Source organism: Monodelphis domestica, chromosome 5 (assembly GCF_027887165.1).
Source record: "Monodelphis domestica isolate mMonDom1 chromosome 5, mMonDom1.pri, whole genome shotgun sequence".
Classification (NCBI taxonomy): Eukaryota; Metazoa; Chordata; class Mammalia; order Didelphimorphia; family Didelphidae; genus Monodelphis; species Monodelphis domestica.
Window position 1 is genome coordinate 184091611 of NC_077231.1, and position 144179 is coordinate 184235789.

The 144179-nt window shown below is 36.7% G+C and overlaps 1 protein-coding gene, 1 long non-coding RNA gene and 1 pseudogene across 4 annotated transcripts; 1 reads left to right on the forward strand and 2 right to left on the reverse strand.

Moving 5' to 3' along the window:
• Positions 1–18221: 18221 nt before the first annotated feature.
• LOC100013739 (cyclin-A2-like) lies at positions 18222–24850 on the reverse strand (annotated as a pseudogene).
• Positions 24851–27519: 2669 nt separating this feature from the next.
• Positions 27520–72159, forward strand: CAV1 (caveolin 1). Of its 3 annotated transcripts, none has more exons than XM_001364424.4 (3): positions 27520–27653; positions 29331–29495; positions 69872–72159. In XM_001364424.4, the coding sequence occupies exons 1-3, from the start codon at positions 27624–27626 to the stop codon at positions 70211–70213; spliced, it is 537 nt and encodes a 178-aa protein (XP_001364461.1). In that variant the 5' UTR covers positions 27520–27623; the 3' UTR covers positions 70214–72159. The 3 variants fall into 3 exon arrangements, with proteins under 3 accessions (XP_001364461.1, XP_056655556.1, XP_007504243.1); XM_056799578.1 differs by lacking the exon at positions 27520–27653 and adding an exon at positions 28053–28176; XM_007504181.3 differs by lacking the exon at positions 27520–27653 and adding an exon at positions 29002–29082.
• On the reverse strand, positions 57390–59168 carry LOC103105055 (uncharacterized). The gene is made up of 2 exons (XR_472982.3): positions 58906–59168; positions 57390–57659 (listed from the first exon to the last, which is right to left on the reverse strand). It is a non-coding gene; the product is annotated as an uncharacterized LOC103105055 (long non-coding RNA).
• Positions 72160–144179: the final 72020 nt, after the last annotated feature.

The window sequence follows — 144179 nt, forward strand, 5'->3', positions numbered from 1 at the left end:
GCTTAGTGAAGCCATGGTGTTTTGTTGTGCATCATCACTAGATTAACTGATCTTTGGGGAGTCAGTGTGGTGGGCATAGAGAGAAAGTCCAACTTCCTTCCTTCCCCACTGAAATACCTAACTAGAATAAGTAATTCATTTGGGATAATTATAGGTTCAAGGGTGGTATTATAGGGCCAGTAATCTGGTTGGGGAAGGGTATACCAGCCCAGGGCAGGCAGAGCTAGACCCAGAGCTAATCAATACAGACACTGCATAATTACAGGATAGTTTGGTTTAATAACTAAGGAAAAGGTGAAAAGGGTTTGGGATATCTAAACTAAGGAACATAAATACCCCCCCCCAAAAAAAAACAAGCTGGTAACTTCAGAGAGATGGTGTCTGCACCATCAATTATTTCTCTACCTAAAGGTCCCAGTTCCTACAATACAATATACTTCTCTAACCCAATCCCCCCCTCCTTGGGTGGTGATAAAGGTGGTAGGGCTGGAAGGTAAGCAGGTACAGGGCTCAAAGGGATATTCTTACTGACAGATGGCTTTTTGGCGTCTTCAGCTGCTCTGTAGGAATATCTCATTCAGTCCACAGGATATAAAGGTATAGAAAGTTGTTGTGATGAATCAACAGGAAAGCCACAAGAGAGAGAATAACTAGCTCACTAGGTCCACCCTAGGAGACAAAAAACCTCAACCTCCTGCTTCCCTGACAATCAGGAAAAAGGAACAACCCTGTCACTTCTCCAGAGTTGTGGAACCTTTTAGCTTCTTCCCTTGCAGCTCCTGCTCATTTCCTTATATACTTATAACACCACCCACTCATCTATCATTCCCCTTTACTTCACCAGTGTTGAGTATTTGTGACTCTGGGAATTAATCTCTAATCATCACCATTTTGACCACCATCTCCCCTCAGAGCTTAATGGAGACAACACAGGACCCTGAACCTAAGTCTATTAGAAAAAAAGAAATACTTCTCACCCAGTACCCACAGTCATCATCTTGGGCAGCAACCTCTGTGGATATGCAGACCAACAACTATTCCTGCAGGTGATAACAGCTACAGTTACTAAAAACCCAAAAAGAACCAAAGGTTTGGGCTCTGTAAAAAGGTTTACTCTCAGAAACGGATAGAATTTTATCAGTGGTAATAGCATTAAAGAAGAGGCATTACCATCTGCTTTGTCATTATACCCATTATGCCATTGGATCTATCCATCTGACTTAGAGTTTAAACTGCCTCTACATAGTGTATCCCCAATTAGAATGTAAGCTTATGAGCAGGTATTGTTTACTTTTCTATTTGTATCACTAGAGCCTAGCACAATGCTTTGCTAAATACTTAATAAAGACTTATTTTTTTTTTAATTCATCTATTTCTCTTGGCACTTGTGGAGGGATCATCCAAGCAGATGATAGTGAAGGGCTAGACACCTCTGCTGAAGTGTGAAAGCATTTTAATCAGCTGATTCATGGCAGTGCAACTAACTTGGGATAATCAAATGCACTCCCCAGTTGAAATATGTCTATTCTCCTCACCCACCTCCTTAAAGTAGAAGGAATCATATTGCACATGAATGACTTTACCCTTACTAGGTGTTGGCAGAGAGGTAAAGATAAGGAGCTGGTAAAAGGAGAAGACAAATGCTCATCACAGGTTAGTTCCACCATTATAAATGTAATTGTAAAAAAGTTAACTATAAGGTAAAATCAGAAAGATGGAAAGGTAGAAGCTGGGACCCATGACAGAGTGCATAGGAAGACATTTTTTTCCAATCTAAGACAACTTTAGAAGACCTTTAGAACAAGTATATAATTCCAGGGTCTTGGCAGGAGCACTGATATTGGGTCTTGGAGGTGGTATAATAGTAGCAATAGCAGCTTCAGGATTTCTCAGTCCAGAGACAGTGAGGAAGTCAGACAACTGGTCAAAAATATTATAAAGGACCCAATGCTGATGGATATAGCTGGCACTGATTGGCAACTTTATTGCTCCTTTGCAGTTCTGGGTCCTATTTCTAAGACAGAGAAGAATACTTAGGATCAATCTTAAGGGAGCAAAGCCCCTGGTCATAGCTTCAAGTCCAAAAGGAACACTAGCACTTGTGGCTACAGAAAAGCAAGGACTAACAGTTCACAGTTAGAGATCTGAGAGGAACACTAGTATTTGTGACCACAAGGGACCAGGGGCACTTCCCAGAGAAAGATTAGAGTACAAATTAGAGTAGAATCCCACTTCAACATGAAGTTCAAAGTCAAGAAACAGGCTCAAAAATGAGCCAACAACAGTAAAAGGAACTTGACCATAAAAAACAAAACTTGACCTACCACCTCAGTGTTAGGAAAGACTAAGAAATAAATTTAGAAGAAGATAACAATGTTGGGGAACTATTAGCAAAGCCTCAAAGAAAAATGCTGATTGAACTCAAGGCCAGCAAGAATTCCTAGAAGAGTTAAAGAAAGAAATAAGAATGGTAGAGGGGAAAATGGAAAAAGAAATGAATGATGCAAGAAAATTATGAAAATATTAGTAGCTTGGTAAAAGAAGCACAGAAAATACTGAATAAAATAACCCCTTAAAAACAGAGTTGACATAATGGTAAAAAAAAAGCATAAAAATTCACTGAAAAAAGGAATTCCTTAAAAAAGTTGATTTGTTGAAAAGGAAATAGAAATACAAAAACTCACTGAATAAAATAATTCCTTAAGAATTAGAATTGGGCAAATAGAAGTTAATGACTCCAAGAAATATTAAGAAATAATAAAGCAAAGTCAAAAGAATGGGGGAAATGGAATAAGATATGAAGTATCTCATCAGAAAAAAGAGACCTAGAAAATAGATCTAAGAGAGATCATTTAAAATTAACTGTACTACCTGAATGCCATTATCAAAACAAGGACCTATACATCATATTTCAAGAAATTATAAAAGAAAAGTGCCCTGATATCTAAGAGCCAGCGGGTAAAATAGAAATTGGAAAAATCTACCAATTACCTCCTGAAAGAGATTCCCAAAATGAAAATTCATAGGAGTATCATAGACGAATTTTAGAACTTCCAGGTCAAGGAAAAAATATTGCAAGCAATCAGAAAGAAATAATGCCAAGCCAGTATCACATAAAATTCAGCAACTTCCATGTTAAAGGAGCAAAAGGCTTAGCATATGATATTTCAGAAGGCACAGAAGTCAGGATCACAACCAAGAAAAACCTATCTAGCAAAACTGTCTATTTTCCTTCAGGAGATAGAAGTGGATATTTAATGAAATAGAGGACTTCTAAACTTTCATGATGGAAATATCAGATATGAGTTAATTGAAAATTTAACATTCAAACATGAGACTAAAGAAAAGCACATGAAAGAGTAATCATAAGGGACTCAATAAATTTAAACTGTTTACATTAATATATAGGAAGATTATACATATAACTCCTAAGAAGTTTATCATTAATAGGACAGTTAGAAGGAATCTAAATAGACAGATGGCATGGGTGTGAGTTGATTATGCTGGGATGATCTCCCAAAAAATGCAGAGGTGAGAAAGAGAGATAGCTAGCTACCTAACTGCCCTCTTTGTTCATAATTAAAGGGGAATGCAAAGAAGAGCTTTTATAGTGGAGAGGAAAATTAGTGGGAAAGGCAACGATTAAACCTCACTTTCATCAGAATTGGTTTAAAGAAGGAAGAATATTTATACAAATTCTATTGTATATAGAAATCTGTTGATATAGCTAACTGCTCCAACTATTCTGGAGAACAATCTGGAAATATACCCAAAGGGCTATAAAATGTTGCTTACCCTTTGATAAAGTAATACCATTACCAGGACATCAAAGAGATCAAAAGAAAAGGATCTATATATGCAAAATATGTATAGCAGCTCTTTTTGTGATAAGAATCAGAAACTGAGGGGATATTCCTCAATTGGGGAATGGACGGACAAGTTATGGCATATGATTGTGATGGAGTGATATAAGAAATAATGGTGTTTGTGGGAGAGGGAAGGAGCAGGTTGGTGGTTCATGGATTGAAAGCCAGGCCTAGAGACAGGAGCTTCTGTATTCATTCAAAATTGGCCTTAAATACAGTTTCAGAGAGGGGAACAAAGCATGGCAATAGCTATGTGAAATGATGCAAAGTGAAGTGAAAAAAACTAGGAGATCCAATTGCAGACTGATAGCAATGTTGTAATGATCGTCAACTGGGACAGATTTGGTTACTCTGATCAATACAAAGATCCAAGACAATTCCAAAGGACTCATGATGAAAAAAATGCCATCCATCTCCAGAGAGAGAATTGATGAACTCTGAGTGCAAATTGCAGCATAATTTTTTCACTTTCCTTATTTTTTTTTTTGCTTTTTTGTGATATGGCTAACATAGAAATATATTATGCATGATTTCACATTTGTAATTACTCTCACATCTTTTGCCTTCTGATATGGGGGGCAGGGAGTGAGCAGAAGGGAGAGAATCAGGAACTCAAAATTTGAAAAGTGTTAGAAATAAATAAGTAATCGTTTGCTTTTTAATTTGATAGTCAATTCAGTGACTCCAGTATGGTTTATGCTGGTCCAGGCATAAAAATGCCTGGTTATAATACTGGAGAGTGTTTTATCACTTTTTATAGAAAGTAGTTGACTACTCTATCATTAAAGAGAAAAACTTGGCAAAGAAAAGGTGATAAGAAGCCAAAATTCTTTACAGAAAGCAGCTAATAAAATTAAAATAAATTTGAATTGTAAGTTGGGAAAAAGCAAGATATTCTATGACTGAGTAAAATAGGTGAGTTTTATTGCCTTAAAGGGAACTGTGTGGAAATCCATTTCCCTTCAGCTAAAGTCAGCTGGTAATCAGTTTATCATTTAGGGGGAAGAGCCAGAGGAAAGGGCATTCTCTTTGTTAAATATTTCAGCTCTGACTTAAAGGAAGATGGGTTGTTTATAATACAAGGTCACCTTTCCTGGAACACTCCTCCCAAACATCTGTATTAATATGAAGAAAATCTGGAAGCTGAATATGTTTCTAATGATTTTGCTTTGGCTATTATCTGCAAGTGAAATGTAGATTCTATATTATTCTTTATTAAGCTTCTAAATTTAAATTAAAATGTAATTGGCTAGCTTATTAGACTATTAAAATGTGTTTCAGTGGAAATATCCATGTATTTGGAGTTCATAGCCTAGTTTCTTTCACTTATTTTCTGTGACCTTCAGCAGTTCACCTAAATGGTTCAGAGCTTCAGTTTCTTCATCTCTAAAGTGAGGACAACCAGGTGGCACAGCAGATAGAATGTTGGGCCTGGAGTCAGAAAGTCCCTTCTTCCTGAATTCAAATCTGGTCTCAGACAATTTACTAGCTATATGACCCTGGGGAAGTCACTTAACCCTGTTTTGTCTCAGTTTCCTCATCCACAAAATGAAGTAGAAACAGGAAAAGCAAACACTCTAGTATCTTCACCAAGAGAACCCCAAGTGGGGGTATGAAAAGGTAGACATGACTGAATAACAACAACAAAAAACGTTTGACCAATAATTCCTATTCCACCTACCTCATGGGGTTGTTGAAAAGATAAAATAAGATGTATGTTATGCCAAAACGTTTGGCCAGTCAATAATAAGAACCCCTGAAGCAGAGCTCAGAGACAATAGCAATTTATTAAAGGTACTTGATCTCCTTTAATGAACAGGATCCCAGATCTTCCTTATGATCTGAGACATGGTTTCCCTCCAAAAAACAGATTTTTATCACTCAAATTGCCTGGACAATCCAGATGATCCAGAACTTTGACGCAGAGATACTTTTTCTGGGTCCATACCCCAAGGACAGCAAAGAAAAAGGGAAGGATTCATATGATACATACAAAAATGTCTTTGCCACTTCTTTTCATGGTACCAAAGAATTGGACAAATAAGTAATGGTGTATGAATGTGATGGAATAGTAACATGCTATAAAAATGATAGAGGGGATAGCTTTGTCTTATTGCGATGACTAGTGTTAAATTTTTTATGTTTGGGCTTAATAATTAATTGGTGGTCACCAGGGATTTAATTTCTAAATCCCAAAATGAATTACAAAAGTAAATAAAATTTATGGTAGTTTATTTACAATAGAGGGAAGATATTAAGGAAGAGTGAAAAGGGGAGAGAGAGAGAGAAAGCTCTGGCTTCCTCTGAACCAGTTAGAAATTCCAAGGCACCAGTCAGGGGAAAGGAGTCTCAAGATGATGGGCCTTTCTCAGAGGTTCACACCTCCAGAAAGGGCAAGGAACTAAGTCTGCCTTTACACTCACCACTGTGACCATCTAAAAGAAAGCAGTCTGAGGTCTCCTGTTTGAGCTCCTCCAAGGGTCCAGTTCCATAGCCAAGTGTCTTCACTCCAAGTCTGAGTGTCTGTCTTTCAGACTCTCCTCAAGTATCTCTCTTCCCTCCAATTCTAAGAATCTCTCTTTACTTACTCCATCCGAGAGTCTGTCTTCCAGTCCAACTTCGAGTTGGACTGTGAGATGACCCTGTGTGTTTCTGTTTCCACTATTTAAAGACCCTTTTCTCTTGTCACCTCCCCTAAATTTAACATCTACCAATCACAGCCAATGCTCCTATCCAGGACTGCCTACTCTTTCACATGTGGGTCACAGACCTCCCACTTAATGTATGAAATGGGTGTTCATACCTTTTGTGGTTAGTTCATACCTTTTGTGGTTGTAATGGGTAGATCTACTTTAAATACTGGGTATTATACTTTGGGGATTAGAATCTAAAAATAGACAGGGAATTATAATTTAATCTTCACAATATAGGAAGAGCTAAGTACCTTCATTGTTACAGTCAAGGGATTACAATTTAATCTTCACCCCTATTTATCAATTGGAGAATGGCTTGATTTTTGTACAATTGATTTAGCTATGCTAATCACCAATTTGACATTTTTTATTCAACATGGTGAAACTTGAACTACCTAGATTGTACTTTCTGGAATCTTAAGGCCTCAAGATATAAATAAGGCCAAAAGAGAATAATAAACACTCTTTGAAAATAAAGAACAAGCCCCAGTTGTTCTATAATTAGTTGATTCAACATGTGAAGGCAAGAAAAAAGAAAAGGTTCGCTTGACTGTGCTAACTTTGAGGGACGAGGTATTCCACATAGAATCAGTGAAGTAAAATATAAAGATTTTAAAAAGAAAAGAGGTAAGAAAAAGGAAGAGGGAAGGTACTGATGGAGGTCACAGGGGTGGCATCAGATGCTTTTAGAACTTGCTACCTGGTCAATAAGTAGGTAATTCAATAAAGGCTAGTCAAACTCTTTGTAGTATCTTTCATCTCAAGCTATGAAACATTACCATACAAAGCACTGTTGAAATTAGAACTTCTAGACTGTGTTCTGGGTGAGTAGTTCTCATCAGAGACAAGACCTGAAGGTGCTCTTATCCCTCTTATCTAATGCCCTTTCAATGGAAATACTTTTATGAGCAATACAGTTGACTGAATTGTATATTCTCAGAAGGATGGCTTTTGGAACTTCAGAGACAGAATTAGAGGACTAGACATAAATGTAGAAAAGAAGTCCACAAATGATGGCATTAGATAATTACTTTTGTCTCTTTCAGATTGGAAGAAAAACAGTTTTATAGTAATATATAGTAATATAGTAATAAATCGGGTGCATGTAGATACCTCTGTTTCTACAAATACCTGTGGATCAAATTTTGAGCAGAGTTAAGACAAGTTGCCATTTGGCATTTAATAAATGCTGGTTGAGTGCTTAGCTGAAAGCTTCTGTTAAAGGTTTCTAAAAATGAAATTTTATAGTTGGAAAACTAGAACTTTCAAAGTTGTCATATGTGTACTTAGAGCTTTTAAAGCTTTCACATGTATGTACAAATAAGTTGGATATTCCCACACTCATACCCATACTGATTCTGCATATCACTTCCAAACCCAAGAAAATGGAGACTCCAAAGAGCTAAATAGCTAACCAAGCTCACCTAGCTAGTAAATATAGAACCCAGATCTTTTGGCCCCAAATTCAGTGCTCATTCTACTATAATCCCTGGAAATAGTTCTCTCTCTTCCTATATTACAATGTTAACAATCTTACTGATTCAACCTATAAAAAAAGGGGTATTATTCAGAAAATAAAATTTTATAACCTTAAAATTTTCATTATCTGTATAGTTTCAAGTACTAAAATAAGCCTTTCATATTTAGGTTTTCATAAATTTAAAGTTATTGGGCTTCTTTTTTAAACAACCTACCTATTTATTAGAAGGATTCTTTTAGAATGAGTTGAGAAAAAAACCTACTAAAAGTAAATGATTATGATTTTAAAAAATTTTTTTCCTATGTTTAACATGATTCTTGTTGTTGCCCTCCTCTTTTCCCTCCCCCACTCCCAGAGCTGATAAGCAATTTCACTAGGTTATTCATATAACACAAATGACTATAAATGGAGTAGAGATGGAAGTAAACTGTAGTGTATTTTTTAAACTGGTTTAAGTTCTGGAAAACTGAAAGAGACAGAGAGAGAGACAGACAGACAGAAAGACAGACAGAGACACAGAGAGAGACAGAGACAGAGAGAGAGAGAGAGAGAGAGAGAGAGAGAGAGAGAGAGAGAGAGAGGGAGGGACAGACAGACAGACAGACAGACAGAGACACAGAGAGAGAGACAGAGACAGAGAGAGAGAGAGAGAGAGAGAGAGAGAGAGAGAGAGAGAGAGAGAGGGAGGGAGAGAGGGAGAGACAGACAGACAGACAGACAGACAGACAGAGACACAGAGAGAGAGAGAGACAGACAGAGAGAGAGAGAGAGAGAGAGAGAGAGAGAGAGAGAGAGAGAGAGAGAGAGAGAGGAGGGAGGGAGAGAGAGAGAGAGAGAGAAATCATGATGGCACTACATATGTAGACCTATAACAATAACATTTTCATCTTTTTTGTTTCTTGACCTTGTTCAAAGACAAATACTAAAGAGAACTGGGGGAAAGTGTGGCCTGATTTTATGTCTACAAAAGTACCATCTTTTTTCTTCTGCTTAATGATGCAGAGTTTACAAATTTAATAGTGAGCCATACCCTAAACACCCCAACAAAATTTTTGAAAAGGTAGAAGATACTACTGTTTTAGCAGCTCTTGTTATTTAGTATATTCATATAGTATACAGCATCACTATAGCTATATAAGCACATCCAAATAATTGATGTACAAAATAATGACTCTCAGTAATCATGAAAAAGTTAAATCATGTCAGATATAGTCCAGTTAAGGTCTGTGTATGTCATATTGTGTCACATTATATTCATGATTCAAGCTTTAAAGAGAATTCCATAAGAAGCCATTTAAAATTTAATGTTATGGGGTCAGCTGGGTAGCTCAGTAGATTGAGAGCCAGGCCCAGAGAAGGGAGGTCCTAGGTTCAAATCTGGCCTCAGACACTTCCCAGCTGTGTGACCCTGGGCAAGTCACTTGACCCCCATTCCCTAGCCCTTACCACTCTTCTGCCTTGGAATCAATACATAATATTGATCCTAAGGCAGAAGGTAAGGGTTTAAAAATTTTTTAAGTGATAATATTTTAAGGATAGACCCTTACCAGTCTGTGCAAAGTGACTTATATCCTGAGAGTTCCAGATGGCTAAGGGTGCACAAGGTTCCTGAGAAGACGGTGACTCTTCTGTCTTAAAGGCTTTCAGAAACATAGACTGTTATCTCTTAAATAATTTAGGCCAGACTTTTCTTAAGGCAAAGGAATGACCTTTCAAGATCATTAGAATCCTTGGATTCTAAGGCTCTATAGTCGCAAGATCTAATGAGAGAGTCTTTCCTATAACAGAAAAGTTTTCGCTACATGCTTAGCTTTGTTTTTCTTTTGTTTTTTGCCAAACCACCTATTTATTAGAATTTTTAATGAGTTGAGAAAAAGCCCACTGAGAGTAAATTCATCTGTTATTTATTTATTTTTATTGTTGTGCACAACATGCTTCCATATTGGTTGTTGAAGGTAAATTCTTCTAAGTGAAGTAGAGATAGAAGTCAACTGTGGTATATAGTATAAACTAGCTTACAAATATGGATAGTTTTAAAACTCTAATATCCTGGAGACACTAATATTTAATTGTGTTTTCTATTTTATCAATCAATCAACACACATCTATTAAGTACTTATTATGCTTCATGTACTGTGTTAAATGTTGTTATATATGGGCTGTGCGTTTTTCCATTTAGCATTAAACTGGCCATCAATTCTTTTTTTGGTTTAAATCATGTAAATTCAATAAGGAAAAAAAAATAAGTCAGTCAAGTAGGTTGCTAGACCTGTGTTGTTACTTAATTGGCTATTGTTTTATAAGCTATTTTTCTTATTGGAAAGTTTTAATGAGATGCTTCAAATATTGTTTTAAAAATGCATCTTTTCTGGAAACCAACAATCCAATTCTCTCTTCTACTAATTTAAAGAAAACAAAATAATAAGACATATACATTTGATAACATAATTGCCCATTAAATCATGTCATAGGATTTAGAGCTAAAAAGGATTATAAAAGTTGTCAATTTCAAAATTTTACAGATATGGACATTGAGGACCAGAAAAAATTACTATTTCCTTTTCCTCTCATCTCCTCTCCCCAGCCAATGAACATTGTTTTGATCACTGAGAACAGAAGTAAGGAGTTGCTGGAAATTTTAAAAGAAACTAGTACTTACAAATCTACAAGTCAATTATATCTGAAATCATTCTCCTGTTTGAATTTTGGAGTATGCTGATGGAAGTTCAGAATTTTAAAAGCAGAAAACATTTTTTTGTTTGTTTAAACACTAAGTTTTTGTCTTAGAATTAATATCAATTCTAAGACAAAGAAAGAGGTAAAGGCTAGTGTTAAATTTATTTGTGGTTGTACTCTGAAATATATTAATTGTGTGGTCACCAGAGATTTAATTTCTAAGTCCCAAAATAAATTACTAAAGTTAATGGAATTTATGGTCGTTTATTTACAATGTTTATAATAGAAGGAAGATATTAAGGAATGAGAGAGAGAGAAAGAGAGAGAGAGAGAGAGAGAGAGAGAGAGAGAGAGAGAGAGAGAGAGAGAGAGAGAGAGAGAGAGAGAGAGAGAGAAAACTCTGGCTTCTTCTTATACTAGTAAGGATTTCTAAGTCCCAGCCAGGGGAAGAGAATCTCAAGAAGATGGGCCTTACCTGGAGGCTTTACACCTCCAGAAAGTCGGGGTCACTATATCAGTTAGGATTTCTAAACCCCAGCCAGGGGAAGAGAAAAGCAAGTCCACTAAGTCAGCCTTTCACTCACCAACAGTGGCAATCTAAAAAGAAGTCTGGGTGTCTGTCTTCCAGTCATTCCTCCGAGTCAGTGCCCAAATGCCAAAATCTCTGAATCTCTGAATATTGGAATGTCCCCTTCTGGCCTTTACATCCTCTTTTTAAAGATCTTTTTCTCTTGTGTCACCTCTCCTAAATTTTCATGTCTACCAATCACAGCAGACACTTTTCTCCAGGACTGCCTATTCTTTAGTTCTCACCTTCTCTGGTTAGATTATATCTTTCTGGGTTACTTAACACCCCTCTTTTTGTGGTTAAAATGGGCAGATCTACTTAAATATTAAGTTATCACCTTTTTGTGGATTGCAATTCTAGCTTCACTATAAAGGAAGAGCTAAGTATCTTCATTGTTACAATCAGGAGATAGCTAAATCCAATCTTCACAATCCCCTCTTATGATCATTGGGAGACTAGTCTCTCCATTGATCATTTAACTTAGTCATCTTGCAGCCCGAAAACACTTCTAACTAAAGATGTATACAATATTTCAATTTCTAAGAGGAAGTTACAATAGTTATAGATAAATAGAAAAGAGAGAAAGCAAAACTAATATTTTGCTAGGCGCATTGACAAAAAGCTAAATTAGGGGGCAGTCCCCTTTGGCATAAAAGTGTACATTTACAATAAATGTTCAATCCCCTTTTGTTCAATAGATTTCACCCAAAAGTTCATTTTGGATCTTCTTGATGCAGTATAGGTTTTTGCAAGCATCTTTTTTCAAAGAGTTCATTCTTCTATGTTCAAGGAGTTAGCTAACTTCTTTTCCTGAAAGTCTTCTCAAATGAAATTTTAAATATTGGATTTTTTATAAAAATACAATACAATCCCCCCTGAAGAGGGTGTTTATCAACAGGATCAGTTCAAAGTGGTTGGTATTTGAGTTAAGTTATTGGTGTATGAGTCAATTTTAAAAAAAGAAATAAACCAAAAACATAAAAGAAAAATAGAGGAAAAATTAAGCTTTTGAGAGAAATAAAAAACTCAAAATTCCAAATCAAAATATCAAGAATTATGTATATAAAAATTCTGAATTAAAAAAGGATAAATTCATAAAGGGCCCTAGTTATTAGGGTCCAATTAAAGTAAATTTTTATCCCACAAGTCTGTAGGAAAGAATATAGCAATATTGTATTTACCCATTATAAGTCAGGACTACAGGAAGTTGCCATAATATAAGAGAGAAAAAAGACTAGAATTTTGGGTAAAAAGGGAAATATCATTTCCTGGTCTGATATTTCATCATTTCTCAGGGATAGGGGAGCCAGAATAGCCAATTGTTAGGTACTTTCATAGAAAGTAATTTATAAGGAGAGTGATTCAAGGAGTCCTGCATCTTAACATATGTCAAGTGCTGCAACCTTGAGTCTCACACTAGGTTCAAGCCCTTTCATATTGGCATAGAAGTTCATCAATCCCACATGGATTGGTTTTTTTTTTACCTGTGTGCTCTTTTGGCACTTTTCAGGTTAAAGCTGTGCTTTTTAGCACTACGTAGATAAAGTCTATGCTCGTTTTTTTTTTAATCCCATAGAATCAGATATAATCATTAATCACAGTCCCATAATATTTATCAATAAATGGCAGGTTTCTGTAGTATAAAGCTTTTGGGGTATGCGTTTTTCCAGATAACATCTTGATATGCTGGGAGCCATAGACTTTAAGATAGGATAGGATAGTTTTTCATCACTATAGTGACATGCACATAAATAAAACTTCTATGCAACAAAGTTAGTGTGAACCTTATACCTATTTGAGGTAAATATTTTAACAATTTCTAGGTTATATAAACATGCAAGCAACCAAATTATGATAATGATTGGAATTGGAGTATTTTTTTATTATGGGTAGAAATCTTGTTCTATAAAAAAATAACAAAATAACAAAATAACCACATCCATTTTACCTTGCTTTTATTGATTTTGCTGCTTAGTCTATGCATGTATAATTTTAAACAAAATCTTTTCCTTTGCATTACTGAGATTCTGATTGGCCTACAATTAAATGTTACAAATATAATTTAGTTATTTATAAGGGAAAGATAATGAAAATTCTTAAATAAAAGGTTAGGACCTCAGGAATTTTTATACCTCCTGAAGTGAAATAATTTATTTCACAATATGTTAGTTCTACCAAAATTTTTCTTAATAAAAGGACATATCCAAAGCAACATGGACCACATAGATCAGTGAGTCCAGACAAACAAGATCCATGAAGATGAAAAGAAAAGAAAATTCAGTTAAAGTTTCATCAATATTACTAATTGCTATTTGGAATAGATGTTAAATCCTGCCCATCTGTTTATCATTGGATACCTTTTCTAATCCAATTTTTACTTCTACCCATACTACTGAAGCAGTATGCTCTCTGTATCTCCCAAATCTTCAAAACAGATAATGGCCCAATACATCGAAAGCTCTTGCTAATTTCAAATTAATCTTTAAAAAAAGAGAGAGAGACAAAAAGGTCAATTGGAAAAGTATCATTATTAATCATTGGTAGTCCCAGCGCTCTTTTGGGGGCAAGGATCTGTTTGTGTTTTCCCCCCAGGAACTCCCATACACACTTGGATTCCAGAAGAATTCACCCGTTCCTGCCATGATTCCCATCCCAACAATAAGTCTGGGACAATGCAGATATAGAGACTGTGCTAAAACAACAAGATGCTCTACCAACTTGGGGACAAATTGGGACACTTGCAGCCCAAGCAAAACAAAGAATGGGCAAGCAACAATTTATACCTCCTGATTGCACTGCCACCTTAATTCTTGCCATGCTAGCTATTTTATCTGTACCCCCTGGTATTTCTGCCATTGAAAGCCCCTCATCTCCCATTACTCATTTTTCTTTGTGGAGATTCATTGCTTCTCTCTCCCCCTTCTGTATCACTGCACCCTAGTGACAAGAAAAGTTCCAAACCCATTCAAGCCTGTACATTGATTGTACAACGTGTTTCCCCCATGACTTATAGAAATTCTTGGCATATATTTTAACAAATTGTCTTAATCCCTCCATTCCTGCTATCATTGTATTTGTTGTTAAATAACCACCCTAGATTCATGCGTGGTAGCTGAGGAGACCACAGAGTAATCCTTGGCGAGATGTGATTGCCTACTCTATGTTTTATTATGCTTCCTGTTAATATGACTATTGACTGGTATGATGGTCCAGGCATTTATGCCCTACAATTAATTTCAAACAGTTTAAACCATCCTAAACCCTTCATTGCAATCCTTGTTTGGGATATCATTGCACTCATTGCATCCAATTCTTTTTATGATAGCATCTCTTCCCTTATCTCCAACAGTGATTTGACCCACACCTTTATTGCTTGTGGATTTGCTCTTATATTATTTTTTCTCATTCTTTTTTGCTTTCCAGTCCTCATCCGATACCTAGGGTCCACCATTAGGCAAGTCCAAATCGAACTGAAGTCTCTTCAGCTCAAAAATTTTAAAAAAGGGGGGGAGGGCTATATGCTGGGAGCCATCAGACCATGACACCTTGACAGAGTCATGCGTGGTAGCTGAGGAGACCACAGAGTGATCCTTGGCGAGATGTGATTGCCTACTCTATCCCCTTTACATGACCTCTTTCATCAATGCCCCTTACCTATGAATTGACAAGATTATTATTCCCTCTAATCTCAAAAAAAAATAATGTAAGAGCAAAACACCTGTACCCTAATTGTCTAAAACATCACCAAAAGATCAGACCCTTAAACCCAATCTCAAAAAGACTATCATAACTATAAGTAAATTAGGTGAACACAGAATAGTATACATGTCAGACCTTTGGGAAGGGAAAGATTTTAAAACCAAGCAAGACTTAGAAAGAGTCACAAAATGTAAAATAAATAATTGTGACTACATCAAATTAAAAAGTTTTTGTACAAACAAAACCAATGTAACTAAAATCAGAAGGGAAGCAACAAATTAGGAAACAATCTTCATTGCAAAAATCTCTGACAAAGGTCTAATTACTCAAATTTACAAAGAGCTAAACCAGTTGTACAAAAAATCAAGCCATTCTCCAATTGAAAAATGGACAAGGGACATGAATAGGCAGTTTTCAGATAAAGAAATCAAAACTATTAATAAGCACATGAAAAAGTGTTCTAAATCTCTTATAATCAGAGAGATGCAAATCAAAACAACTCTGAGGTATCACCTCATACCTAGCAGATTGGCTAACATAACAGCAAAGGAAAGTAATGAATGCTGGAGGGGCTGTGGCAAAGTCGGGACATTAATTCATTGCTGGTGGAGGTGTGAATTGATCCAAACATTCTGGACGGTAATTTGGAACTATGCCCAAAGGGCAATAAAAGACTGTTTGCCCTTTGATCCAGCCATAGCACTGCTGGGTTTGTACCCCAAAGAGATAATAAGGAAAAAGACTTGTACAAGAATATTCATAGCTGCACTCTTTGTGGTGGTAAAAAACTGGAAAATGAAGGGATGCCCTTCAATTGGGGGATGGCTGAGCAAACTGTGGTATATGTTGATGATGGAATACTATTGTGCTAAAAGGAATAATAAAGTGGAGGAATTCCATAGAGACTGGAACAACCTCCAGGAAGTGATGCAGAGTGAGAGGAGCAGAACCAGGAGAACATTGTACACATAGACTGATACACTGTGGTTCAATCAAACATAATGGACTTCTCCACTAGTGTCAATGCAATGTCTCTGAACAATCTGTAGGGATCTATGAAAAAAAAAAACACTATCCACAAGCAGAGGACAAACTGTGGGAGTAAAAACACCAAGGAAAGGCAACTGCTTGTCTACAGGGGTTGAGGGCATAAGATTGAAAAGAGACTATAAATGAACACCTTAATGCAGATACCAACAACATGGAAATGGGTTTGGATCAAGGACACATGTGACACCCAGTGTAATTGCACGTTGGCTTTGGGGGGGGGGGGGCTGAGGAAAAGAAATTGATCTTTGTTTTCAATGAATAATGTTTGAAAATGACCAAATAAAATAATGTTTAAATGGGGGTGGGGGGGAAGACTATCATGGTTTTACTTTTATTTAGGTACATAATTCCCAGCAAAACCGCAGCTACAGGTCAAGCCCAAAAACTTCCCCACTCATAGAAACCTATTCTCATGAAGCCAGCACATAAATCAATCATAGAGGCCCTTACAATAAGTACATCAAGCTTCAGTATGCCCCAGTGACTCGATTACACAAATCAGTAACTCAGGAAATCTCTAGAAGCCACCAGTCTAAATTTGAATTATGTTCCCAGTATCCCTCAACCTCAATGATATGATTGTTGAATTGTCTTTTAAGAACTGCTGATTAATTATTCCATTTTATTAAAAGCAATAAGTAATGTTCCTTGATTGTTACTAAACTCAAAACTTCTCATAGGGTAATAGTAGTAGTCTCTCGGTAACCAAGGATGACGATTGTCTTGTGCACTTTCATCTGTGATGTAGATGAGTATGCACAAAGACACTTGTGTTTGAAGGAGATTTAAGTGGAAAAGTCAATGCACAGAGACAGTCCCACTCTCTTGACGTTGGAAGCCTGGGTCCAGTGGCACGAAAAGTCGTTACACCTGGAGACTTCCTCAGCTGCATTGGATGGCCGTGTTGTCTTTTGTGCTCTAACACGCCCTAAGCACTCCACAGTGCTTTACTGCATCGCCCTCTCAGCCGTTAAACCTTCTTATTGGTTTCTTCCGCCTGTTCCGCCGAAGTAGTCTTCACATGCTGGGTGAGCAAAGCCCTGGTTCACCAGGGGTTGATGACCCAATGGCTACCCTCACAAGGTTTAGCCGGCCTGTTGAAGCCGTTGCCCGGAGTGTGGTCGCTGCCGCATGCTAGCAGCTACTAGGAGCCACAAGTGAGAGCTGGGTGTCAGGTGGGGGTCAGAGGCTGGAGAGCTGCCCTAGGAGGGCACGACAAGCCCTCCATACCAGAGATACTACTCCTCCCTGAGCACCCCATACACATAGGGTAATGAGAAAATTAAGCCAACCTGTGATGAAATCATTTATCTTGTGTGCAAACTTTATTCTGTCTTTAATCACAATACAAAAATATAGAATGTTAATCAAGTGATTTGTTAAAAGTTAATGTATCACTTTTCCAATTATATCTCTTTGAACATGTATGTTAGGTAATGTAATCTGCATGCCAAGAAAATGGGTATAAAAATAAAAGCCAGGCATGGGAATGATGGAGCAGCTGTCAGATGCAAAGCAGTCCCATAGCCATAATGATTAAGCTGTCTTCCATTTGTTATTTATTTTGACTGATCATTTGCCACCTGATGGGAAACCCTGGAGTCATGAGCAAGGATGGACTTTGCCTGTGGCATTGATACACTTTTTAATAATTTATTTCTGACATTTATCCATCCATGTTATTTTCCTCTCCCACTCCTTCTCCTTTCACAAGATGGCAGGTATAATATGATATAAGTTGTGTATGTGTTATTGTATAATATCCTATTTCCATATTTTTTACCCTTGGATAAACAAAAGGGAGGGTGAACTAGGGCGGGCAGTAGTCAGAAACAGAAATACTGCATTTTTGAACAGGAAAAGAATGAAAGGAGAACAGAAGGATAAATGGAAAAAATAAAATGGAGAGAAACAACATAATTAGTAATCATAACTGTAAATGTGAACAAGATAAAACCCCCATAAAATGGAAGAAAATAGCAGAATGGACTAAAAGCCAGAATCCCACTATATGTTGTCTAACAAAAAAAATACATTTAAAACAGGGTAATATACATACAGAAACGTAAAAGGATGAAAAAAAAATCTACTATGCTTCAGCTAAAGTGATTCTTTGTGAAGAAACTGGGGCCCATAATAAAAATTGAACAGCAAGGCTTCTATTGGAGTTTCAGCTCTGAGTCTTTTGCTCACTCTATGTTTAGTGTCTCTGGAGGTTTGATGAGTGATACACCATGGTACATTACCTTTCTGTATTTTTCTGGTATAGGCTGTAGAGCATGCTGTGATGCTCTGAGGTAGGTCTGATGAAGCACCATGAGACATGGCTTAAGATTTTCCAAGGTATATCCTGTTTTCTGGACCAATGACTCAGGCCAGCTCTTCCCAGTGACTGTGTAGAGTGCTAGATGAAATGCAGCTCCTGCCATAACTGATGGGAGATATTTCAGATAAGGGTCCGTATCAACTAAACACAACTCTCCCAGAAACATTGCTAAACTTTCCACTTCAGAACTGTGCTGCTGTTAATGAAGGAAATACTGAGAGAGAAACTGATTGATTGTTGGTATCAAAAGGTCAAAAGCAAGCACTTGCAGCATCCTGTGCTCCATTCCTGAGATCTGATTTTTAGTGTATTGGCCAAGTATGAGGTAAATAAGCTCTACTATTCTGAGTGGGTAGGTTTCTTCAAACTTTGTGGCAAGGTGCAAGGCAGCAATGCCAACCACCTGAAGTATCTCATGTGACACTGGCTCTAAGGAGAGGTATCTATCTAAACAGTTCACAGCCCACTGGAGAGTCTCATTTTGGAGCCTGAGTAATTGCCCTGCTACCACAAGCCAGTTCAATAAGAGAACCCTCAAGTTGTCAATGATGCCTGGCTGATTCTTCATGTAATCCACATTCAGTTTATATTTAACCTTCATTTCCCTCATATGTGTCTTCTGCATAGTCAGAGACTTCCATGATACTTGGTAGTTTGAGGGGAGCTTTAAGTTTCATGGACATTTACAAAGGAAGAGAGGCTTCCAAACTAACATCCATTGTTTGATCATAGGGCCTCAAACATTTGCTTGTCGCTGGTAGTGATACAGCTAAATTGAAATCCAATATATTGTCCTCATATTGTACCTTTTTAGAGCTAAGAAATTCCTTCTCATTCTCATTCTCGCCATACGGTTCATCCATTTGATTCCTATAATCATTATAGTTATTTCTATTAGTTCTAAAGTTGTGATTTCTTTTATCATCATCATAGTAATTTCTATAGTTATTATTTCTAAAGTTGTTATTATTTCTTTTTCCCATAGCCAGTTCCTACAGATCATCATTACATGTCCTATTTTTCCACAGTAAAGGCATGTTATTGATTTATCTATTTTTCCATGATTTTCCAGGTTTTTTTTTAAAAAACATTTCAATTTCTTTCTGTAAGTCTTCCACTGATTTACTGTTTTCCTCACATTGTTTTATATGGCCCTTATAAACATAGACTGCTACTCTCCTCAATTCTTCAAGGTCCATAGAGTCCCAGTTTGGGCAGCTAGTTTTAAAGTATTCTTTTACCACTGAACAACAATTCTTAACAAATTGTCTACATATTTGTCTAATGTCTCTTTCTTTGGATAGATCAAAGTCCATATATATGTTTCCCACATCAATAAGTCTGTCCATAAACTGAGATGGAGTCTCATCTATTTCTTGTTTGGTGCTTTCAAATTTAGACCACAAATCTGATCTATTGGAGCATGTTCTCATGGCTGTCAATAATGCTTCTCTGGCCTGGTTTAGTTTTATATAATCTGGTTCAACCTTGGGGTTCCAATGTGGATCTTTAGTTGGCCAATAATTTCCTCTCTTACCTCGCTTCTGATTAGCCAAAGAGATGACCTTATTTTTATCTCTGTCAGAAATTTTTCTAATAAATTTTCTACATTTATCCAAGTGGGGTCAAAAGTTTTGAATATGTTCTCCAATCTTTTTATAATTAATATTGGCTCTTCCTCAAATGAAGGAAGGTCTTCCTTGAATTTATTTAAATCATCAGGCCTGAAAGGTTGTCTTATAGTTACCAAGTTCCCATTTTTATTAAAAGTTGGAATTTCCCTTAAAGGGAATAAACTTCTATCTGAATTTTCTCCTGTTTCTGCCTCTAGGCTTCTTGCTCAATTCTCAATGGGGTAGGTATGAGAAAGGGATGGGTTGGGCATGCTGAGGGGGAGGGGTTGTTGTCCCATAGTTCCATAAGGATGAGAGGTAGGAGCAGTATGGGAAATGAATTGGGCAGGGTGGGAAGGAATGGCAGAGGAAGAAGGGGCAGTAGCTGGGGGAAAGGATGCAGAGAGGTTGGGGCAGGAGGAATGGGCAGGGTGTGAATTTAGGATGATGGGGGAGGGAGGAATGGGTTGGGTAGTCATAAGTTGTGTGTGGGAGGGGATGGTTTGTAAAGGAGGAGCCATTTCATTGTTTTTTATAAAAGCTATGATCTTCCCCAAATGTTCCTCTTTAAACTCAATTTGAGCTTTTTGTTCTGCATTTTGTTGAGTAGTAAAAGTAACAGTGGTGGATTTAACCAGGAAATGGGATTTTCAAGGGAAGACTGACATAATTCTCCTCTCTGATTCTCTAGCTTATGTATGGCATTTTCCAGTTTTCTCTTAGAGAAAAATAAATACAATATTACAGCTCCAAAAATTAAAATACCAACCAGAAGCAGTGTGAAGTATAGGCATTTCAATAATTTCTCTGGGATTATGAAATAGACGAAGAACAATGTTTGTCCATTTTTTGTCATTTTACTGAAATCCAGTTGTTAATTAAGTTGTGTGCTGGCTGAACCACATTTTTTTAGGTGTTTTTTGTGTGTGGTCCTTTTTAAAGTTTCAATCCAATTAAATCTTTTGTGTGAAAAGGTCAGAACAAGACAAGACTAAAATGTAATAAAATCACTCTCTCTAGCAGGGCTACTTTTCTAGGTTTTTCTCACAGCTAGTTAACACTTCAGTCGGTTAGTATTGCCAGTGAGGATTGGTTAATTGGGTTTTTTTGTTCCCTAAGGCAAGAGAGATTTAGAAACAGCTCTCCCAGCTAGGACTTTAGGGCCCTGTTGCTAAGATTAAAACAGCTGTATTCTATCTAATTTAAGGAGAAAGGAAAAAAAAATTGAACTTACCTTCTACAGCTGATCAAAATAAGCGATTAAAAGCTAACTTAGGGATAGTCACAGTAAAGAAAAACTTTAGTAAAGTTAAGCAGATTGAGGGTATTTCATCACAACCAATGTGGTCAGCCAAAAATTGTTAAATTTAATTGTGGTTGAGACTGAAATATATTATTAGGTGGTCAGCAGGGATTTAATTTCTAAATCCCAAAATGAATTACTAAAGTAAATAGAATTTGTGGTAGTTTATTTGCAATATTTACAATTGAAGGAAGATATTAAGGTATGAGAGAGAAAACTCTGGCTGCTTCTTATACCATTTAGAATTTCTAAGCCCCAGCCAGGGGAAGAGAAAAGCAAGTCCAGTAAGTCAGCCTTTCACTCACCAACAGTGACTGTCTAAAAAGAAGTCTGAATGTCTGTATTCCAGTCTCTCCTCTGAGTCAGTGCCCGAACGCCCAAATCTCCAAATCTCTGATTGTCCCCTTATGACCTTTACATCCTCTTTTTAAAGATCATTGCTCTTGTGTCACCTCTCCTAAATTTTCACATCTACCAATCACAGCAGACACTTTTCTCTAGGACTGCCAATTCTTTAGTTTTCACCTTCTCTGGGTAGATTATATCTTTCTGGGTTACTTAACACCCCTCTTTTTGTGGTTAAAATGGGCAGATCTACTTAAATACTAAGTTATCACCTTTTTGTGGATTACATTCTAGCTTCACTATAAAGGAAGAGCTAAGTATCTCCATTGTTACAATCAGGAGATAGCTAAATCCAATCTTCACACTAGGCAATAGGGTTTAAGTAACTTGCCCAAGGTCCCACATCTAGGATGTGTCTGAGGCCAGATTTGAATGCAGAACCTCTTGTCCTCAGGCCCAGCTCTTTATCGACTGAGCCACCTAGCTGCTCCAGGACAAAGTTTTGAGGTGAGAAAGAAAAAGAACATGTTTAATGATTTTTTGGAAGAAAACATAGAAGGATTTTACTTCAGTTTGAAAATGGGAAAAAGTAGTTGAGGGAATTTTGTTGGAAATTGCATGCTGAAGAGATTATGGTTACATATCGGAGGGATTAGAAATGTATAACAGAAAGATTCCAGGTACCAAGTAATCCATTTAATCTTTATTGCCTTGAGACTGACATGATGGTAAAAGAGCCAAGCAGATATTCTAGCAAAACAGCTTGGAAGGAATGGTTAGATGATATATAACTCATTTTCACACACGTGACAAGTAAAAGGAAGAAAAAAAGAAGAAACTGATGGAAAAGGACAAAGAGAAAGGCAGGTCCTGAATATGTAACAGGAACCTCTTGAAGAAAAGGCTCAAAGAGAATCCCTATGGAGATCAGTCAGAGTTTTTGTAAAGTGTCAAGAATGGAAACCAGAATGAGGAGGGTGGAAGTTAAGAAGTTAAGTGGAAGTTAAGAAGTTAATAGTTAAGAAAATTGGAGACAATAGAATTAGATAAAGAACTTCAGAAAGCTGAATTCTCAATGAAGTGAACACATTATCTAAGGCTGATTTTTTTTAAGATAGGAGAGACATGAGGAGCCAGTTGGACAACTCCAACTTGTTTATTGACTAAGAATTCTGAATCTTGATTACTGTGAAAGCCTTTTTGTTTTGATCTGTTCTTTTTCATCTATAGCAATTCTGAATGATCCTCATTTTAAGAAGTTCAGACTATAGCTTAATATTCTGAAATTTATCTCAGAAATAGATTTTACTTGTCTTCAAAGAATCAGCACAGCAGAAGAGGGTGCTAGACCTAGAATCTCAGTACCTAGGGTTTCAAGGCCTTTTCAGATATTTCTTGACTAGGTATTAGACTATGAATAACTCAGAGAATCATAGCTAGGATCATACATTTAGGGCCAGAAGATCCTTGAGAGAATATTTAGTCTTACCCTTTTATTTCATTGGTTACAAAAGTGAAATCTACAGAGGTTAAATGACTGATGATGCTCATAAAACTTACAAATATCAGAGACAGAATTTGAACACAGGTCTTCCTAACTCCAAAGCCAATATTCCTGACAAATCTTCTGCCACCAATTTGTTTTTCTCATTTAATTTTTCAGAAGAACAGTTTCCTCATCTGTGAAATGAGGTTAATGGGAGGGGGGGGGCAGCTGAGTGGTTCAGGGGATTGAGAGCCAGCCCAGAGATGGCAGGTCCTGGGTTCAAGTCTAGCTTCAGATACTACCTCACTGTGTGACCCTGGATAAGTCACTTAACCCCACTACCTAGCTCTTACCATTTTTTTGCCTTGTAACCAATACACAGTATTGATTCTAAAGTGGAATGTAAGGATTTTTTTAAAAAAAGAAATGTGGTTAACGATACTATCAGTATCTGCTATTGTTAAGAAAGTGCTTTAAAGACCTTAAATTATTATGTAAATGTGTTATTATTTTGTAATCCAACAAATTTAAAGAGGTGGGGTGCCAAGATTTTCATTTCCAACTTTGTATCCACTCCCTTAGAGAGTTGGCTGAGAGTATGTGAGAGGCAAGATTGAAAGAAGGATATATGACTGACTTTTTTCCTTTGTGGACAGAGATATGGAGGGTGGGAGGCAACTGGATCCCCAGAAGTCACTATGATATTAAGTAGCTCTCTCAGTAGCATAGGAGGGGATTCCTCAGGAAAATACTTTCTGACTTTTGATCAGTTAAATGTTAGGTCCAAAATAGGTTTGCCTACAACCCTTTCCCAATTTATTATCTCCTTTAAAATGCAAACGTTTCTGGGAGTGGTCATTCTTTAAGATTTCTGCTAACACTTTCATTTTCAGTGAACACTTTGGCAACTTTTAATTGATCCTAGATAAAAGACTAGAAACCTGTATTGAGTATGGAGGGGGAAAGGGAGATAGGAAAGAACTATTGATAAGAATGTTGCTTGGGGAACTGAGAGTGTTCCACAGTAAGGCAACTGCACGACTTGGCCTAAATCTGACAGGCTCCACTATGCAAAATAAATAAATAAATCTACATAACTACATTTAGCAAATGTACTCAAAATGCCTCACCCCTTTAATAGCCATTTATAAATGTTAATTTTTAAAAATAATAATAACAAAGGTGGCATGACATAGTGAATAGAAAGTTGGTCTCAAAGTCAGAAAGACTTGAGTCTAAATTCTACCTCTGACACTTAATGGTTGTGATTTTGTGTCCCTTAAAATGTGTTCAAAAGACAATTCTGTAAAACTAGAGTGCCCATTTGTATTCTTCAAAGATGGGATATTAACCTCAGTTTTCTCATCTGTATAACAAGAGAGTAGGATTAGATGATTTTTAAAGTATCTTCAAATTCTAAAATCTTATGACCTCTGATCCCTAATCTATATTGCTACTGCTTATTAAAAGCAAAGCTGGATCTCCTTTACAAATTAGTTGCCATCTATTCATTATTCAGTAACTGAAAAATGCCTAAAGTTATGCTTGTGGGTTTCCAAGAAAACTCTGGCTCTATAACTTTTATAATTCATCAAATATGGTCATGCTCTACAGTCATAAGCATTCTTTGTCATGATCTCCTTTCTCCTAAAAGGTCAGAATTATTTAGCAAAAGTTCTAATTATAAGGAAAATAAGGCTTGTCTTTTGTAGTTTATACTCACCTTCAACTTCTTGTTGGGACATGTTCATTGGTTCAGTGTTCAACTCATTTGTAATTCATCTGGCATTGACAACATTTCACTGATCATTATGATTTCTTGGCTTGGGTATTTATGAGGTTTTTTTTGTTTTGTTTTGTTTTTTTTTGCATGGGCTTCCCCAGCCAGGTTATTATTCTTCAGTTTTGTACTAGTTAAGCATTCACTAAGAGGCCCTCCCAGAAAGCCAAGTTCCTGCATTGGAATGCAGGAACAGACTCATTTCATGTTCCTGTTGATGTTTTATAACCAAGATTACTCATCACAGCTGAAGTTTGGGTAACAATAGATGGAAAATGGTTTCAACATTTTTCCATTAAAATAACAAACTAACAGAAAATGTGTGTGAGGGAATGGTGCTATTAGTACTGATAGTAATTTACAAAAATGCTATAATAATTAGAGAGCAATATATAAATTGAATTTAATATGAAACATTTATATGAACTAGACATGATTCTTTTAGAGCAACTTATAAATGTGAGAAACACCCAATTTGTCCACACAGGAGAAAATGAAGATACTAAGGCCCAAAATTTGGAAAAATTAGAATCATCTAAGAGATTATTCAGCCTAGATCAAGTAACACCTCTTTCTAATAACTTCTCCATGAAACCTTTCCTAGTATCCTGAGCCAAGATGACTTCTTGTTTTCCTGATGTAGGGGACTGATGATGGATGGCACTCCCTTTGGCCAACTCCCCTCCCCAGCTTACATTAATTACTATAGGACTTACTATTTGAATCACATATCATCTTGTATTATACTCATTATTTCATGCATTTTAATATCTTTATTTTTCCAAATAGATTATAAACTACCTGAGGGCAGCATATAAATCACATATTATCTATACTACGTGTGATATTTCTTTTAAAAATACCCACAGAACCTAGTTTAGGTGCAGAGCATATATCCTCAATGACTTATGAATTCATTAGTGAAACACCCCCAATCCATCTAAAACTTAGGAGTAAAGACCTAAACAATGTTCTTAGTCAATGAAAGGACAAGCAACTTGCCCAGGGTCACATAGTATTATGAACATAATTTGAATTCAGATCTTTTTATCTGAATCTAGCATTCTATGCTCTTAGGCCATTCTGGGTACATCCTAGGCATTTATTAATATTGAACTGAACTGAACTACATGTGCCTTTCTTTAGGTGGTATCCGGGAGAATTTTTTCTTTCATTTAAATTCATCATTTTTCCTTTCCCTAAGATGGCTTTAAATGTTTTAGCACACACACTTATTGCCAGTTTATGGAGTTTAGTTCTTGGTTGGTTATATAACTCTCAGATGTTTGCTGCTTATGGGTCTTAAAAGTCTTAATGCTGAAGCATGGCAAAGTATGGGAAAAATAGCTCAAATTTGAGGGACAGCATTATGTCATTTCTGATAAAATGACAACGTGATTTCCCTTTTCTTAATAAATTAGGTAGGGCAAACAGCCCTTCTTCCATTTGCTCATCTCCCTCAATAGAGTAAATGTATTTTATTCAATAAGTAATAAACAGCCTCTGACTCTGACTGAGCAAGTCACTTATACTCTCTGAGTCTAGGTCACTGTCTTAGACCACAAAATTGGAGAGGTATGGACCTGCTTTCTCAGCAGGGGATTCACTAGACCAGCAAAATCACGGATCCAGTCCGTGTCCTAAATCATAACCATCTCATTCCAAATCTTCACCAGCAATAAAGTCGCAAATTTTAATACTATTTTAGTGATTACTAAGAATGTAATACATTGTGAAAATAAGGCACAACCGGTGTGGAGAGAGAGACAGAGAGAGACAGAGAGACAGAGAGAGACAGAGAGACAGAGATAGGGAGAGACAGAGAGAGAGACAGAGACAGAGAGACAGAGACAGAGGCTCAGCAATGAAAGCAAAGAAAAGCTAAACATTTGCATTTCTTTGAAATGAGCGGGTGGGGATTGGTTCACTGTACGAAATACAGAATTACCAAGTTTCCAGCCTACGCTAAATATATGTAAACGCATGTCACCGAAAGCACACATTCTCTTTCTAACACTCCGATCGTTTGCTTCAGTTTAGGAGATGTAACTAAAATTTTCCACCCATTCTTCACCACCTTTCCCCTGCGAAACTGCTGAACAACGCCTTTTCCTGGGGGAGGAGAGTTACTGGGGGAGCAGGGAGAGGGGGGAGTAACTTGCATTTGGGCGCCGAATCGTGGTCAAGGACGCACTAAAGCCTCTTGACTGACCCGAGGTGCTCTACACGCTTGGGAATCCCTACACTAAACTATTCCACTTCACACCCTCCCACTGGAGTGATGCACCGGGAAAATATTCTGGTTTCTCAAGAAGGCTCTCTTGGACTGCCCGGGTGGCTGCACGGCTGGGAAAAATGTTGCCCCAGGTTTAAAATATCTGCCTTAGCAGAACGTGGGTAAAAAGCTCGCTCGCGCTCTTTCCTCCCATCCTCCACCCCACCCCTCGCCATCCCCGGGCCCTCCCCGCTGCTCCCACAGTCTTTGGGGATGTGCCTAGACCCAGCGCTGCTGTCATCCTGGCCAAAAGCGAGCAGAACAAACCCCTGGCCTGCAGCCAGCTCTCTCTCACTCACAGCTAGCTACCTCCCCTCCCTAGCCTACCCCACCCCCAGCCCCACCGGGATTTTTTTCTTTCCTTTTTTTTTCCTTCCCACAATACAGGATCTTCCTTCCTCAGCTCCTTTAAATTATAACCCAGGGAAACCTCCACCAGAACCTCCGTCAAGCCCAAAGCAGAATGTCTGGTGGCAAATACATAGACTCAGAGGTAGGATTTGCTTCACCTTCGGGGCGTTCCGTAAAACCCCAACCCCTGAGCACGAGGTGCTCTCCTGCCCTATCTCTCTCCCTCCCTCTCTCGGAGTGCCTGTTTGGGCAATCTCCACCAGCTCCCAGGAGCACTCCAACCTCTTTTCTTTTCCCCATTTCGCACTTGACCTCTAACCACTCTTCTCACTTAGCCATTGCTAAGGAGCGGGCACCCAGGGAGCGCTGGGGAGGAGGATCAGGGGCAGGGAGAGGGTAAAACCGAGCCTGGATGATTGGTGTGCTTGTTGTCGTTTTTGGGGAGAGGGATGCTTTCTTGGGTAAATGACCATTAAGGCCACTGAACGAAGTTGTGTGGGGCGGGGGCAGGACATGGGCCCGCCTTGGGGTTTCCCCAGTTTTGAGTCTTCGGGGAGAGAGACAGATCCCCCTTGGACGTTTTTGATTTGGTTTGGTTTTTCCTCTCACGCCCCACTCCTTTACTATGCAAACAGCGAAGCAGCTGTCCGGCTGACAGCTCCGAGGTAGGAGGCTTGAGAGACTAGAGATGCTGAGAACGTGGTGGGCAGGGAGGGGCAGCTGTGGCTGTAACTCCTTTATCCCACAGCCCTGGGCAAGCACATACTTAAGCCCGGGCGTCTGGAAAGACTTAACTAGGGCGTAGGCGCACGCTATGTTTGCTCTTCCCCAAGTCCTAGATCCCTCTCAATAACTTCTTAGGAATGGCTTTTCCAAAGAGGAGATTCCCTTCACACACCCTCAACCAGCCATGCCAAAGCCCCCACCTGTATTTATGGAGGACAAATTTTCCTCAAAGACACTGGCTGCAGCCCCTATAAAAGCAAGCAAAAGTGGAGGGGTGAGGGGGCGCTGTTGCTAAAAGACGGAGAGGCTATTGGAATTTGGGGAAGACAGGTGAGATAGGGGGAGGGGGAGCTTTAGTTGGGACTCGATTTTGAGTCTCCTCTGGGAGAGGAGGGAGAAAGTTTCTCACCATTGCCTAAGGGAGAGGGCAGAGGTGCATAGCCCTTAGTTTGAGGACTATATCAGAGGTGTGGAGAGAGCATTATGGTGGGTTTCTCAGGGGAGGGGGCTGCAGGTGCACTGCTTGATGGGGAGCTGAGGTTTGAATAGAAGAGGAATAACACACTACTTTCTCGGAGAAAACATCAAGTTTCGATTAGGGATCTACCAGTATGATAGACTGGGGAGAAGGAAGAGCCGATAGAAGGTAAGGAGCCTTAACGTGGGACTGGGACCAAGGCTCCTGGACCTAGGTGGCTAAACTCAGGAAAGGCGGGGGAGCTGGAGGGACGGCTAGAAAAGGGAGGGATAGGGGGGAGAAGTGGAGAGATTAGGGAGCTGGACGCCTGAGCTGTGTTTGCAGATGACCCCTGGCGGCGAGAGTGGGAGTCAGTCTTCTCTGCCTGGTACGGAGGGGTGTGGTGTCGTCTTTTCTATCCTTTTAAAAAGCCAGTCTTCCCGTGAAGTTTACTTTGCTCTGAGCAAGTCGCAGTTCTTGCTGCAACTGCTGCAGCCGCCTTTAAATAATAATAATAATTCTTACTTAAATCTGAGATCTTTCCCAAACTCAAGTTGACTTTTGTCCTCTCGTCTTGTTCTGCTTTTTATTTCTTTGCCACCCCCCTCCCCGTCCCTACCATCACCCCCTCCCTAGGGGCTTCTCTACTCGGCGCCCATCCGAGAACAGGGAAATATCTACAAGCCCAACAATAAGACCATGGCCGACGAAATGAACGAGAAGCAAATGTACGATGCACACACCAAGGAGATCGACCTGGTCAACAGAGACCCCAAGCATCTCAATGACGATATGGTCAAGGTAAGGAACGGGCTGGACCAGAGAGGGAAGACAAGGATAAACTCTGAGACAAGAGTGGAAGGAGGGGAAGGAGGGGACTCCTCTCTTTGAGGTGCTCTGGCAGGACCCTTTCAATATCGCATTTACAGATGAGGGCACTAGCCCAGGTATAATGTCCCCACTTCCTCACTCAGATAAGGGGCTGAAAGGAATAACCTGCTGAAAGCTCAAGAGAAAGACAAAAATTGACTTTTTCCCTCCGTTGGGAAAATGAAGTTTCTTTGCCAGGTAACTTCTGCTTACTCTGTTATTCCTATTTAAAAGTTTACTTGTTTCCAGGCAAATGATTGAGCTCCCTAACTATGGAAAGGCAGAGAGGCAAGCTGCTTCCAGCTAAGGCAATGCTGTTTGCACCCACTCAGATGCCTTTAAGAGCTCTGCTGAATAATACTACCTTGAGTAATCGTAGAGGACCTTTGTAAAGTATTCCTATGTGAATACAAACACAAAACTGACAGGATCCTGAATTAAAATAAATATATCTGAAAATATTAGAGCCCCTGAAAGTGCTTTGGACTTCAAGTCCAAATTCAAGTGAAATGTCAGACTGAATGAATTTTTAGTTACATAGAATGAGGTTCCTGTGTCCAAGAAACGTTAAGTGTGCAGAAATCTAAACACTCTAGTGGTGATAGTTCAGTAGTTTTCAGTACCAAGGCAAAAAAAAAAAAAGGTTAAGTGACTTGTCTAGGGTCACACAGCAACTAAGTGTCTGAGATCATATTTGAACTCAAGATGAGTCTTAGTCAATTCTACTGGGGAAACTAGTTTCTAATTTGCAGCATTCAGTACTTCATTTATGATTTCTTAGTTGTTCCAGGATCACATGGACCTAAATTAGTCCTTTTTATGCATTTAGAATATTGCTTTAAAATCAGTGAGCTGTCAGAACTTTTATCTGACTCAATCATTAGCATTTTTATTACTATTATTGTAAACTTTAATCATTGTCAGTAGATATGGCCACATGAATGGATTTCTGGAACCCATTCAGATTGAGAAATCATTTATATTAACCCAATCTTTGGCAAAGGCCTCCTGTTCTGGGACCAAGTAGGCCAAAGAGACCTCTTGTCTCAAGGTATTAGAATCTAAAGCTACTTTAAAATCCTGTGACTGCAAATTTGGTCAAAATAAAGCCATTTCATGCCATCCCAGACTTTTTACAGAAGAATTTTTGGCGTTAGGGTAAGATTTCAGTAACTCTTCATATTTATGAATAATATTTTTAAAGGGGGAACACTTTATTCTGTATATGTGAGGAAAATGTGCATATTGGACTTATTTGCCTTGATGTGCAGGCAAGGGGGAAATAGTAATTGAAAGCTTTTAAAGATTTTCCTGGTAGAGCAGAGTACAGAATAACCACCCAAAAAGCAAGTCACAAAATTCTAGAACTTAAAACTGCTAAATTCTGAATAAATAGAAGAGAAGACAAATTCATTTATCTCAAATTATTTAAGGAGGAAGACAAAGTGCTTTCCTCCCCTATTTGGCTTTTGATAGGAAAGTTAGTTGCTAGATAGAACACTGTAAAATTCAGGAAGGAGGGACTTCATTGGTTATTTTTTCTATTCATTTGCACTGTTAATAGGAATCCCTGGAGCAACCAAACTTTCTGAGGATGAGTCAGAGCTCCCAGGCTGTATGGAATTTGGGTCTCCACACACAGCATGACTAAATAGAGAAAGAAGGATCCCACTGGGAAAAGAGACTTAACATAGATGGAAAAAAAGCATAACAGTCTTAGAGGAAATTGAAGTTTACAAAACAGAACTCCAAAGGGCAAGTATTAGGGATCCTCAGACCAAATAAATTAAAAGGAAGTGTTAATGTGTGGTCTTGCCAGCCTCATGATTCTAAGTCTCACCCATTTGCTGGTTTAACTGAGCGCAGTAAACTAATAATCCACTATCCTACTCATTTGTCAAATCCCTTAATTTTCCTACCCATGCCTTCAGGAAAGTAAATAGAAACTTAAGTGTGTGCATCTAGGAATTTAAATACTTACTGAGCAACTAACTAACTACTGGATCACAGTTGGTCTAAGAAAGAAGAGGACCTATTTCCCATATCCCCATTTATTTTCAAGATTATCAGAGATGGAAGAGACCTTTAAGGCCACTTATTACCTATAGTATGAATTCCTTCTTCACCATCTTTGATTGTTATCATTATAGCCATGAAAATTTCCAGTGATAGGGTCTTAAAGTTAAAAAAATGACTCTTTAAAAATATTTTTGCATGAGGCCATCAATTTAAACTTGATTGGGAAGGCTAGAACAATCTCTTCCCTGTTACCTTAACACTAGAACATGAGGGGTCTCTTCATCAGAATAGACATCTCCCAGTCTTAGAAAACCTAAAGTTCATGTACTCATTATGCTATTAATCATCATATTAAATATAGGGGAAAATGGAATGGAAATAGAACAAATAATGGACACAAATGGAAACAGGTCAAATAAATCTGCTGTGAACGGTAGATTACTTAACCAGGAAGTGGGAAGCAACTCTACATCCAGAAGATAAAATGTGAAAAGTTACACAGTTACTGGATTTGTACTGAATGTTCTTTCAAAACCAAAACTAAGCTGTCTAGAAAGCACACTAAAACTCTGAAGCCCACTCGTCACTAATTTATTTTTAAAAAGAAATTCGTTTTCTAATCCATTTCTCAGTTTGGAGTCCAAGGACCCAATCACTTGGATGTTTGAGCATAAACACTCACATAAAAATTGGGTTCTTTGATTCCTTCAGTAATTGAACAAATGTATTTGCTCATTAGATAGTAATTTCAGATGGAGTTATCCAAAAAAGAAAGGAAAATCAAACTGTTATGTCGTTCTACTAATTAAAGGAATTTAAATCCGTATGAAATTTTGGTAGCTGATGCTTTTCTAGCTTTCACAACTGGCTAAAATATTTGAGATGTATTCAATTATGGAAAGGATCTGTGAAATTCTTGGTACCAGGTACCTTCTTCCACTTCATCACTAAAACTTACTTCAGATATTTGATACAGATGAGAAAATGGAATGGTTCTGTGATTTCATGACTGTCTAAGCATTGATTGTCTAAGCACCAACACTTATCTGAGATTGTGTAATAATCTCTAGGGAGTTACTCTAGGTAGATAGTGGTTATTCAACATACTCATACTTATTACCACAGCTAATAAGTGTCAGAGATAGGATTTGAATCTAGCACTCTATCTACCGTACTTGGTCTGTCTTATTTGAATATTCCTGTGTTGGCAAATCTATGGCACATGTGCTGGAGCATGGCAGCAGGGGCTAATCCCTTCCCCTGCCCCATGTGCATCTGAGGACATTTCTCCCATCACACGCCCTTCTGTCCAGCAGCCCAATGGGAACACTTCCTCTTTCCTCTGTCAAGGGTAAGGCAGGGGGATCACATGTGGTATGAGGGTTGCTGTTTGGCACTTGGTCTCTAAAAGGTTTGCCGTCACTTGGATATTCTTTTAAGACACCAATTTATACACGTTTGCCAAGAATTCAAGAACCAGTTGACCCTGTAATCAAATACAATGGACTTTCTCTAGAGATAGTCAATAAGTATCAAGTGCCTGCTATGTGCCAGGTGCTGAGCATTAAGTTGTTGAGCGTTATGTGGAGGATATAGACAAAAAATAGCTGTATCAAGAAGCTCAGTTTTATGTGAAAGACAACATGCAAAGAAAGAAGGATGCATATGTTCACTTTTATGTGAATATTGAACTTTAGAAGTAGGTAGAAAAATTGACCAAAGGTGAGTATGCTGATTGCACTCAAATGCCAAGGCACATATTTCTCAACTTTGTTGAACTTTCAATAACTTAGTAGCTGTTTTCTATTGATTCAAATACTGTAAACCAAAGAAAAGGCTTACCAGCATTAAGGGTTTTGCTTTAATGAAATTGGACTCATTTATAAAGTGTCTGAACAAGAAACATACTGACTCTAAAAGGTAGAAATTGCAGTTGTTGACCAAGAAACCACTTAATTTTTACCTACCTCCAACTTAGCAAAAGGAATGACCTTAGACTATATATCCTGGAATACCTGTGAACTGAACCACTTACTATAGCTAATTCATGGTAGCTCTGCATAGTACATTTAGCCTTCAGTAGGCAGAAAAGCAGCCCATACTCATGCCAGTAAATGAAAAGTGAGCTCATTCCACAGCTGTGCCACAGAGATGTTAGAGATCCAACCCATTATTGAAGATCAAGAAGAGATCCTCTGGGCTGTGAGTTTTTCCATCTTGGCTTGTGAGTGAGTTGCATATGTGGTAAAGTATGTTTCAAATTTGCTGTCTGGAATCGCTAGTGTGTAGGAAGCACTCATCCTCAAACTTGAAACCTAGATAAACATTATGCCAGGACTGATTCATCTATTAAATTTTGTTTCAGTGCATTCTTTTGAATATGTGTCTATTTCATGGTTTGGGCTAGTTTGCTAGGGTATGATAACGCTAATGGAAGAGAAATCTATCCAGATACATAATGTCTAAAAGAATTAACTGGTAAATGTGCAGTGTTCATCAAGGACGGCTTACTGCCCTTACCAGGTGATTTATTATAGTTAGGCTACAGAAGAATTAATAACTGAATTACTTAGGATGATTGTTCCTCAGATGTCAGTAGCCAATTTACCAAATGACTTAAGGTTCAACTTATTTAAAAAGCTATATCCTTTATAGATATATCCAGGATTTGCTATAGCCAAACATATGAAATCTGATTATTACATTTTCAATGTGAACATTTGCTCCTTGGGTATATTGTATTGATTTCTAGATTTCAAGTGATAGATAAATTACTAATCATGAAGATTACACTTTAAAGTGTGTCGTATACTCCCTCCCACTCCAGTCAGTTGCCAAACATTTACCAACACATCCCAGCTTTTCTTAACTTACATATGTTCTTCCTCAGTTAATAGTGATTCTTGAGTGGAAATAAGATGAACCTAAGCCGTGCCTAAATAATTTCCATTTTGGAATAGTATTCAGCGATAATAATGTGATTAAAATATTTTTATATGTTTCTATGCCATGTAATCCAAAAATGATTTAATTCTATCACTTGCCTAAAGAGATCCCTTAATGGTAACCTTTTTTTCCCTGAAAAACATTCCAAAATCATCTTACTGAAAAATGAATTTTCTTGGAAAACCTGAATTACCTCTTTGTATAGGAATTCATATCCAAGTCTGGAAAATTATTCTAAATTTTGTTTTTGAGATAATTAGCTAAGATCATTATTCATTTCTATTAAAATATATTTTTAGTCATTCATATGAGAGATTATTTCTAGTATTCTAGTCAAATTTTAGAGATCTTGAAATGCCAATTTGAGAAGTTTGTACTTTTCTTGTAGGTAGTGCTTACCCCTGGGATGTTTTTTAGTATATAAAGGACATAATGAAGGTGGTGTTTTCAGAAGATTAATTCCTTAACACTGCAAAAATGGATTGGAGGTGATCGAGATCTAAATCGGATAGATGAGCTAGATGACTAGTGGTAATTGTGAGGAAAGAAGTGGTAGTACTCTAAATTAGAATAATTGCCATGGGAATGGAATCTGAGAATCCTAAAATTTTATATTATTAAGGACAAAAATCATCTAGTACAGAGGCATTTAGATTTTTCTTTAGTAGGCCACATGATCAAACATCTACATGATCAGAATTGTGTGGGTGGAATGAATTTAATCATATGATTTATTATAATGGCTTGAATTACAATTATTAATTGATCCAAGTTTCTTTTGGCATGAAACCTGGTAGCAATTGATTATATAATAATAATAGTAGTAGCAGGTTGTTAATTAGGCCCCACTAATCATTCCACTAGCAGGGTGATTAGGTCAACTATTAATGTATGGTAGATAAATAAAAAATATATTTTCACTAAAAAATCTCAAATATTTGTTCCAAGAGTCTAAAGTTGGATACTTGGGATCGAATCCAAACCACTCATTTTTGCAAGTGATGAAATTTGAGACTCAGAGAGGTTTTGTGACTTCCCAAGGCCATGGAGCTAATGAATGGCAGGAAGGGACAGATTTGAGATATATTTAGAAGGAGCAATAAGATTTAGTGATGGATTGGGTGTGGGAATGAGGAAGAGAAGAAATAAAAGATTTTAAGATTACTCATCCATATGTGAATTTAAAAAATTAGTTACCTATATTTTCTTGTCTGGTAACACAAAGGTAATTTGTATACACACAAACATTATTTGCTTTCAATGGCCAAAAAACAAACAAACCCATAAATATACCTCATTATTTTGATTACAGCTTTGCTTGTGAAAACCCTTTTTAATTTTATGTAGTCAAAGATATCTATATTAGATCTCATAATGTTCTCTGTCTTGTTTGCTTATAAAATCTTCCCTTCTGTAAAGGTCTGACAGGTGAACTATTTTATGCTTCCCCAATTTGTTTATGAAATCACCCTTTATATCTAAGTCATTTATCTTTTGACTTTACCTTGGTATATAGCATGAGGTATTGGTCTATGACTAATTTCTGCCATACTGTTTTCCAGTTTTCCCAGCAGTTTTGTCAAATAGTGAATTCTTCCAAAATATCTTGATTACAGCTTAATGGGTTAATATTTATTTGACTTCTTTCATCTTAAAAGCATTGATGGTGCCAGGTAATTAATACTTATACAATTTTAAGCTCATTTTGTGTATGTGGAAATCAAAGCAAAAAGTTAAGTGACTTTCTTAAAACCAAAAAGTAGTCATCATCAAGGATTAGTACCAACTACTGTGTCCATGTTTTTTTCTGATCTTAGATTGGACTTGTGTTTTGATTTTAAGGATAATTATAAGTGATCATGAATGACTCAGTCAAACATGGAACTGTGCATGAAAAAAACAAAAGTGCCTAGGCTTCAAAATAAGCTTGAGTTTGGTATTGGCATAAAATTATCCTCTAGTCACTATCCAATGATAGTTCGCAGAGTTGTCATGGTGTAATGAAATAGTCCTAGACTTAAATGACTGAAAACTTGGGTTTGAGTCCCTGCTTAGCACCTAATTAATTTTGTGATCTTGGAAAAAATTTTTCATTTATAATACTTCTGTTTTCTCAACTATACAAAGAGGAGGTTGAACTAGATGATCTCTTAGGATTCCTTTTTGGGGGCAACTGGAGGTGGCTCAGTGGATTAAGAGTTAGGTCTAGAGATGGGAATTCTTGGGTTCAAATCTGACCTCAGACACTTCCTAGATGTGTTACCCTGACAAGTCACTTAACCCCATTGACTAGCCCTTACCACTCTTCTGTCTTGGAGCCAATACATAGTATTGATTCTAAGTCAGAAGGTAAGGATTTAAAAAAAATAAAAATAAAGATTCCTTCTAGCTGAGTCTTAGAAATATAGATTCTTTACTGATCATTAACAGCATCTAATATGCTTTCAGTCTAAGGCAATACATGATCTGGCTGATTATTAAAATGTGATAATACTAATAAAGCACTTTGCAAATCTTAAAATAATCTATAGCATGATTATTTTTAAAACCATTCTTTGCTTCCAATTCACTTATGTAGTCTGAAATGATTAAGTAATTAATATGGAATTATTCCTAAATTAACATGACTGATCAAACTAGTTCTGGCTGTAGAAAAGCTTCATCATCTTTTATACTTCATTAAAACTTAAAATCACCCAATCTGAAATCATCTTCCTGAATTTTGAAAACATCTAATTAATCTTCCCCTCCTTAATTATTACCATCCTATTTTTGCTTCAGGCAGTGGTTTTTCTTACCTTTGAAGTGGTTATTCTTTCATGGAATATTTGTTTTTGTAATTTTATCATCATTTCTTGACTCTTATTTTTTAAGTCAGTTACATCACCTGTATCTCTTTGCATCATATCAAGATTTTTTTTTCATTTTCCTGGATTCTGTGAATTTTCAGAATTATCCAATTGCAAGGTTTGCCAGGACTAGCAACTGCTCTCTATCATAGATGTCAATTCCTGGAATAAGGGACTTGTTTTGGAATAAGTACTCTATAATAGGTGCTTAATAAATTCTTAATGAATGAATAGGATAGCCATGGCTGCCAATTCCATGGCAGTGGACCCTTTGCTAAAGGATGACATTTTTAACATATGATATGTCAAGTGTTGTTCACAAGTTTGTTCCCTTAAATACATAGTCCTAGAAAGACTGGGGGGGGGGAGTTACCATTTTGAAAGAGGGAATTTGGAATATGAACAGCTGCAGCTTTTCCCAGCAGCTATGGAAATTCCAGCTGCTGAAGGGTAACAAATAGACTTGCATACTGCCTGCTTTTATACCCCTTTTACTCTAACCTATTCAATATAAAATGCACCTCTATTGATAAATATTCTTTTCAATTTGGTCCAACTATTTATTTTATTTTTATTTTTTTTTGCAAATATGGAGCCCTCCATGAGAAAATACCAAAGGATGGATGTGCTCTAAGAGTGTGATAAGAGTATCCTAATATAGAATGTCTGGTTCTCAGTCTCCAGTTATTTTTAAGGATGCTATTCCTATACAAAAAAAATTTTTTGATCATTTTTTGTTCCTTTGAGAGATGATGTTGGCTTTTGTTGTTGTCAAAGTAAGAGTGCAATCCATGTGCATTCTTCTGGGGTCTTCTGTTTGAATAGAGATCTAGGATGACAAGAAGCCTCATTGTATGCTGTCTTTTATTATTGCTTACCTTTTCATTTGTAGTTAAGTGCTAATAAAATAGACAAAACTGTTCTACAATGAATACATGTAAATGTTTTAAACTTTTATTTCTTGACTTCACAATTAAATCTTAAACTCCATGAGGAAAGTCATTGTCCTATCTTCCCCATACCCAATACAGTTTCTTGTGCATAGTTGGTGCTCACTCAGGTCATGTAGCCTAATCCAAGAGTTCTTAACTGTTTTGTGTTATGGTCTCCATTGGCAGTATGGGAAATCTCTCGGAATAATGGTTTTAAATACATGAAACAAAATACATAAGATCAAAAGAAAAACAAATTATATTGGAATATAGTTCTCAAATATATGTAATCTGCACATGGATTATAGATATATATCTACATATAAACTATGTGTATATATATTTTTTTTTTGAGAATGATATTCCATGTATAATCTATGTATATATGGGCAAATGGGTGGCATAGTAGAGAGAGCATTGAGCCTGAAGTCAGGAAGACTCCTCTTTCTGAGTTCACATTTTTGTCTCAGATATTTACTAACTTAGGGTAAATCAATTAACCTTCATTGTCTCAGTTTCCTTATCTTTAAAAATGATATGGAGAAGGAAATGGAAAACTACTCTAGGGTCTTTGGCAAGAAAACCCCAAATGAAAAGCACAAAGAATCAAACACAACTGAAACACAACAAAATGTATATATAGTTCTCCAAATACAAATTGTCTGTATATGTATATAGAGTATATATACTTGAAAAGTATTTAGGAACTATATATATATATATATGCATATATATATATACATAGTTGAATTTTACAGACCATTTATATATATACATATATGTATATACATATATATATAATTATATAAAGTTCAGGGGTTCCAGGCTAAGAACTTTTATCTAGTAGGAAGAACACACTGCCTTAAGAGGAGACAAAGACCCACACTTCAGTTCTTTTGCTATTACCTGCTGTGACATGTATTGCATAATCTTTCTAGATTTTATCCAAAAAAATGGAGATCAAAATATACAGAGTTCCTATCTCTTACCACTTTCACATTTAAGTGATGTTGCCTCCTACTTCAGTCTGCTACAGTCTTTCTCTGTAGAAACCATTATAGGCAATTTCAGATACATATTCTCAGAAGTTTTCTGTATAGGGAGTTCTTGAAAGGGGTTTTTAGATTCCTTGCTATAAAGTAGTGCTAATGACACATTAATATTCTTAGGGTTTTCCCCTTCAGTATGAAGGATTTGATTAGTTGTAAATAAAGTATCAAGTGGCTGTTGCCCTAAGCATTGTGCATAGTAGATGAAGTTTGAGAATTAGAGGGCCAGTGCTTTTTTTTTTTAATTAAATTCTATCTTTTTGTCTTAGTAACAACTCTTAACAGCAAGGGCTAGACATACAGAGTTAAGTGATTTGCCCAGGGTCACTTAGCGAAGAAGTGTTTGAGACCAGATTTGAACCCAGGCCTCCTAACTCCAGCCTGTATTTATTGAGTAATTTTTTGTTGTTTTGTTTTTAGAATCCTTCCTTTCTGTCTTAGAATCAATAGAACCAAGGCAGAAGAACGATACAGGTTAGGCAATTGTGGTTAAGTGACTTTACCAGCATCATATAGGTAGGAAAGTACTCTATCCCCTGAGCTACCTACCTGCGTCTAATATTTATTGTTTATGGTGCCTTTATCTGCTATTAGATTGAAGTAAATGCCCTCATAATAACTGAATAAACTGAAGCAGAAGGGGGAGGAGAGTTAAAAGGAGGAGAGAGAGAGACAGAGACAGAGAGACCGAATAATACTTCATCATCTAAAGTCACTATATATTAAGGTTCTTTCTAAAGCAAATTTGTCCCTGTCTTAACAGGACTTGGGGTATAAATGTATTATTTCAAATTATTATAGTGGTGATAGTTTGCATGTGTGTTCTCCTATGTGTGTATGTGTGTGTATAAAAATTAGCAACTTTGGTAATACAGGTAGCTAATTGGCACAGTAAATAGAACATTGAACTTGGTACCAGGAAGACCTGAGTTTTCAAATGTAGCCTCAGACACTTATCAACTACATTCAAATCATTTAACCTCTGACTGTCTCTGTTTCCTCATCTGTAAAGTAGAGATAATTGTAGCATTTGCTTCCAGGATTGTTGTGAGAATGAAATGAGATATTATTTGTAAAGTGCTTTATAGATCCTAGCTGTTAACTAACTCTGGTTTTATCTAAGATCTTTGATTCCACGGTTCTTGGTCAGGAATCACTCCCAATGACAACATCAGCCCTATAAGAAAAGACAGTCTGCTTCATAATCCACCTTATGATGGGGTTGCCAGAAATGGCTTGTGGCAAAAGTTGAGAACAGTTTATAATCTTAGACTGGTTTATAATGAAGGCTGGGAACTGGACCAGATGCTTTCATTAAGTCTCTACCAACTCTAAAATGCAACAAATATTTGCTGATGAATTGATAAAGAGAAACAACATGCACATTCATTCTTAAAAGGAAGAGTTGGAGGTGAAAAACATTAGTATGAAAGAGGAATCAGCAGCACTCAGTAATGTAATGTTAGATTTTAACAAATAAATATTCACAGGGCCCATCATTTTTCCATGAGCCACTTCTCCTAGTGCCACAGCAAGTGGAAGGAATCTCATGTACTTTCTTATTCATTAGCTTCTACACTTCTACTAGATCAGGTGCCCCTTTCAAGACAATCTTCTTTAAAAGTCATCTTTTCAAAATTATGTAGAAGTCTAGGGTGGTAGGACGAGCTAACTTTGGAAGTGGAATAAGAGGATAGGAGTTTGAATTCAATTTCTTTTGCTCCCAACCTTCATGAATTTAGACAAGGTCTTGTCCAACTCTTTTCCTTAATCCTTATATTTAAGAGGCTATTGTGGTTTTTTTCCCTTTTTCTACTACTTTTCAATTAGATGCTACAAAATTCTTGGATGGTCTACAATGCCCTCAGGAGGTGTCAGGTTATAACTAGGAATAGGCAATATGGGCAACCACTCAGGATGCTACTTTACAGAATAGGTAAAAAGAAGCCATTTTTAATATTGCTTTTTTAAAATGAAAAACTTTCATACCAAAAAAATTCATTCTCCATGGTACACAGCCCATTTCTTTTGTGATAGCTCAAGTTATAAATGTTATAGCAAAGACTCAAAGCACACAAAACACTGGGGTTGAAGGAAGAGAGGGAAGTTGACAGGGGATAAATTCTAACTATTGCCTGAAATATCTAGTTCCTGTTCTGCCTGGTTTATAGACTTTATCCGCTGCCTAAAGTTACCCTTTTACAGACCTCCTAAGTGGTTTTATTCCTGTAGAGAGTTTATCTAAGTTTCTTACATTTTTGGACACGGTCCCAAGGTGACTTATCACTTCATTGTGTTAAGCCTCCCTGAAGGGACAGTAATAGAAGTAGCAAGTTCTGTTGTTCCTAAATTAAGAATATTGTGACACGGGTCCAGCTGAGGGTGATGTCAGACAAGAAAAGTTTTCTTCAGAAGGACATCTACAATATTAGCTTTTCTTTGTAATACTCTTTACTGCCCTAAGGAGATATGTGTGAAAAACACATTTTGCACTAAAGCTTCTGATGTTTCTGTCACATAAATATAGCCTAAACTCTAGAAAGCAACTTTTATGCACATTCCCTTTCTGTTCCAAACAAATATATCATTCCTAATTCTTATAGTTCTGGATATTTTCTTTCTTGGTCCAAACATATCATTTCTTTGGAGTAGGTAGCGAGGTGGTTCAGGGAATAGATCTCTATGCCTGGAGTTTAAAATCTTACCTCAAACTTTTATTAGCTGCATGACCCTTAACCCTTAAGTCACTTATTCTGTTTGCATCAATTTACTCAATTATAAAATAGAGAAAATAGGGGCAACTGTCTCCCAAGTCACTTAACCTCTGTTTACTGTACAAAGCTGTTCTGAGGATCAAATGAGATCATATTTGTAAAAACACTAAGTTGGTGTTCACTCATTTTCAGTCCAGTCCAACTCTTTGTGATCCTATTGCATGTTTCCTTAGCAAAGATACTTGAGTATTTTGCCATTTCTTCTCCAGCTCATTTTACAGATGAGGAAACTGAGGCAGAATCCATTGATTTCCCCAGAGACATATAGCTAGTAGATGTCTGAGGTCAGATTTGGACTCAGGAAAATGGGTCTTCCTGATGCCAGCAAGGTCTGGCGCTTTGTCCACTTTGCCACCTAGATGCCCATTGCTTTCTTATATCTAGGTGCTCTGCACAACAATAAACCGAGCCCTAATTTGTAATGTTAGCTCATTTCTGTAGTGTTAATGCTAACTCTGAAAATTTAACAATATGTTTTCCAAGACCAGCTCAAAATGACTCTGGCCCTTCCTTGCTCTACTTCTCCACAATTGATGTCAGGCCAAATCTAATCAGGAAGTGGCCTCAGAGGTCCTATAGGCATTATACCCCTCTTGTTTGATAGATGAAGAACCTGGGGCCCAGGAAGACAAAAGGACTTTTCCCAAGGTTGCATAGGTAGTAAATTACAGAGAAGAGATTTGGCATCTGACCTCCTTCCTCAATTATAGCCCTCAGTCCATTGCCCCACACTAATTATTGCTAAACAGTTTTGTTCATTGGCATTAAACAAGATTTAGGATATGCGAAAAATTTTATTTTCACAAATTATATAAAATTCATGCTTTTAAATGTAAAGTATAGTCAATTAGAAAACATAAAACAAATTGAATGATAGATAAGGCATTTTGCACATTACACTACAAACCCAGAAGGGATCCTAGAATCATCCATTCCAACTCATTCATTCCATTTAATAGAATAGGAAAGTGACTGTAGACTTTGTGGCTTCTCTGATACTATATAAGACAAAAGAAAAAGTGAAATTAGATTTTAGATCTTCTGTCCTCCACATTTACCAGCACTGGATTATAATCTGGAGTTAAAAAGAAAAGAAATCCATGACCAAATTATTTCTCATTCCCATTTACTTTTACCCCTTTGGTAATGAGCTCACCAAATAAAACATTTCCCATTCAAATCTAGTCATCATCCCTTTCCCCTTCTCCTTCTGGTTTAATCTCTTTCATGTGACTGAGTGAGTTTATATCCACTACCTTGATTACTACCAAAGAGCCTTCTTTGCTTCTCTCTCACTAAAGAACAATTTTTGTGAAGTGTGAGCAGCCCAGATTTTTGGCTCAAATGCTGCTGTGGCCTGAAACTTGAAATTACAGAATCCTTCACAATCCAGCTGCTGTGGAGGCATCAGGAGTGAATATAAAGTATTGGTGCTGAAATAATTCAGTAGATCCATGATTTTATCAATATAGATTCTCTTTCATGGACAAAGATCACAACCTTCCTAGGTGTCACTCTGTGAAATTATTGTCCATATTCTCTAATGTTATCTATAGGTTTTTATAGAAATGGACCCCCATATTGTTTTATTCATTGTTTTTCAAGGGCTCTCTAGTCTCAGTCTCTCTCTTATCACAGTCATTCTGAAAGGATCTGTGATTTCATTAGTTTAGGGAATTCCTAAATATGGGCTTTCTAGCATTGCAAACAAATTACCACTCATCTGTGACTTCGTAGGGAAGTCCTAGAGAACTGCCTAAGGAGTTTATAGGTTAAGTGACTGGCTCAAACTCACACAACCAATAAATGTGAGAGGCAGGATTTGAATTCAGGTCTTCTTGGCTCTAAGATCAGTATTCTCTCCATGATACCACCACTGCCTCCCTTTATGTATGTGCATGTGTCTGATTATAAACTGACTTCATTTTAGAGAATGCTAGCTGGAAAAGCAGATAAAGTGCCAGGACTAGGGTCAGGAAGAACTGAATTTCAAATCCAACCTCAGATACCGACTAGTTGTGGGACCCTAGGCAAGTCATTTAACCTCTGTTTGCCTCAGTTTCCTCAACTATAAAATGAGGATAATAATAGAACCTATTTCTCAGGGTTGAGAAGATTAAATCCTTTCATATTTATAAACTTCTTATCATAACTCCTGGCAATTGTATGTGCTATACAGATGTTATCTATGCATATATGTATCATATGTGTGTGCATATATGTGCACACACACTATATATATATTATATATGTGCCTAGACATAAAATATAAACTTGCACTATGTTTGATTTGTTGGTACAGACAATCTAATCCCTGAAAACTCCCAAGAACAAGATGATATAATACACAAAAAATTAAGTCAAGGTAGAGGTCTAAAATGTAATGACAGACTAAAGGTAGTCTGGTAATATGGTGAGCATGAAGGCTAACTGACCATCTGTGTTCCCCAATGATGTCCATACAACATAGTGAGAACTTGAGGATGACATCTATTACTATGGATGGGTGGATGAACAAAAGAGACTCAGTAGATAGCACAAATGGATTGTGATATCCATTATTGAAGGGACTATCCACATTGGTGAGATCAGAAATTCATTTAAATTTATTTTCCATAAATTTCTTAAACATCAAACCTTTGATTTTTTTTTGGCTTAGGGGAAGTGGATTAAAAAGAAAAAATCACCTATATGGTACAGTGGATAGAGGGATGAATCTGACATCAGGAAGACTTGAGTTTACAAATAACCTTCAATATTTGCTAGCTGGGTGTCCCTGGGCAAGACACAAACTCTGTCTGCCTCTATTTTTTTTTTTGGTATAAAAATTGAGATAGTAATAAAACTACCTCCCAGGGTTGTTGAGAAGATAAAATGAGATCGTGTTAGTAAAGTGCTTTAAAATCCTTAAAGCACTTTATAATGCTCTTCTTATTATTATTTTAAAGAATGCAGATGGCCTTTTACCCTGAGCAAACTTATCAAAAATGCGAATGAATTTTTTAAATGTGTTGACTCTTGCTATGATTTAATGTATTGTTGTTTTTAATGCTATTAATCTATCAAATCTTTCTGAGTAGTCTAACTTTGCTGCTGATAACATTTTATTAATCATTTTCCTCTACAGCATGATTTCTGAAAGATAAGGAAATGGTTTTTTTTGTTGATTAGCATATTAAGGAAGCAGAAATTCCATATTCTATTCCCAGCTATTCTAGAAATTGTAAAGAGACCTTAATTTGTTTAATAGTTTCTCCTATAGAGATTTCCTCATATTCAGTTTTGAGGAAAATTCCACATAGAGCACAAGTTTCAGATAGAGATTTCTAACAATTTGACTTGATCAACAGATATTTCCACAGTGCCTGGCACCTATGAAGGGCTAAATAAATGCTTGTTGACTGACTGATTGATTGATTAATTACAAAGTTGTGGACCTCCTATGCCCCCATTTCATAGATTGTTTCCCCATTGAAAGTTTTTAGTTCATTTAATAAGTATTTTTTAAATACCATGAATAAGGCACAGTGCTAAGCACTGGAAATAGAAAGAAGAATAACAAAATAATTCTTGCCCTCAAAGAAATTGCATTCTATTTGAAGGAAATATATATATATATATATATATATATATATATATATATATATACATATATATATATAGTGGTCAGAAAAATGTGAACAAGAGGTACAAGTGAAGATTCAAATCCAAGCCTTAAACTTGTTGCTTTTGCATCATCTGTAAAATGAGGCCATTAAATTTTGAGACAGAAAGATGGCCTTTAAAGTCCCTTACAATTCTAAATCTAAGATCCTATGAATGCAAGTGAATATAAAGTATATAGAGAATTAACACAAAATAATTGAAGGGTAAAGGAAAGCTAGAGATTCCAGAAGGGTCAATATCCTGGGCAGAGGAGATAATTGCACAAAGGGTAGAGATGAACTGTCCTATCAAGGGAGAGCAGAATCTTCCCTTTCTAAAACTATTTCAAAATTGACAAAGTATATAACTTATGAGGAAATTAGAACTATTTTTAAATCATATTTCACAGTTGCAAAAACTGAGCCTAGGAAATGGGAAAATATTGGCTAATGGTCACACAGTTATTAAAGTAGCTGTGAATATTAATCTTTTTATTTCAAATCTAAATCTTTCCATTATAGAAAAAATTAAATGATGGATTTTATTTTAAGATAAAAATATCTTGTTATTTATTCTCTAGTGCTTCACAGATGAAAAGGATAAAAGGATTGGGATTATTAGGCTGTGATGTCTTTGATATAGGCAATTTCCTCTACCAAAGAAGATTTGCTTATTCTTGGCAATTTTCAGTCTGAGAGCTTCTAGAAAAATAATAAGATAGCAGGCATATGGGAGTATACAGAGAGGACTAGTACTTCTGATTTGGGGGTTTGCCACCCCCTTTTTCAAAGCTATTCATCCATCTTCTCACCTGAAACTCCAAGAAGCTGTAGCATGTACAGCAGCCATATCCCAGTAAAAAACATCTTGACAGATGTACTGAACCACTTAGAGGGTAACCAATGGGATATTTATATCACAACATGTGAAGACTTCCCCCAGCAGAATAGGCAGATGAGAACAATGGCCATGAAGGTGGTTGAAATATACACTGTGGAGGGCTTAGAGCTTGGTCACACACTGAAGATGCCAAGAACATTCACCACATCCCAGGACATCTCCAGTCATCCCGACTTTTGTCTTGCCACTGGACTTGGATGATTCTGGAAGAAAGAGTGAGGCTGATGACTGCCTCACCTAACTCCAATCCACCAGCAAGTCAAGGCATCACCCCATAATGCCATTAGACAAACAACAGATGATAGTGATTTATTTGACCAGAATCACATAGCTGAGACTTTCTGGCTCCCCATAGCCTTGATCCACCAACTATACTGCTTTGTGGATGAATCTGATATGAAAAAAAGGTAATACTTAGTACCACTTCTAATATTATATTAAGTGGGTTACAGTGAGCTATAGAGACAAGGATTACCTATTATTGGCCGTTGAAACCAACCTGGAAATTTAGTAAGATAGTCTCCTTTAAATTTGTTCAGAACCAAAAAGCAGGCATAATTCCGTAAAGAGATTCTAAAGAGTAGGGTTTGTGGTAGGGTAACATATACTCCAAGACATCCGTTGGCTGAGTTTAGAAATCTAGTCCCAATTAGATTCCCTCCAATTGGTTCTGATCATGATGAATGAGTTGCTTAGCTCTACCTCCCATCAGTTTCTCCTTATTACTTCCCAGATTTTTATACTCTATATTTAGGAGATGCAAATATATAGAACTTGATGTGGGAGTTCTTCTGTTTTAACTTTCACTGAGTCTTGGGGTCAACAATTCCCTTTTTTGTAAAATAGGGCTCAAAACACAGATATGTACCATACTGGTTGATATATAGGTCATATTTTCCCCTAAAACCTCAATCAGAGAACCACAACAAAAGCAATAAAGAGGGGAAAAGAGGGGTAGCTAGGTGGCTCAGTAGATGGAGAAACAGGCTTAGAGTTCAGAGGACCTGGATTCAAATCTGGCCTGAGACTTTTTAACTGCATGACTCTGGACAAGTCACTTAACGCTTTTTGCCTAGCCCTTGCTCTTCTGTCTTAAAGTTGTTACTAAGACAGAAAGTAAGGGTTAAAAAAAAGATAATGAAAGCAATAATGCAAAAAATAAATAAAAATTTGTAAATGTCCAAAAATTCTCTCCATAAATTAATTTTTATGATAATTTTTATATTTATTTTAGTGTGTTTTTTCCTGTGAAAAAAGATGTTATTTTAGTAGTACACCTATATCCAAATCCATATGGTATTTTTCTAAGATAGTTTGTCTTTTAGTTAGTAAAAGTCTAAAAGGTATGAAAATAATTTTAAATATTATTCAATTAATTCAGGAAACATAAAATTGTATGGTATTACACAAACCATTGTTTAGGGTGGGGAAAATATTTTTAATTTTGTCTTAAAGGAAATCTGCATGATTCGTGTTCTATGAAAATACCCAGGGAATTAACTGGTAGAACAAATTTACATCTGCACAGAATACATATTTCCTGTCTCCCACAGGAACTACATCAATGTTTAGGATATGAAATGTCCCTTGCTTTCATTATTGTGCCCAGAAAAAAATGTCCCTCATTGCTAATTATTTAACAAGAAAGGAAATATATGTCCCTAAAGGGGATGTCCCAGCTTCCCTCTTAGCTCTCTTAGCTATATGTTACCTAAAAGAAGGGCATATATATATCAATACTGGGAGCAATTAAAATGACTTTTATTGTGATTATTTGTATTTAATAATAAAAAAGGGTAAAATCTGACAAAAATGTGTCAGGGTCACAACAAGCAATTTTACTGATTTATTTCAGAAACTGAGTAAAAATGTTGAAATCAGAACTATCTCAGTGAAAATCCAGGTTAAAATAAAAAGGTCTAGAGACCTTTAGAAATTTAACAAAGCAGTTGTGGACTATTTATCATTAAGTCTGGAAAACTGAATATTCATAAGTATTTGGAATAATTGGGAAGTGGAAAATTAGCCCGTTTTTCTTATGGAAGATGTTTCATATTCTGAGGCTTTTCAAAAAGGTAAATATTACTAAACATGAATTTCATTTAGATCAACATATTGCCTTTATTCTTCCTCTCCTCTTCCTCTAAGATAGCAAAGATCTGCTATTTCTACAGAATACTGATAAAGATTGCAGTGTCTAAATCCAAGGCTCCCTTTATCCTATCAACAGCATTGGTACAGCACTTTTTCTTAGGGAGAGTTCTTGGTCTCCTTACATCCTACTTTGCCAACCTGCCATATTTGGTATGCATTGTGTATCACTAATGCCTTTCAGGATCCTGAATATGTACACTCATCCTGTGTAGAGATAAATGGTCAACCACACTCATTATATTCTTTCCATATTCTTCCCCAAAACAGGAAACTGACCAAAGAAAGCCTTGTTTTAATAGTAGAGAGAGAAATTCTATGTTAATTCTAAGAGTTGTTTCTCTAGCATTTGATCTCCAGTAATCGTGCATGTTCTCAAGCATGAATGCCAGAAGTAATGAACAAAACCAAAAGCACAATTTACAAGCTACCATTAATCTTTCCAAAGAACAACTACAATGTTCTGTAAATCAAAGGTCATTGTTTTCTTTTCCACAATATTAGTAATAGTGGGTAGCAGGAAATGTGCATACAAAAATGTCATGGAAATGAATTGTTTTGGGTGAATTTCACTCCTGGTTTGGGATATCAGATCTCTTGACATCACTGTCAGTGAGAAAGTGGCTTATGCGTTGGAAACAAATTTAAGTTTAAAAAGCTAGGATACCTGAGGACTGACTTCCCTAGATTTTGTTTCTCAGATTCTACTATAAAAAAGAAGGGTCATATGTGTTCTGATCCATACATTACAATGAATTAATTTTAATAATTAAAGTTTTGTGAAAAGGGCTTGCTTCTTAATGATCTAATTAAAGTAGTATTGTTGAATTCTTTCATATTAACATTTTTTAAATTACAAACAATAAGATAGAAAAAATCCAGCCTACTAACCAAAATAAAGATAAAACAAACCATCATATTTATATAGAAATTTTCCTAATGAACCCTTTTTTTTCTCTTTTCAAGTTCAGGATAACACAGGGAAGCCCCAAAGCCCAGTCTAAGGCACCTAGAGTTTAGTGGTAGAAGACTGGCTTTTCCAGAAAATGTGGCCAGCAGGGTTTGGCCACCAAGCGGACAAGGAAAATTCCTATGATGCTATTACTGTCAAACAGTTTCCAGAGTGTTAGAGCAGTGCTGCTCTCTGCTTATTGCTTTAAAAGTACAGAAGTTAGAGTAGTTTATTTCACAGGTCAGCAAGCAAAGGAGTAGCCAAGAGTAGGATGGACAGAGTCTATCATCCCTTCTCCCTACATTCAAGTTAGTAAGTATTGCCCCTCTTGCTGTTGCATTTTCTCCAATGTACTTTTGCATTTATTGCAAATTTTTACTTATGGCAAAGATACTTCTTTAGAGTAGAATTAAACCATTGTCTTGTGATAGATAAATGATCTCTCAATGACTGCTTAAGGGTACTGCAAAGTTCACCTGTTCTTAAGTTTATTTCTAAATCTATCCTGAAGAGAGAACGTGTTCCTTTCTATCCCCAGCCTGTGGTGTAGTGGATATAATGTAAGATTTTACATTGGAAAGATGTGGGTTTGAATCCTGTTTTTGCTAACTTAATATGTGACCCTTGGCAAGTCATTTAAATCTCTGAGTCTTTCCTTATCTAGAAAGTGGAGATAATAATAGTACCTACATGTTTTGTGAGGATTAAATGAGAATATATAGACAGGGCAGCTAAGTGGCTCAGTAGTAGGAGAGCCAGGCTTGGAGATAGGAGATGTTGGGTTCAATTCCTAGCTCTTACTGGACAATCACTTAACCCTCAATGTCTAACCCATATCACTCCTCTGCTTTGGGGTCAAAACTTAATATCAATTCTAAGTAAGGGTTTATAAAAAATGTTTTCAATTTTAAAAAGAATGTATAGACAGAATTGTGAAAACCCTAAAGTATTATGTAAATGCCAGTTATTATCCTGTTCTTACCTTTTCCATTTGATCTTAAAATGATATAATCCTCATCTCCTTGTATACTTAATGTTCTACAGTCTAGTGTACAAAAGAAATTTTTGTCATTGAAGAAAAGTATTAGGAGGCACATTTAACTTTTGTAGGCTCGGTGAAAACACGACACCAAGGGCAGAGAGGACAGGGGGGATGATATGCACCTCATCCTAGTCCATTGTGATTTTGATCCCCTCTGCTAGGTCTCTGGAGTCAAAGCTTTTTGTTCCCCGTAGTTTGGAAATTTTGAACAGTGGATTGCTAGTAAACTTTTTTGAATCAATATTATGTATCAGTGATTGTGGTCTACAATAGAATCTGTGAAAATAACCTAATTTCAGTATAGTTGAATTCTCTGTGATGTTCATTATTATTTGTTAATAATGCAAATGACCAATATCCATCTCCAATCCCTTATTCTTTATCCTCAAACCATGCTACTATGATTCAAGAGAGGTCCTCACATTCACTCTTTTCATTTTTCCTTGCTCACATTTCGCTTCCTAATTTCCAAACCAAAATAAGTTAAGAAATGATTTCTTTAAAATGAAAAAAAAAGGTAATTCATATGCATTTGGAGTTAAGATATTTAGATTCCAGACCCAAACTCATTGAGGCACCTGCTCTGAATGGCAGATGTCCTCAGGACCCTTCATACTCACTTTGCTTTTCAGCTCATCAGATTTAACATTGGGTAGTTTATAATCAGTAGCATACCTTCCATTCGACAATATGATTACTATATTGCTACTAAAATCAATGATAGCAAAGATTATCATGAGCCATCAGTCTCACCCTACAAGTTCATAAGAACATTGAATTTCATCACATTTTCTGCTTTTCTTCCCTTCATCAATTTTTACCACCTCTAAGTATTAAAAATAAACAGACCTAATATTTTATTCATTAGGAGTTGATAATAAATAATCCACAGTTCAGAAAAACATAGAGAACTGAAAATTGCAAGAGACCTCAGCATTTCTGTAATCTGACCCTTGGGGTCAGTCAAATGGAACTGATAATAATAACACTTACCTCCCAGAGTTGTTGTGAAGATCAAGTGAAATTAAAATGGTAAAGCACATAGCATGGTGCTTGGCACATAGAAAATGTTATATAAATATGAGTTGTTATTTATCATCTGTTCCAAAATTTTCCCAGGAACTCCAGTCCAGGTCACTGACCCATCACATCATATGCATATTCTCTTTTCTCTTTGGGGTCATTTACTCTTCACCAGTCCAACAGTTCCTCCACCATTCTCCATGACCTTTCAGATATCGCTGAGAGCAGCTTAGCCATTATTCCTTCAATACCCAGTGCCACTACTTTAAAAAGCAAAGTGTGATTCAGATGTTTTAACAGAGGTTCTGTCCAAGATTTACTTTATTTGGTAGGATTGGGTCTCGCTGGAGCATTGTTTGCTATATTCTGGTTTTCCATAGTTTCTGATGAATGCAAATGCATTATGGACATTCCAAGTAAGAGGTCCCAAAAAGAGCTGAAGGAAGGAAGCTCCCCATCAGCTTTGATCAGCATCTTCTCTGCAACAGTCAGAGGGCTTCCAAGAGCTCTGAAACTTAAATGTCTTGCTCAGGGGTATGTAGCCAGTATGTATCATTTGAACCCAGGCCAGTTTATGCCTTCCAGGTCAGTTATCTATCCACTGTCAAGCTGCCTCTCCAAGGATAGAAAAATAATGGTAAATGAATAGAGAAATTAGTATACAGAAATTATTTGGTCCTAGATTATATAAAATAGCAACTGTGATATATATGTACATAGATATGGGTCTTATTCCTATGTGTGTTGCATTTATCAACAATTATATTTATAAGCTGATATTCATTTTCAAAGTGTGCATTAATTATGTTTGACAGTTCATGTGCCAGGTCTATGGAAAATACCAAGGGATGTACAATGAAGATCGTAATCATGGTAGCTCTTTGTTGAGGCTAGACTACCACTTGTTACTTGGGGTGACTTTGGGACTCTCAGTATCCTCATCTATAAGATGAGCAGTTACCTGGGTAAGATGACTTCTAAGGTTCCACCCAGTTCTATAATCTGTGACCCTACGACTTCAGTTATTACTAACAGATCATTATGAGAATTCTGAAGATAGACCTGCCTACATGCAACTATCTCCACACGAAACAAACTGAGGGATAATTAGAGTGTAAATTTAGAGAAGAAGCCATCTAGTCTAGCTCCCTGATTTTGTTGATGAGGAAACTGAGGCAATGCATGTTAAGTGTCTTGCTCAAAGTCACACAGTTAGTATGTGTCTGTGAAAATATTTCAACCCAAGTCTTTGGGAGTAGAGAATTAATGCTTTATCTGTAAGGGTTAGGCACTAATTAGGACTTTCTAGCAGTACATGTGATTAAATTCAGAAACAATTTACTAAGGGAAGTTCTGAATATCTGTCAGTTGAAATCTTATTGGTAAACCTCCATTGCTATACAATTTTTGCAGTATCTCACAATGAGACACTGAATGAATTCTATTTAAACAAACATCCTCTTAAAGTTAAAAGCTACTTTATTGTGGATAGCTAATCAGATTGGTTCTTCAGGTTAGTTCTTCTTTCCTGAAGTAGAAGATTGATGAAAAAAAAAAAATCTCTGCTGAGCAGGGGTGGAGTATAAGTAGTAAACATGGAGAAGTTGAATTTCTTACAAAATGCACATATTGTAAGTACCCAAAAGGTCAGCATGAAATTTTTTTATGGCAAGCCTTACCATCCACTCCCTCCTACACACTGCAAATTCACCCAGCTTTGCAGCTTTCATAAGCCCCCATTGTAATATCGCATGGCTTAGGGAGAGAGCATTTGTTTTGTAATTTTTAGACCCTCAAGTAAAATTTAATCTACATACCCATGATTCAGTGAGAGAGGGGCATGATCTGGTTCACAGTTTCTTTACTGGCTAAGAGTGTTGGAAAGACCACTTAGGGAATGGCATTTGTGATTTGGATTCTAAATATGACAAAAAATTATTGCTTGGAATTTTGCTGTGGTGACAATAAAAGTTTTAGTTAAACATTGAGGTCAAGACATTTTAAAAAAATGTCCCACAAATCCTCTAATATCCATCCAGCCTACTTCTGCACCTTTCTTTTTTCTCCCTTAAAAAGGAGATGAATAAACTTTTAGAATCTATTAGAAACACAAGAAGAAATGTTCTCTGCAGGGTTTGGGGAGTTTTTTGGAAATGAAGAGGAGGAAGAGGTTTTGGGGTTTTTTTCATAGTAAAATCTCTTTTGTATCCTCTGTGCCTGGATTTAAAGCCCTCAGTAGAATCCTGTCAAGGATTGAATATGTAATATGCATAACTGGGTAGTCTCTTAATTGTGTAACAGTCACCACTGGAACAGATTTCCTGAATTATTAGAACCTGAAGAAGCCATGAATTCCAGAGTAGTCTTTCCAGCTTAGGGTACAATTTTAGACAAAGGAGTCAGAAATAGGGATGTGATGAATGGATAAAGGTGGGGTCCAAATGAGTGTACCTGGGGGAAAAGGTAGAAAACATAAAGGCAAAGAGAAGAGAAGACCTCCAAGGCAAGTCACTGGCAACTTCAGAGTATCAGGAGGTGAAGCTCTGAATACTGGGTCTACTGACTAATTGATTGCCATAATTTGGATGAGAAGTAAATAAGAGCTAGACCTACATCACCCTAATGATAATGGAGAACACAGAGACACATTTAGAAAAATGGCAAAAACAAAGATGCTTTAACAATGCTCAGTGCATAGGAGTCCCTCGACAAGTATTCACTGATTACATGATGAATTAGTTGATTTGATAACAGATTGTCTATTTGAAGTAAAGGACTGGAAAGAATTGAAAATGACTTCCAGGTTTCTTGCTTGGGAGATCTATAATATGGTTATGCGTCCCTCTTTTCTGACCAGTTGAATATGGGGAAGAATGAAAGGGGTAGATGAGTTACTTTGTTTTAGTCACACTTAATTTGTTTTGGCATTGAGGCAAATTATACCCTAAAAGGGAATGTATCACAGTAAAAAGATTTTAGGACTGGGAGGTCTCTTGGGTTTTAGTCCAATATCTACCACTTATGAGCTCTGTGGCCTTGAACAAATCATTTAACCTCTTTGGTCCTCAATTTCCTTATCTATAAAATGAGGAATTTAGAACAAATGACCACTACAGTCCCATCCAGCTTTTAGATTCTATTTATATTGGGCTCTAGGAAATATTCCAGGCCATGGTAACTGCATAATCATCATGGAGTAGGGGCATTAAAGATTGCCTTTAAAATTGTTATTGTTGTTGATATAATCACCATCATTATGCAGGCTTGGAATCCTGCCAATAAATGCTAATGCCCTTAGAGACAGACTTTTTGTGTTCAAACTGTAAGATTTCATGAAATTATTCTCAAAGACATCTAGCCATTAATAGATCATATGCTGACTTTAAAACTGCAAATATACTGTGAATAAACACTTGGTACTGTACAAGAGTAAATAATTGCAGTTCATTTCCCCTCTTGATCTTTTGCCCAAATCTGAGTTCAAAGTTTGTGGTTTTCCTTTTTTATTGCTCTTGCCTCCTAACTGGTTGTTTGCTCTTTAAGATGGAGCAGAATTTCTGTTCCAAATTTGGTTCTAACATTTCCATTCCATTTCTTTACAACCAGAGTGAAAAAGCCCATTCCTTCAAACCGGACGAGGGCAATCTCCTTGGGCTTCACTTAAAGCAATAATCTCCTTTAAGAGTCTAGCTAAAAGCCACATGCTCAGAATCCTTGAACACTGATGGTTGTCAAAGACATCCAACCAGTGTGGCCTCTCTTCGTTTTATAGCCCATCTGTAAGCAATAGGATCAGATGACTCAGAGTTGCAGCTAGTAAGCAGCTTTGCTGCACCCTCTACTTTCTCATCAGTCAAATTTTCCTCTTTTCTTGCCTACAAGTCGGTTTCTTTCTGGTTCGGTCTTTAGGTGCCCCTATGTTTTTTACTTCTTACTATGAAATCTCCACATAGGATTCAGGAAATAAGTGAAATTGCATTTAATTTCCCTACCACTTACTATTCCTAGGGAAATTATACTTTTAGTGAGAATATCACAGAAACTTTTGAAGTACCTAAAATCAATTAAGTAGGCCAGCTAAGTGGCTCAGTGTATTGAGAACCAGAACCAGAGATGGGAGGTCCTGAGTTCAAATATGGCCTCAGACTCTTCCTAGCTGTGTGACCCTGGGCGAGTCACTTAACTTCCCCATTGCCTAGCCTTTACTGCTCTTCTTCCTTAGAACCAATATACATTATTGCTTCTAAGATAAAAGATAATCTTTTTTTTTAAAAAATCAATTGATTGCTTCCCCTGATTAATCAAATACATGGAAACAAGGCATTTCTTTCCATGAAATAATATTATAATTGTGATCATATGAATTCTCCTAACCATCTCTTCCCCAGAATGAATATATTTCGTCTATGGGAGTCTAAATTAGCAACACAGAAGTTAGACATTGGAAGCTTGTTCTAAACCTGTTTTTGGAAAGAGTTTCCTGACAGCCAAATGTCCTCTAGCTGAAGAATATGGACCAAAAGTAGATTTTATTTTTCAAAAGTAGAGTTTTGATAAAAATAATTCCATTGATTCAAATAGCATGTGGAATGTGGAAAAGCCTAATTTCACTAATACCAAAATAAGAGGAAAGCCCAGTGAGAAATTATTTAGGATGATTGGCTTAATTAAGCAATTGGATATAGAATAAAAACTGATCCAAACTCCAACAGGTGCAAAAGTCACTCAAATTCCTTCTTTCTCTTCTCACATTAGCAAGGTTGAGGGACGTGTTTATCCTTTTGTAAGAATGATTCTAAAGCACAGTTAGTGTTGATTTGCTATTTCTTCTCCTCCTCTGTATCCCTTGCCCTCTCTCAGCAACAACTCTCCCATTGCTAACTTTCTAGCACTCCTTTGCTATTCCCTCGTTTCACCTTTTTCATTTTCTCATAATATTGTTTGAAAGCAGAAAAAAGGTGCAATGCAGATAAGATAGTTAAGCTTTATTCCAGTTTTCAAATGTTTCGAAACCTGCAAAAATCCACATGTTCCACTTGAATTGGATGTGCTATTCTATGATAATCTAGCAAAATAGAGCATATAAATTGCTTTGTGAATTATTATCAGAGCTGCTGCTAGGGTGCATTAACTGAGGCACTCAATATAGAGGATGCTGGCAACACTTCAAAGTTTTGGGGGTTTTTTTCCCAGCCACCAGGATTATCTGTTCTCCTTCTCCCCCACAATGGTCTTGAGCCTGTATCCTCTGGTCTTTGTGTGCCAGCCTGACACAGAGAGGTCACACATGCCCACAATACCCACACCCAGAGGACCCCTTTTATGCCACTTTTCCAGGATACACATGGCTTTATTTTCCGCAGTTTACAAAAAAAATCCTGCTTAAAGCTCTGGTCATTTTCAGAAAGAATCAGGCAGTATCCCCCTCTTTCTGCCTTGGTTATGTTTCAGAAGCAGCACTTATCTTCCTACAGACGTCACAAGAATGCAAGTGTTAGGTATCATTTCCCTCACATGCCAAGTTATGTTCAAACTTGCAGAGATTTATTTCATTCATTTAATATTTGTTTAATAAACAGACCCATAGCAAAGGAGGGGAACATATTCGTGCAATGAAGTAAGACTTAAATGCTGCTTAGTAACTCTGTCCTTACTGAACTGAATGGTAGGAAACAAAGAACTTCTGCAGTCAGGAAGTGCATTGTAGACAGCAAACAGAAGTCGGGAGTGTTTAAAAGCTTTAGGCCAAACAAATGAGCGTGCTGACCAACTGCTGCTCTGAACCGGTGAAGACATTTCCTCTTCTTGTGTCCCTGTTAGAAATGAAAGAGCTTTTATTTGCATTAGCATTATAATCATTCATATCTAGTTCTTGACACACCCAGAAGGTTATAGAACAACAAATTCCCCAGTGTAAATACAGACTATAGTGAAAGAGATCTTAGGTTGGATGATGCTCTGTAGAAAACAAGATTTCGACAAATAAAAGAGATAAAAAATGAAATGAATCCGTTTTTAGTTTTTAATTTTTTTTATTATGATAAATGGGGTTTTTTCAGATTAAGTGTGATAGAGACCAGCTCTATCAAATAATTGAAGGGACCCACCCCAGAATGGTGGGGGAGGAGATGAGAAAATAAGTTTTTTAATATTTGTTTTCTGACATTTTGCAATCCAGGTTTTCTCTCCCTGTCACCTTTCTCCTCTCACCAGAAGGCAAGTAATATGATATAGGTTATACATATTATCATACAATAAATATTTCCATGTTCACCCTGTTGGGAAAGAAGACAGATATTGTTTACACTAGAAAAAAAATCATGGAGGAAATAAAGTAAAGAATGGTGGTAGTTTGGGATTTTTTGGTTTTTTTTTGGAAGGTCTGGAGTCAATACTCTGTATATGAGTATAAGATGGTTTTTACATATGTGCCCCTGAATAATTAGAATAAATTGTGTCCTATGCATACAGCCTAGTTCCTTCACTCTCAATTCTCTTATTATTTTCTCTTCATTGGCCCATTACAGAAAATCTGGCCCCCACTTAGCCTATTTTTATACCGTTAGCCACTCTGTTTCTTCATATCAATTTGATGACACTCACCAACAGTAAGTGTCACCAAATTGACACCAGATGCCTGGGGAAAGGGAGGGAGAGCAGAGACAAAAAGTAGGCAGCAGGCTTTGTACCCAGCCAAGCCTGATGAGCTACTTAATAACTGCTTTTGATGATCATCACACTGGCATAACTACTCTAAGCTGATAAAGAGGTTTGCGATCCTGTAGCCTAGAACTAACTATTCCTGGCTCTGATGGCCTTAGACTCCCTGAAAAGGGGGGCTCTCTGCCCTGGACCCTGAGAGAGAAAAATGGTCAAGAAGTCAGAAGTGCCGAGTTTCAGGAATTTGGAAAAGAACTAAAACCTGAGAATAGAGGTCACAGCTATTGTTAGTAGAGAAATAGGATTGAAATCTTCAAAGTATGGGTGTCGCGTGGGAATCAGTGTTTCCATTCAGGTTGTAGCAAGGAGAGTCAAAAATCTGAGAACTGTGGCAGTTACCTTTAAAGCCTTGAAAATAATCAGTGAAAGTCGCTTTCATTCGGGATCGCTGTTATGATGCATCATCCAATAACGGCATCCCAGGCTTCCGAGCTCCAGTAGCTTTTGGATGTTTGGCCATTGTGTGCACGATGGTGATGAGGTCTAATGCCATTTCACTCGCCAGGGACGAGCTAATTCTGTTTGCCAGCGTCCACACTCAGCCTCATTAGCAAACAGAGTGGGCAGCCAGACGCAGTGTGGTTTGAAGGATACCAAAATGTCTCCCTGTCGGAGGGCCAGAAATTCCCATTAGTCATTCCTTTGAGTTAAAACACAGGTACAGAAAACTCCTTTTAAAATGTGAGGACCATATATACATAATTACATATTTTATTATTAAATATACATTATTTCAATATTTATGTTACATGTAATAAAATGTGGTTTCATATAAAATCTATAAATATACAATATGATACAATTACAATATAATATATAAAACACATACTATCTATAATATAGTAAAATATATTAGATATATTTATATTAGATATATTTATAAACATACATCTATGTTTATATGTATAAAGAGATGAGAGATTGTGAGTGTTTAGGAGAGCAACATATTAAAAACAATAATAATTACAATAGTATGAATCATTCTCATTTATACAGTTCTTGAAGATTTATAATAAATTTTACTTATAATAATTTATAATAAATTATTTATTAAATTTATAATAAATAAATTTAGGGGGCAATTGAGAGCCAGACTTAGAGATGGGAAGTCCTGGGTCCAAATCTGGTCTTTACATATTTCCTAGCTGTGTGACCTTAGGCAAATCATTTAGCCCCCATTGCCTAGCCTTTACTGTTCTTCTGCTTTGAAACCAATACACAGTATTGATTCTAAAACAGAAAGTAAGGGTTTTTGTTTTTGTTTTTAAGAATTTTTATAGGACCATAGATTGAGAGCTGAAAAGGACCTTAGAGGTGACCAAGTCCACCCCCATTACCCATTTAGAGATTAAAAATAAATCCCTGAGGCTTAGAAAGGCTAAATGACTAGCTGATAATTACCAGCTAGTAAAAGCCCTGGGTGGGAGCTGGGGCTCCTTCCCTCTAAACTGAACAGACTATCCACTATACCATCCTGCCTCTCTTTTTCATCATAGCAGCCCTGTGAAGTATAAATTGGCAATTAGGGGTAAAGGTCGGGGGGGGGGGGGAGGCAAGGACTCTTCTAACTTCTTGATGCCCAAATTACTTTAGATGATTATTTCAGATTGGTCTCCATTCATTTATCAGATTAGTTCATGCCTATCTAGCCAACGGTGCACAGCTTTTAAGGAACACAACATGGGGAAAGGTGAGATTTGATCATGAGAAAATGAGAAGCCAGAGCTCTAGAACAAGAAGAGTCCGGGGTGGGCTGGTGTAGTGAAGGAGCTTGGACAGCCAGTGTTAACGATTCAAAGATCTAGGGGATAAGGCAGCAACGAGGGACATCAGACAGAAAGTGACTGTGCTAAAGGCAAATGTCACAGATTAATTTTGCTGTGGGATGGCCCCAATCATTAGGTCTTAGTGGGAGCATAAATCAAACAATAAACATTTATTAGGTGCCTGCTATGTGCCAGACACTGGTAAGCACTGTATCAGCAGTAGATAATGAACTGAGGCTTGGGAAACAACCCCAACCTTTTTTGATATAACAGTTCTAAAATTGGATGAGTCAAAACTGTGTATTAGAGATATCTCAGGTAGCTCAGTGGATAGAGTTCTGGGTCCAGAGTCTGGAAGACCTAAGTTCAAATTTGATCTCAGATACTCATTAGCTGTGTGGCCTTAGGCAAGTCACATAACCTCTGTTTCCTTTAATCTATTGGAGAAGGAAATGGCAAATTACTCCAGTATCTTTGCCAAGAAAACACCACTGAACACCAACAAAAGTTATGTACTAACTGGGAAAACAGGAAGAGCTGAACAACAATTTTCAGCTTAGACTAGATAGTAGTGGGATCAAGTGACAACATTTATCCTAAGTCTCGTTTTACCTGCCCTTTGGATACTGTCAGTTTGGCCAACTGGTCAAAATGGCCATTCTCTTGAAAAAAATACCCTTTGAGCACTAGAATAGTTATTGTGTTGAAGTAACATTTAATTTTTCCTTCTCTGGGTTTTCTTCTTCCCATCCTCTTCTTTCTTCTCTTTCTCCTCTTTCTCTGTCTGTCTCTATCTCTTTCTCCCCTGTCCCCTCTCCCTATATTTATCTTTCTTCCCTCTGTCTCCCTCTGTCTTTCTCAATTTCTCACACATATGATAAACATTCATCAAAGTGACTTGAAAGAAAATTCCATATGTTGAAAAGATGCCTGGTAAATATAGGAGGAAGATCATAATTGGTTCAAGAGTTCTTATAATTGAGCCTGAAATACTTTAATAAGACGTGTCTGTGTGTGTTTTAGGACTTTTTTCCATTACAGGTAAGAGTTCTCATGTGCCAGATTCAACTTATTCTGTAATTAGAAAAAGAAATCAACATATTTGGAGTTTTTTACAAACTAGTTGTGATTTCCTTGAGTAGGAGTTCCCATAGAATTCTCTCCATCAACACAAACTGCAACTTTTTTTTTTTATCCTTAGTGGATAAGTCATTCAGATCTGCTAGACACATATAAACTAAATGGATTTCCCAGTTATAAAGTATCAAAGGTACAATTTGAACCCAGATCCTCTTGACTCCAAAGTCTAGCATTCTATCCCCTATGAAACACAGCCTTGGGAGCATTTTCTTTCATAAACCATAATAATGTCAATTCATATTAGCTCTGGTACTACAATGGAGATAGAGAACTTGAGTAGAAAATGAGCTACAGTAGAATAAAAAATGTTAATATATAATCATTGAATTACATGCTAGTCATTTGCATATGCATACTATTTTGTTTGGATATAAAAATTGAATCAATTTTTAAAAAGCAATAGCACAGATAATCTAAAATGATGGATAATAAAAGTTCTATTTAGATTCTCAATGCAATACATGTTTTCTTTTGCAGCAGATTTAGCTTCCTACTATGTTTTATTGAATATAATATTCACATTATGTGACACATATATAACTAAGCAGTGGTAGGGGTGGGGGTACATGACCTAGAAGCATCCTACGTAGGAGGGAGAAGCTCCCTGAGATTAAAAATTTAACAGAGATAATCCACATGAAATTCCCAGATGGCAGGAGACACACCTATTATAGCATCTGGCAGAGATGTTCTCATCCTACATAGGTAGAATTAGAGGTTGCTGGTATATGTCCCACAACATTTGCAGTCACATTTTCCTCCTACATTTGGAAGGAGATTTTTTCCCAAGGAGATGGAATGTACCCGTGAAAATCCCAACTGTACTTAAAGTTTCCTGCCTTATTCAGAAATGAAATGTCCAGATTCTAAGATAATGAAAAATGGGTTGATGCTTTTTTTTCATTATGTGCATGTATAAACCATTTTAAAAAAATATTGCCTAGATGTATTTAACAGGATGCAATCTTCTGAGATTAGCCATATTGGCCAAATATTATCAAAACATACCAAGATAGATTACTTTCCTTGACGTCTTTTGCTAGATTTCAATAACGTGTGTGTCTGTGTTATAGTATTATGAGCCAATGTGTTGCACAAAGGTATTTGATGGTATTTATAAAGACCAGAAGTATAAACTGTTGGTTCCTCATAAAGCATCTCTAAAGACAAAGAAATGTCATCAGAACACATTCATTCCTTTGATCTCAGAGAACTGCCAGTAGGGCAGTGTGTTCTATAAATTAGAGAACTGAAAATGAAGACATTCCACAAAAGGGCAACTTAACCTCCTACATAGCTATTCCCAGGCCAAGTTACTAAGTGGCGTGTATAATGGTCAGTCTTTTAGCGAATGCTAAAGAGATGCCCTAATTCTGATACAGATGAGCAGAGAAACTGTTTCCAACAAGGCCATCTATACCCACAAGGGGTCCTAGAAAATCCTCCCTACTGCCCCAAATATCTCCTCCAATAGTCCACTTGAAATTCACATCATTTTGGTAATTCCTTTGAATTATTTTGTTGAGCAGTTCCCTGTTAAATAAGTATTATCTTTTTTTTTTAAACCCTTACCTTCCGTCTTGGAATCAATACTGTGTATTGGCTCCAAGGCAGAAGAGTGGTAAGGGCTAGGCAATGGGGGTCAAATGACTTGCCCAGGGTCACACAGCTGGGAAGTGTCTGAGGCCAGATTTGAACCTAGGACCTCCCGTCTCTAGGCAAAGGGCATTTTGTGGTGGTGGGCAGTAAAGTTTCAAGGAAGGAACATATGGTTTCAAGTCTCATTTCTAACACATCCTGCATGTATGACCTTGGATAAACCATTTAATCACTCAATGCTGCATGCAATTTAGTCTCTAAGACTAAAATAGATAAATAATTTGCCTATTTGCATCAATGGATGAAAGTTTCCATATTGGGTGCTGAAATTAAAGGCATGGCCCAATATGGCCTTGAACCATGACCATAAACATGTGTTTGGATGTGTTTATAATTTTCCTCCTATTTAACACACCATCAGAGATCAGTTAGTTAAATTAGCTAGCCAGCTCAGAACACACCTGAATAAGATGCCATAGGAGATGGAACCTTGGAGGTCAAGGGATGATATTAACTTAAGCCTTGATGCAATATTGAGTTGCTTAAAAGGAGATGAAGGGAACTAAAGACTTCACAGTTTTGCTTGTGGCTAACCCTAGATCCAGGAGTGTAGAGAATACACAGAAATTCAAGACTGATTGCCCCATTCTTAACCTAGTGCTGAAACATGAATCCTTTGCTTGGCTTGTTACTAAACTGGAGAGCTGTACTTAATGACAATTGTTGATAATGGAAGTGTGCAAGATAAGGCACAAATTTCCTAAATATCTTTCAGTATGCACCTTGTATAAATGATTTTTTAAAGTTGAGTTTTTAAAATTCTAGCTCTAGGTAGCATGTTCATAGGATGGGAATATCATTTTTAATAGCTTCATGCAGAACCATCTCTGAATTCTCTAGGAGATTTGCATGAAGAAGAAAGATATAAGGTTTGAGGGTTTTTTTGTAGATTTGTTTTTTTTCCCTAGTATTTGAGATTTGAACATACTTTTAGGAAGAGTGAGAGATTGAAAAAAGAGGGGATGACTGCTGGGGTAAATGCCCATAAGAAGGGAGGAAAAAGATGAAACCAATGAAAGAGGTGACAGAATTAGCCTCAATAAGGAGGAAATCTATACTTTCCTCTGAGACATTAGAGAAAAGAAAAGAGATAAAGGAAGTCGTAAGGAATATTTGAAGTTCAGAGGAATAGAGTTGAGAGAGATCATTTTATTTGACCTTAAAAAAGAATTTAAACATCTGCATAAATGTTATACTTCATAGTCCCCTTGGGAGTCTAAACACTTATTCCCAAAGATGCTGCCATTGCTCAAGACATTGTTTGATCTTTTTTTATGGGTAGCTACTTCTTTCAGAGCTTAAAGCATTTTATTAGTAATATTCTCAAGGATGACAACTATTCTTCTTTTATGGATGAAGTAGGTTTTTTGTAAAATCCAGTCATTACTTAGATCCAATCCACCAGTGGGTGACTAAGCTAGATCATATTCTTTTTGGCCAAATGTGAGATCTGACAAAGAAGTCAGATTAACTTGGTCTTATTGGCGTGCCAGGCTTATAAACTGATTCTGAAAGCAGATTCAAAAAACAAACTTTAAAGTAATGGTACTATTGTTGGAAGGAGTATACACAAACTCCCATGGTAGAAGTCCAGCACTATTTTGGTTGCATAAATTCTGGTATATTTATGTAAAGAGACCAACTACATCGCCTTATTTTCACTTCTCATATTAGTGTCAACTGCTTCAGAAACTGTCAAATGACATAGTATATAGCTTTTAATAATCTCATCCATTAGTATTTTAGTGCCTTTGGGTCAAGGATAGTATTTGTGCCTTTCTCTGCATCCCAGCACTTCATAAGACCTTTTAAAAAGCCTGCTTATTGAATATGAAAAATACTTATAAATCTTTCTAAATTCCTCAAGTATATGGAAGGGCTTAAGTGACTTACTCAGATTATAGATCCAGAAAAGCCCTACCCTAATGTCATGGCAGCTCTAGCAGATTAGGTTAAACTTGGAATGACTTTAAATATGGCCCCAGTGCCTACAGTCCAAGAATCAGCCCAGTTAAGTACAAAGAAGTATATCACCCAAAGCTTGGCGACAAGATGATGGATCCTTTGGCTATGAGAACCCACAAAACAGTTGATAAAATAATAGAGATGGAAGGGACTTTAGCAATAATCTTATCAAACTCATTCACTTTACAGAGCAGGAAACTGACCCCAAAAATGTGAATTAAAGTGACAGAGACTAAAGTTTAATAACATGGTAAAATCAGTGGCAGAGCTGGAATCTATACCCTTTATTCCACAAAATAGACAGCTTCTTAAAATAGGTTCATTCATTTTCTCTGAATATGGGGACCATGCTTTATTCATCTTTCCCAGTGTCTAAAATTGTAACATCTTTGAGTTGGAAGGGACCTCAGAAGTTCAATTTCTTCTTAGAGCCTTTTCTTAAAGACGTCCTTTGCTACTCAGATGCCCCAATCTATTGCTCTTATCACATTGCTTCTTTGTTTAAAAAAATCCAATGGCTCCTCACTGCTTAACAAATAAAGTATAAATTTCTTATTCTGGCATTCAAGGCCCTCCACCATCTAATTCCAACTTAACCTTTCTAGCTTTAGCTCACACTCCTGATTTATCGTTCACATATTATGTTTTGCAACCAAACTAACCACTTGCTGGTTTACAACTTCCCTGCAGACACTCCATATCCCTTCTTGTCCAGCCCATATTCTTCTCTATTAGATTGTAAATTCCTTGAGGATTGAGATTGTCTTTTTGCCTTTCTTTGTATCACCAGTGCTAAATATGGTGCCTAACACATAGTACATGCTTAATAAATATTTATCAATTGGTTGATAGACTGATTTGCTTACCTTGCTGATTTTGCCTGGAATGGACTTCATCCTCTATCACTGATTGTCAAAGTATTTCATTCAGGGTCCAGTATAACTGCTTCCTTTTCCATAAAAAGCAGGGTTCCCTCATATCTACAACTAGAAGAAAGCTCTGCCTCTTCCAGTGCAAGGAAGTCTTCCAGTTATCATATTCTACCTCATATTATTGTTAAATGTGTCTATTTCTTATCCCTCATTAGATTATAAGCTCCCTGGGGAAAGGACTTACCACTATATTTCATCTTTTTATTCCTAATATCTTGTACACTATCTTACACACAATAAGGGCCTAACAAATAGTTGTCAAATTTAATTCAGCCCATTCATAGGTTTATGGAAATGTAGATCTGAAAATGTCTTAACGGTCTAAAACCGTAATTCAACCATCTTTCATTTTACAGAGGAAGAAATTAAGGCCTCCATTATTGCACAGGCAAAAAGTAGTTTCTTTATGTATTTGAAGGACTGATGCCAAATCCACTACCCACTCCACTAAGGAAATTATAAAAGTCATATTTCAGTATATACAACTGAGATCAAATCCATATAAATATCCCTCAAAATCAAACTACAGTTAATCCATTTCAATTGATTCATGTAATAAACATTTTTATTGTATAAATTAGATTTTCAGCACCAAGGAAAAGAATAAATAACAGAATATAATGGAAATATAATTTAGAAATTTTGGAAGTGACTATTTTTTCAAATTTAAAACAATATTATCAGAGATGACTTTGTAGCAACTTCTTAGTTCTTGGGGCAGGGGTCACTTTAAGCCTCCAAATTTGTTATTCTGAGACTCAGTTGAATCAGAGTCTGAGGAGGGAGGAATTTAGGAAGCCAAGGGTTCTTTTTTAATTATATCTATTTTTCCAGATTACATGTTGATATAATTTTTAATAATCATTTTCTGATATTTTGCAATCCATGTCCTCTCCCTCCCTCTAAAGAAGGCAGGTAATATGATATAGAGTGTACATATATTATTATACAATACATATTTCCATGTTTGTCATGTTGTGAAACAAGACACATTGCTTACACTAGAGCAAAATTAATGGAGGAAATAAAATGAAAGATGTTATGCTTCAATCTGCATTCAGACCCCATCAGGTCCTTCTTTGGCAGCAAATAGCCTTTTTCATCATGGGTCTCTTGGAGTTGTCTTGGATCCTTCCCTTGTTGACAGTAGTTAAGTCATTCACAGTTGATCATCATACCCTATTGTTGGTACTGTGTACATCTCTTGGTTCTGCTCACTTCACTTTGTATCACTTCATATAAGTATTTCCAGGTTTTTCTATGATCATCTTGTTTGTCATTTCTTATGGTAAAATAGTATTCCCCTCCATTCTATGCCACAAGTTGTTCAACCATTCCCCAGGTCATAAACTTTAGTTTCTAGTTCTTTGACACTAGAAAAAGAACTGCTTATAAATATTTTCGCCCAAGTAAGTCCCTTTCCCCTATCTTTGATTTCTTTGAGACACTGACCTACTAGTAGTGTTATTGCTGAGTAAAAGGATATGCATGATTTTACTGCCATTTGGGCATGGTTCCAGATTGTTCTCTAGAACAGTTGTATCAGTTCACAGCTCAACCCACAAAGAGTCCCAATTTTTCCACATCCTCTCCAATATTTCTCATTTTCTTTTTTGACATATTAGCAAGTCTGATAGGTATGAGGTGGCACTTAAGAGGCACTTATTTTAATTTGCATTTCTCTAATCAATAGTGATATAGAACATTTTTTCATAGGACTAAAAAGTTTTTATTTCTTCATCTGAGAATTGCCTGTTCATATCCTTTGACTATTTGTCAATTGCGGTATGCTTTACATTCTTATAAATTTGATTCCTCTATTATCTCTACATTTGAGAAGAGGCAAAGGGTTCTTAACCTTTTTTTTATGTCCTGGACCCCTTTGATAGACTGATGGAGATTATGGACCTCTTCTGACAAGGAGTGGGAGAAAATGGAATTCAGGAGAAAGGGGGATGATTGTTGAGAAAAGAGCCTTTCAGGATTTGGAAAAAGAGGAAACCAACAAAAGAGGGGGATAGAATTAGCCTCAGCAAAAAGGAAAGCCATATTTTTCTGTGATACATTAAAGAAAGGAAAAGAAGTAGAGAAAGATATATGGGATAATTTTAAGATGAATAAAATAAAATATTCAGGATTACAAAGGAAAGAAATCTTACTGAAAAAAAATTTTTTTCCCATTCAAGTCCATGAACTCCTTGAAATCTATCCCCATACTTCAAGTTAAAAATTCCTATAATAAGATACCCAGAACCATCCTTCCATGCCCTGGAATAGTGTTGGACCCCACAAACATCCACATATATAACTTCCTTTGCCAGCTACTTAAACTTCCCCCAACCTATCTTTTTTTCTCAGAGATTAGATTAAGTCCAAATGTGTGGTTTAAAAAATAGAGTTTAAAGTGTTTTTTTTTTAACTTTAAATGGTAAATTAAAGGAGAAATGCTTAAATGACAAATTAGTAACATGTATTAAGTGTTTATCATATGCTAAGACCGAAACATGAAAAAAATTGAAGGTCTAACATGTCTTTTGAGAGAATTCCTCCTGTTCTTTCCAAATGTATAAACTTTTTTATGAGTCTCAGAATATTTGATTGTAAGATTCTTTCTTATTTATCATGGTCAAATTAAGTACTTATTAAATATCCTATCTTTCTCTCTAGTGATAATATACTCATCATGTAATAAGAGTTTAATAAATGTTTGTTCAATGGATAAATTTATGTGATAACTTCATCAATAAAAAATTAAAAATGGACACTACTTCATATCTCTTCCATCATCCTGACATAAAACTTAAGTCATTTCTAACTCTTCCCTCTCTTTTACTCCTCTATCAACAAACACATCTTGTTGGTTTTTCCTTTGTAATGTCAATCCCAATTGTTCATTCTCATGGTCATCATACTACTTACAATTCCTATTTCTTCAAACACTTGAGTCTCTCTCTACAATTCCTCTTCCTGTCTATATTCTCTGCAATCAAAGCAAACCATAGACTGACTTTTTGCCTCCTAAATGATACAGTGTCCTGGGGATATCTCCAATGCCTCCTCAGATGTAGTTGATGACTTTCAGATATCTGCACACATACACAATATTTGGGGGCCATAATCAAGTTTTTGAATAATAGATCTGATGATAAATCGAATGCTGGATTTTTCCTAATTGCATCTTACTAGAGATAGTTAAAGTTCAGCTCTTTTCATAATGACTCAAAACTTTGTTTTTGATGATCATGATTTATTTGGAGGTCCATGAATTATATATATATCAAAAAATTTTATTGTTAAAAAAAAACCTTGCCATTTGAACCTTAATTTCTATTATTCTCTTTACTCTCCAGCCACATTGCTATCCATTACCAGTCTTCACCCCATACCCAAACTCAAGTGTCCCCAAGGTTCTGCCTCTCTGCTTCTGTTCATATTGCACCAGAAGTGACCTTTCCTTTCGTCTGTGCCTATGCAAATTTTACTTAACCATTAAAGCAACCTGGAGTCCTACCACCTCCATAAATTGTCCCAGCCATTCCCTTCTGCTATGGGTTTCTTCCACTCTACTTACGGTTATAGATTGAATCACCACTCATTGACAATCATCAAAGTACTGCTTTAAACCATGTTTTGTATTGTTGCATTGCTATTTTACATGTATTGGAGAGGGGGGATTATTATTTTCCCTCACTAGATTGAAGGGTCTTGGAGGGCAAGGATTCTAGTACCTAACAGCGCCATATGCATAATAGGCACTGGATGCTTGTTAATGTTATTGTAAGTGCTAGGGGGCTTTTCCTTTTTGCTTTTCATCTAATTTCCTTCCTATCTTCTTCCTTTTAGATTGATTTTGAAGATGTGATAGCAGAACCAGAAGGAACACACAGCTTTGATGGAATCTGGAAGGCAAGCTTTACCACCTTCACTGTGACGAAATACTGGTTTTACCGCTTGCTCTCTGCACTCTTCGGCATACCAATGGCACTCATCTGGGGCATTTACTTTGCCATCCTTTCCTTCTTGCACATCTGGGCAGTTGTGCCATGCATCAGGAGCTACCTGATTGAAATCCAATGTATCAGTCGGATCTATTCAATCTGCATCCATACCTTCTGTGACCCACTCTTTGAGGCTATTGGCAAAATATTCAGTCATGTCCGGATCGCCTTACAGAAAGAAATATAGATGACATTTGAAGGAGAAAAGTCCACCTGATTCCTTTTTGTTTTTATTGTCTTGGTGCCGATTTCAAGTTTCAATTGCTTGTACAAGAAGTTGTTAGTATCTCGGCCCGGAACAAAGAAATCACTTGCTCAGTTTTTATTCTTACTATTTATCCCTCGTGGATACTTTTCTGTACTTCTTAGCAATCTGCATTTCTTAAACCACCCTAACTCCTAAACCTTTCCCATTTCCTGTGCATGCATTATCATTTCACTAAGCGATGAACAGATAGGGGTATTCTTTTCAGAGAAATTGACATTAATATAATGAAGAACTTCAAAATAAAAAATAAAGTGCTTTCCCACACTAGAATGCTGATCGTTGCATTGTGGGCAGAGTTTTAAGCTACTACTGCAGAATATACAGGGTATGTTGGCAGGTCTTTAATAAATGTTCTTTTTTTTTCCATTGTCCACTCTCTGTCAGTGGACTGCAGCTGTTCACTTAAAAGGTCTGATTTAGTCTCCCAACAGACAGAGATGGAGTTGACAAGACCAGACTAATCTCCTATGTTCATGCTGCCCAACTAATGCCATTCTGATTTTGAAATTTTGACCTATGTATTTCCTATGCCTTAATGTTTATTATCTGCATGAAAGAGACATATGAAGTGCCTTCCTGTTGTTTTTTTTTCATAATCTCCCTCTTGAATGCTGCCTATTTGTCAGCTTTTATTAGAAGGTCAGCAGCTTCAATGAAGATCAAAGTGAGAAAATCACATTTGCTTGTCCTCCTACCCTCTTTCTGACTCTGAGCTACAGTGTCCGCCTAAGGTAATGTCTGGGCTGTTATCTTGTAGCTCCTCTCCAGTTTGTTCTTATCAAATTAAGTCAGGGTCAGTCCTAGGAAGAGAATCAAGGTGTCTGATTGGGACCAGGTCCACACTGAGCCGTCAGTGGCTGAAGCCAAGCTTTCAGAGTCCCTTACCAGCCAAGCAAGGTCAGCATGCTGTCTAGCTCACAGTTTATTTTCAGGAATATTCACGCTTTGCTGAGTCCAAACTAATTCATCACAAGGGTGATTTAGCGGGTCGACATTGTCCTCTGCTCTTTTAGCTGATCCATAGGCATCAGGAAGTGATGTCTTAATGGAATCTATTATGTGAGGCTGTCAAGTGTTACAAAATGTGACCCCTTCAAAAGAAAGCATGTGCAACATGTAATGCTGTGATACCCCAACTCAGCCCTGCTCCAGGAGCTTTTGCCCACATCCAAACATTACTGTGTTTAGAGACAAGCCTCTTAAAGGCTGACAAAAAGCTTTGGCAGAGGGCAGGGAGGGGGAAAGGGGAGAAAAAAGGCATCAAGGTAATTTTGCTGGAATAAGCTCAGCGCCTTCTGAACCCAAACTGAGGAATCTCACCATTAACCTGAATTGTACGGAAAGCTTTGTTCCTAGGGCTGATAGCATGCATGCCTTTTGAGTTATTTGTGCTTAGACTGGTTGAGTTTTCCCCTCACATATACATTGAAAACCTGCTTGACCAAATGTGGCTTGCATTTTTTTTTCCTGGCACATAAATTACCAACCTATTAACTTTTTTTTTTTTACATTTAAAACAGACACTGGCATGGATAGAGTTTTACTTTTTTACTATGTACATAATTGAAAGTGTACTATTTTAGATATTTTGCAATATAAGAACACATCATGTCAAGAATGTAAACATAAGATATTTTATCTTCGTATGATGAAAATCACTTTGAAAATAGCCTTGTTGCTTGAATGTGGAAACTGCTTATCCTCAGAGATGTCTGTTTCACATAGATCTGTAGTCCGTATTATAAATGGGTTGCTGATCCAAGACATTTACAATATTATATGCTTATTGGTATATTTTACACTTTTTTATCCTGCATGTACTGTAAAAGGCTACAATTCTGCACAATAAAAATGTTTAACAGTGATTCCAGTACTATAGTCTGTATTATTTTCTTTCTTCCTGCTAAAACCTTTCCCTTTCATTAAGGAAAAAAGTCATATATGTTCTTTAAGTGATCCTTAGGTCTCAGCTCTAAAATTTAAGGATTACCTTATGATAGTTTGTTAGTTTATTGTGTATAAAAAGTGATTCATTTGAGAAAGATAGAGAGATGCATAGTGCAATTATAAAGCATTTACTTCAGGACAGGCACTGTGCTAAGTGCTAAGGATACAAGTAAAAGCAAGTAAGACAGTTCCTGTCCTGCCCTCAAGACGCTTACTAAAGAGAGAAGACAATACATAAAGGAGAGCTAGAAATGGGGGAGAGGGTATTGGCTGGCTGTCATGACTTAGAGCTAATCATGGCCATATGGCTATGGCAAGGTAAAGCCAAAACTCATTTATCAGAGCCAATATGCCCAGGGTGCAGAGTTTAGGTTACTAGAACAAAGTTGGTGGTGATCTGAGTAAAGAAGGCAGAGGTGGAACAGGTGCCAAGGAAGATATACCTATTAGAACAATTAATAGTTGAGATATAGACAGACAGATAGATAGATGATAGGTAGGTGGAGGGATGGGTGGAGGAATGGATGGATAGATAGATATGGAAACTATTACATATCAAACATATTTTTGGAGAATCCTGGACTTAGGACAATAGAAACATGATTTTAATATTATCATTATTCATTTCTTTAGAGATTTTTATCATGATATAATGCCTTATATTTGTCATTGCACTTTATAGTTTTCAAAATCTTTTCCTATACATTCTTGTATTTAATTCAGATGCTTCCAAAGATATTTCATTTTATAAGGATATTCCCCCAACTTTTACAGACAACACTTCCTTGCCTTAGTGGATGGCTTCATTAGTGACAGAGATGAAAAAAAAAATCTCATCATGTGATAGCTTTCTAGTGATGAATATCTCTAAACTTAACTAACCTGGTACTTTCATGATGTACAGCCAGTTTAGAACATAAAAGGACAAGAGTAGATATGACAATCAGAACTATACTCCACAAGGCTTTGTCCAAGAAATTTGCTTCAGCATGAAGAAATTCAAAATGGAATTTGTACTTTTCAAAGAAAGAGATGGGTAGAGAAGGGAAGAAGGAACTTGGTGATGGACTAGATCCATGGTGGGGAGGGGTTGGTGACAAGATAAGAGTGGAGAAAAGATCAAAAGACCCCATTTTTGTCTCATCCTTTGAATGTTCCTCTAGGGAATGGAGAGAAAGTTATGGAGGCAACAGCTGGACAGATGTCAGATCCTGAGTTCTGCCTCAGCTTAGGGTAAGGAGGAAAACTTAGCATTGACCTAGGCTGAGGAAACATGTCCCCTTAGTGTGCAAGGGGCATATATTGGAATCTGAAGGCAATAAGAAGACACCTGAGTTCATTGAGCAGAGAATGGCATGGTCAGACCTATACTTTAGGAAAGTCACTTGGGAAGGTAAGTGAAGGATGGATTTAAGGAATGAGAGATTTGAAACAGAAAGATAAATTAGGAGGAAATTGCAATGGTCTAGAGTAGAGAGAATAAAGACTCGAACCACTGTGGTTGTTGTGTGAGTGGAAAAATAGGCTGTGTACAGGAGAAATGTTGTGAACATAGAAGCAATAAGATTTCATACTAAATTGGACATGTACTTGAGAGTGAGGAGTTGAGGATGACACCAGAGTCGTATGTCTGGGTGACAAGGTTTTTAAGGATTGGAGAAACATAGGCATAGTTGTAGGTAATAAGGAAAGAATCTGTAAACATGGGAGATTTTGAAAATAAGAGAGAGAATGGTGATGATTGTAAGGGAATCTACTGGGAAAAAAGGGAAAGGATAGGATCAAAGGTATAAATAGACAGTTTGGCCTTGATAAGGAGGAGAATAAACATTATTAAGAACTTTACTATTGGGGTCAAATTATATCTCATTTGATCCTCACAACAACCATGCAAGGTAAGTGCTATTCTGATCCCTATTTTATAGTTGAGGAAATTAAAGTAGACAGAGGTTAAGTAACTTGCCCAGAGTCACACAGATAGAAATGATTGAGGTCAAATTTGAACATGAATTTCTAAGAGTCTAGACCAAGTCCTCCATCCATCTTGCCATCTAGTCGCCTTTGCTTTGGCAAAGAGGAGCATCACTTTTTTGTCGAGGCCATAACGAAGGAGAAGATAATGGGAGAAGATGTCTGAGTAATATAAAATGAAAAGGAGGAGAAAGAGGGAGAATGCCCTCAGTGAACAGGCTCAGGTTTTTTCAGTAAACCATGAAGAATAGACTTCAACAGAGAGAGTTAGAGGGGAGGGTACCATAGGAGTTTTGAAGAGAGATAAGATTGCTTAGAACTTACACTGCAGAGTGTAATTGTGAATTAGTTAGAAAAGAATTGAATGAATGCCTTGCTTCAGAGAAAATCCAGTTGAGATCAGTTGACATAAATTTGAAGTGGATCCAAGAATATCAAATTCATGACTTTTTCTGGCTCTATTCAGCAGCATATGAATAAGAGTGAAGGATGTAGATGAGTGGTCATAATCTGGAGTCAGAATGGGGCAAGGTGTGATTAGTGAAAAGACAAGGAGACAAGAAATGTGAAGGGTTTGAGATTAGTAAGGGAGAAAAGTGTAGCCACTTCAAGGATGATGGCTTTGGGGTGTGAGAGGATCCGAAATGTGGAGAGGATAGCAGCTCTTATCCCCATCCCTCCCCAAGTCCATTCAGGTTTTGATATCAGTTATTTTTTCCCACTTGGATTTGGCACCTCGTTGTCAGGAATTATCAATTAAAATAGGAAGCTTTTGAGGGCAGTTGAGTGTCTCAGTAGAGAGTCAAGTCCAAAGATGGGATGTCCTGGGTTCAAATTTGATCTCAGACACTTCCTAGGTGTGTGAACCTGGGCAAGTCACTTAACCCCAAATTGCCTATCCATTACCACTCTTCTGCCTTGGAATCAACCCATTATTGATTCCAAGATGGAAGATAAGGGTTAAAAAAAAAAAGGAAATTACCACATAGCCACACAGGGTGGGATTGCAAGCTTTCTCAGAAGGAGCTTCATGGTGTTCTGGGGTTTCTTCCTCTCCTTGCATGGCCATGTCCAGCTCTCCCCTTCTCTCTCTTCATGAGGCTGAAATGAGGCTTCCTTATATGTTGCTTGCTTCAAGCACAGCCTGTGACAGTTGCCAGAGGCACAGAGATGACTGACCAGTTACAGCTCTGGGTCCAGTTCTCGACCCATACTCAAACTTTTAAAAATTGGTTGAATCTTTCAGAGCTCTGACATTACCTTCAAAGACCCAGGTTGTCTGCACACATTAATGAAGGGATATTAAAATGGGAGTTTGGTGGAGAAGCTTTTCACATTGACAGGATTAGAGGTTTAGAGCTGATGGGACCTTAAAAGGCATCTAGTCCAATTCCCTCATTTTACAGTAGAGAAACCTGAGTTTCATTTAGGTTAAGTGACTCCCTCAAGGTCTTGAAGGCAGTAATAATCATCAGAGGTAGAATAAGAATACATATACTCTGAATCCAGAGCCAGTGCTTTCCACTGTAATTCATATGTCATTCAGATCTTGGATTTTGTGTTATTTTGCAAAGGGGACTTCCTGTGTATCTCTCTTAGAAACACATTTATTATTTACTCTGGGGACTTTCTCCTTCATTGACCCTATAAAAATTCACGACGCTTCTAGGCTTATGATTATGTGATGTTTAGGTTTAGTATGAGGGCTTTTTTTAAAGCCACTATTAATGTATGTCATCAGAACACAACTGAGAACAGTACAGAGTGTGAAAGAAACAGAAATGATAACCTATTAGAAAAAAATGAAATGGTCTTAAACAATGATAATCTCTCCTTGGGGGTTGTTATTTGAACTCTGGCCCAGATTCCATGATAAATATGAATAGGGTTATGACTTTTCTATCCATAAATCTATTATGCAGACTTAAAAAAACCCTCTGACTCTGGGATCTCAGAAAAGGATATTATCTTCCATAGTTTGCATTCCAGTATTAGACATGGAATTGTAATCAGGTTTAAAATTTTTTTCCTAAAATAAAAATAACATGAAAGTGGCCTAAATGAAAATGCTAGATACATGAACAATTTCATAAGACTTTATGGAAGACATTATTATTTTTTATTGTTGTTATTATTAAACTTAATTATTAGATATTCTTATTTGAAAAGATTTGTAAAAATTGCACCGAAATGAAAATCCTGGTGTGCATAACTTGTTAGTTAAGAAAACTATATGGAACCGTAGATGTTTAAAATGAGAAGAAATCATAAGGATCAATTAGTCTAACACATCCCTTGAAAGTGTAGCAAGACAAACTCTGCACTAACTTTTCCAAGTTCCATGAGCATGTAAGCTTTCCAAAACTAGGTTGGCTAAATCTCTCAATCATCTAGTAGAGACCACTCCAAGGGCTTAGGTAATTTTTTCTAATGCTATAAACTATAAACTCATTTCTTATGTGTTTTCCCCAGTAAGCTACTAGTGATCAGCACTCTAGTTCTATTAATCAATTAACATCAATGAACTTTTAGAAAAGGATATTTATTTCAAAGATATAGCAAGGACAGAATTATAAACATTTCCCCCAATGTCTGAAGGTTATATTCTACTCTGTATCACCCCAATCCCTGGGGAAAGTGAACTCAAACTTCATTAAAAAAATCCTTACCTTACATCTTGGAATTGATACTAAGCATAAGTTTAAAGGCAAAAGAGCAGAAAAGACTAGGCAATTGGGGGTTACGGGACTTGCCCAGGTCACACAGCTACAAAGTGTTTCAGATAAGGTTTGAACCCAGGACTTCCCATTGCTGGATCTGGCTCTCTATCCACTTAGCCACATGGATGCTCCCCAAAACAAGTTTAAATGGCATTGCTCCCACCAAGTTTACTCCAGATGCAGCATAGACACTAGGTGAGTTTTCTTTTCCACTACCTTTGGGCATACCTTTCTGTCCTGACATTATTCCTCAGAGAATAATGACAAAGACCTGACGGTCATTTCTATAGGACTAGCTTTGGCCGGCCACAAAACCCAGCATGGATTGTAGTTTTAGAACCACTTGTGGATCATCGTTCTGGCCTTAACTGTCTCCAAAACTCCTTCACCTAAAACTGGAAAACAAAAAGAAGAAAAAAAAAGAAAAAGGAGAAGTTCTAATTTTTCACTCACCCTCTACCTCTTGACACCACTGTATCTCTCACTCAAGCATCACTGCATCTCTTAATCTCCTTGTTGCCAAGTGGACAACCCATCAGAGCCAGTTATAGAATTTCTGCACATTCTCCAAAGTCCATGTGAGGACTGTATCATATGAGTGTACTACACTTGCTTCCTGGCCCCCATTACACATGAAAAAGAGAAAATTGCAAGGATGGACTAAGAAAGGGAGATAGAGAAGAAATGAAGGCTAGAATGAGAAGAGATACATCAGGATAACAGAGCCAAACCATGTCTTTTGTCTTCCCCAGGCGAGGCCTGAAAATTGTACTCATTTCCCAACCCAAGGAAATTATAAAGGGAATTGTGTTTCTTAAAAGAGCAACTTATTTCCAGTTAGGGAAATGACAACGACAAAACAAGCACATAGTTGTTTTTATACAGTTAATATTACAAATGTAAATATGATTCCAGGATCACCATTCTTTTAATGATTGTAAAGATATCAATTACATCATAAAAATAGCATACATTACAGTATCATATCCATTGATGACCCTATTTGTACTCACTATACTTCCCTGAATTCTACAAGTCTATTTTAAGTCCATGAGAAAATGCATCTCCATATTGTGATGAAGGAAAGGAGGAAAAGATTCCAAAGCTTGCCAAGGGTACAAAGACCAAGGGTACATAGACCCAGCTCTCCCATCCCAGGGTCTCTCTTTCCATTTGGACCACTTCTTTTTCTCCTATAGTTCCCTTGTTTACTCTTTCCTGATCATTTTTGCCTGTTCTTATAATTTAGGTACATATACAATTTACAAATCAGCTGCATCTTCTCATTTATATTGGGCAACATTAGATAGAATTCTTAATAAATTCTCCATGAGAATGTATGCTTTGTGAGGACAGGAACTATTTTTGACCCCTTTTTGTATCACTAGCACACAGCAAGTGCCTGGTACAAACTAAGTGATCTATTGGTTGGTCACTGAGTAACTTAAAAAGCCTGTTTTTCCTTCATCAAATCCTTGTGAATTTTTATCCAGTCTAGAAGAAGCTTTAAGTCCACCTCCTCAGTGTCTAAATATGAAACAGAAATGTCTTGAGATGTCCAGGGGAAGAACTGAATGGTGAACTCACAAGGGTTATACACGAAACTGTGCCGGAGGAAGGGGCTCTTTTTGGACTCTTGAAAGAGACAACTGGCCAGATTAAGATGTCTTGACTTAATTTAAAATTAAGAAATACTGCCTTTTGAGAATTTCAAGCACTATAATCCTGGACATCTTTCTTTTAACTTCTTCTGGGTCTTGGGCCCCTTTGGCAGATTGGAAAAATCTATGGAACCCTTCTCCAAATAATGTTTTTAAATGTAAATAAAGCAAGTCAATTTGAAATATGATTTTTTTTTTCAGTTCAGAAATCCTCAGTTAAGAACCTTACCCTATTTGAGACCCATGCTGGCTTCTAATCCTACCAGAAATCTATCTTGATTCCTACCTTATCTTCCTTAGCCCTCAATACTAATGTGCTCCTCCTGGAAATTACTTTATAAATAAATTATTTTGACTTTTTATGTACACGTTGTTTCTCTCCCAATAGAATGTAAATTCTCTGAGGTCAGGTAGTTCATTTTTGTCTTTCTTTCCCCTGCATCAAGCACAATGCCTAGTATGTGGGCACACAGAGCAAGTGTTTAACAAATGTTTGTTGTGCTTGTCATTCACAGTTGATCATCATATATTGTTGTTACTATATATAGTGTTCTCCTGGTTCTGCTTACTTCACATTGTATTACTTTATATAAATCTCTCCAGGTTTGGTTTTTTCTTTTTTGCATTGTGTGATCATCCTGTTCAACATTTCTAATGGCAAGATTGTATTCCATTAAAATCATATGCCACAATTTGTTCATCCATTCCCCAATTGATGGATGCCCCTTCAGTTTCCAGTACATTTGCCACCATAAAAAAAGACACTAGAAATATTTTTGTACAAGTAGGCTATTAAATTCTTTAATCTAAATTATTATTACTTCCTTTTGTAAGTGTTTAGAAACTCTCCATTTCATGACCTATTCTAGAGTTTGACCAGAGCTTCACATCAAATTTATCAATGGATAGTTTTCAGAATATGCTTTCTTCTAGATTTTGAGCATCAGTCAATCAGAAAGCATTTATCAAGCACCTATTATGTACCAAAAATACTAATACACTGGAAATACAAAAAGAGGAGAAAGACAGTCTCTGCCCTATAGGAATTCATAATCTAATGGAGGAGACAACATACAAATATATATGTACAGACAATCTATACACAGCATAAATGGGAAATAATTGAAAGGGGCAAGTCATTAGAATTCAGAGGGACTCATAAAGACTTTTTGTAGTAGAAATGGTTTACCTCTCTGAATAATAATTAAGTCTGAAAATCTTTCCATTATTCTGGTATGTAATTCATATAGTTGTGAAAAGAAATTCTTTATTCTCTTTGTCTAGTTTGAGTTAATCAACCAAAAACTTAAACATCCCTACTTAACACTAAATAAGGGAGTTCACAAATCACTTATTGGAGAGCTCCACCCTTTTAATTCAATCAGTCAGAAACTTGTGACTCCTTTGATAAGAGTTTACACCCTCAGAGGATGAGAGGTGACAACCTGGGCAGTGCTAGGCAAATTTAAAGACTGCAATTGGTTCCCATAAAGTGGAGGAAGGGACAGGAAGTAATGTGACTTGCCTCTTGGAGGTGACCTTGGCTTTTGGGAATACTCCTTTGATCTTCTGCTTGGATCTTCTCCTGGTGAGTCAGCTTGGACTGGGACTTTGGCTCTTGAACTGCTTCTGGGAGGACTGCTCCTAGATCTTCTCCATTGGAATCCATCTTAGGTGAGTGAGTAGCTGGTCTTCCTTTCCTGGTCTCTGGAGAGATTGATTCTAGAGAGGCCTTTCCCTCTTGAAGGAGGCCACATGAGTGAAACACCAGGTCCTCTGGTTGAGGGTTAACAAGCCCTGCCAGACTGAGCTGGGCACCTAAGCAACATTTAGTGTGATTGCATAGATATCTTCTCTACCCTCTTCCTTCATTTCTCTACTTTCATTCTTTCCACTTCTTTGTAAATGAAGCTACTAAAAGTCATTTGGGCTTTAACTATAATATTTTTAAATTTGCAACCACCATATTAATTTAGAATTCTCATCTATTTAGTCAAATCCTTAATTAAATTCCTTACACAGTCCAGAAATCTTACATACCTTTCAAACAGCCAAATGTCCTGTTACTATCATCTCACCCATTCTTAGCTTTGCTTATCCCTTAACCAAACTTGTCCTGTCCTTTATGGTTTGAAGTTAATTTTCCCTAACAGAAAAGTTAGAAGTAAAAGAAATAAAGGAATAAAATAATTAGGCTTTTTCTTCATCATCTTTAACCATTTTTTTTCTGGCTCCAAATAGTAATCTAAGCTTTTTATGTTGCACATAGTATTTTTACAAGTCTCATCATAAGCTGAACCTTCCTGCTGCTATTTATACAAATATGAATCATTCCTTGGTGCTTATCCTTGATTATAGATCTCTATTTCCAAGTTTTGTACATGTATTTTGTAAGTGTGAACTGTTTCAGGAGTTCTCTGTGAAACTACATTGGTTGTCTCCTCTCCAGAGCTGAAACTTGAAAAATTTGTCTATAAACATTGTCTTCATTGCCTTCTCTCTCTCTCTCTCTCTCTCTCTCTCTCTCTCTCTCTCTCTCTCTCTCTCTCTCTCTCTCTCTCGTTCTCTCTCTCTCTCTCTCTCTCTCTCTCGTTCTCTCTCTCTCTTGTTCTCTCTCTCTCTCTCTCTCTCTCGTTCTCTCTCTCTCTCTCTCTCTCTCTCTCTCTCTTTGTGTGTGTGTGTGTATCTGACACTTTGTTCTCCTCTCTGTCTCTCTCTATTTGTTTCTCTCCCTCTCTCTCAACCTTTTCCACTCTCCCCTCTCTTCTATCTCACTGTTCCTTTGTCTCTATTTCTTCTGTCTAACTCTCCTTGTCTCTGTCTCTGTCTGTCTGTATCTGTCTCTGTCTCTCTGACCAAGAGACTAAGCACTTACCCTATCCTTTCACTACTAAGAGACATTTCACCATGAAGTATTACAATGGTCTTGACTGAGTTCAATGTTTCAAAGAGGGGCCATATTTCTTTTCTCTGTTTTGTTTATTAATTCTTCTCATCTAGTACTAAGGCATAAGTGTTAGTTTTGGATTCATGTCTAGAGGAAAATAGAAATGAAGTTAATGTATAATATAAATCAGGCAATTATTTTTTCTAAGAAAAGTAAAAATTATAAGAAATGGTGATCAGGAAGATTTCAGAAAAAGCAGGAAAAACCTAAATGAACTGATACAGTGAAATAAACAGAACCAGGAGAACATTGTACACAATAGCACTATTATATGATGATCAACTGCAAAAGACTTAGCTACTCTCAGCAATACAATGATCCAGGACAATTCTTTTTTTTTTAACTTTCAGGTTCTTTATTTTTCTTTATTTTTTAATTGAAATTTTTATTTAATTAATCAATTTAGAAGGTTTTTTTCCATGGTTACATGATTCATGTTCCTCTCGCTGTAGCCAATGCATAATTCCACTGGGTTTTACATGTATCACTGATCAAGACCTATTTCCTTATTATTGATAATTGCACCACGGTGATCATTTAGAGTCTACATCCCTAATCATATTCCCATCGACTCATGTGATCAAGCAGTTGTTTTCTTCTGTGTTTCTACTCCCACAGTTCTTTCTCTGAATGTAGATAGCATTCTTTCTCCTAAGTCCCTCAGAATTGTCCTGGATCATTGCATTGCTGCTAGTAGAGAAGATCATTACATTTGATTGTACCACAGTGTATCAGTCTCTGTGTATAATGTTCTCCTGGTTCTGATCCTTTCATTGTATTAATTCCTGGAAGTCATTCCAGTTCCTATGGAATTCCTCCAGTTTATTATTCCTTTGAGCACAATAGTATTCCATCACCAACATAAACCACAATTTGTTCAGCCATTACCCAATTGAAGGGCATCCTTTCCTTTTCCAATTTTTTGCTACCACAAAGAGTGCAGCTATGAATATTTTGTTACAAGTCTTTTTTCTTATTATCTCTTGAGGGTATAAACCCAGCAGTGATATGGGATCCAGGACAATTCTGAAGGATTTCTGACAAAGAATGCTATCCACCCCAGAGAAAAAGCTGTTGGAGTTGGAATGCAGATCAAAGCATACTATTTTTCACATTAGTTTATTTGTGTTTCTATTTGGGGGTTTAGGTTTTATATGAGTATTATCTTGCAACAACAACCAATGTGGAAGTCTGTTTTGCATGATAATACATGTATAACCCAGATCAAATTGCTGACCATTTCTGAGAGGGGAGAGAGAAAAGAGGAGAGAAACAATTTGGATCTTTTGATTCCAGAAAGTATATTGGAAAATTCTTATTACATATAATTGGGAAAATAAAATCTTTTATTAAAAAAAAGTAAAGGCTAAACCCAACTTGGAAATGCACATTGAATAAAAGACTTAAGACAGGATTTAGTAAATTAACCTATAACTATAGTTAGACTCTCCTGGGAATCTGATAATTAAACCTCATCTAAGTAGGCACTTTATATTTCAGTTGGGATTAGCATTATCCCCCAAAGGTAGATATCTCTGGCAAGTCAGGCCAGGGCTTGGGCTCCTCATCTCAGCATTGATTGTCTGCCCCAAGAGTCCTGGAGTAATTGCTAGGAACTCCCCCATTCTTCCTTACTGCCAATTAGCTCTAGCCATAAGACCCAGGACCTCATTTACTCAAATGGTGGCCTCCAAGCCTGGGCATATCCATTTTGGAACTAATATCCATTCATCTAACATCAAGAATGAACAAGTAGAAGAAACATTCTAAAACCTCTGGGTTGCTTAGTCAGGCTTTAGACTCCATGTGTTCACAGGATGATAGTAGCCAGGATAAGGGGGGGGGGGGGAGAGGAAAACAGCATAGAGGGACCCTTCCCCATCCTAGCCCACAGGAAGAGATTCTATCTGTAAGACTGAATGAAAAGAGACTTAGAGACAATCACTCCCTTCTGTAAGGTCCACCAATCATTGGCTCTTCCTAGTCAATAAGGGGATTTTGTATTGACATCTCAAAGAACACTCTCCTTAGCACAAGGAAGGCATACATGACGAAGGGGAAGCAAGAAGCACAGATCTACAAATGCTTTGAGCAAATCCCACCCCCATTCCCTTCTTAAAAAACAATGACATTCAAAATGAAATTAGACTCTATTAAGGATATTTGACAGATAATATCACTAATTGTTATTTCAAACTCTAAATCATTTTCTTGCCCATTGGTGCCATGTTTTGTGTCTCAAAAAAGGGGTCATTTGTAAATCTTTTTCTTAATGACTTCTATTTCATTTAAATGATAATAAGTTTCTCCAGAATAAAAATATTTTATTAGGATATTCTCATTTGCTAGCTAGTTCAATGATCACTACATCAATAGGTTATGAGTTATATGCCAGAAAGAGGGTGAGTTGCCAGGAGAGAGGTTTCAACCTTTTTACTTTGAAGTCACAAGTTACTGAGCTTCACAGTGGCTTCATTTCTTTAGACAAAAGCTGATTTTCTTCTTGCAGACTGACTAGAGAGAGGCATAATGGATATAATCAATTCAGCCACCAAGGTTCTTTAAAAAAAAAAACCCTTTCTTCCATCTTAGAGTCAATTCTCTATACCCTTATTCTGTCCATTCTCATTCATCCTTCTCTGTCATTTCTTCCATCTTTTCTACACACTGAAATATTTTTGATATGCAAACATGCATGTTCTCCAAATAAGGTTATCCACCAAGACTGTCACAGATGTTTTTAGATATGTTTTTTTCCCAAACCAGTAATTCCACACTTATGTTTATACAGCTGTTTGGAGAAGAGACACTATTTCAGCAGCTGTTTGCTTGGTGTTCTACCACCCAGCAACTCACCCAACCTGCCATGGGGCCAGAAGATTGCAAACAATGGGAGTGAGAATTTAAAATATTTTAGGGGATAGGGGCAGCCAGGTGACTCAGTGGATAGAGTGGCAGACCTGAAGTCAGAAAGACCTGGGTTCAAATTTGAACCCAGATACTTCCTAGCTATGTGACCCTAGGCAAGTCACTTACTCTGTTTGACTTGTTCTTGCCTTTCTGTCTTCAAGTTATTACTAAGATAGAAAGTAAGGATTAAAAATAATAATAAAATATAATATTGGGGGTAGCTGGATAGCTCAGTGGAGGGGTTAAGAGCCAAGTCTAGAGTTGAGAGGTCTTTGGTTCCAATCTGGCCTCAGACACATCCTAGCTGTGTAGCCTTGAGCAAGTCACTTGACCCCCATTGCCTAGCTCTTACTACTCTTTTGCCTTGGAATCAATACAGAGTTTTGATCCCAAGATGGAAGGTAAAGGCTTTTAATAAACAAATTAATAAGATTCTTTTAGGGGAGAAAAGGAGGGTGAGGCAGGTAAATAGAAAGGGACAGATTCATAATGAGAGCAAACACAAGAAATAAAAATTAAAAGAAATTAGTTTAAAGACAATGTCGAATCATTCTCAAACGAGAGGGGAGAATGCAAACTCCCACCTAGCATCTTAACATAGCACTTGAAAATATAATTAGGAAACTGCACAAGAGGTGAAATGATCACAACAGGGAGGAGGCCACCAGGAAAAGGGGCCACAGCTGCCAGACCTGGACATTTTAGGAATAACAAAAATTACAACTGCTTCCTCTTTTCTTCTTATTAAAATGATTCCAGTTAATTGGCTGCATGGTAGACATTTCGGGGGTTGGCCAAAGATTTTTTTTCAGAAGAAAATTGTTGGAATCCTGCACCCTATTTCACAGATCCATGGAAAAGGTGAGATAAAATTAGCCCACAATTCCAGAATAGCAAATCCTGTTGATGATACAATGCAGAGGAAATGCTCTCTTGATGCTTATCATGGGTTATTAGCATTTATAATCTGACTTTGACATATCCGTTACCATTTTAAAGTACTTTTGGGTGTTTTTGCTCAGTGTCTTTCTGCCCCCATAAATGTATGGTGTTCTCCATGCTTTGCAAATAATATCTCATTTAATCCTCACAATGACATTGGAAGGTAGATGCTATTATTATCCCCATTTTACAGATGAGAAACTGAGGCAGACAGAGAGTGTGATTTGCCCAGAGCCATAGAGCTAGCAAGTGTGTGATGCTGAATTTGGACTCAGACTTTCTTAACTCCAGATTCAGCACTAAGTAGGCAACACCACTTGACTTCCAGGTACATATGTATTCTCCATATATGTTTATTCATAAATGTCTTTCCTTTTAGAATGTAAGCATGAGAAAAGGGGCTGTTTCAATTTTTCCTTTATATATATAGCACTTAGCACAAAACACTGACTTAAGGTGAATGGCATCTTGACACTTGACAAATGTATATCATTCCAACAGAACTTGATACATAACAGATATCCAATAAATCTTTGTTGAATTCAACATACATTTATCACATGACTATTGTTGGCAGCATTCTGTGCTAAATGCTGGAGGAAGTATGAAGATCAAATAAGAAAGTCTTTAACCTCATGAAGTTGAGAGTCTAAAAAATGAATAAAACAAACATAGAAAACTATAATATTCAAAATTCTTTCTTGTAATGCTTATTATAATGATTACATAAATGCATTAGGAAGTTGCAAAACAAAGTACTTCATGTAGACTACAAAATAAATGGGTTAGATCACTGCCTCTTACCCCTCAAGCTTCAGTGGAAAAATCAGTAGCAATGCAGGGATTATTAGACTTTATGCCTGCTGGGTCTCCATAGTAATAAATGTCTGAATAGAACAGAGGGAAACTCGATACCTGATCAGTAAGTAATGGCACTATTATGGAACCATTTATGGGCATAACAACCTTGAATGCCCTCGTTGGTAAGAAGCAAAGGAGGCTATTAAAAGATTAAAAGTAATAAAAAAGAAATAATAAGAGAAATTATTCTCTAAGTTTTTCATATCATCAAACCATCTTTAAGGTTAATATCAAAATGAAAAGACTATTATATTACCTTTCGGTAGAGTCATCTCATTACTTTTAGGAAGTGAAGAATTATTGGTAATTTTTTTTCTACCAGCCTTGTGTTTTCATTGAAGTAGGGAGCTCTGGACAAAGAGCACTCCATGGCAATGCAACCTCCTTTTCCCTCCAGTTTATAGCCACTTGCCTGGGGTGGGGAGAGATGAAGTGTTGACCAGTACATGTCAGAGGCTGGATCCTACGATGCCATCTCTCAATCTATTTTATTATCTATTATAATGTTATATGGTAAAGATGATACCACCTTAGATCTTTTAAATCAAATTTCTTAGTATTTCTTTTTGTGATAACCATTACCACTGAAGCACTGAAGATAATCAATCCAAGCTAAATAATCACTTTGAAGATGATCAGAGCATTACAAAGGAGATGCATAGCTTTGGTAAGGACCTAAAAGACTGCTAAAGCCTTTGCCACTAGAGAATGCTATGATTCTGTTTTCACTTACTGAAGAGGAACATAACAATTCAGAGTTATAATATATATAACTTGCTGACAGTTAAACATATAAATTCTCCTATGGTACAGACAAAGTTAAAGCTCAATGATTTGCTCCAAGTAGAATATATGTTTTTAAACCCTTATCTTCTGTCTTTGAATCAATACTGCATGTTGGTTCCAAGGCAGAAGAATGGTAAGTGCTAGGCAATGGGGGTTAAGTGACTTACCCAATCTCCCTGAACTAGGAAATGTTTGAAGCCATATTTGAACGTAGGACCTCCTATTTCTAGGCCTGACTCTCTATCTACTGAGCCACTTGAATGCCCCTGAGAATATTATTTTAAAAGTTATAGCTAGGAATTCTAGAAACAATAGCAAATTTGTTTTGGTGGGAAGTCAGTCTTCATCAGGAGTTTTTAGCATGTATTAACTTGTTTGTTTTTTTAAAATAATTTTTATTTTCCATAATTTTGAACTTGACAGAAATGAACATTTCCATTCAAGGAATATACCAAAAGGATTGCATATAAAACTGGAAATCTCCTACATATAACTTTTTAAAGGATACAATAACATAATTTCATAGCTGCCGTGCTTATCTGAGTGTTTCTCTGAACTTCCTTCATCTTCAATGTTTTTATTTCTTTTATCTAGCCCTACCTCCCTTCCTCACATCACTGAAGGCATCATCTAGCAAAATACATACAACTTTTTTCAAATATTTTTAAAACTAAATTTCAATATAATTGACTTCTTTTGTAATGCTAAGCATTTATGCATTTAAAAGCATCATCCTTCGAAATATCTATAGGCTTGCCAAAGAGATCCATGACCCAAAAAAGATTTCCCCTACTCTAAAAGTATAACCACTTCAATGAATGGTTAAATAAACCAGAGATAGAAGAGTTGGGAGGTGGAGGAACTGGGAACTCAGGGTATTGAAGGATTTAGAGGCCATGGGATGGACATAAAGATTATGAGATTGGACTTTTGGTAGAGGAGAGAGGAGTCCCCTCTGGAAGTTTATATGTATCAGCAATAAGGCTCTAGATGAGGCAGAAAGGACTGTAAAGATGATATTAGAAAATAAGTATTGTTTTATTAGTTTAGAGATAAGAAGCAAAGTGGCTGGCTTGAGAAAACTGGAGTTTGAAGCAGAGCTGAGAGAGTGTGTTGATTTCAGATGTTGACAGTTATAACCATTTTTCCTTGTCAATTACTCAGCTAATTTGTAGGAGAAGTTAGGATTTATAAGAATAATAGCGGTAGTTTTTATTTAGATAATATAAATTTAGGTTAGTCAGATCAGGGAGGAGTAGTGTATGTAGCCTGTGAAACACAGGAAAAGCAGTTCCTTGTGGAACCAGGGAGTTGACTTGAGTGAATTTAGAATCCCTTAGAATTAGAAATCCTTTATGTATTTCAATAACTTTATTTTTATAATGAGTCTCTTTAGCATCCCTGTGCCTGGCCATGAAGGGAAGCTCACATTGAGCTTCACTTCGTCACTGAGGATACTTTTGATTACCTCTATCAAAAATATCCAAACAGTTTTGAACCTATATTGGAATAGGTTTTCTATTTTGTGTAGCTCACCATTATTTTTACAGAACAGAACTGACTTTAAAGGAAGTTAAGATGGTTTATGAGCACTAGCAGCCAAGGTAAGTTCTAAAAGTGGCATTGGGGATTAAGGCACAATGGAAAGAATGCTGGATTTGGCGTCTTAGACACCCAGGTTTAAATCTCCACTTTGCCATTTACTACCTGGATATACATATACAAATTATTTCATCTCTCTGGTTTCATTTGAACCCAATTTGAAGCTATATAATCTGACTCCAAATCTAGTTCCTCATTTGGAGGAAATTGGCCCAGATGATATCTATGATCCAATCTAGTTGGAAGTATATAATCCAATAGGCACAGGAACCTCAAGAGTGACAGCATTTCCTAGACTTAGTTCCAGTCCTATTTCCAGCCTAGCCCTTATAGATGTTATCCAAGGAAACAACCCCATCAGGAGAAAAGGGCCATCTATCCCCATCAACTGCCAACTATCCCCCAACACCTACTGTGGAAAAGTAAAATGGAGGAAAATATTTAAAGAAATACCACCTAATACACTACCCCATAAATGGTGGACAAGGCACCTAGCTAAAGTAGTAAGGCCATTTTGAGGAAAAAATAGGAGGCAGAATGTGCCAAACCATCACTACCATCTTTCTACAATCTCCCCTCAGATGCTGATGGAAATAACCCTGCACTCCAAACTACTCAAGAACATTCCAACCCAAAGTCCTAAAATATCAGATTAGGAAGCAATCCCTGTGGAGATGTAGCCTGACCACTGCTCCTACAAATGCTATAGCCATAGCTCCTGAAGACCCAGAAAACAAAGTTAACACCAAAGTCCTTGACAATGTTAAATTATCCAACATCAGAAATCATGATATGTCTTACAGTGGAAACAATCTTAAAGACAAAGGCTTGATATATATGATTTGTCACTTAACACATAGGACTGTGGGACTTTTCCAACTCACTTGTAGCTGAAACCTTCCATTTGTGACATCTTTCCATTTAGAACTCAAGTTCCTTAAGAACTTAAGAACTAGGATTGACTTAATTTTCTAGTTGTATCTTCCATGCTTAGCACAATACTTTGAACATGGTGAGTACCTAATAAAAGATTTATTCATTTATTTATTAACTTATTCAATAGTGCAGTTCAGAGCCTAAGCAATTTCTGAATCTGGTGCAATGAAAATGGTATAGACTCACCTTAGGTGCTACAAAAGGGGCAAAAAGGACCTTGGGATGAGAACACTTTTGTTACTACCCTAAGTGTTGTGGGGTTTAGAGGTGAACCCCTGGGGTTCAGGAAGGATACCTTTTGCAAGAATGCAAGACTCTGAAACTTAGCTTAAAATAAAAAAGAGAAATTTATTAATTTAGAAAGTAATGTTGAGAATGGCCAGGAGGATAGTACAGGTAGAATAGCAAGATGGAAGGCTGCTCCTTGGGAGGACAGCATGGATGGAAAAGCTGTCCCCCAAATGACATCAATTCTGGGGATTTTATACTCTTTACTATAGATACTGTGTCATGGTGAGGACATGACTCTAGAGTGGTAGACCCTCAGATATTCGGGGGGGGGGGTGGCCATCTGACCTGGTTCTGCCTGGAGACATAGGGGATGACCCTAATAAAAGATTCTTTAGTTTAGGAAACAGATGGATGTCTAAAATACAGCCCAATGGTATTGAGGTATAGCCTAGAGGTGCATCTTTCTGTCCATCTTAAGTATAAAGGATGACCAGAGCGTGTAATCCTCTCAGGGTCTTTTAGGAGTTATTAGATGTTTTGGGTTAGGAGTCACGAGGATGTAAGGGAGAAAGGGAATTTCCCTGATAATAGTTTGCCTGAGTTTCTGGGATATGATGCCCATGCCACTAAGGGCAATGAAAACAGGGAAGAAATGCTTCCACCAGCATCCTGAACATTCTTTTAATTCCCAGCCCTAAGGCAAAATCATAGTTGCCTTGCCACAATTACACTTCTGGAAGTTGAGAGAAAATATCTGATAAATCAATGAGCAAATGCCAACTCTAAAAGAACCTTGAGAACTGCCCTTTCCTTCTGCATAAATAGAACATAATAATTATTTCTTTCATTTTCTTGAAGAAGCAAGTCACTCAGCTTCTGGCAGTGGGGGTCAGGTTGGGGGGGGGGGGGAATGTCTGAGAGAACTTGGGACAGAATTTTGCTTAGAAAATCCTCAATCAAAATGCCATTGGTCAGTGTCAACATTCTACCACCAAGGTTTCTTACCCTGGGGTTGGCAAACGTCAATAAATATATATATATACATACATATAAGTTGATAACCCTTTTTCAGAACAAGAAGTTTCTTTTAGAATCCTATGTATTTTATGCATTTAAAAACATTACACTGAGCAAGGATCCATAGGCTTTTCCAGACTGAAAAGGGGACCAAGCCCTACAAAAATCCCCAGCTTGGGCTACCATCTTTTAGACCAGTTCCCATGAACCTTTAAATTACAATATATCTTCTTTTGGAATTTCTATCCTCCAGAGAATGTAAAGGTCTTCCATAGCCATTTCCCCTTCTGTTCTCATATCTCTATGAAAAAGGTAGAGATGATCATTATTACAGTGAAAACACTAGAACTCAAAAAGATTTCAGTTACTCCAGGTCACATGATGAGGCAGAGATGGAGGAGGATTGGCAAAAGCTCTGGATGTTTGACACATAGACACATACAGAAACACATGTGTGTGTGTATGTTATCGGACTTTTTATGTTATTCTGGATCTGTGATGTCATTGGTACAAGGAGCTATTGATATAGAACTTCCCCTACTAATGCAAATTGGTACCTGCTCTGCCTTTTAGAAACTGAGATACTAAAGAGATTCTGCCTGGGATACTGAAGAGTTCATTGATTTGCCAAGGCTCACACAGCTACTCTGTGTTTGAGGTGGGATTTGAGGGGAGGCTTTCCCAATTCTGAAGTCAGCTCCCCACTGTGGAATCTGCATAGCAAGTTCAACACACAAAAACATGTTTTGAGTCTATGCCTTTGTATATCATGAGACAAACCATAGTTGTAAAGAGCTTAATAACTTATGGAAGGCTACTGAGTGGGTGAATAAACAAGCAAGAAATAAAGGCCTGTCTTGATAGCCTTATACTTTAAGTACTAGACAACATTCCCTCTGTTTAGTTAACACTGATGCCAGTCAGGGAATAACCTGAGGGTTATATCCTTGGCATAAGCCCCAAATAGCAATGAAAGTCAAATTTTTCATGATTAGAACCGGCAGATACAGTCATTTCCTCCTTGTAATTTTGGGGAAACACTTCTAAATTTCATCTCCAATTCAAAATGAACTGAAAGAGTTGATCTCACTGTAAAATGCTATTTTTATTTTGAATAGTCAATTCAAAGGAGACAGAAAACCTAAATCCTCTCTTCTAGGAGTATCAATGAAATTATTGAAAAAAATGCTCAGTTTTCGAGGATTTTCAGCTTGTAAAGTACTTTATAGGTATCGTATCATCTAATCTTCACAACCAATTTAGTGCTAGAATCATTCTTATCTTATGGACATGTAAACAAAGATTGAAGGGGTTAATCAAGTTGTCCAGGTTCACATAGTAATTGTCAGAGGTGATATTCAAACCTTGTTTGAAGCCAGGCTCTCTGATTCCAGGTCCAGTATACTTTCCAATAGAATGAACAAAAGAATTTATGATACTGAAAAGCAATCTGGAATCATTCCCATAGGGCCATAAAACTATGCATACCCTTTGATTCAGTAATACCACTACTAGGTCAGTATTTCAAAGTGATTAAAGATAGGGGGGAAGAACTTACCTGTACAAAAATATGAAGGAACAAAGGAAGGGACAGAGGGAAGGAAGGAGGGAGGGAGGAAAGAAAGAAAGGAAAGAAAGAAAGAAAGAAAGAAAGAAAGAAAGAAAGAAAGAAAGAAAGAAAGAAAGAAAGAAAGAAAGAAAGAAAGAAAGAAAGAAAGAAAGAAAGAAAGAAAGAAAGAAAGAAAGAAAGAAAGAAAGAAAGAAAGAAAGAAAGAAAGAAAGAAAGAAAGAAAGAAAGAAAGAAAGAAAGAAAGAAAGAAAGAAAGAAAGAAAGAAAGAAAGAAAGAAAGAAAGAAAGAAAGAAAGAAGAGGAAGGGAGGGAGGAAGGAAGGAAGGAAGGAAGGAAGGAAGGAAGGAAGGAAGGAAGGAAGGAAGGAAGGAAGGAAGGAAGGAAGGAAGGAAGGAAGGAAGGAAGGAAGGAAGGAAGGAAGGAAGGAAGGAAGGAAGGGAGGAAGGAAGGGAGGGAGGGAGGGAGGGAGGGAGGGAGGGAGGAGGCAAAGAAGGAGGGAAGAAGGGAAGGAATGAAAATGAATAAGAAGAGGGAAGGAGGAAGTAAAGGAGAAGGGGGAAAGGCATAGTAAGATTTTATTGACTATTTAAAACAAGTTGTAAAATGTCTCCAGAGACAAGCTGTCTGATGAAAAGAATATAACAATGATCTTATCACTTTTTATCTATTCATAACCGGGTAAGCCTTGCAATGGCTTTTGGCCAAAAGCAGTAAAATATTGGCCACTGATGTGCCTCTAAGCCTTATTATAACGATATTGTACACTCCATGGGCCCGCATAAATATTTGTTGACTTGATTCAGTCTGAACTAGATTAAAAAAAATAGACAAGATTTGGCTACATAACTTCACAGAAAGAAGAATCAGATCTTTTTTACTTCAGGAGTAGTACTCTTCAGGCACAGCTGGGGGGCACAGTGGATAGATTACTGAGACTGAAGTCAGGATACTCATCTTCCTGAGTTCAAATCTAGCCTCAGCCACCTACTAGCTGTGTGATCCTGGGCAATTCACTTAACCTTGTTTGCCTCAATTTCCTCATCTATAAAATGAGCTAGAGAAGGAAATAGCAAACCACACCAATATCTTTGTTAAGAAAACCCCAAATGAGGTCATGAAAAGTCAATATGAATATCACACTGTATCCAATGTATCACCTAACTGCCTCGAGGGTCCAGAACATGAAATTTGGCGTCAAAAGACCTGAGTTTGAGTCACAACTTACTCTCTGTTACTTACTACCTATGTGACCTTGGAGAAATCACTTACTCTTTCTAAATCTCAGTTTCTTCCTCTGGGTTAAACTAGATAAATAATCTCTAAAATCCCTTCCCAATGCTTAAATCCAAGGATTTTGTTTAGGATTTTAGAAGAGAAAGAACTGCACCCTGCCTCTTCTTGTCCTTCCTCTAATTTGCCTAGAGAGGAACTGTAAGAGGATGAGACCTTACAAACTTTTATTAAGGAATCTAAAATTTAAAGTAATGTCCTATTACTCTATTTCAATGATAATGTGCTTCAGCCTCTTTATGCCTACCATGCATTTTTCTATTTTCCTTTGGGTCATTAATGATTTTGATTCTCCAAAGATACATATAATGTCACAGGATATTTTTTAAATTAGGTTTTGTCAGAGAATAGACCTGTACATTACAGTCTCTGAATGTACAAAGAAATATTACTATTAGCATCTAGACAGCTCTCTTGTTATTATTCAAATATGCATCACCAATCCTATTCATGTCCATTCATGTACAGACCAATCCAAGTGCACCTCAAAGTCAGAAATCAACATTTTTTCATCTGTTTGGTTTTTTCCATATGGATTATTAAACTGACAGACTTTTGAGTGGCTCTAAAGCTCACTGAAGAATTCTTTTAATATTTTTTAATTAAACCCTAATTTTTTATCCCAGCAACAACTCAAAGATAGAAGGGCAAGGGTGAGACAGAGTTAAGTGACTTGCCCAGAACCATACAGGTTGGAAGTGTCTGAGATCAGACTTGAATCCAGGTCCTCTAGACTCCAGATCTGGTACTCTATCTACTGAGCCACCTAGTTGCCCCTTACTCCTTTAATGTTCTAAGCTAGATAGAGTCGAGTGTCATCCACAGATAGGAACAAATGGAAGATTCCACCAAATACAAGGAATATTTCTTTTGTTTGGATTCTGGTCCAGATATTCTCCAAGCCAGCAATGAATATGGCTTCCTGACATGCTCAGGGATGTGCTAGAGCCAGATCAAATTGGCTCACAAGAGTCAATTGCTAAATTTTCAGTGTGAGCATTTACAAATCTATACTTGATTTATTGTTTTCTTGGTTGTCTAGACTTATGATTAAGTGATAGGGAAATGTTAATACTGCAGATTAAACAGAAAAGTGTATTATGAGTAAATCTACCACTTCCTCCACTGAGTCTGTTGTTAATCAGTTATCAGTTTCTTTCATGTCATATATTAATAATTAGAAGATCGTTAAACTATTATATTGTGGATGTACATACCAAGGAATCTTGTTTGATTTTAATATATGCATGAGAGACCCTGTTGGAGGAGTTCATTTAAGGCTGCATTTTATTCTGAAAAAGCAAATGATTGGAACAGCCAAGTGGTTCAGTGTTTAGAGAATCAGGCCTAAAGATGGGAAGTCCTGGGTTCAAACCTTGCCTCAGACACTTCTTAGCTGTGTAATTCTGGGCAATTGCCTTTGCCTTGGAACTGATTCTTAGTATTGCTTCTAAGACAGAAAGTAAGAGATTTTTTTAATAAGCAAATGATTGTGTTGAGGGGTGCTTTTTATTGTTTAACACAAAATATATAGCAGAATCCTGTATACTTTATACTTTGTGTGAATTTAAAGTCTGTTAACTTTTATAGGACATGGTAATAATAAGATCATTATATTTGCCATTTTGCTTCCATTGTTTGCATTAACATTAACATTGCATTAACATTTGCATTATTAAATGCAAATAACACTATGGTATAAATAGTAAATGGAAACAATGGAAATGATGTAAATTATTGTTTGAATAATGACAATACAATGAAACTCATAAAAATACGGCTGGTATTGATATCACGATTTCAGAGTTAAAACACCCATCCTTGCTTTCTGATAATAAGCAGTTAACTGCCAAAGTAGAAAATTACCTGTTCATCAGTCTTAGTCATTCTTTTAGACAGTTTTGCTGAACCAGTTTTCAGGAATGTACTTTGTAAAGGGGTTTGCTAATGTAGTAATAATAGTAGCTGGCATGTGCTTTAAGATTTGCAAATCACTTTAAATATATTAGTTCACTTGACCCCCACAATTCTGTGACATAGGCATTATTCTCATCTCCATTTTGCAGATGAGGAAACTGAAGTTGAGAGTTTTAGTGATTTGCCCAGGTCACGGAGGCAGTAGGAATTTGAACTCAGGTCTTCTGGGTGGGTTTTTTTTTTTCAGTAGAATTATATGGCTTTGAGAGTTGCACTACAAGAAAAGCTGAGCACCACAGAATCAACACTGTCTTGGAGAAGACAGTTAAGTGTCCCTTGGACAGCAAGGAGAGCAAATCAGTCAATATTTAAAGAAATTAACTCAAACTATTCGCAGGAAGATCAAACACTAAAACTGAAGCTTACATATCTTGACCACATAATGAGAAGTCAGGACTCATTGAAAAAGACTATGATGTCAGGAAAAATTGAGGCTCATGAAAGGAGATGGCAAAGGATGGAATTGATAGTGTCATAGAAACACCAATCATGCATTGAACAAATTTCAAGAGATAGTAGAGGATAGAAGGGCATGTTATGCTATTGTCCATGGAGTCACAGAGTTAGACATGACTGAACATCAGAACAACAACAGTTTCCTGCCTGAGTCCAACATCATCCATTGTGCCACCTAGAAGCTTGGGTATCTGTCAGGAAATAACATGTTTATCAAAACAAAATGTATCAATAAATCTTTTTTAATGATCTTTAAGCAAAGTCATGAAACATAGATATGAGGCTTTTGAATAATCTATAATTAGATTTCATTTCTTGCTATGATTATAATTCTCTGGAAATTATATATTAATTTGTAATTATTTATTGGTAAAAGTGAGAGAGAGAATCACACAATCATTCAACTGCTCCTAATTAATGTTTGCCACCCTCTGTCAGTCAAAAGTCTATCTATTAGCAAGTGTCTTCAGCCCAGAAAAGACCAAACTCTTCCCCTTTCTTAGATGGCCAATAGTGTCGCTCCTGTGTCTCTCCGGTTCTACACACTTGACCTCAGACTCTTCGTTCCATACAATGGGTGACACAAAAAAAAGACTTTATGATTGGGGAGAGTCTTCTGGCTTGTATTCATCCCGAACACTGACAAGAGAGATAGCAAATTGATCCTACACTAAGACATCCTTAGCAAGTCAGTTCGCTTCCCCAGACCTCAGGCTCTTCACCTCAAAAAGGAGGAGTGGATTTTATTGTCCCTGATGTCCCTTCCCTCTTTAAGTCTATCATACTCCAAGTCATAAAATGGCATTTCTTTGTGCCTTTGATCCCAAATGAATTTTCTGTAATGGAAATGTACAAAAAAGTCTTCCCTTTAGTGGCAACCTCTTTATCCACTGATACTTATGTGCACTTCTGTGGTTTATTTTTTTCCAGTAGTGTATCTAAATGTTGGCCATTGAGTGAATATTTTAAACAATATAAAACATTTTTAGTGAGCACCTTTTTCTCACTTTTTAATATTTTTTTTAGTTTTATTATAAATACTAGTTTTAGATTATACTATTTCTAGATTACTCATTTGTTTTTATAATTTAATTTAATTTGCTTTTCTACAAACATTCAACATTTTTTTTAATGTTGACTTCCAAATTCTCTCCTTACCTCTCTCTCTCCCCTATCTCTTCCCTGAGATGGTAAGTGACTTGATATAGATTATACCACATAATAGGTGCTTAATGCATGTTTCTCTACCTAAATTAAATTTATACAGATTCACTTCAAAATGGGCTCACAGATCTAAAACTGGAAGGTGCTTTAAATAACACATCATCTAATTCCCTCAAATCAAGTCAAAAATTGTCCATAAGCCAAGAACTCTGTTGGAGTGCTGGGGATACAAAGAAAGCAAAAATAATCCCTCTCCTCATGGAATTCACAAGCTAATAATTTTTAAAATTTATTATTATTATTATTATAATCTGGGGTTTATAAGGTGCTTTAAGATTTGTGAAGAGCTTTCCCTATGTCATATCACTGGATCCTCACAACAACCCTACCAGGAAGATGCTAAGATTATCCACATTTTACGGATGAGGAATCTTGAGGTCCACAAAAGTTAAATAATCTGTCCAAGATGATACATGATCAGTGGTAGTATTTGAACTCAAATCCTCTGACCCCAGAGCCAGCACTCTTTTCCCTTCTACCAAACTAATTTAGCTTTGTATATCTCTCTCTGAAGTAGCTAAATGGCACAGTAGATAAAGCACTGGACCTGAAGTCAGAAAGACCTGAGTTCCAATATGACCCATTAGATACATTCTAGTTGCGTGACCCTAGCCAAGTCACTTAACTCTGTTTGTCTCTATTTCCTCAGTGTAAAATAAGTTGGAGAAAAAAAAATAGCAAACCACTCCAATATCTTTACCAAGAAAACCCTAAATGGGGTCACGAAGAGTTAGGAATGACTGTGCAACAACAACAAAATGTGTGTGTCTCTTTTTTTTTCTTTTTAACAAAAATATATACCTTTGTGTTAAAACTATCTCCAGAGAGGAAATCAGGTAATTTCCATGATTTTTGACTACAAGGGGTCTTCTGGCATCCCTGTTCCCTATTGGGAAAATGCAAGAAATAATTTTAAGCTTTTGTGGAAATGTTCAGTGACCCTTCAGGGTGATTTAAATGCACTATATATGTATATATATATATATAATTTATATGATTTATTATGTAGTTTCTTAGCACATTCATGGCAAAATAAAGATGAGAGCCTTTGAGTCTATGAGACAAAAATCTCTTGACAAGGAGACTAGGGCAGAGTTCCTTAACCTATTTTGTTGGCATCCCTTTATGAATGAAATCCCTAATGAAGCCTATGGAATGAGCTTCTCAGAATTGTATTTTTAAATAATTGAAGGAAATGATAAATTTCAGGGTTGAGGTTAGTGAAAATAGATGTCATTTTTTTCCCATCCAGGTTCCCAACCCCCCTGAAAGAATGTGTCCAAGGAGCCAGGGATTTGGGGAGCAGAAGGAATGTCACCAAATCTCTGATCAGGAGTGAGGGATGCTGAGACTGGAACTCCGATAGTGAAATAAAACTTTGTAGATGCACGCTTACGATCCTATTTCCCCATTAAAATTTAGAGAAAATGTTCAGTTCCTGAGTCTCTAGTAACAATGATAAAATTTTTAAAAGTCAGAATCTTTTTCCTTGTAAATAATAGCATTTTACTAAGTTTACCTCATTAGCGTGAGTATATAATTAGAAATGGCCTGTTGAAGGTTTTCATTTGGAAACTATGCAGTCCAAGGAGCTTTTTTTAAATGTCAACTACTATGTCCTTCCCTGAATGGATTCCCCACAGCTCAGGGTCACCAATGCTACCCACAGGGTAAGCCACCAGAGAAGTGGGTTAGCAATGAGAGAGATGGGGACAATGGTGGAAGGGGACACCCTAACATGGAATCCCCCTCTTCCATTTCAATGGCCCCATATTCATCAGAATGGTTTGCCTTGGTATAGCCACTGTCGTTGGAGGGAAAAAAAAAAGAAGAAGGATGTATGAGCAGCTTCCACGTTCCATGTGTCCTTGGAGCATTTAGGAAATCTTCACTAGTCTGGCCCCCATGAGTAAGATTCCTCAGGATAATGTGAAAAGCACAGCCTGGGAAAAAGGAGGAGACCTAAGAAATGTACCAGGCCTCCGCATGAGTAATGGGAGTGCATTGCTAAGACTATATTTAGTTTCTACAGCTACATCTCCAACGGCCCAACCCCATTCTTCTTGTTAGCAGGGCCCTGGGAGACTCCATTCCCCCCTCCCCCTCATTTTAGGAGGCCTCTGACTCACACATAAAAAAGAAAATTACAAGAACAATAAGACTCAAGAGGATTCCAGATCTATTAATGGGATGGGGGTGAGGGGAGAATATTGAGCAGAACATTTTTGTGGACTGGATAAAATTAAGAATCTATAAAATTTTCCATGTGGACTCAGTCTACCTAGAAACCCCTTTATATGCTATATCACAAACTCAAATTGTCCCAAATTTCCAAATAGAGTAAATAAATTTGTTTTTTCTGTGGATGAGGCAGAATTAGAAATTATTAGTACTAATTCGAAACTATTTTTGTGTTTCATTGGTTTTTTACTGGTCTATTCTGATTAACTTCAGGTAAGTTCAACTCGATACAGTAAGTATTTATAAAGTAGCTACTATGTGCCAAGCATTGTGCTATATTCTAAGGATACAAATACATGAAAGAGTCAGTCCTTGCCCTCAGGGAACTTATATTCTACTACCTAAGAGGTGGGATAGACACCCAGATAAATAAACACAATGCATATGCAAAATTAGAGTTGCTACTACTTTATTATGAAATGAAATGGTAGCATGTTTTAGGCTGCGATTTAAGAACCCCCAAAATTAGACCTGAGGCTTATTACTTGAATCTTCAACCAGCTTCATTCCATATCTGAAATTAATTCAGTTGAATGGACTAGAGTTCTAATGAGGACACGTTCATTAGTTCAATCCTCAAGTTTTCTCTAGGAAAGTTACTCAATTTTATGACCAAAGACAGACTACTTGTCCAGCTTCCTAAAAATTACTTATATTTGGTCATGAAAGAAGTCAAACAAGAGAGTAAGTACATCACTACATATCTTTCAATAGTAGAGGATAATGGACTACAGTTGAAGGAACCTCAGAGGGCATCTATTCAAACCCCTTCATTTTTTTTGAAGAAACTGAGACCTAAGAAGGTTAGAAAACAATTGTCCAAAATAACACAATAAGAATCAAAGGTACAATTTGAACCCTGGTTCTCTGACTCTAGAGGCTGCTAAGTGCTGAACCTAGAATCAGGAATATTTGAGTTCAAATCCAGCCTCAGACAAACCACCCCATTTCTGTCTACCCCAGTTTTCTCAACTGTAAAATAGGAATCTACCTCACAAGGCTGTTTTTGGGATCAAATGGGACAATATCCATAATGTGCTTAGCACAATTCCTGGCACATAGTAGGTATTTAATAAATGCATGTTTCCTATCTCTTGTGGATAGAGTTGTTTTTAAAGATCATATTTGTAAAGCACTCAGCACAGTACCTAGAATATAGTAGATGCTGCATAAATACTGATTCCATCCTTGCTGCCCTTTGCACTGATGTTGGCAAAGCTAGCAGAAAGAGAAGAGTAAAAGTATTTACTGATTCCAGCAAGATGATCATCATGACTGTTCCTTAGAAATAATTTTTTTTTCATTCAACTAACTTTAGATACAAGGAGCATGAAGTTCTTTCTTCGTAGTAACTCTTTGACAAAAATATAGGTCCCAACTTTTGGATAAGAGATCACCAGTTGGTAAAATGCTGGGACAACTGAAAAGTAACTTGGCAGAAACCAGATATAGACCAATATCTCACATCATTCATTCAGATAAGATCAAAATGAATACATAATCTAGAAATAAAAGAAGATATAATAAGCAAATTAGAATAGCAAAAATATTACCTATCAGATTTATGGATAGGAAAGGAATTTATGAGCAAACAAGAGATGGAGGCATTGTGAGATGTAAAATAGATCATTTTGAGTATATCAAATTGAAAAGGTTTTTGTACAAATAAAACAAGTTTTGCCAAAATTAGAAAGAAAGCAGAAAATTGGAAAATATTTTGCATAGATTGTCTCTAAGATACAGGTCTCACATAGAAGTTACATACAGAACTTTGTCAAATTTATGAGATAAGAGCGATCCCCCAACTGATAAATGGACAAAAGATATGACAGTTTTCAGATAAAGAAATCAAAGCTGTATATAGGCATGTGAAAAAATGCTGTGAATCGTTATTGATTAGAGAAATGCAAACCAAAACAATTCTAGGGTATCGTTATCACCTCACACTCATTGGATTGGCTAAAATGACAAAATGGTAAAACATGACAAATATTGGCGAGGATGTCGGAAAGTGAAGACATTAATACACTGTTGGTTGAACTGTGAACTGATCCAACCATTTCAGAGAGCCATTTGGAATTGTACCCAGAGTGTTATTTTACACAATTTTATATGGAGTGGTTTGCCATTTCCTTAGACTTAGTAATATCATTGCTGGGTCCATTTCCCAAGATCAAGGAAAAGAAAAAGAACCTACACATTCCAAAATATTTATAGCAGTTCTCTTTGTGATGTCAAAGATCTAGAAATCAAAGGGACATCCATCAATTAGGGAATGACTAAACAAATCGTGATATATGGTTGTAATGGAATAGTACCGTGTAGTAAGAAATTATGAACACAATTTTTTTTAAATCTTGGAAATAACTACATGAAATAATGAAGAGTGAAATGAGGAGAACTAAGAGAACATTATATATAGCTATAGATTTAACATTTGAAGAATAACTTATGAATGCTCACCTCCAGAGAATGAATTGAGAAATGGAAATGGAAAAGACATAATCTACATGTTTTGCTGGATGGTGCCTTCTCTGGTGTGGGCAGAAGAAGGGGCTGAATAAAAAAATAAATTTAAGAAATTAAAATAATAATAATAATAATAATAACTCTTTGAAGTAGGCTATACAAGTATTAGTATCCCAAATTTGCAGTTATGGAGATAGAGGCTTAGAAACCAAGTAAGTGTCATAGCCCTAATTAGAATCTAGATCTCTCTTAATTGCAGGCCCATTGTCCATTACATTAAACTGCTTCTTATGGTCACATAAAGAGAATATATTCTTACCTGTGCTTTTCTTTATGCTGAAATTGAGCTCTGAGAGCAAAACAGAATCCTTAGGACCCCTATATTCACCAATGGGCAAGAAATGGCCTTCCATCAATTTTTCTGAGGCAAAACTTAAAAGGAAAATATCATCAGAATTAAAATGGAAAATATATTAGCCTAAATCATTACAATTTATCTTGACAATAATAATGAATGCTTTAAAAATCTTGACCTTCTTTTTCACAGATATGGGGTTTCTCAGTGTGTTGGTGTTGTTAGGTCATTTTTTAGTCAAATCTGAGTCTTCATGACCATATTTGAGGTTTTCATAGCAAAGATACTGGAATAGTTCACCATTTCCTTCTCTGGTTCATTTCACAGATGAAAAACTGAGGCAAACAGGAGTTGTGACTTGCCCAAGGTTACACAGCTAATATCAAATATAAACTCAGGAAGATGAGTCTTCCTGATTCCAGGTCCAGTCTAAGCTACCTACTGTGCCACCTAATTGCTCCAAGTATACATTTCCCAGTATAGAAAAGAATAATAATAGTAATAGTAATAATAATAATGGAGTCAGGAAGACCTAAATTCAAGTGTGACCTCATTCACTTACTAGATGTGTCACTCTAAGCAAGTCACTTAACCTGTGTTTGCCTTAATCCACTGAAGAAGAAAATGACCAATCACTCCAGTATCTTTGCCAAGAAAACCCCATGAGCAATATTGGTGTGCCATGGTCTATGGGGTCACACAGAATTGAACACAACAGAATCGCAATTGAACAAAAACAAATAATGATGATGATGATGATGATGATGATGATAACTAGCATTTCTATAGTGCCTACCATGTGCCAGGAATTCTGCTAAGCACTTTAATATTATCACATTTGATCCTCACAATAGCTCTGAGAGAGAGGTACTATTATTATCTCCATTTTACAGCTGAAAATACTGAAGCGGATAGAGTTTAAATGACTTGCTCAAGATCACATAGTTGGTGTTTGAAGCCAGATTTTAATTCAGATCTTAGACTCCAGATCCAGTTCTTTCTCCACTGCACCCCCTTGCTGCCTCAAAATACATTCACTAGTTCATATTATCTGTAACTCACAAGACAATCAACAAGTAGTTAGTAAATGCCAGTCGTGTGCCAGGCCCTGTGTTGGAAATTGGTAATAGGATTTCAGTTCCTTCCTTCCAGGACCTTACATTCTGCTGAAGGAGACAACATGTACCTGGCCCTTCCAACTTTCCGATTTTCTTTTCTACCTTCCAATTCACATTCCACCTTCTCCCAATGTTGATAGTGTCTTCTCTTTGAGACTATTCAGAATTTAAATCTAGCTGTCTATCTGTCTATCTATCCATCTGGCTGGCTGGCTGAATGTTTGTCTGTCTATCTCAGTGACTCTCTGCCTGACTGTCTGGTTGTCTGTCTGACTGAATGTCTGTATGTCTATCTGAGTGTCTATTTATCTTTCTGGCTACCTGTCTATCTTACTATCTTCTGTCTATCTGTCTGTGACTATCTATCTGTCTGTCTGTCTACCATCTATCTATTATCTGTCTGTCTGTCTGAGTTTGTCTATTTATCTTTCTATCTACTTGTCCATCTTAGTATCTTCTTTCTATCTGTGTGTCTATGCATCTCTCTCTCCTGTCTATCTATCTATCTATCTATCTGTCTATCTATCTATCTATCTATCTATCTATCTATCTATCTATCTATCTATCTATCATCTGTCTGTCTGACTGAATGTCTGTCTTTCTATCTGAGTGTCTGTCTATTTATCTTTCTATCTACCTGTCCATCTTAGTATCTTCTATCTATCTATCTGAATGTCTATCTATCTATCTACCTATAGATCTATATCTTGCATGCATATGGTTGTCAGCACACTTTCTCTGCCATTAGAATATGAATTCATTGAGGATAGGGTCCATGGTTGTAAAAAAATAGACTCGAATACAGGACTACAATCCCCACGAGCCTTTGCTCCACTTCCCCAGAATGCCTTGTAATCTCACCTGGCCCGAGATCGAGAAGGTATTTAAGCTGATTCAAAGGCTTTTGAGAGGCTCTCTCTTGGCTCTTGGACTTCCGTTTTGGAGCAGACGTGGCTTTTTTTCATAATGTAGGTGAGGTTGTGTCTAGGCCACTCTATGGCCTGGACACGTGTTTCTTATCCTGTATTTTCTTTAATCCTTAATCTTCAATAAACCTCTAAAAAAATAATACTCCTTGCAGAGAGAAACTAATTTCTACCTGCCTCAGTCTCCCCATATTTCCCTAAATTTTAATCTTTACATGGTCATGTCTTTCTTTAAGTCCTCATTTCTTAGCACAATGTCTGACACTTATTAAGTAAAAACTTAATAAATGTTCAGTGAATGGCCAACATATCAATTATACACAATATACATAAAATAAAATCCGATGACTAGTACAGCACTTGGCAAATAGTAGGTACTTAAGAAATGATTATGAGTTGACCTGAACCACATAATTTGAGTGTGGAAGGTACTAGCAGCTAGGAGAATCTGCCAAGGTCTCCTGTAGAAGATGTCTGAGCCTTGAAGGAAAGGAAGGAGTTTAAGGAGTAGAGATGAGGATGGAGTGCACAGCAGGCATGGAGGACAAGTCAATACAAAGACCCAGAGAGAGGAAATGGTGTTCATGGATGCAAATGGAGAGTTGAATGATAAGTGGACACCAAAGGTAGATAGATGAGCAGTACTGAAAAGGGCTTAGCAAGACCTCTCCCCAGAGGCGTTAGCTCTCCCTGAACCATCCCATATACTCCACACCCCTCAACAACAAGAAAGCCAATTGGGTTAGATTGTGTAGAAAGTGAAGGAGAGAAATGTAAACAAAGTCTGGAAAGGCAGAATGGGGTCAGGCTGTGAAAAGCATTAAATGCTAAACAGAAGAGTTTGAATTTGACTCTAGAGATAAGAGGAAGCCCCTGGAGTTTACTGAGGAAGGAATGATGCAATGAAACCTGTGCTTTGGGGGAAAGCCCATTAGCAGCTAGTTGTATGGAAGATAAGAGATGAGAGCTGAGGCAGGGAGACTAGGAGGTAGGTTGTTGTGATAGACTGGGCAAGTGGGTAGTAGCCATTGGAGAGGAGAGCAGGGATGGATGCAAGAGATGCTGTAGCTCTAGAATCTTCGAAACTTGAAAGGCTATGTGGGTTGATGGAGAGGAAAGAACTGAGGATGATTCTGGGGTTGAGTTGACCAGGGAACCAAAACTTTAAGTAATTTGTTGATGGTCACATAACTAGTAGATGTCAGAGGCAGGACTGGAACTTGGGTTTTCTGACCCAAGGACCAGTCTTCCATCTACTAACACTACATTGCCCCTGACTCCAGGTGTTCCCATTTTATAAATGAGACTCAAAGAGGTTAAGTGACTTGTCCATGATCATATACCTAACAAATGTCAAGGACAGGATTTGAACTTGAGTTTCTCCTAACTTTGAATCAACCAATTCCTAATCATTTTTAAGTACCTTTCCAACATCAGGAATTGTGCTAGGGGGGCAGCTGGGTAGCTCAGTGGATTGAGAGCCAGGCCTAGAAATGGGAGGTCCTAGGTTCAAATCCGGCCTCAGACATTTCCCAGCTGCATGACCCTGGGCAAGTCACTTAACTCCCATTGCCTAGACCTTACCTCTCTTCTGCCTTGGAGCCAATACATAATATTGACTCCAAGACGGAAGGTAAGGGTTAAAAAAAATTTTTTTAATTAAAAAAAAAGGTAATTGTTCTAGGCATTGGTGGTATAACAAGAAAACAATTCTTCCTCTCAAGTAGTTTATATTCTACCAGAAGAAAAATATACATATATGTGCACACAGATATACATATAGACACATGTACATATATTTGTCTTATTGTCATACCATGAAACTTCACGCCTAGAAATCAGATACTACTTTAAGGCTGCTCTGGCAGATCAAAATAACTCTTAGCAAATATGTTTACTTCCTTCACACAAATCAGTATTTATGAATATTTTTCTGCCTTAAGTGGCTTTCAATCTGTTGCATTAAAATTTCCTCAAAAAAAAAAATAAAGCAACCACAACCAAAATATAATTTGCATTTGTGTTCTTTATGTTAGATTCTAACACAAAGAACTCCAAACTCTCCCTAAATCATTACACGAATTTGTCTCCGGCATTCCTAGGGTGTGGGTCAAAAATGCTACGTTTTTAATACCATTCTTTATGAATTCTAGTGCCTACACTGCCATCTATTGGACACTTCAGATACACGTTAACTTGTTTATATGTGGGAAACGACTTGAAATTTCTGTTTACTAATGTTTCTACAATTTGTATAGGAAAGATAAATATCTGGACAGCTACACAGCACTTACATAAAGGAAAACTAAGACACCATCTAAACACAGTAATACTCTGTCGGGAAATAGTCAACACTAGGGAATGTTCATTTCCACTTACCTAGTAACATTTATTTGCCACAGTTCATGCCTGCTAAATGACTTTCCAAGGGTGGTCAATTACTGAGAAGAGGAAGACCAGAAAAGGGTCATCTCTACTCTCTGAGCAGTTTAGCATTTGGGATAGGGTGCTGGACCAGAAAGCCAAGAAGCCCCAGGTTTGAATCTTGATTCCACTAAATAAGGATCTTCACTAAATAAGGATTGTCAATATCTGTGAGCCTCAGTGTCTTCATCTGGGATGAAATTCTGGGATACTACCAGATCTCTGATCCAATAAAAATATGCTCTGTAGTATCTATCTAGGAGGGAAGAATGGCAAAATGAACACAGGGGGGACCTCCTGAGCAAAGCACTTGACTAATTGTACCAAGTAACTCATAATGAGAATTGCATTTACAACATTGAAGGAACTTTTTGCACTGAAGAAATCATAGAGGTAGACCACACACAAAATATAGAGATAGAGATATATAAATGTACTTTAGCTATCTTGAGATTGTGAGGATCAAATGGGCTAAGAGATATAAAGCACTTGCTAAACTTTAAAGCATCAACACATCATTATTAATGAACAAAGGAAATAATCATCATTACAGATCAACTACCATTTGCCATGAGTCAAAGCATGGGGTTTTCAGGTTTGTCAAACAATCTACTTAGCTTTGAGTTGCCATAGATATCACACACAACTTAACCTGATTTCAAAAAAGACCAGAATGTTCTGAAAGAGATGAAATCAAATTCTTTTATTCAGAAGAAATTTTAGTATATATTGCCCTTAGATAAAAAAATATATGTTTTAACATTATAGAAAATGCTGGTTATGTGAGTTTCTTTTTTCAGAATTTTAGAGGACAGGAGTTCTGATTTCATTGAATTGTAGAAATATAAAATACTATTGCATTTGGAAAGTATAAATAATAAGATCTAAAAATGTGAGGGATTCATGCAAGAGTAATTTTTCCTGCACAGAGACTGTTGAATAGCGTGGCATTTGGGGACAGGAAGGAAGTAGAAGCAAGCATGAAATAATTCTACATAAATACCAAAGTTTACTTTTTCATAAATATCTTTAATATGAATATAGTACACAGTTGCTGATGGTCAGGAACACTAGGTTCATGATACTCTGTGACTCTGGGCAAATCACTTAGGATTTCTGTGCCCCAATGAATTAATCAACACGTGTTTATTAAGCCCCTACTATATGCCAAGCATCGTATAGGTACTGGGAATCCCAAAACAAAAGTAAGGAAATGTCCTTAAGGAGCTGGGTATCTAGGTGAGGAAAGAGATCACATGTACATATATAGGTATAATTAAAAATATACTTAAATCAAGATTAGCAGCTTGGGGAGGGAGGTGAAGAAGGAGATCAGGGAAGGCTTCACATTGAAGATACATGTAAACTGAGCTTGAAGAAAATTAGGGATTATAAGAGGCAAGCGACGAGATAGGGCAATCTGGGCATCAAACTGGCATTGCTGAATGCTGGACCTGGATTCAGGAAGGACTGAGCTCAAATGTGCCCTCAGAAACGTAATAATTGTGGAACCCTGAACAAGTCAGTCAACAACTCTCTCAGTTCCAGTTTCCTCATTTGTAAAATGGTGATAATAGCATCCCCAGATTGTTGTCAGGATAAAGTGAGATGATATTTGTAAAGAGCTTTGCAAATGTTAAAATGACTTATTATTATTATTATTATTATTCCAGGTAAGAAGGTTAGTGGGAAGAGATGAACCAATGAAACCATAGGTTTGAACTAAAGGTAATAATAATATTAAAAATAACAAAAATAACAGCATCAGCACATCCCTTTATATACTTGAGGCCAGTGTTCTGGGAAAAAAGAGATTTTCAAGTCAACAATTGTTTGTTAAATACCTATTATGTGCCAGGCACCATGTTAAATACTGAAGATGCTTTACTTTAAGGTCACCGGGAATAAATACTGTTACCCATAATCTGAGCTGTATGGAGGTGGGTTGTCATTCCTATGACACTCTCTACTAGAGCACCCATGGTATGAGTGGATAGAAATCAGAAATATTATGTTCCTAAAAATTAGGAAATGAGGTAAGTGATCCTCTAAGATCATTTCTTCATTTCACTGGAAGGACACCAGGGGAAAATATACTTAATGCAAAAAAGCTGAAAATCAAAGATGGGGAAAAATATCTACTAAAAATCCATGAGGTTTGGGGTTCTTTTAAAGCTAAAACATTTGATTGTTTTCACTAGCTCTTAAAGAGAAAGATTTTTAGAAAAACTTTTTAAAGCTCTATTCAGCTAGAAATGGTTTCTCTATTTCACTTCTTGAAAAATAGGGAGGAAAATGAAACTGAACACTGTGTAATTATAATAAACAATCTTGGCCATGAAAGAGATATGAGGCAGTACTTGCCTTTCCCTTTGTTTGCAGAGATAGGGACGATGAATATAGAATAGAGAATATACTGTCAGATTCAGTTGATTAATATAGGGAGCTGGATTATTTTTCCTTTTTCTTAACTCTTTTTTACAGGGCTAGTATATAGACAGGACATATTTAGAGAGAGATCTAATAAAAAAATGAAGATCTCAATAAATAATTTTAAAATAAAGGGATGCTGAATCAGAGAAGCAACGTGTCAAAGTGAATATAGAAATGGCTTCTAAGTAAGGAAAATCTAGTTTCAAATTCCAAGTGTGACAGAGACTGACTTGTGACCCCAGACAAGGTGTTTAATTTCTCAATGTTCTAGACAATTCTCTAAGGCTCTAAGATGCAGAAAAGATTCTGAATTTTGGTATGAGGATTTCCTTAACTGGACATTCCCTATGCCAAATGAAATCACAAGTCCCTCTCCCTATCCCTACACAGAATATAAAAATAAAAGAAAATCAAAGCCTCTGTATTTAGGGAGGAATCTTAGTATTTCTATGTATGACTCATTTCTCAGATGCAGAATCAATTTAGTAAAATGATTTATAAATTTTATTCTCTGAAATACAACCCTACAGAGCATTTTATTTTATTTGTCTGCTATATATTCTTAAAATGTTCATGTAGTTTACTCACCATGACCTAAAGAAATATATCCCAGCTGAGAAGTGATGGACTCAAGATGCAGAATAAATGGTACATTATCAGACACAGCCGTTGTGGGAATTTGTTTTTCTCCACTATGCACATTTGTAACAAGGGTTTTGTTTTTACTTTTCAATATCTGAGAATGGAGAAAGAAAAGGATAGGGCAGGAAAAGGGAAGGAAGAAAGAAAGAAGGAAAGAAAGAAAGGAAGAGAAAGAAAGAAGGAAAGAAAGAAAGAAAGAAAGAAAGAAAGAAAGAAAGAAAGAAAGAAAGAAAGAAAGAAAGAAAGAAAGGAAAGAAAGAAAGAAAGAAAGAAAGAAAGAAAGAAAGAAAGAAAGAAAGAAAGAAAGAAAGAAAGAAAGAAAGAAAGAAAGAAAGAAAGAAAGAAAGAAAGAAAGAAAGAAAGAAAGAAAGAAAGAAAGAAGAGGAAGGAAGGGAGGGAGGGAGGGAAGGGAGGGAGGGAGGGAGGGAAGGAAGAAAGAAAGAAAGAAGAGGAAGGGAGGGAGGGAGGGAAGGAAGGAAGGAAGGAAGGAAGGAAGGAAGGAAGGAAGGAAGGAAGGAAGGAAGGAAGGAAGGAAGGAAGAAGGAAGGAAGGAAGGAAGGAAGGAAGGAAGGAAGGAAGGAAGGAAGGAAGGAAGGAAAGAAGGGAGGGAGGGAGGGAGGGAGGGAGGAAGGAAAGAAGGAAGGAAGGGAGGGAGGGAGGGAGGAGGGAGGGAGGAAGGGAGGGAGGAGGCAAAGAAGGAGGGAAGAAGGGAGGGAAGGAAGGAAGGAAGGAGGGAAGGAAGGAAGGAAGGAAGGAAGGAAGGAAGGAAGGAAGGAAGGAAGGAAGGAAAGAAGAAAGGAAGGAAGGAAGGAAGGAAGGAAGGAAGGAAGGAAGGAAGGAAGGAAGGAAGGAAGGAAGGAAGGAAGGAAGGAAGGAAGGAAGGAAGGAAGGAAGGAAGGAAGGAAGGAAAGAAGAAGGAAGGAAGGAAGGAAGGAAGGAAGGAAGGAAGGAAGGAAGGAAGGAAGGAAGGAAGGAAGGAAGGAAGGAAGGAAGGAAGGAAGGAAGGAAGGAAGGAAGGAAGGAAGGAAGGAAGGAAGGGAGAGCGGGAGAGCGGGAGAGAGGGAGGAAAAATCTAGATACAACTTATTCATTCAGGTGAAGTATAAAGCTTTGCAGAAATTAAAATGAATTTCTGGTCCAAACCTATCTTGCACAATGTATTCTAGCTAGCAAACATGTATATAGGATTTTTAAGTCTATATTGTTCTTCATTAATATTTCCTTTGGACCTCATAACAATCCTGTCAGGTAGGTGTTATCTCCACTTTTCAGATGAAAAAATGGAAACAAATGGGGATGAAACTTGTCCAGGATTACACAATAAATGTCTAAGAATGGATTTGAACCCCAGTCTTCATGACTAAAGGTCCAACACTTTATATACTATACCACCTAGCTGCCTCACTAATACAAATAGTAAATTTACCAATTTCATTATCCATTAGATAGTATCTTAATATTCCAAAAAATATAATCTATAAATATAGTTCTGTCTCATTTAAACATTTCTAAAAATGTCTATAGGTATACAGACAATGATGCATTTGCCCTAAAGGAAAAGAACTTCTTAGATAATTTATTTTTAACACTTTGAGCTTCACAAAATAGATATTTTTATATTTTCATTTTTGAGATGTCATTTGCTCAGAAATATGTGATTATGGAAATGGAATGAACATTTGATATATTATCTAAACACATTATCTTTTTTTAATATTCTTATTTTCTAGGTGAAAAAATTGGGGTAAATATAAGATAAGTACTAGCATAAGATCCAGGATTCCTGATTTCAAGTTCAGCATCATAATTTCTAGATGAAACAGTAAGATCACATGACAATAGATTCAGAACTGAAAGTGACCGTAGAGGTTATCATGTCCAACATCTTCATTTTATAGCAAGAATAATGTTCAGAGCAGGGCTAAAGCCTCTCAATCTACCTTGAAAGTATATTTTAATATTAATCAACTTCTCACCTATACAAAGAAGCTAAATGTGTATAAGGAATAAGCATTGGAAAGCCTGATTAATTTTTAAGATCCTTTCCAACTTTAACTGATTTTTTTTTACGTGTTGAGTTTAGAGTCAAATGACCTGAGTTTGAAACCTAACTGTGGAGCTTATTGTCTGTGCCACCTTGGGAAAGTCATTTGACTTTCCTGGGGCTAAATTCTCACTAAAATAAGCGGTTACGCCAGATTAGCCTGTCTAGTTTAAATTGATCATTGCTTCTCTTTTTATTCCCTTTTCATACAAAATTCATAGCAGTACCCAATGTTGAACACTGGGTGTCGCAAAGTGAAATGAGCAGAACCCGGAAAACATCCATAGTAACAGCAATAATGTAAGATTTTCAGCTGTGATGACTTAACTATTATCAGCAATGCAAGGATCCAGGATAGCTCCAAGGGAGTCATGGTAAAAAAAAAAAGGCTATCCACCATCATAAAAGGAGCAGATGGAGTCTGAATGCAGACTGAAGCAAACCAATTTTCACTTTATTTCCTTCATGAGTTTTTTTCTTGTATAAGTGACATATGTCTTCCTTCCCAACATAACAAACATGGAAATGTGCATTGCATGATAGCACATGTACCACTTATATTCTATTGCCTTCCATACTGGGGAGTAGGGAAGGGGAAGAGAGAGTATTGATAGCAAAATGTCAGAAAATGATTATTAAAAATTGTGTGGGGAAAATATAATGTAAAATCACGAAGTGTCAGATCACTAGATTTTAATAAAACAGTTCTTGGTAGAATTTCTGGACTAACTCAGAAATCCATCTTTCAAACTACTTAAGGAAAAAAAAGGCACATTCATATGTTTAACCAGTCAATCTCTGTGGAATGGGATAATACAGCAAATTAAGTTCTTGACTGTTCCTACTGTCTCTAAGAAGGGATCACTTTTAATCTTTTAATACTTTTAATAAGGCAATAGTGAGGCTAAAAAGCAGCCTTGAAAATTGAACAACTGGATAGAATGGATAGAATGCTGAGTCTGAGGTTAGGAACACTCATTTTCCTGAATTCAAATCCAGGCTCAAACACTTTCTAGGTATGTGACCTTGGGCAAGTCACTTAGCCCTATTTTCCTCAGTTTCCTCATCAGTAAATCGAGCTGGAGAAGGAAATGGAAAATGAGTCCAGTATCTTTGCCAAGAAAACACCCAATTGGGTCTCAAAGAGTCAGAAACTACTGAGCAACAACTTTCCCACATTTTAGAACCACCCAATATCTAGCAATATTCTTTCTGCATAGAGAATTTTGAATCAGCTCTGCAAGTCATTTTATCTTTTTAAAAATAAATTTATAAATAAAGATAGCTGGAGAAATGTAGTGCTAAGAGAAAATTCCTCTACTTAGAAAATTTAAGGACCAAGTACCAGAGGACAATAGGGAAGCAACATGAGCAGCTTCAACTTTAGGGTGGGAGAAAGCAAGTTTTCACCATCTTCCCCTCTCCCCTTGCCTCCTTATTAGTTTTCTTAGACCTTATAACTTTCCACATATTCTATGACTCAGTAGCACTGACCTTCTTGCTCCCTTTTGAACAAGGAACTCCTGACTATGAATTTTCACTGGCTTTCCACCATGTCTGAAATGGTCTCCTTCCTCATCTATAATCCCTGGCTTCCCTGGTTTCCTTCAAGACAAAAATCTTACCTTCTGCAATAAGCCTTTTTTGCCACCCCACTACCCCCTTAATGTTAGTGCTTTCCACCTGAGATTACCTTCCATCTTTATTTTCACTAGCATCTTCCTGAAATTTAGCATTTCCTCGAATTAGGAATTTAAAAGAATTATTCCGAGAAAAGGTCCATAGGCTTCACTAAACTTCCAAAGGGGGTGATGACACCAAAAAGAGTAAAAACCTTTGCACCAGGGTAAATCCTTATGTATGAAGGGGAGAAGGATAAGCTTTAGAACTAGGAAAGCAGAAGTTCAGAGCAGTCCTTCATCAGCAGGCTGATTTTTATATGAAGAGCTCCTGGCTAATAAGGCTCTGAGTCAGGAACAAGTGGAGGGATTACAAGGGAAGAGGGAAAATTGGTTGGGGAATGGAAACAGGAAAGTATGTAGGTGGAGATAAGGGCAATAGGCTAGCCAGGCAGCTCCATTATTCTGCCCTTCCCTCTAAAGGTGAGGACTTTGTGTAAGCAAGAAGGGAAGTCAGTGGACAAATTTGAGGGACAGGGATAGAATGAGAACTGGGACAGGAAAATGAACCGGCCAGCACAATTCTAGATAACAGGGGAAGGACAAGAGAGAGGGAAGAAGAGTTCAGAGAGCAAGAATTAATATGGAGAAGAAAACAATTGGTTCAGGAAGGAGCACCTTTATGTTTCCACTTTAGGGAAATTTATGAAAGTAAATAAAAGAGTATATGGGCTTTATGGAGAAAAATAGAGTGGTGCTATTCCTCCAAATTCATTTATTTTACACTGGATAGTGGCAGGGTATAGTGAATTTGGAGAATCTAGACTTGATTCAAATTATAAATAAATTCCTCACTAGACAAGAAACCTGGGCCAGTCATTTGACCTCTGGGCAATTCATTTTCTTCATCGTGAAATGGAAGGGGGCTGAACTAGAGTAGTGGTTCCTAAATGTGGCTAAAGGTTCCTAAGATCATTTCAGAGAGTCAATGAGGTCAAAACTATTTGCATAGTGAGAGAATGCTTTGATTTTTAGTGTGGTAAACTGCTAGATATCACCCACATGAACAAAACCTCTTTTGGGGGGTCCTTAATAACTTTTGGAGTCTTGAGATCAAAATGTTTGAAAGGTGCTAGACTAGATCATCTCTAAAATCTCTTCCTACTCTGGTTACTATAACCCTTATTGGCTTCTAACTTAATCCTACCTCTCATATTTAAACTTTCTAGAACTCATTATCCTTTTCTAAGAAATGAGGGTTGGAGTGGATGACCCCTCAGGTCCCTTCTAACACTAGATTTAGAATCCTTACAAAAACCACATGAAATAGGTAAGGAAGGAATTATTACTTACATTTTTCAGAAGAAACAGAGACAGAAATTTAACAACTCGCCCAATATAACACAGCTAATAAGTGGCAAAGCCAGGATTTAAGTCTAAATCTTTAGTCTCTACTGCAGTATTCTTTCAAGAGGACCACACTGAGATCCATGTAGTAGTAGTGTTAATTATTTCTTAAATTAACCTAAGCAAATACAGGAAGAGTAAGGTTGCTAAGGGCACCAGCATCTGATACTTTCTTACTCTACTTCTAAATTTCCTTCCCCATGGATACTGGCAGCACTGGAGAGACATCTAGAGGGAGGAAATATGTCTCCTTCAAAGTTATAAGCCTTGCAACTAGATCTGGGTCCCACCTGTGATTAGACTTTCCCTAGGGCATCTTTGAGCAGTATCCTAGTTCAATAGGGCTGACCCCAATCAAAAGCATTGAGTAGGAAATTGATCTCTTCAGTACTCCTTGCTCTTTTTGCTGTTCTCTTGCTATTTTCATTCTCCCTTAGACATTCTCCAAAAACCCATACACCTCACCCCATTTCTCTAAGACTACCTTCCTGGCTCTCCTGACGTCCTTCTTATTAAGTTTGCCTCTTCTATTTTCTTTTCACTGTCTTCCTACCTCACCTCAATCACCCCTTCCAAAAATATAGATGTCACCCACCCCCGACCTTCAGTAACCACTAGCCAGTCTGGGAAATTATTCTACAATGATGTATTCATGTGTGGGGGCTTTATAAGCCCTTAATCATATATGATGCTACCAACTCCTGGGCCTTATTGGTCAAGCAATATGAAGAAACGTTTTTATTTATTATGTGTACCACAATGAGAGGAACTTCATAAAGAAAGAGCACCATGAATACTTACTATAAGAGGAAAATTACTATTGCGCTGCCCATTTTTCTCTAGATTGGAAATCAGATTTATATAGCCTTCTCAAACTAGAACTTTTGCCACTGCTCTAACTTTTTAAAAAATGCTCTCAAGGGGGCAGCTGGGTGGCTCAGTGGATTGAGAGCCAGGCCTAAAGATCCTAGGTTCAAATCCGGCCTCAGACATTTCCCAGCTGCATGACCCTGAGCAAGTCACTTAACCCCTATTGCCTAGCCCTTACCACTCTTCTGCCTTGGAGCCAATACATAGTATTGACTATCTTGTATTGACTCCAAGATGGAAGGTAAGGGTTTAAAAAAATGCTCTTAACATTGAATAGAACTCTGCTGTTATCCTCCCCAGAAATTGTAAACAATAAAAAAAACTCCAATTATCATCATAACCCATAGAAAATTCCCACAATTTAGATTAAGATCAAGAAAGAACCTTAGAAGTCATCCCAACCCTGTCATTTTACAAAAGAGCCAACCAAGGCTGATAAAAGTGAAAAAGTAATTTACCAAAGGTCACGTAGTAACTAGAAATCTTATCTTTTGACTCCCAAGCTAGATAGACTCCAAAAATGTTTTGCAGTCCACACTGCTAAGGTTCCCAGATGGAATTAGCCATACAGATTCTAAAGACATAATATTTCTGATTCAAACTTTCTTATTTATAGTACCCCAGTGGTAGATCATTTTTAAAAAATAAAAAAACGTACACCTTTCCCTTCAGAAGGTTAAAAGTTATAGGTCTTTTCTGGTTCCTGGACCACATTTGTGATTTCATTCATGACCTTTAGTTACTAATACTGACCAGCATAGGAGCCCACGTGTGACTCATAAAAGGAATAATATTCAGAGCAAGAACTGCAAGTGTTTCCTTATTTTCAGTTTTTGGGAAGAGAAAGAGGAGAAGCCTCTGTGTTAAAAGCCAAAGGCTTCCTGCAGTTTCTCCCTCACACTGTCATTTTCTGCAAGCTATTATTTTTTTCCATTATTTTCCACTGTGTTAATGAAAGCTCCTTGGATAAAAGTCCCACAATAATGAAGTCGTCCATAGCCAAAGCAGGAACCACCCAGGTCATGGCAATGAAATTCAAACTCCACATGTTCAGCATGACTTTTGACTTGGAAACATTAAAAAAAAAACCCACTAGGTAACAGGAAACAAAGTAAAAATAAGACGAGACCCAAAGTCCTTAGCCCAGTTTGAGGAGTAGGAGTCAATAAATTCCTTGAGGACAGGGAACCATTTTTGTATTTACCTTTGTATCCAGGGCTTAATATGCAATACACTTAATAAATGTTGATAATTTATTTATTCTATCCTTGCCCTATACTTATACATGTTTGCTGAGTTGAATTGAATTACATTAGAAAATCAACTATTTGTCATATTTCAAGAAATACGTACTTATTCAATTATTTCTTCCATTGGTGTAGAGGCTAGCTTAGCCTCTTGACATCATTTCACTGAGTAGCCAATTCTATTTATATCCCATATTGGAGCCTTTTCTGCCAGGAACTCTAGACCTATCCTCCCTCTCAAGCCATAGGCTGGTTAGAAAAGGCTCCCAGATTTCAAGTACAAACTACCAATGGACCTACTGCCATGATGGAACTTCAATTTCTTTCTAGATTAGGTGAATTTTCTAAGAGTTATGATGATAATTGGAGTCTTTCTTATTATTTCCATTTTCTGGGTAGGATAATAACAGAGTTCTCATCAATGTTAAAAGTATTTTGATTCTCTTTCCTATTTACCTATATATGATTCTCTTGGGTCTTGCATTTGTGAAAGAGGATACAAATATGCTTTAGTTATAGTTGACAGACTCATGTGGTGGAAAGAAGCATACCCAACAAAAAAGAACAACACTGGCATAGTAGTGAGAACACTACTTAAAGAAATAATTCCTAGGTATGGCGTTCCAGATGCCATTGACTAAGACCAGGGAATCCATTTCACAGCTGGCATATTATAACAAATCTATAAATCTCTGGGAATAAAAGGGAATTCCCATAATATTTACAGAACAGAAAGTACAGGACAGGTGGAAAGGATGAATAAGGAATTAAAAATGACTATAGCAAAACTCTGTGCACAAACCCATTTTAAGTGGACAGAAGTCCTTCCACTTGCACTGTTCTATCTGAGAACAAAACCCAGGGGAGACTTATACATTTCCACATATGAGATACTTTTCAGACAACCAGTATGGCATGGAAGGACCACTAAGGCATCTTATGTGTCCATACTTGGAGGGGAATGCTCGTTGCACATCTATCAAACAAAGATACAAGATAGGCTATAAGAACTAAGAAGGCTAGGATTACTAGTGCAAAGAATTCCACTAGATTTCTCACTACATAAAATCAAGCTAGGAGACAAAGTATATGTGAAAAATTTCACCAAAGACAAACCTACAGAACCCAGGTGGAATGGTCCCTTTGAAGTAGCCCTCACTACTCCTACATCCATCAAAATGGCCATGTACATTATAAAATGGCCAGAAATATCTTTTTTCCAATTTGGCCAATTCTGCTTTTTTAAAAAGTTCCTTTCTTCTTTGAATTTTTGTTCCTTTCTTGCCAATTGGTCTATTCTGTTTTTTTTTTAAGATATTCATTTCTTCAGGGTTTTTTCTGTGCCTTCTTTACCAAAGCTGTTGACTCTTTCTTCATTATTTTTCTGTATCACTCTCATTTATTTTCCCAATTTTTCTTCTACCTATCTTATTTGATTTTTAAATCCTTTTTGAGCTCCTCTGTTAATTCTCTTTGTGCTTGAGAGCAATACATATTTTTCTTAGAAACTTTTATATTGACTTTTTCTTCTTCTGAGCTTGATACCACCCTGTCACCAAAATAGATTTCTATGTTGCTTCTTTTTTTTGGTGTTAGCTAATTTTCCTCTTTTTTTTTTGGTGTTAGCTAATTTTCCTACTTTTTCTTTTAGTTTAAAAAATGGTTAAAGTTAGGCTCTGAAATTGAGGTGAAGGGAGCACTGTTCCAAGTTTCAGGCCCTTTGTGCCACTGCCTTCAAAGTTAGCACAGGAGAACTATCTTCTTTCAGTTCTTTCAGGGTGGAATGATATAAGGAGAGGTGTATTTAATACTCTTCCTGCCTGTGCTCTGGTTGGTGTGTAACCACAAGCACTCTTTTACCTATTGGAACTATGATCACAGTCCCCTATTCCCCTGTAGCTTCAAGTGCTGGTATATCTGATGCCCCTCCTCACCCTACAACTGTGCTCCAGGTCTATGACCTGGTTCAACATATAGGCAATGGGACAAGAGTCTTGGACCCAGAGCCAATAAAAAAAAAAAAAAAACCCCGTAATCTCTTTCTGAGAAGTTGTCTGAGCCCCCTTCTCATCTGTGGCTGAGAATTCCAGAAACTTTGACTGCTACTTCATCTACACCCTATAAAGAGAAGATGTAAATACAGAGTGGAAATGGAACATGGCAAGAGACATGATTGGCAGACAGGGAGTCAGAATGTTGGAGAGTGGCTTCTGGGAAGGGACCAACTGTCAAAGGAGGTTCGGTTCTGAACCTTGGGGGAGAGGGGGGGTGTGAACAGCTTTTCTGAGTTCTGGAGAATGAATCTCATCAGTTTTCCCAGGAGTGTCACCAATTGATTTCAATGCCCTTGCTGTCTATAAACAGTTCTGGTTTCCAAGTTTTCAGGACTTGACTGTCAAGAGTGTGACTGACAAGACATTTCAGCTTAACTCAAGAGGGATTTGTTCCCTGGAAGGCAGGCTGTGTGTCAGTCCTGAAGATAAAGCAGCTCCCTCTGTAGCAACCTCTAAGACTCAAGCCTCTATTAGCCATTAGTTTAAGATAGTATAGAAAGAAGAGAAATGGAAGAATTGATTTCCAGACTGGTCCTGGCTGGTTGCCAAAGTCGGGGGAACTCAAGTCCAGTCTGGACATTCAGCGTAGGAATTTCCTGCTTCTCTCTTTCCTCAATCTTTCCCTTGCTAGTTGTATAATAAACCATTTTCAAATTAAAATTCACACCCAGTCAGATAATACTTAGAGGATGATGGGGGTTTGGGGAGAAGAAGCTTTAGGAGGGAAACCTTTCTTTAGCCCCAAGTAAAGTCAAATCTTGAGGCAGCTGATACTGGTTTCCCTCTGTAGATCTGTTCAGAGTAAGGGATCATCTAGAAAAGAGCTAAGTTACCTCAAAAATTCCTAGCCAACCATTACATCCTAATTTCCTGAAGTGATCTCTGCTCAGTGATAATCTGCTGCCCCTTCAAGTTCACCATTAGTGATCTAGGCTGAGATAGAGGGTGGTCATTAGTTCTCTACCCAGATAAGGAAGGAGTTTCTCTGGGAGTTAATTCACTAGTTCACATAAACTAACCAACATATCATCAACCCAGGAGTTCTCCTTTATTCCCTTCTTACAAGCCAAAACCTATGCCTTGGTGGGGTCCCTGCCCTGGTACTCTATGCTTTACCTCCATCCCGGTGCACAAGATTCTCTCATGTTGGCCTTCTAAGTTGTTCTGGGCAGAAAAAATTACTTCACTTTATATTTTTATGGGTTATGCTGCTTCAGAATTCATTTTGAAGTGTTTATCATTGCTTTTTGGAGGGTAATTTTTTTGCTCTTTCGGAATCAAAATTTTTTTCTATTTTTTAAATTTTTAAATGTTTTCCATGGTTACATGATTCATGTTCTCTCCCTCCCCTCATCCCTCTCCCATCCCAGAGGTGACAAGCAATTCCACTGGGTTATACATACATAAGTATGTGCATATATATATATATATATATATGTGTGTGTGTATATATATATATATATATACACACACACATATATATAATCACTCAAATCCATTTTCATATTATTCATTTTTGTAAAAGAGAAATCCTTTAAAACTAAAGCCCCAAATCACATGCCAATATAAATGAGTGATAAATCATGTTTTCTTCTGGATTTCTACTCCCACAGTTCTTTCTCTAGATGTGGTTAGAATTCTTTCTCATAAGTTCCACAGAATTGTCTTAGTTATTGCTATTAATTAGTTGCAGTCAATTTACTTTGATTGTCCCACATTGTTACAGTTTCTGTGTATAATCTTCTCCTGGTTCTGCTTATTTCACTGCACACCAGTTCATGTAGTTCTTTCCATTTCTTAAAGAAATCCATCAATTAATCATTCCATAAAGCACAGTAGTATTGCATCACTATCATATACCACAATTTGTTCAGCCATTCCCCAATCGAGGGACATCCCCTCATTTTCCAAGTTTTTGCCACCACAAAAAGCACAGCTATGAATATTTTTGTATACACAAATCCTTGCCCAGTTGTTTTTTTTAATCTCTTTGGGATATAAACCCAGTAATCTTATTGCTGGATCAAAGGGCATGCATTTTTTTAAAGTGGAGGCTAATTTGGTAGCAATCAGATGGGTCCCTGAACCTTCTCTGCTATCTTGGCTCTGCCCCATGACTTAATTCTTATGCAGAGAAGGAATTTCCAGAACTCCATGGAAAGTAGTTTGGGTAAAAAGGATTAGTCTTATAAGCCTCCCTTTGACTGTCTGATTCTCTTGAGATAGAAACTGAGTGTAAAAGAAATAAAAATGAATAGATTTCAAGTATTCAATGGGATAGTCTCAGAGTAATACAGTATCAGAAATCCAGGCAAGGCTGTGCATGAGGACCTTTTTTCTCAATACAGACCCAGTCCTTAGCAGAAATTGATCCTCTACAACCAGCAGAGGTGCCAAGTGTTACCAGGGCCAGAGAATTGCAAGGGGGAACCTCAGCATAATTCAGTGCTTTTCCAGCTTCTCTCCAGCCAGGAAACAGGGAAAAGTGACAGAGAAATAAATACAGACATCAGGGACACTTCTAAGAACCATCAGGTAATGCAACAAAGTCCTTCCAGAGCCTCTGAGGCTTTATCTAAGTCTGGTTGCAGCTCAGTGAACAACCCAAGTGATTTAAGTGACCAAAACCTATGATCAGCTTAATTATCCACAACAAAGGAGTAGCTATGTAAGCTCCTTGAAGGCAAGACTCTTTCATTCTTGTGTAATAGCAATCTATCAAATGCATAGATCTCCTTAGCTGGTTCACCTGATGCATCTGCTTCATACAGAACACACTGGGGTTCCAGAGAACCATAATAGGATATAAGGGAGTGATGTGGAAAATCTGTGGAGCACTATGTGGACATTCTAGTACTTGTTCCAGTTGACTAAATGGTTGAAGTGCCCTTTACAAAGAATTGTCTCCATACCAGAAGCATCAGTGTCTCCAAAAAGGCCTGGGTCACTTTTGATCTTTTCTTCACCTCTTGTGCATATGGAGAGAGGTTGAGTAACTTCCCCAATGATGTTCAGTTCAGTGAGAGACCATGGGTAGGCAAAAGGGCCTTAGAGGATCCTTCTGAGGATGTATAGACTCTAACAGATGAACCTTAATCCTTGACCTTACCATTTATTCTTTTCCATTCTAGATAAGGGAAGTCTCAAAGATTTGGAGGATAAGACACAGGGATTCAAGAATTAGAACACTGACTGAGTTTTGCAGCCTGTGCAAACACCAATACCCTGAGGAACAAGATATGGTCTTCATGAGTGGCCTTTGGGACCCCAGCCAGTGGAAGAATGTTTCTGGCAATCATGCCATATCTGGATATTAATTTTTTGGTGCCAGTGCCATGTAGGAACTGATTTAAATCTTGAGTCTATTCCCTGAGAGGAGGTGATATAGGGGAGAGCATGCCCCAGCTGTGTTGAAGAGAGGATACAGTGTTTGTACATTTTTTATATGAGGATACAATTTTAATAATCATCTTCTGACATTTTGCAAACCATGTTCTCTACCCCCCCCAAAGACAGCAGGTAAATTGATACAGGTTTTACATGTTTTATCATGTAATACATACTTCCATGTTCATCACATAAAACAATACATCACTCACACTAAAGAAAAATTCATGAAAGAAATGAAGTGAAGAAGAGCATGTTTCAATTTGCATTTAGACTCTGTCTTTTTTGCCTTTTTTGGCATGAGTCCCTTAGAGTTGTTCTGGACCCTTCTATTGCTGATAATAGTTATGTTTACATGTTGGTTCTTGTGTCTTTGAAGTAAATATCCCACTCTAAAAGTTAAGAGGAATTGGGGTGCTAGACTCTAATAGTGGGGAGAACACAGCCAGTGAAAGGCTGAGCTCAATGGTAGAGAAAAGACACCTCATAAACCCTTCAGCCACCCTGAGACCCTGAGGGGAGATGTTGTCTGTCTGGCTCTGGGAGAAAAAGCCAGAATATATACACTATACTTGTATCCTCATAGCCTAGCACAGTGCTTAACAGATAGTGGATGTTTAATAAGTGCTTATCGAGTTGAATTCCACTCTTTAAATGTCCCAGGTAATTCCACCTCTCTCAGCCAGCACCACTATGGAATCGCTTACAATACATTTTACCTGATTACACATCTCCCTGAGGCTTTTCTAAGTACATTAGTACTATCATGTGTCTGTTGACAGAAAGAAGAATGGGATCTTCACATCACAGACAGGTGAAAGAGACCTTGGAAGTCATCGAGTTCAATTTCCTCATTTTACAGATGTAGAAACTGAGTCCCCAAGAGTTTGAGTGACTTGCCAAAGATCACAAGACTAATATATGGCAGAGTTTGTATTTGAACTTGGGTCATCTGGCTCCCTACCATCTACCATCAACTCTTCACTGACTACTTTGCCACCCTGGAAAAACTTGTACCTTGGAGTCTCATCCTGATTCATTAGTACCTCTCCTCAACTACCATTTCAGGAAAACCCCAGCTATCATTCCTCATTTCAATATTTATTCTGGTAACTTTGGGGACCAAAGTGCTCTTCCTTGCTTACCACTCTCCTATGTATATTGTGTTATATCCCCTTTAGAACATAAGCTCCATGAGGGAAAGGACTGCCTTTGCTTCTGTATTTTTTATTTGTATTCCTTAGCCCTTACCATAGTACTTGGTACACTGTGAGCATTTAATAAATGTTTTGTTTCTTTATTCATTCATTCCAAACACAAAGTACTTTACCCTGTACTTCACTGCTTCTGTTTGTCTTAGTGGCAGAATTAAGACCATTAGATTTGGAGAAATTCCCTCTATTATGGACTTAGAAAGAAGATAGTCAAGACTAGTATCCACAAGAAATTCCCTAGAACCAGGTATGGAATTCTATAAGGGCGATGATCAATGATTTTTTTTTTTTTACAGCAAGGAAGAAATGGAGACAGAGGGGGAAAAAAGAGGAAAATGCAGAGAAGAGTGTTCTTTGAGAACAAAATGTGACCATGAGTGACATTTTGAGGGGAAATGCTAGGAAAGCTAAAAACAAAATTCAAATACCTCGTAAAGGGTTTCTGGCCACCTGAGGCTAATGATTAAAGGAGAATAGCACTTTCTTCAAGACTAAGCAAGGTCTAGTAGGGTGATGATCAAAATATTGGAAAACACATCTTGCCTCATAAGTCATCTGAGCACAGTGGTCACTAGAATTATAGCTTTGGGCAACACGCAACATCTGTTGAATTATTGTTAACACCTGTTGTTTATGTTATGCAGTTAAAATCTTTACTTTTGATAGTGGAACATTTTAATGTGGAATTCCAGACTTCCAAGGATCCAATTCCATTAAGTGGAAAAAATAACAAACTCTTCCTTGCAAAACACTGATCATCTGGAAAACACTTTATCATTTACTTACTGGGGCTATTGACTATCTTCTGAAGCATCAACATTCTCCCATACACCTAGCAAATATCCAGTGCTTTTAGAAAATACCCCCACTAAGCAAATAACAGCTAATAGAAATGATAATCAAAATGGTGTGAAGGAAATACAATTTAGAATGCAGGATTGCTTTCCTATTAGAGAGACATGCGAATTAAAAACAAAACTAATAATGGAACAAATACTTTGTTATTTATTAATACAATGTTTCTCAAGTAAGAAAAAATAAGTAATATCAAAGTTTAATGGCTTTTGAAACTGATTGGAACTTGATTCTGCTAAATTTCTTGGGCTCAGTTAAGCTCACATAAAAAAGTGAACTAGTTTGATATGATCATTTCTCACCATTTAAGATCATTTATCTCACTTTCCACTATGACAACAGTTGAAGTCAGCCAGGGCTTCATTTGTAAGTTAAATAAGGACTATGAAAAGGTAAAGGCTTTGTACAGTGTCTACCTTTGTTTTATAAAGGAAATAGAGTCTTGAAGTGGGTATCCAAAGTTACCAAAATGTCTTCTTATTTGTGGTTCATCTTAACATAATTTGTATGCCCTCAGCAAATAGGAACAATGTTTTATTAAAACAAGTTTCATGAATATTTTCGTGAAAGGGTCAGCAATAACACTGGCTTTGAGGAACATCAATGGGTTGAAGCAATGGCCATGGATGATCCTGGTAATAACATAAACAACAGAGAAGGGGATAAAAAAATGAGAAAATGGTTATGATAGGAATGAAAGATAAAATAAAAAAGGTAAAGAAGGGGAGAAAAAGGAGGAGAGAAAGAAGGCAATGCATGTTTTGGGAGTGTATTTAGCACATTTGAGGACAAATGTGAGCCAAGTTGTGAGGGAAACCTGTGACTTTTATTTTTTAAGCCAAACCACTACTTGTTTACCTGGAAATATATCTTGCATTTCTCCACTTTTACACATCTTATTGCCTACACATGATATTCTCTTCCTTTTTTCTGTCTATGTCCAGATGTAACCATCCCCCAGCTAAAATGTCTTTTCCCTTTGGATCTGACATGTTTTTTGTTGTTATTGTTCTATACCTGGATATATATATACATATATATATATATATATATATATGTATATATATATATATATATGCGCCTAAGGTATTATCTGTGTATTATACTATACTCCTTGAGGGGAAAGAGCTAATAGAGGTCTTATCTAATCTTTGTAAATCCCCACCCTGGAAAGTACCTAACAAAGGACAATGTATCTATCTGTTCATTAAATGGATAAATGAGTGAATTTCTATCTTCTGAACTAATAGCTTTCATTTAGTATGTTTTTTTGGATGGAGTGAGGTTGTGGGGGTGGGGGAAGGTGAAAGATTAGATCAGTAATTACTGATCTATGGTATAAAGAATTCTGGGAGAGGAACTTTCCTCTAATAATGCAGGTATGTATTTGTGCAATTAATAGTCTTAGAGAATTGCCTTGGTGCCAAGAAAAGTTATGTGACTTGCCCAGAGTCAGAGGTAGCACTTGAAAATGAGTTTTCTCCTCCATTAACTATCATTATGCCATTATTGCTGTAGGGTATATCATACAATGCCTTTTTAAGGCTTTATCATCTGTCTTAGTATCAATTCTAAGACAGAAGAGCAGAAAGGGCAGCAATTAAGGTTAAATGATTTGCCCTCTATCATATAGTTAGGAAGTGTCTAAGGTCAAACTTGAACCCAGGTCCTCCTGACTCCAGGCTTGGTGCTCTACTCATTGTACTACCCTGTTGCCTCCTTACAATGTCCTTTAAATTTTTAATATAGATGTATTTTTGTTTAGTTTTGTGTGTGTGTGTTTCCTTATGTCCTATCTACTTGACTAGACTGTAAGTTCCTTAAGAGCAGACTGTGACTTACACTTTTCTGTGTCCCCCAGCATTCCTAGCACAGTGACTATAAAAGTAAGTATTCAATAAATATTTGCTGATTTGATGTAATTTTTTTCCCTCAGAAGATAGGCCAAATGTCTTTCTACAGTGGTATAGGAATAGTATACTACCAATAGGAGACAAACTTTCTACTTAGTAATCCATTACCTTGCGACACTAATACACTGTTGGTGGAGTTGTGAATTGATACAAGTATTCTGGAGAGCACTCTGGAACCATGCCCAAAAGGGTACCAAATGTGCATACTCTTTGAATCATTGACACCACTGTTAGGTCTGTATCCCAAAGAGATTCAAGATAGGGGAAAAGAAGCTTCTGGTATATATATATATATATATATATAAGCTCTTTTTGTGGTGGAAAAGAACTGGAAATTGAAGGGATGTCCATCAACTGAGGAATGGCTGAATAAGTTGCAGTATGTGATTATAATGAAATACTATTGTGACATAAGAAATGATGAACAAAACAGTCAATTTTTTTTTTTTATTCCCTGGAGAGACTTTTATGAAGTGATGCAAAGTGAAGGAAGCAAAACAATGTACATAGTAATGACAATAATGTGTGATCAATTGTGAATTACTTAATTATTATCAAGGCAAGGATCCAGGACAACTCTGAAGAATTCATGATGAAAAAAGATATCCACTGCCATAGAAGAAGCAGATTGCAGAGTCTGATTGCAGATTGAAACATACCATTCTTCATTTTTTTTTTACTTTGTGAATTTTTCTCTAGTGTAACCAACATATGTCTTTCACAATTTTATGATCATGGAAATATGCATCATGTGATAATACATGTACAATTTCTATCATATTACCTTCCTCCTTGGTGAAGGGGTTTGAAAGGGAATTCTTTGTTTTCTTTTCTGAATTTACGCTTGTAAAAGGGAATTCTTTATTCCCTTTGTCTATTTTGAGTTAACACTTGGTTAAACAATAACTTAAGTGCCCCTACTTAGTACCTCACTAGATTGTGAAGACAGGATTAACTCTGCTTTGTCCACATTTGGATTGAACCAACAAAAGCTTGAACTAGATAGGGGAGTTTGCAAGTCACTTACTACAATGGATGACAACTCCAGAAACTTGTGAATCCTAGGATCAGAGTTGACACCTTCAGATGTCTTTGACAGAAATCACCCCTCCAGAAGGTGAGAACTGGTTCCCACAAACACTGCCCACTGGTCAGTGCTAGTACCATAAAAGTCATGAATCCTTTAGCTTGAGTCAGTGTCATAGAGATAGTCTCCTAATTGGAAATAATCTTCAAGGGGGCTTTGCTGGAGACTGTGGCTTGGATCATGGGCTTGGAGCTCAGCTTCAACTTGGACTCTGACTCCTGGACTACTTCATGGGGTGAGTGAAAGGCTGACTCCTTTCCTAGTTTCTGGAGAGACTAGCTTCCGTCTTGAAGAAGGCCTCCTGGTTACTCACTACTGGCCTTCCTGATTGAGAGCTAATTAACCTCTGCCCTGGATTAAGATAGGATAGATAACCTTTCTAATCCCCTCACATTTCCTTATATTTCTTCTCTATTTGTATATATTTGTAAATAAATTTCTGATTCAAGATATAATAAATATTGACAACCACGTAATTTCATAAAATTATTGAACAACCATTAAATTTAACCCTTACAGGGGAGGGGTGGGAAGGAGAGAACATGGATTGCAAAATGTCAGAAAACAAATATTAAAAATAATATTGACATATAATTTGGAAAAAAATTTAAATTTTTTTCAAAAAATCCCATTATTTTTAAAATCTTTACTTTTTGTCTTTGTAACAACTCTAATGTTAAGGCTTAGATAAATGGGATTAAGTAATTTACCCAGGATCATACAGGAAGGGAGTAGCTGAGATCAGATTTGAATCTAGGTCCTTTCAACTGCAGGTCTGGCACTTTATCCATTGGCCACCTAACTGCCCCTACTTTTAATTCTACTAGTTCTGATAATAATAATAATAATGGATTTTATTTATAAGCTATCTTTTTCCATTAAACTCTATTCAATTTATATATTTTTTAAAAACTAAAATCAAGATATGATTTACCCAATGTCAAGGTCAGTCAATGGGAATATAGCTCTTTTTTCTCAAGGTACATGGCTTTCTGATAGTTTGTAACCTCTTTATCCCTTGTGCCCAGAATGAATTCTGTCTCCTCATAATCATTATCTTTTTTAATGGCTCATCTTATATGCCAATGCCTCCATGCAGCTTTCCCTAATGTATACATGAAAGAAACTGAGAGTCAGAGATAGGTAGCTAAGCAGATAGATAAGCAGGTAGTTAGATACAGGGGATAGAGACTGATTTCATTGGCACAGATAAGCTCTTGGAAAGGAAACTCTCTCCACCATTATAGTCTTAGAAAGTTGCTTAGAGTACTAAAAAGTTGGTGGTGTGCCCAGAATCAATGTGTCAATATGTGTCAGAAAAATGGGACTTAAACTCAGGTCTTCTTAGCTCCAATGCCAGCATTCTATCCTTCATACCACATCATTTCTAGACAAATATAATTTATCTATGTGCATATATGTATTCAAAAGTTATTTTCTGAATTTGAGAGCTATATACAAGTGTGTAGTAGAAAATAAGATTTTTTTTTCCAAATAGCCAAGCAAATTTTTAGAGGAGATAGGAAGAAGTAAAAGACTTAATGAAGAAGACAAACACTAGGAAGGCTGACCTGCTCAAAGGTTATGAAGGGGAAAAAAAATAAGCAATTAAATAAACAAACAAACAAACAAACAAACGAATGAATGAATAAATAAATAAATAAATAAATAAACAAGCAAATAAATAAATGAATGAATAAATAAATAAATAAACAGAGAAATAAATAAATGAATGAATGAATGAATGAATGAATGAATGAATGAATGAATGAATAAATAAATAAATAAATAAATGAATGAATAAATAAATAAATAAATAAATAAATAAATGAATAAATAAATAAATGAAAGAAAGTCCCTGCAAGAATGCTAGTAATAAGATCACCTTTTAATGGAAACTCCAGCCATTTGTTTCAGATGCTATTTTTCAGGAGTCATCCCCTACATCTTTTGGACCAGTGAGCTAAAAGATTTTAGATTTTGTACTTATATCATTTGAAAATGAGTATAGCTCAAAAAAATTAAAACAAAAAATAAAAAGTTAGGAGGGAGCAGGAGTAAAACTGCTAAAAGAAGATTGGGAACACCATTATTCCTCTCTCCCTCTATCTCCAAGCACTGAAATGCATTTTAAAATTAGGGGGAAAATCAAGGAAAATTGTGGGCATTTAGGGACAGAAAACAGCTAAAAAGTGAAACTTTCTACATCAGTAATGAAGAACTTTAACCAAATCCCACTAGATCAACAGTTTAGTTTTTAAGGATTCCAAATCTAAGATATTTCAAGATCAACTTTTAACAGAGAAATGAACATAGAGCTACACTTAATAAAGACAAACTTAAAGACTAAAGATGCTTACATTTATAGGCACTGTGACAGACACACTGGAAAATGCAAAGGAGTATAAGATATAGTCTCTGCCCTCAGGGAGCTTACAATCTAGTACAGTAAAAAGGGCAAAAAAATCCCATCATTTAAAATTTTTAAAGGCAATGTAAAGGTCTAACATTTCTTTGACTTCCTAATTAACAAAATATATACAGCTTCTGAAGTGTAAAAGAAATGCCATGGTTGAACAGGAAGGTGAGAAAAGAATAAAAATTAATGAAAGGCATTTATTAAGCACTTATTAGGAAAAGGGAAGCCTGTTCCTAATTTCAAGGAGTTCACGTTCTAATTGAGAGAGTACCCAAAAGAAAATTCAGCTCCAGGGCAGCTGGAAAGGCCAAGAAGACCTAATGGCTCAGTGGAAAGAAGGATGGCAAGGTGGAAGGGGCTTCAGATCACAAAAACAGATGACATGATGATATTAGCAAATTTCAGTATGCTAAGAACATTAAGAGAGTATGGCTCTGAAGGGAAAGGATTTTCTTTTGCCTCTTTTAACATCCTCAATGCTTAGCACAGTGACTGACACCCAATAGGCATTTAATAAGTATTGATTGATTGATTGATTGATTGAGCAGTAAGACCTAGTGATCCTCCATGTAATCAGAAGGAATTGAGTAGTTGACTCTCATCTCAGTCAAGAGAAAAGTAGGTTGTCCCACTGGTGGCTGATTTTATCCCAGTCAGTCATCTAGAATGGATCCTGGGATGACCCAGAGCTGGAGGAAAATGCAAGATAGGAAATGCTCTCCTGAAAGTGGCAAGGCTTTTTCAGGTAAAAACTAGTAAAAGTGCATGCAAATAAAATACAGTAATTGCTAGCTATAGAACAAGACTGTGAAAAGAAAAGGCATCCAAACAATGGCATTACAGATACATACATGAAAGAGAAAAAACTTACACTTCAAATGTAGATATGCCTCATTGATTTAAAACCTCCCCTTATTGAATTTATTACAGAGACCATTAGCTGCTCAGCTCAAATGCAAAAGGCAATGAGATCATTAAGGTAAATTCAAAGATGGCTCAAAAAGAACTTGGCTTCCATTGTAAATTTGCTGCTAAATTGCTATCATCATCAGCTAAATCTCATCAGAGTCCAAGTTACTGATGTTTATTATGGGCCATTAATAGGCAGTAGGGAAAAATAGTATTCTACTAGAAAGTTCTAAAGGCAAAGCTTAGACCTCTTCACAAATAACCTCCAATCATGGTTATCATCAAAAAATATTTATTAGACAATTCTTCATACTTAATTTCTGCATTGCAAAAAGAGTTGACTAGGTTACATAGTTCCAATTGAACTTAGGTTCAATTTTTTTGTTAATTTTTATATGTAACAATATAATATGTAACATAACAATAATATAGCACACAAGATTTATAATAAATATGCAACAAATTTATAATAAATATGCTTATCTAAGAAAAACAAATTCTCACATTAGCTATGTCCAAAAACTACAGTCCCATTTTTCCCCTCCTATAACCCTCCCCCTCAAAAAGAAGGCACATATTATGATATAGGCTGTATATATTATCATACGATACATATTTCCATGTTCATCATGTCATGAAACAAGACACATATTACTTACACTTAGAGAAAAATCCACAGAGGAAATAAAGTGAAGGGTGGTATATTTTTATCTGCATTTGGACTCAATCTGTTCCTTCTATGGTGGTTGATACCCTTTTTCATCATGAGTCTGTGGGAGTAGTCCTGGATCCTTGTCTTGCTGATAATAGTTAAGCCATTCACAGTTGAGCATCATACATTACTCAGTTTTAAGAAAAAGCCTCTTTTCTTCACTCTGTTCCCAGTGACAGCCTAAACCCCTAACTCTGGCCAACTATCTCACAAACGTGAATAGCTGATTACAAAGGACGCCAGGTAGTCAAGGAATAGGACATATATTCTAAAACTGAAGATAGCTTTAAAAAGGGTATAGAAAACTATACCCAGGCTCCTGGCAGGACATGTCTTGGTGCTTTCTTTTCTCTCTCTACTCTTGATTAAGCCCCTACATTTGACTAAGGCTAGAGGAAGAGGTGAATATCTGCAAGAATAATAAGTGCAAGAAGTTCAAGAGTAACTTAAATTTCTGAAAATGGTGAGGTCTACTTCAAAGTGTCCTGGAATAGTGGAAGGTTATATTCACTGAGATTATTTAAAATCATAGCATCTCCAGTCTATATCTCTTTGCACCAGCCACCATGCCTGGAGTATATATATATTTAACCTTATCTCTTCCTTTAAAATGCAACTCCAGCACCATCTTTTGCTCATAGGCTTTTCTGACCCTTCCATCTACCAGTACCAGCTCTCTAAAACCATCTTGTATTTAAAGATTTTGTTTTTGTTCACTTTGTGCTTTACATATTTATATATGCACTTATTTTCTGCCCTGTTCGAATATAAGCTCCTTGTAAGTAGAGATTGTTGTTCTTTTGTACTTGTATCTTTAGGACCAAGCACAGTATCTGATATATAGAAAGTGTTTAATAAATTCTTGATTGATTAATTGATTGATCTATGAGCATCAGCTACCTCATCTGTAAAATGGGCACAATAATACTCTTCATCATATACTTCATCATATATAATATAATCATTTGACGGATTATTATGAAGAGTAAATGAAATAATAACACAGTGAATAAAACACTGAGCCTGGGATCAGGAAGCTCTGAGTTCAAATGTGACCTCCTTCAGATACTAGCTATGTGGCTCTGGGAAAATGATTTAGCTAGGAAAGCTCCAAAAAACCTAAATAATATTGAGGTTTAAGTTTATTTCCCCTTTATAACAACTAATCTTTTAAAATAATTCTCTTACTTATTTGTATGTGTCCTCTTTGTCAAGTATTCATATGAGCCAAATGAACTTCAGGCAGAGTTTAGCTCCACCATCACCGCCATTCATTATTATTTGAGCACTGGCAATTTATTAGCTTACATTTTCAAAATCTGCAGTGATCTGAAGAAGAATATGCCTCCCCTGATCAAAGCAAATTTCATTAGGAGAAATTGCTTGACTTATAAGTGGACTGTAATTTAACATTGTGAATTATTTTTTTAAGTTTAAATGGCAATGATAGCAAAGGTCTTCCAATGAAATTTTGTGTGGTGCGTGTGTGTGGGGGGTATATGGATGTGAAGAGGTGAGCTGGAGTGCTAAATAATTTTTTTTTATCTAATTGGACTATTTGGTAGTCAAAGAGCTACGCAAAAATACACATTTATTAATCATTTGTGTGTCAGGAACCATACTAAGCACTAGGGATACAAAGACACAATCAGTTCCTGACCTCAAGGAGTTTATATTCTAACTGGAGAGACAATGTGCTTTTGCACTGTGTATGAACTCTACACACACACACATACACACACACACACACACACACATGCACATATCCGTGCACACACACGCACACATACACACAGAGTAAATCAGAAATAATCTCAGAAGGAAGGCACTAACAGCACTAAGGGATGCTGAGGAAAGGCTTCTAGTGGAAAGTAGGATTTTGTCAGAGATTTGAAGGAACTTAGAATTCCCTGTAAATCATAATTAATTCAATATTTAATAACATTAACATCTGAACATTATTTAGTGTGTGAATGTTTCACAAACTAACTAGATCAACTCTTTAAAGACCCAAAGAATATTCAATCACAGTCAACTCCTAATGGTTCAGGGATTGATTAGTCCACCTGTGAGTTACATAAACCTTCTGCTTTTCTTGAAAATGCTTTCTATGACATATTCTTTTTTAATTTTTGAGTCTGACCAGAGAAAAAGAAAGAAGACAAAACTCAAAGAGGACAACTTTGCAAACACAGCAGGTACAAGTGGAAATTATATTGTTTTAAAATAAGCTTTGTGAGCTTTTTAGACTCCATTACTCATGATTCTCTGTCCCCTATTGAGTGCCAGACTAAAAGTCAGAGAGCCTTGATTCCAGTCTGAGTTTTGCTACTTGCCATTTGAGCTCAAACAAGTCCTTAATACTTTATGGGACTCAGTTTTCTCATTTCTACAATAAAGTAGTTGGATTTGATGATCCCTAAGGACCTTGCTCTGTCTAAATATTGGGATTCTATGAGCTATTTGCTTGTAGATGATGTTTGTCAGTTTAAGTCATTTTCAAAATGAAAAAGTAAAAAAGTTGAGACTCTCATCTGAGCATTACTAAAAATCAGAAGTTTTACAGAAACTTTATGTATCATATAACAATCTTAGACCTTTGCCTATTTAGGCAAAATGAAGAAGAGAATCAAACAATTATCCAGATAATTCAATCCATTTAAACATTTAATATAAACAATTAAAGGAAGTAGGAGGAGCAACATTTCCTCAATTTTTATTTATCTGTTTTGTTTAGATCTCTGATTTCTTTGAGATATAAGTTGAACTAATTAGCCATTGAAGTCCCTACCAACTCAAAATTCTGTGATTTCATCAGTGTATGGAATGTCTAATATAGAAACTCCCTCTTCTTGATAATGTGGACAGAAAACATCTATAATTTATAGTCTGAGAGATATCTTGGGGTATGATAAAATCTGTCTATGATATCAGAAGTAGTATTGTCAGAGATATTTCCTTGGACTTCTTAACACCAAGGTTAGCCCACAACCCACAATTCCACTCTGCCTCTCTTTTCCTCAACATAAATGCTATTTTACTTAAAATACCCTAGTAATTGCCTTGGTTCTGTACTTCATTTTGCCTATAAAAAAATACAAAATTTATTACCAACATTCAAGGCATCTTTTTCTATGTGAATTATTAATAATTAGGACAGTAAGATCATTTGCATTATAGTCACTAAATTTGGCATGATGAGAACATTTCAATAGTTGTGGATAATTATAATTGTATTCATTTTCAGTTACCATTTCTAAATTTATGTTTTATTCAGTATTCAGTAATTAAAATAATTCAGAATATTGGTTATCCTGTCTCTGAGTCTATACAATTATTCTTTTAGTCTGATTTTAGATTATTATCTACATTTAAATATATCACAGTGATGAAAGATGTATTCATTTTAAAAGCTAATGGATAATGATAAGAGAAACACTTTAAAGTTGAGATATAAAAATTTGTGATTGAAGTACTTTATTTTATCCCATTTCATATTTTCCAAAAATTATTAACAATATTTTCTAAAACTACATTATTCACTAATTTAAGTATTTTATATACAAGTTTTAAACATTTGTGAGTATATAATGATAACACAATTGATTAAAAATGAAAAATGTCAAATGATCCTGTATTTTTTTTTAAACTGCATAAGTTTGAATCCTTTTTGCAATGAATGAACAAGATCAAATGTTGGCCAAAAGGTCATTTATTCATTCATTCAACAAATAGCTACAGGTTACTGGGAAGATATGGCCTCTTAGACACCAAGATATTTATAGCAGCACTTTCTGTAGAAACAAAAATGAAAACTAAGTGGGTTTTCATTGAATGAAAAGTGACTGAAAAAATTGTGGTAAATTAATGCAATGAAGTAATATTTTTTTGTAATAGATCGCAACAATAGATATAAGGAATTCAAAAAAACCATGGGAAGATTTGGATGAACTGATATAGAATGCAATACACTGAAACAGAATTTGTACACTCACACACAGTACTATAATCATGTACATTTTTAAACACTAAAACTAAGTTAAATACATTTAACTTAAATATTAAATACAATTAGTTCTGCTATAATGGAAGATATGCACAAGGCTATACAAAACTGCTCAACAAAAACAAATCACAGAGCTTAGAGGGAAAACAGAGTTGGGGCACAAGCTCAAAAATTTCATCAGTTTCCAGGAGAACATTGTAAACAGATTGATACACTAGGGTACAATTGAATGTAATGGACTCCTCTTTATCTTGGGCTGTCACCAATCATTTTGACTTTTGTCTTGTCACTAAATTTTGATGACTTTGGAAGCGAACATGAGACTGACAACTTTATACAACTCTGTCTCATTTAAATCCATTTCATTTGCAAGTCAGAACATCACTCCATGAGATCACTGGTCCTCTTGGAAAATGAAGGATGAACAACTCTGGTGATAGTGACCTCTTTGCTTTCCTCTTTACAGGACACTCCATCCACTGACTACTCCCCATTTTTTAAAATGTTTTTCTTCCTTCTGTCTCCTGGTCTCCTTCAGATCTCAACTAAAGTCCTGCCTTTTGCAAAAATCTTTCCCTGGTTTTCTCCCATAGATTGAACAGGCTGCAACTCTTAGCTTCAAGTAGGAAACCATGGTAGAAAGGGCAGAGGTAATAGCTCACAGCTCCACTGCACCAGAAGATATATTATAAATATGATGGTACTTCACCTTGGCAAAGACCACATTTGTTTAAGGAAGGATTGCAGCTTCTGAGTTACTGGGAATTGATGAAGTTTTCTGTATCCAAGTTTTTCTTGAAGAAAACTCACATAAACTAAAAATTAAGTTTATGTTTGATATAACAATTTAATGATATAACAAAAAGCATTTATTAAGCAATTGCTATGTGCTTGGAGATAAAAAGAAAGATAAAAAAGTCTTTGCCCTTAAGGAGCTCACAGGGTAGTGGAGTAGACAACATGCTAACTATTATGTACTATATGTATATATATATGTATATATAGAGACAGAGACAGAGAGAGAGACAGAGAGAGAGAGAGAGAGAGAGAGAGAGAGAGAGAGAGAGAGAGAGAGAGAGAGAGAGAGAGAGAGAAGGAAAAAGGGAGAGAAGGAAAGAAGTTTAACTCAGAACCACTCTGGCTCAGGCTGAGCCAGAGTAACATGATCAGGGAGTAACATGATCAGATTTCTGAGTTAGGATGATCAGCTAAACAACTGAGGAGAAGATGGCACTTTGGAAAAAACTTAGGACAGGGAGACAACTAGTAGGTTGTTATCATAGTCCAGACTTAAGTGGTGGCAGAAGCCACCAGGTTAGTGTCAGAGTCAAGAGACAACAGGGTATGTAGAAAAAATTTTATATAAGTAGAAACAACAGGATTTGTCAACTTATTAAAAATGGAAAGTGAAAGAGTAATGAGTCAAGGATGACACCTAGGTTGAAAACCTAGATGACGGCTGTACCCCTAACAATAACAGAGAAGTCAGGGAAAGGGGAAGCTTTGGGCAGAAGGGCTGGCAAGAAGTAGTATATCCTGAAATGATTGTGCTATGAAAACTAAATATATTAATAAAATACATTTTTAGATAAAATAAAATGAGACTATTGGATTATTTTTAATGACCAGTGGTCACCTACTACCTGAGCTATGTGCATCATAAAGAGATGCAAAGAAAGACAAGACAATTTCTTTCCTCAGAGGGTTACCCTGTAAAGGGCAGAAAAGAAGTACATGAATAACTATAATACAAAAGAGTATTTGATAAGTACAATAAAAGTGATGAATCTGAAATGTCATAGGAACTTTGGGGGACAGAACAATCAATTGTAGCTCCATTTATCTGGGAAAGCAATGGCCTTTGTGCTTGACTTGATGTATGCATTTCAGCAAGCAAAGATAGGAGAGACAACCCAGGCTGAGTGAATAACTTGGACAAAGGTACAAGCATGAAAGGGACAGGTATATCAGGTGAACAGCAAGTAGTTTGGTTTTGCCGAACATAAATTACCGGTAATTTCCCCCTGGTGGATCTAGAAACTGCATAACAAGACACGTTATTACTGTAATTTCAAACTAAATGCTTGGATAAGACTAGGTTGCTGCTGGATCATAAAGAATCTTCAATGACAGAATATTGAATTGTACTAGGTGATCTCCAAGGTCCCTTTTAGCTTGATCTTTTCAGCATGATTTGATTCAGTAGGTGCTGAGGAGTCATTGAGTAAAGTTTTGAGCAGAAGGATGTGATCATAGGTCAAAGTGCATGGGACCAAAAGTTAGGATATCTGTGTTCTTTCAGCTTTACTTTAATTAGCTTTGTGACCTTTATAAAAAGGCATTTAAACTTATTTGAACTTCACTTTCTTCATCTCTTAAAAAATAAAAGAAGTGGGTGAGACAGTGACCTCTATAAAGCTTTCTCTTCTAATTATCTAATTGGTTCAAAAATTAATTTGGCAATATTGTAATAGGACATAAGAAGTGTAGTGGGATTAGAATTGGCAAGATTTGGAACCTACTGGATGTGTGGAATAAGAGTGAAAAATTAGGTATGATTCCAACATTGCGACCAAAAGAATTAGTGGGTTCCTTTAGAGAAATAAGATACTTCAGAAAAGAGGAAAAGTTAGGAGAAAAAAAAATAATTAATTCAGTTTTATACATGTTGAGTTTCAAATACTTATGAGCCATCCTGGTGGAGTTGGGTAAATGGGAAACAGGAATGGAGCTAAGGAGGAATTGCCTTAGGACATATAGATCTGGAAGTTTTCTGAATGGAGACTATAATTGCCTCCATGGGAACTGATGAGGCAATCAAGAGAATGTGTTGAAGGGGGAGACGAGAGAATAAAGAAAAGAGACAGGAAGGGAAGAAAGAGCAAGAGAAAAAAGGAAAGAGAAAAGAGGGGGGAAAAAAGAAAACTATATGTTGGTTTGAAAAAATTTTTGGTTTTGTGTTCCAAAAGTTTTCTAGGGTGTTTTCTTGCCCCTCTAAATATACCAAATAAAATATCTTTGAGCAAAGTAAGTTATAATAAATTTTTACTTTATTAAGTTTAAAAAGTAGCTTTAGATTCTTATCTACTCTAAGCATTTCAATTTTATCAGAATTCTTTTTTGTCTACTTTTCCCACATGACTTCAAAATTACCTAAGATTTTATACAATGCCATAAGCTAAAGGGAGTTAATGAAAGCTGGCTCAGCTGATGGAAATGTGTTGATCTTTGTCTCTAATAAATCAAAATTATGCCTTCTTGGTAGGAAAATTAGAATAAAACATTTCATTTTCCTCCCCATTGTATTTCTGTTTTACTGATATATTAGAGTAAGGAAAAGTAAGAAATAAGAAGGACATATTGCAAAGAGGAGGCAACTAGTACCCACAGAATATGGAGAGCAAAAGATATGAGACAAAATCTGGTCCCACTTCCTAGTTATGGCCTTAGTAAACCAATTTACCTTCTTTATGCCGCAGTTTCCTTACATGTAAAAAGGATTTAGCTAAGTGGCTCGGTAAATAGAATGCCAGGCCTGAAATTAAAAGACCCAAGTATAGATTTTTAGGTCAAGATGGCGGCCTAGAAGGAGCAGAAGTTCAGACCTCTGAATACCCTTCCTTACCAATCACAAACTGAATGCTCCTAGGGGATTGAAAATCAAACCTAACAAGACTGAGCAAAGGAACCCTCTTGCTGGGCTCAATTCAAAAAGTATACCCCCCAAAAAGCCAGAATCTGAGAACACTGGGGTTTAAGGGGAAGGTAGAAGGAAGGTCCCAGGAACCCTCCCCCTGCCCACCTAGAGCTCTGAGACTCCAGCGGGAGCGGGAATTTCTGGGTGGGCAAAGGTGCTGGTCTGGAGGGTGCACCTTGTGGGCAGGGCTTTGCCAAGTTCAGAGCTTCCAACACAGATGGAGGGGAAGGAGCTAGAGAGGGAGCATAGATCTGGCAGCCTTGCCAGAGCTGTGGAGATCCTCCATATTTGCTCGAGCCTTCCAGGAAGTTTTGGACTCAGACCACACCCAGCCCAACAAAGCTGAACTTAATCCCATCAAAACTCTTCAGAACTCAGGGAAGCCCAAGCACAACACCCCTACTAATTAACTGCTGGGCTTTAATCAAATCAAAAGCCTCCAGAGGACAGGGAAGCTCAAAACCCCAACAAATCTCCCCTAGAGACTGCACCTAGAGAGCTTCTGTCAAAGCTCCAAGAGGGGAGACTGACATAAGTCCCCAAAACCAAAAAAATGAGAGGAGCAAGAGCACAGACAAATACGGGGAACAAAGAAGGGGTGAATATGAGCAAACAACAAAAAAATAAGGAAGAAATTATAATAGACAGGTTCTATACAGCAAACGGAACAGAGGAGGAGGGAACAGCAAACGATGAATCAGAACTCCCAGCGAATTGGATACAGACTGTGGAAGAAGTCAAAATACAATTCAAAAGACAATTAAGAGAGGCTGAAGACAATTGGAAAAAGAACTTAAAAACTAAAATAAGTCATCTGGAAAAAGAAGCACTTGAAATAAAACGATAAAATAGTGTCTTGGAAGCCAAAATCAACCAGTTGGAAAATGAGGCAAAGGAAATGAAAGATGAGGTAAAAAGGATGAAAGATGACCTTCAAAGAAAATCAGACCAGAAGGAAAATAATGACCAAAAAGCCAGGTATGAAATTCAGTCTTTAAGAACCATAATACAGCAATTGGAATTAAGTGACCTTACAAGCAGGACACTATAAAACAAAACCAAAAGAATGAAAGAATTGAGGAAAATATGAAGCATCTCATTTACAAAACTGAGGATTTAGAAAATTGTTCAAGGAGAGACAATTTAAGAATCATTGGTCTACCAGAAGACCATGACAAAAGAAAAGGCCTGGACATAATACTACAGGAAATTATTCAAGAAAACTGCCCCAATATCCTAAAACAAGAAGTAAAACTGGAGATTGAAAGAATCCACAGATCAACTCCTGTACTTAATCCCCAACTGACAACACCCCGGAATGTTATAGCCAAATACAAGAACTATCAAACCAAAGAAAAGATATTACAAGCTGCCAAGAAGAAGTCATTCAGATACCATGGAACCACAGTGAGGATAATGCAGGATCTGGCTGCATCCACACTGAAGGACCAAAAGGCATGGAATATGATATTCCGGAAAGCAAGGGAACTAGGTCTATAACCAAGAATCAACTACCCAGCAAAACTGACTATATTCTTACAGGGGAAAATATGGTCATTCAACAAAATAGAAGAATTCCAAGAATTTGTAAAGAAAAGACCAGACTTGAACAGAAAATTTGATGTCCAAGCACAGAACTCAAAAGAATCATCAAAAGGTAATTAAAAAAGAGGGGAAAAAGAAAAACAAAACAAAACAAAAACAAAAATATTTTTTTAAGAGACTCAATAAGTTAAAATGATATATATTCCTATAAGAAAAGAGGTCATTGGTAACTCTTAAAAACTGTTGCTATCACCTGGACAGGTAGAAGAATTACACTTATAAGGAACAGTGACAAACTGTATAGGATGAAAGGACAAGACATGAATAAGTATATAGATATATGCATGTATAAATACATATGCATGTGTGTATATATATATACACTTGTGTATATATATATATATATTTACAACTAGAGCTAAAAAAAGAGGCTAATATTAAAAGAAATGGGAAAAGAAACAAATAGGGGTAAATTTATATGTCACAAAGAAGTTTATGGCGGGAGGGGGGAAAACATTAATACACTGTGTATCAGTTAAAATTAATTTCTCTGCTAAAACTATTATATTTTTATGGAGTTTATTTTTTTCCTTTTACATATTATTTTATTAGGTCATTTTCAAACATTATTCATTGGAAACAAAGATAATTTTTCCTCCCCCCCTCCTATCACCCCTCCCTTAGCCAGTGCATGATTCTTCTGGGTATCACATGTGTCCCTGATCTGAACCCATTTCCATGTTGTTGGTATTTGCATTAAGGTGTTCATTTCGAGTCTCTCCTCAATCATATCCCCTCAATCCCTGTAGTCAAGCAGTTGCCTTTCCTCGTTTTTACTCCCACCATTTGTCCTCTGCTTGTGGGTAGTGTTTTTTCTCCTAGAGCCCTGCAGATTGTTCAGGGATATTGCATTGACACTAATGGAGGAATTCATTACATTCGATTGAACCACAGTGTAAGTCTCTGTGTACAATGTTCTCCTGGTTCTGCTCCTTTCGCTCTGCATCACTTCCTGGAGGTTGTTCTAGTCCCCATGGAATTCCTCCACTTTATAATTCCTTTTAGCACAATAGTATTACATCACCAAGATATATCACAATTTGTTCAGCCATTCCCCAATTGAAGGGCATCCCCTCATTTTCCAATTTTTGGCCACCACAAAGAGTACAGCTATGAATATTCTTGTACAAGTCTTTTTCCTTATTATCTCTTTGGGCTTTGGGGTACAAACCCAGCAGTGCTATGGATGGATCAAAAGGCAGACAGTCTTTTAAGTACCCTTTGAGCATAGTTCCAAATTGACCTCGAGAATGGTTGCATCAATTCACAACTCCACCAGCAATGAATTAATGTCCCTACTTTGCCACATCCCCTCCAGCATTCATTACTTTCCTTTGCTGTCATGTTAGCCAATCTGTTAGGTATGAGGTGATACCTCAAAGTTGTTTTGATTTGCATCTCTCTGATTATAAGAGATTTAGAATCCTTTTTCATGTGCTTATTAATAGTTTTGATTTCTTTAAGTGAAAATTGCCTATTCATGTCCCTTACCCATTATCGGTTGGAGAATGGCTTGATTTTTTGTACAATTGATTTGTAAATTTGAGTAGTTAAACCTTTGTCAGAGGTTTTTGTTATAAGATTGTTTCCCAATTTGTTACTTTCCTTCTGATTTTAGTTACATTGGTTTTGTTTGTACAAAAACTTTTTAATTTGATGTAATCAAAATTATTTATTTTACATTTTGTGACTCTTTCTAAGTCGTGCTTGGTTTAAAATCTTTCCCATCCCAAAGGTCTGACATGTATACTAGTCTGTGTTCACCTAATTTATTTATAGTTTCCTTCTTTATGTTCAAGTCATTCACCCATTCTGAGTTTATCTTGGTGTAGGATATGAGGTGTTGATCCAGACCTAATCTCTCCCACACTATCTTCCAATTTTCCCAGCAGTTTTTATTGAATAGTGTATTTTCATTCCCAAAGCTGGGGTTTGTCATACACTGTCTTGCTGAGGTCATTTACCCCAAGTCTATTCCACTGATCCTCCTTCTTTCTGTCTCTTAACCATTACCAAATTGTTTTGATGACCATTGCTTTATAATATAGTTTGAGATCTGGGACTGCAAGGACACCTTCCTTTGTGTTTTTTTTTTTCATTATTTCCCTGGATATCCTTGATCCTTTGTTCTTCCAAATGAACTTTGTTATGGTTTTTTCTAATTCAGTAAAAATTTTTTTTGGAAGTTCAATGGGTATGGCACTAAATAGATAGATAAGTTTGGGCAGGATGGTCATTTTTATTATATTAGCTCGTACTACCCATGAGCAGTAAATATTTTTCAAATTGCTCAAGTCTAGTTTATTTGTGTGGACAGTGTTTTGTATTTGTGTTCATATGGTTCCTGTGTTTGTCTTGGCAGATAGATCCCTAAGTATTTTATATTGTCTAAGGTGATTTTGAATGGAATTTCTCTTTCTAATTCTTGCTGCTGAGATGTGTTGGAGATATATAGAAATGCTGATGACTTATGTGGGTTTATTTTGTATCCTGCTACTTTGCTAAAGTTGTTGATCATTTCAATTAGTTATTTGGTTGATTCTCTAGGATTCTTTAAGTAGACCATCATGTCATCTGCAAAGAGTGACAGCTTGGTCTCCTTGTTGCCAATTTTAATCCCTTTAATTTCTTTTTCTTCTCTTCTCTAATTGCTACTGCTAGTGTTTCTAGTACAATGTTAAATAATAAAGGTGATAATGGGCATCCTTGTTTCACTCCTGATCTTATTGAGAATGCATCTAGTATATCCCCATTGCAGATGGTGTTTGCTGATGGTTTTAGATATATATTGTTTATTGTTTTTAAGAACAACCCTTCTATTCCTATGCTTTCTAGTATTTTAAATAGGAATGGGTGTTGTATTTTATCAAAGGTTTTTTCTGTGTCTATTGAGATAATCATGTGGTTTTTGCTGGATTGCTTATTGATATGTTCAATTATATGGATGGTTTTCCTAATATTGAACCATCGATGCATTCCTGGTATAAATCCTACTTGATCATAGTGAATGACCCTCCTGATCACTTGCTGGAGTCTTTTTGCTAGTATCCCATTGAAGATTTTTGCATCTATATTCCTTAGAGAGATTGGTCTATAGTTTTCTTTCTCCACGTTTTGACCTGCCTGGCTTTGGAATCAGTACCATATTTGTGTCATAGAAGGAATTTGGTGACACTCCCTCTTT

Excerpts from the sequence above, each read along its gene's own strand:
- CAV1 (XM_001364424.4), top strand. The coding sequence starts at position 27,624 with ATGTCTGGTGGCAAATACATAGACTCAGAG. Across the intron at positions 27,654-29,330 it reads GCAAATACATAGACTCAGAG|GGGCTTCTCTACTCGGCGCC; the intron begins GTAGGATTTGCT and ends CCCCCTCCCTAG. Across the intron at positions 29,496-69,871 it reads TCAATGACGATATGGTCAAG|ATTGATTTTGAAGATGTGAT; the intron begins GTAAGGAACGGG and ends TCTTCCTTTTAG.